The sequence below is a fragment of the Macaca nemestrina genome, chromosome 16, assembly GCF_043159975.1.
Source record: "Macaca nemestrina isolate mMacNem1 chromosome 16, mMacNem.hap1, whole genome shotgun sequence".
In the NCBI taxonomy this organism is placed as follows: Eukaryota; Metazoa; Chordata; class Mammalia; order Primates; family Cercopithecidae; genus Macaca; species Macaca nemestrina.
The window spans coordinates 51974502-52118680 of record NC_092140.1 but is presented as its reverse complement, the minus strand read 5'-3'; the positions used below and the strand labels follow the sequence as shown (position 1 = coordinate 52118680).

General features: G+C 35.1%; 1 protein-coding gene across 2 annotated transcripts; it reads left to right on the top strand.

The window, feature by feature from the left end:
- Positions 1-40429: 40429 nt before the first annotated feature.
- Positions 40430-110176, top strand: LOC105495750 (uncharacterized). 2 transcript variants are annotated; one of them, XM_071081694.1, is made up of 4 exons: positions 40430-40987; positions 74753-74851; positions 108944-109063; positions 109966-110176. In XM_071081694.1, exons 1-3 carry the CDS (start codon positions 40464-40466, stop codon positions 108957-108959), a joined length of 639 nt encoding a protein of 212 aa, XP_070937795.1. In that variant the 5' UTR covers positions 40430-40463; the 3' UTR covers positions 108960-109063; positions 109966-110176. The 2 variants fall into 2 exon arrangements, 1 of the variants encoding a protein (XP_070937795.1); XR_011615147.1 differs by lacking the exon at positions 40430-40987 and adding an exon at positions 55418-55583.
- Positions 110177-144179: the final 34003 nt, after the last annotated feature.

The window sequence follows — 144179 nt, the reverse complement described above, 5'->3', positions numbered from 1 at the left end:
CATAACTGTGTTATCTCATGTGGCTTCCTAATACTATATATTTTATTAAATTTCATTTATTGATATTCCTAAAATTATACAATAGGAGTGTGCCATCTGTTTTTTGTTAGGATTCTCATTGATACAGCCAGTTGCCATTATTCTTTGAAGTAACATAAAATTTCTCTGTGAGGGGAAATCCACTTGCTAATGGTGAAGAAAAGTAGTTGTTAATCATTTCTTAAGGTCTGGATAAATTGTATAGATACCATGTCAGTATAATTTATATTCAATTTGTAAAGGTCTCATTGACCTTATAATTCCAAATGATGCCAAATACAAATAGTTTTCTTTATTCATCTTTTCCAAGTCCCATTTACTGTATTTGAATACAGGCAGGACACCTTATAATACCTCACAAGCCCAATATGAACTCACTGTACTGCTAATGGACATAGGTCCATTCAAACCCACAACATTTCCTGGGACACAAGCTATCAAAAGAAATTTACCTTCTACGAAAATTTTTAAAGACTTTATTCACTATACTAACTAATTCTTAATGTCTTGACTTGTGAGATTATCACCTAATCACTTAAGAAAATAAGTATGAAGGCCAGGCACGGTGACTCACACAAGTAATCCCAGCACTTTAGGAGGCCAAGGCGGGTGGATTACCTGAGGTTGGGAGTTTGAGACTAGACTGGCTAATATGGTGAAATCTCATCGCTATTAAAAATACGAAAGTTAGCCTGGCGTGGTGGAGGGCGCCTGTAATCCCAGCTACTTGGGAGACTGAAGCAGGAGAATCGCTTGAACCTGGGAGGTGGAGGTTGCAGTGAGCCAAGATCCTGCCACTGCAGCACTCCAGTTTGGGTGACAAAGCAAAACTCCCTTTGAAAAACTAACAAACAAAGAAAAAAAAATAAGTATGAGGAGAAATTAATAATGTATATTTTATAAAAGACAAATAGCAGTTTATGGAAGAATTAAATAAAAACATTTGAATCGAAAATGATGCATATGAGAAGTTTATTATTTTAAGCATACATAATATTTTGGTTTTAAAATGTTAGTTTTCTTGCAACAAAACCTCAAATATGCTTAGAGAAAAACTCTGTATTAAATCTGTGAGTTATAGTGAAATAAGGAATATTATTAATCCTTAGTTTAGGCATCCATATCTACTTATCTGCTTAATGTTCTTTGTTTACATGCTATCTCAAAAGGAATTACCATACACCTGCTCAGTCCTACCATAGACCAGCATTTATTTTTGCTTTTTTCCACATGTAATCAATGTGCAAGATAGATACAGCTAGATGCCATGACAGATTAACTTTGAAATAGTGTTGCTTTACACAGTAGAAATTTATTCTCACTCAAATAAATCCAAGCGGCAGCAGTAAGTGGAATGTGGCAGTGTGAGCCTTGCTTTTCATAAAGCTGGAACAGCCATATAGTGATGTTGGTTATATATAGTGGTGGGCATTATTTCTATTCACACTCCACCGGCTTGAACTCATTAACGCAGGCACTCTATAACAACAAGGGAAACTACAAAAATGTACTCGAACTCCCTGCCTAGAAAGCATAGGAAATAGTTTTAAAGAAAAGCTTTCCAATCTCTGACAAAATCAGTCATAGTTCAAACAGACTTTTATTATCTCTAGTTAACATTTAAATCTCCTAAATGTTCTCCCAGGTTTTAGTCTGCAGACAATGCCCTTTGCAATTCATATTTAAAAGTGCCATATTTAAAGAAGATAAATCATAACCGTCTTTCTTAAATCATGTAAAGATTTACCTTCCTCCACTGAACATAGTCAAAACTCCTTATGATGATATTTAAATAAGACTTTACACTGAACAAAAATGCCTGTGTATCTACATGTCAGAAACTATTAAACAATAGAGATCCACAAAGGAAAACTAAGCTTAAACCTGGGATAAGCAAATGATAGCCTATTGCATGTTTTTAAAATAATGACTAGGATTTCCCAGGAAGAGGAGAAAGGAAAGAATATTCCTAGTAGAGGGAAAACACACACACACACACACACACACACACACACACACACACACTAAACGTGGATAAAGTAAGGAAAAACATTGCCCACCACATGAAATTGTGGTGGTAGTGATAATGTTTTAATATAATTTCCAAGGTTCTATAAATAGTGATTAAGTTATGCCATCAATTTTTAATCTGGCACATGAACTGCACTGAATTTTTTTTTTTTTTTTTTTTTTTTTTTTTTTTTTTTTTTTTGAGACTGTGTCTTGCTCTGTAGCCCAGGCTGGAGTGCAGTGGCACGATCTCTGCTCACTGCAAGCTCTGCCTCTCCCGGGTTCTCGCCATTCTCCTGCCTCAGCCTTCCGAGTAAGAAGCTGGGACTACAGGCGCCTGCCACCACGCCCGGCTAATTTTTTGTATTCTTAGTAGACATGGGATTTCACCGTGTTAGCCAGGATGATCTCGATCTCCTGATCTCGTGATCCGCCCGCCTCGGCCTTCCAAACTGCTGGCGTTAGCCACCGCGCCAGGTCCTGCATTCATTTTTAAAATATTTTATTACATTGAGATATAAATTCATACCCATTACGATGGCTATTAACAATGAACCAGAAATAGCAAGAGTTGATGAGGATGTGGAAAAATCGAAACACTTGTGTATTGCTGGTGGGAATGGAAAATGTTGCAGCTGCTATGGTAAATGGAATGGTGGGTCTTCAACAAAAGTAAACACAAGATGATCATATTATCTAGCAATTCCACTTCTGGGTATATACTTAACTCAAGCAGATATTTGTAACTCATTTTCATAGCAGCATTATTGATAGTAGCCAAAACTGTAGAAGCAACACAAGTGTCCATCAATGGATGAATGTTTCAACAAAATGTGGTATATACACAGCATGAAATATTATTCTGTCTTTAAAAGGAAATAAATTCTGTCACATACTACAAAGAGAGATGAGTCTTAAGGAAATGCTAGGTGAGACAAGTCAATCACGAAAGGACAAATACTGTATGATTTCAATTGTATATGGTATTTAGTAAAATTAATAGCCAAAAAAGCAGAATGGTAATTGCTAATGCTGGATAAAAAAGGAAATGGAGAATTAGTGTTTAACAGGCATAGAATTGAAGTTGAAGAAGACGAAAAGTTCTGGAGATGGACGGTGGTGATGGTCGTGTAACAATGTGAACGTACTTAATGCCATAGAACTGTGCACTTTAAAATGCTTAAAATAGGACATTTTGTGATGTATATTTTACTGCAATAAAAATATTTTGCTTTCAATGTATATATTGAGGTTTACTTTACCTTAAATGTGTCAATAATACTGTTCCTGTCACTATAAAAGTAAAATTTTCATTCCTTTAAATTTGGAAGATATATATGTTGGAGAATATTTTAATTAATTCCACTTGAAAGATGATTATGAAAATGTATGACATTGTATATTTGACATTCGCAGCAATAGAGAAATAATCTTTCTCAAGTCTGCATTGTGGTGTCCAAAAGGAGAGTGATTTTTGTATCCTCACTAAATAGGAGTTAATAAATTATCACAAATAAAATACAAATAAATATTAATAGTATATTTGTAATTGGGGAGATCAATATATTTCAGTATATTCTGTATGCCTTTTGCTTCAAGGAGCTCCTAAAACTGATCTTCAGAAGATGCACTCTACAAATATTTTTTATTAAAATTGTATTCATCATTTGTGCTCTCAGATCTAGAAATAGAATTCTGAGCATGCTATTCTTGCAGACTTCCAGGATGTGCTACCCATTTTATTCTGCACCTACTGAAGGAAAGCCTAAACAAATGGAAATAAGTTTTTCAGAATCTTATTTCATTTGGTGATTTAAACACATATAAGTTTTGAACCTGTTATTTCTGCTCATTTCTACCACATAAGAATTTTTAGAGCAGTTAAATTTCCAAAGATCTCTCAGACTTGTTGCAATGAAACAGAAACAGTAACAAAAATATGTTTAATTTTAATCTCTATTGTTTTTCAGTAAATAGCTGAGTTGCTCCTTAGTGAAAATTGGCACTTTTCTTGGCCCCAAAGAGAAGGCAAATTATTAAGACTATAAACAGAGACCATCACTTTCTTAATATATAATTCATAACTCCAATATACCATCATCACTTTCAGATATTTCAGTTAGAATCTTCATTGCTTAATGTCTATCAGCATTTTGCCATTTTTATTATTTTTACCATGAAAACATTTTTATGGGTTATAAACAAAAATTGTCTTTTTTCAGATTTAATCTTTTTCATCTGTCTAAATTACTCTTCTCAGAGTGGAATATTTCCATCGACAAGGGAGAAAAATTATGCTTTATAGTTATATATAATTGTGCTTTATAGTTATATAATATATAATGTACCTATCTATCCACTCTCACATATGGCCATACAATTGTTGTTTTATATGACCCAAGTATATACTTAATATATCAATTTTCTCAACTCATTATTCCCATCTTTAGATTACTAGTACTTACAAAATATACCTATCTTGGCAAAAGAAGGTATTTGATTATTTCTCGTATTTAGAACGTTTTTTCATAAATATATTTAGTTAAAAAAAAAAGGTATAATTGAACAGTCTGGCCATTTTAAAAGAATGATTAAGAAAAGACAAGATCCAAACGGTAGGATAGAAAGTATAATTATAGCAACCCTCAATTATAGCAGAGTTGATTTGCAACGTAAAGAAAAATGTGTGTGTGTGTGTGTGTGTGTGTGTGAGAGAGAGAGAGAGAGAGAGAGAGAGAGAGAAAGAGAAACAGAGGGAGACCTGGGGAGAGAGAACAGGGCGTGGACAGTGAGGAAAGGTGTGTGGAGAACTGTAGTCTCTCTGTAGATTAATACTGGACGGGATTTCGGAGGTTTAACTTGAAAAGATCTGGTGGAGGTGGAAGTAGCTACTGGCTGGAAAGAGCCAAGGGCTAAGGGACATTTGAGGAATCTAGAGGAACCTTCACAAGATATTATAAAAATACAAGTATATCAGGTTAACTTCTGTTATTTTTGCTGGGGCTATGTACAAACTCTAAGAGATATATATACATCTAAAATTTGAATTTCAGTTCACGTATTTGATCAAATCAAGGAATGTTACCATGGGGATGGAGAGGCACTTTTAAAGTGAAAGTAAAACAGAATTTTTAACTGCAGTCTGTTTTTTTTCTGTGTTCCTCCCACATGTGTACTTATGTTCTGTCATTTGTTCCAGACCAATTTCATGTCACAATCCCATTTGGGTTTAAGGTGTAGCTGAGTCTTAATTACAATTTAGTTCCTACCAAAATAGCATATGATGAAGCTTAAATATCGACCATGATATTTGCATTTTTTTTGTAGGAGACTCAACTCTAGTACGATGGATGTTTCTCATCAGGTATCTCATTGGTTTAGTGCGCCCATTAAGAAGTTCCTACACTGTTGTCAATTGCAGATATCTATTCTCTTTTAATTTCATTTATTATTATGTAAATTATAATTGTTCATTTAAAAAATAGAACACAAGTAGAAACAAAATGAATTTAAAATATTAACCACATCTTACTACCAAGAAAAAAAATCTATCAATTTCAAGACTTTTTACATGTCTATGTTTGAGTGTCTTGTGCTATACATGCACGGACAAAATAAAGCCATAATATGTATACTATTTTATACATAATTTTTTAATTAAATGATAGTATATCATGTCTGCCCTTTAGCCTTTATGTAAATACATTTACCTTTATAATATATTTTGATATTGAGATGGCATATAACATCTTGGGTTCACCAAACTTTTCTAAATCAATGTTATTGTTGAGCATTATTTTGTAAATATTGTATTTTTATAAGAAATAACATGATTATTGGCCGGGCGCGGTGGCTCACGCCTGTAATCCCAGCACTTTGGGAGGCCGAGGCGGGCGGATCACAAGGTCAGGAGATCGAGACCACGGTGAAACCCCGTCTCTACTAAAAATACAAAAATTAGCCGGGCGCGGTTGTGGGCGCCTGTAGTCCCAGCTACTCGGGAGGCTGAGGCAGGAGAATGGCGTGAACCCGGGAGGCGGAGCTTGCAGTGAGCCGAGATCGCGCCACTGCACTCCAGCCTGGGCCACAGAGCGAGACTCCGTCTCAAAAAAAAAAAAAAAAAAAAAGAAATAACATGATTATTATTTCCTACAAAAATAAAAGTTTTAACTAATCCAGAGACTTAAGATATATATGTATCTTAAGAAATATATGTATATATCTTTATTTCCTGAGGAAAAAAATGTAGATGAATTTCTGAGGCAAAAGTTATGTATCACTTAATGCATTTTATTCATGTTCTCAAAGTTTTCATTAGCCAACATAGACACATTTACAAATCCCACAAGCAGTGTTTGAGGGTAACTGTTCTTTACACTTGGTTGTCATCTTTGAATAAATACCTTTTTAACTTCTTGAGCTACAACAGATACCTTGGAAGGTGTGAATAATTTAGGCAAGTCCTGCTTCACGCTTGTTGGCTTAAATAATTGTATTAACACTCCAGCTTTGCTTGTATTAGAGAAATAATGCAAAGTTTTTTATTGGTTAATATTTTATAAGGCTGAATGAGATTATCCCAAAATATGCAAAAGCATTTCTTAAAAAATACAAGGTCTTCGGGATGTTGTATTTAGTTATCTTGGTGGATGGTATTGATATACTCTATGTCAGAGGGCGGTATAGTAGTTACTTTATTATACATCTATGGAACAAAATGTGATATACTAGAAAGGAACACCCTAATTTCCCAGAGTATTTAATGCAAAATAATTATTTCTATTCATTAATTCAAATTAATTTCTCTATGTTAATGTTTTCTCTAGTAGTTATTTTTAACTTTCAAAGAAATTGTAAATTCATGATGGCACAGTTCATTTTTCTTGCTTGCTTTTGAATAACTTATTTTTTACAATCATCTTATAAAATAGAGCGTTTGATTCATTTTAAAATTTGGAAAGCTAGATGGAAAGTTTCTAAATGCTTAAATTATTTCATATAATAAGAACTAGTCTTAGAAAAGAGGTTACTTCCTCAGAACTACAAAAATGATCATGTTTCACACACATAAATAATGTATAGATCATTGAGCTAGTTGTTTGTGATAATTGCTTGGAAAATGCAAAAATGAAATGGTCAATTTAAGGAGATATCATAAAATATATGAGCAAAACCATGGAAGATTAAACATTCATAATAGGACATATTGTGGTCCACTCATGCTCATGCCGACATTCACCCAACTATTGTTCTCATGTCTGTCACATAGGACTGTGATGCTCATCATGGCACTGTTTTCCATGAATAGGGGCATGATGGGAGGCAAGGATGGCGAACTAATTACAGGCATAGTCTGTCCTTTGAGTAATGACCCTATCTCTAGCCTCTAGGGTCTGTCACTGCTTGTGGCACTGTGTCTTAGTCTTGACAGGCCAAACAGCTTTTACTCAAAAAGACCTGCACCATCTCTCATTTTTAGAATGCTGGCACTTAAAATTTATCAATTTCTGTCATCTCTGAAGTATCGACAGGAATGGTACCATTTTTTAAATTCTGTTTAATGATGTTAATGTTGAATGTGAAACAACAGCAATTAAAACAAAGGGGGAAGCCATATGATTATTTTTAATTAAAATTAGACTGTTTTGCAACTTTATTTTTACTCATATGATAATTTATTCAACATTTGTTCATTTCAGGGAGATACACAGGAAATAACCTGGCAGTAAAGACGCCCACATTTCTTATTTATTCATCAGTTCACACTGTTACACATGTCCCTCCAGAGCTGTCAATCATAACTGATCAACACTTGCCAATGTAATATTACCTGTCATTTGAAATGAACATTCCTAAGGAGCTTTCCTTTTTCTTTGTTACTATACTGAAATAAAACTTTCACTTGAGAAACAGAACTGCATTCCTGTGTTATGACGTATTGGCAATGAGACTCTGTGGGTCATACAAACAGGATTCTATAACGTGAAACAGATAATGTTTCATGTGATCCCCCATATATTAAATGACCAATAATCTATACAATGTCAAATGTCTTGAATACTTAATGTTCTGTAAAAATTCAAATGAAATGTCTAACTTAGGTTTAGTATGAAATATAAGAAACAAATATATCTTAAACTGTCTGCATTGGCTGGGCGCAGTGACTCATGCCTGTTATCCCAGCACTTTGTGAGGCCAAGGCAGGTGGATTATGAGTTCGGGAGTTCAAGACCATCCTGGCCAACATTGTGAAACCCTGTCTCTACTAAAAATACAAAAATTAGCTGGATGTGGTGGTGCATGCCTGTAATCCCAGCTACTTAGGAGGCTGAGGCAGGAGAATCACTTGTACCAGGGAGTTGGAGGTTGCAGTGAACTGAGATTGCGCCACAGCATTCCAGCCTGGCGACAGAGCAAGACTCTGTCTCAATAAATAAATAAATAAATAAAACTGTCTGCATTAAACAACTTATTTTTCAACTATATAAATTATTAAACTCTGAGTATTCCTTTAGGACACTATCTTTTGGCCTTTTGTAGTCTCCACAGTACCAAACTGAAACTCTTCTAACATGAACACTTTTTTTCACCGACACTACTAGTCCTGTTACCCTGCAGATCTTCTTCACCCTCATAAGGATTCAAGAGCCAATTTCTGGAGCCAAGTGACAGGACAGCTAAAGAGGACTAAGGAAATATTAAATTGCAAGATTTTTTGTTTCTCATTGGCTAGACTGTATGCATTCTGATGTAGAGATGAATTTACAGATTAGTAATTACATTTGGAGACAAAATCACTGGGCATAAATACTTAATGATTTGTCAAGAAATAACTGTGAATTACTTTTGCAATATAAAACATTTAGGTCAAGCTTGGTTAATGAAACTTTTATCTCAAATTCTGATCTTTGTCCCATCAACGGATAACTTCCATGTTCCATGTTCTAAGCATAAACAAGAAATACTAAAAAGCATTTTCTTAGTAACTCATCAAAATCTTTTCTATGTGATCAAATTAATTACAATTTCAACATGTGTTCTTGTAATCTTGTAATCTTCAATAATCCTGCAGGGCTATGTCCAATAAAAGGGTTAGAGAGTATAGTTCAATAGATTTTATAAAGCATCTGATAAAATATCTCAAAATATATAGGTAGCAATATTAGTAAATGGAGCAAATCCAGTATTTTTTGCTATCGATGTATTCACATACATATATGTATTTGTTATTCTTTGCTCTGCATGTTATAAATGCATTAGTATAGAGTTTTAACTGCTCCAGAGACTTGAAAATTGGCAGAGGTTGCTGCAATAAAGTTAGTCTTAAAATAACTGAAACTTCACAGCTGCCAAAAATATACTGTTGTAAAACTATAATCAGGACTTAGAAGAGACTTACTGTCAGATTGAAATTATTTGTAAAAGAGATATTGATGAGTCCATAAATCTAAGTGAGCATTTCCGAAACTTGAATGAATTGTGCATTAAAAAATTATAGTGTGGTGATTTGAAGATCTTATTCTGTTTTAAGAGTTGTTACGCACTTTTAAAGCAAGTAACAATTTAGAAGTATAATATGGATCAAGGTAATGTCAGGACATCTTTTTCTGAGAAAGAGAAGTAATTTAATATTTTGGTGTTATTTCCCAAAGTTGTATTTAAACTGTATGTACTAAAAGAGTGCTATCTTAATCCAATAGCACTTGTCTGTTTCTAATACATATTTTTTTCTCTCTGATCAATTTTCCAGTCTGTGCTATTTTCTTCATTTTTCCATTCTCTAGTTCTAACAAGAGACAAATAAAGAAATTACTAATTTTATTTCACAGATATAATTCAACTGTTGAAATAATGATAATATTTACGTCACTTGGAAAACAAAACGCAGTATAGAAAAATGGTCTAGTAAAAGGTTTAACAGATAAACTGGTTAATTGTATTATAATGAGCATTTAGGGCTGACAGAAAACAGGAGAGTAGATGAGTCTAACATTTGCTGTTTAGTAATTGTATGGATACATAACCCAATACAAACATGAAAGAAAACAATCTAAGAAACTTAACAACAGAGTATACAACTATCACAGTTAAGTCTCTCCTTTCGAAAATAAATGTAACTCATCTAAATGGAAGGTTGGGCATGTTAAAAACACATACACCAATTTCAGTAAAACTTTGAGAACAAAATATAACTAAATTAGGACACTAAGTAATATACAAAATATTAAAATCTAAATAGAGATGCTTCCCAACTTATGATGGGATTATGACTCAGTAAATCCACTGTAAATGGAAAATATAATAAATCAAAAATGCATTTAATGTACCTAACCTATGGAACATCATAGCTTAGCCTAGTCTGCCTTAAATGTGCACAGAACATTTACATTAGCCTATAGGTGGGCAATATAATCTAACACAAAGTCTATTTTATAATATGATGTTGAATATCAAGTAATTTATTGAATACAGTATATTATGTCAAAATTGTGATGATTTTGTACCAGGTAAAGGCAAAAGAATTGTTTGTTGAACCATCTAAGCTGGGCATCTGTATTTCAGTCTAACTGAACTGTAACATTTTGCTCTTACTCTTGAGAAATCTTTTCTTCATACAACAGACATTCTAGACTGGCTATATTGAACAGTAATAGGAAATTTTAGGAATGCAAGCTGAAACCATTTATCTTGATTACTAGAAAGCCTAACAGAAGTAATTGGCCCATACATATTTTGTCATATAATTCCTGATCATTTCCAAATAAGTTATCATACTCTACAAAATGTTAAGAAAGAGGAATAAATCAAAATATTTTATTTTCTAACCATTAATATTTAAAGAAGCACAAAAAAGATAACGGAACACAATGTTGCTTTTTTTTAATAAATCACAATCAAACAACAAAACCGTTGTATTATAAATCTATCTTTAGAAAGGATAATCTGGTTAGGGAGTAAAATTACTAACAAATGTAAATTTGTCAGTTAGTTGTCCATGGAAAGTTTTCATAGAGATATTGTAGAATAATAAATTATATAAATATTAGGGAGATATATTCTCCTAGTTTATAATTTTTTTGGTTTCCTACATCACAAAATTATTTTTATCTACTGTATTTTATCAAATTAGAAATAATACAGGTTAATCACAATACTTAGAATAAATCTTAGAGAATTACCTTTAACCTAGAACAAGCTAAGAATTTTTGGTGAATTATTTACCTTAATTGACTTGTGAAATAGAAAAATTCTGGGAAAGATCTTTGTCATCTTTATAAAAGAAGAAAAATAGAAAAAGAAAAAATAGATTGACAGGCATTGTCCTTTATTACATTAATAGAATGAAGAATATGGAGAAATGGCAAAGAGAAGGTCTAAAATATGATTCAACAAAATCTCAAGTCTGCATGTCTGTTTTGGGAAGAGGAATGTGAATAAAGATAATTTTCAGAATGAGCAGCCAGAAATGTAGATAAAATCCTGTGGAGTCTAGTCTCAGAAAGCAAAGGAAACCCAAGTCTTTCAAGGTTGAGACTGTAAACAATGCCAAGTACGGAAGATAGCCTCTGTAACATATCGACGATATTGATGAAATCTGGTTTATGAAATGTTGTGAGTGGGAACGAGCTTGCAGTCACATAAAAAAAGAGTGAGAAATGAGATTCCGTCAGGGAATGATTCAGCGTCATTAAGACACAGTAGTAATGAACGTGGACTACTAGTTCCAAAACTTTTGCTATAAAGAGAAGAGTTAAGATAACAGTAAATTCAGGGGAATACGAAGTTTTAAAAGTATTTTCTGATTTTTGTTTTTGTGGCTGATGCTTGTACAATTAGAGAGATATGAAAAAAGAAAAGGTTGAAGTTCGAATGGAAATTTTCAGAAAGAGGAGAATCAAAAAGCATAGTCCATGGAAATAAGTCTTTGATAGAATTGCAAAAAACTGTAGTAGGAAACCAGGGAGTTAAATTTATACAAGCGAGTTACAGTAATTTCAGTGTGATTGAAATGAGGAAGAAAATAATATTTTTGGAAGCAGTTGATTTTTTTTTTTTTTTTTTTTTTTTTTTGAGATGGAGTCTCGCTGTGTCGCCCAGGCTGGAGTGCAGTGGCCGGATCTCGGCTCACTGCAAGCTCCGCCTCCCAGGTTGATGCCAATCTCCTGCCTCAGCCTCCGGAGTAGCTGGGACTACAGACACCCGCCACCTCGCCCGGTTACTTTTTTGTTGTTGTTGTTTGTTTGTTTGTTTGTTTGTTTGTTTGTTTGTTTTTTGGTATTTTTAGTAGAGACGGGGTTTCACCGTGTTATCCAGTATGGTCTCGGTCGCCTGACCTAGTGATCCGCCTGCCTAGGCCTCCCGAAGTGCTGGGATTACAGGCGTGAGCCACCACCCCCGGCCCAGCAGCTGAATTTGTATGTTTACTCAGAAAAGTAGACAAATTTCATCTGTAAAGAGAGGAGTGGGTTGTCAGGTGAAGAGTTTAGGGCAATAAAATAAAGATGGCATGAAATTGTTAATGTTATGAATGTGGTAGAAACCTAACTAAGGAACCTAAGTCTCATAGGGAGAAATTTGTGAATGAAAGAATAATACTGAAATAGAATTGATTCCTGTAGTCTCTCTCTTCCAACAATTAAATCACAAAATGATGCTGCTTTCTGAATTATTTGTGGTTCTACTAAATGTTCAGCCCTTATGAAATCAAAGAATATAATTACATTTTATATTGATTGTGTATCTCAGACCCTCAGCACAATGCTGGCACTTGGTGATTAATATATTCCTTTTAAATTAAAAATAAATGCATTTATGTACACTATAGATCTCAATTAGTTTGACAAACAATTGCAAATGACTGAGACATTTGTCGTAGTAGGAAACAGCAGCCAGAGAATGGAGAGGTTAAATCTGAAATTTCAGATGTAGTTCTTTTCTGGATTGATAACAAAGTCTAAAGAATGGTCTTGTCAGTAAATGGCTTATGTGAAGTAAAAGGGAAAGTTGTTTTAAGTTATGGTGGAAAGGAACTTGCAAGTTTTATAGCCAGCAAGTTTCTTCTATGAATATATAATTTTACACACAAAAAAAAGTAGTTGGGAATACATGTTAAACTTATATAATATAGAGGGAGTTCCTTGGCTTATGTAATAAAAGAAAACATGGCATTTTTTTTCACTTGTAATTTTTTTTTTTTTTTTTTTTTTTTTTTTTTTTACAAAAGTTAAAATCTATACTGATTTGGAAGGTAAAAAAAAAACATAAAGGGTGTTATAGAGCCCTGAGGTGATTCTATTGCCAGAGAAACAGAGAAGGGAAAAGAAAGAATAAAAAAGACCAAACAATAAGACATAAAACAGTAAGGGATTGAAAGAAAATTAATCGTATATTTGAAAGACTGCAGAGCTCATCAAACTAAAGTAAAATGTCAAATATGAGAAAGGTATTTTGTGGAATAAATCACAAAGAAAGGGACTTTGGGGAATTTTTAAAATAATTATTAGCTATTCTTTGTGCACCTGAAACACATCTGATACCATACTAAGAAATTTACATTTATTAAATAATGCAATGCTTCCACAAATCCTCAGAACTAGATATTACTTCTTAATACTTTACAGATGAGGTGACTCAGGTTTGGAGTAGGTAGATGATTCTGCCAAAATGTTACAATAAACATGTGGAAACATTGGGAATTCAAACTTGCTTGGCTCACTTCAAAATATATATCCTTAGCATTATCCCCTGTAACTTGTCTATGATTACAATGCTATGCTCTTATTACTTAGGCTACAATACAGGACTAAATAGGTAGTCAGATATTTGGCAAAGGAGCCATATATTGTAACCTCTATAGTAAAATAAAGGAGAAGTTAATAAGGAAATTTGTTATTGAGGATGAAGAGTTGAAGACTAATAGCAAATGAGCAAGAACAGAAGAAATGGCATTTTACATGAAACGAAACTGACAAATATCCAGTGTTCAAATTAAAAATCTAACAGATGTGGTTATATTATTTTCAATTCCCGAGGAAGCAGATTCTGAGACAAAGATATGACTCCAAATAATTTACTTTGGGGATTTTCACATGAAATACCCACAGAGGAGTGCAGAAGTGAAAACAAAAATAAAGGAATATAATAGAAAATATATTATCAAGCAACTTATTATGAGCAAGTAGGACTCAATGCTTCTGAAGAATTCTGAAAAAACTTGTACAATCTGCACCTCAAGTTTGTTCTCTGATGGGTTAGGGAGCTGAAACATGTATAACCACTTTCACCAGTCATTGGTTGAAAGCGATTTCAAAGGGGTGTTAATTCCCTGGTACTTCTGGCCTGCCATGCATGCATGCTGAGTGAGCTCTGTCAGCCAGATTAAGTGGATGCTGACCTTGCTATTTGGCTAAGTATGTCTGAAATAGTAAACACTAAAGGGATATGACGAGAGCATCAACAGTGTCTGCTACAGTGATATTGAACTCAGAAGTATTAAAACATCAAAAAATGAACTTCATATATGGTTCAAGAAAATCTAAAGATTAGTTCTCATATTTGAAAATTGTATTATAATATTCCATGCACTCACTGAGTGAGGGAGAATGAAACGTAGTGTAACACCACTACACTTAAAAGCAACACTTAGTAGTGAATTTATATAATAAGATGTGTCTATTACAGAACATATTTACTTACCAAAATAAATTACACTGGAAACACCTGCCTACTTTTGAAATTTCTTTTTTACAACTAACAGGCACAATTCTTTACCATTTTAAAGTTGTCCTTGCTAGATCTAGATAAGTAAGCCAACACAAAGTACACATATGCAGAATTTGCGGTAACTTGTGATAAAACACATATGCTGTATGGTTTGTTGGGATTTTAAAAAATGTAAACCAATACCAATGACAGAATGAAGTGACATATGCTAAACATTGAAGAAATATTGAAACAAAAGCATCTTTCTTAGCCACAGAAATTGACTCACACTTTGCCAAAACTTAATATTAATTTTTGAATCTTTAATTACAGAAAGGGGAATCAATTTCTCAGAACTAAAGTTGAGCTTCAGTAATACATCCAAATAATGCTCAATAACATATAGTTTCCTCAATAATTATGTCAAGTACTGAAATTGAGTGGATATACCCACTTATCATAAGAGAGACTTTGATGAAAGTTAAGGGCATAACTAAATTGCAACTCAGTGAAGAAGCTAATTGGTAAAGGCTGTCCCTAAGTATGCCATTGGTTTGTCTGTGTGTGTGGAGACGAACACTGAAAAACTGGAAGCAATAAATGGTTACATACAATAAATATATGGTAGCACAAATATATAAAAGTTCTTCCTGTCTGTCTTACTGATAATGACATAGGGTACTGAAATGGCATACGTTCTGATAGTCTAACATTATTCTTTGCATCTCTCAACCTGAAATTCATCATTTCAGCTGTACAATTTTCCAGTTTGAGGAATCTCATGTTTGTTCATACTTTAAAGTCTTCATATTTGCTTTCCTTTTGTCTGGTATACAATTTTATTCTCTTCTATCTACAATGTCAAATGTCTGCTTAAAATTATCTCTTCCAATAAGGAGATAATGTTAGGCATTTTTAGAAGTTGTTTTATTAACTCAGTGCTCACTTTGAAATATTTTGACATGCTGCACACAATAATTTTTTAGCATTTCTCTACAACAGGATGATTTTTAAATAATGCCTGTAAAATGCTGCTTAATTCCAACCAATATGTGATTTCATCACATTGTATCTTGCAATACAAAAGGTAAAATACTAAGCACTATAATATTTTTTGCTTATTGTCTGACATACCCTCAGACAAAATTTTAAGTGTATGTTAAAGTATTAACTGTATGTGTGATGTTGTATAGCAGATCTCTAGAACTTATTTATCTTGAATAATTGAAGCTTTGTAACCATCAAATGACAATTCCCCATTTCCCCCTCCCACACCCTGCCCTAGGTTCTATGTTTGACTATTTTTGATACCTCATATAAGTGGTAATACATAATATTTGTCCTTCTCTGATTGGCTTATATCACTTAGCATAATGCATGTTGTTGCATATTACAAGATTTTCTTTTTCTGAAAAAGACTGAATAATATTCCATTGTATGTTTATACCAGTATACTTTATTCATTCAACTGGTGAACATTTACATTGTTTTTACATTTTAGCTGGTGTGAATAATGCTGCAATGAACAATAAAGTGCAAATACCTCTTTGAGATTTTGATTTCAATACTTTTAGGTAATATCAAGAAATGTTATAATAGTTATTTTTTTTTAATTTTTTTAGAACCTTCATACTATTTTGCATAATGTATGATACATGTTACATTCAAACCAACATGTAAATAGGGGCCATTTTCTCTACATCCTCGCCAATACCTTTTACCTTTTGTTTTGTTGGTAATGCCTATCCTAACAAAAGATAATGTCTCATTGTGGTTGTGATTTGTATTTACCCAATGGTTAGTGATGTCAGGCATTTTTTAATATACCTGTTAGACACTTGTATATTTTCTCTGGAGAAATATCTGTTCAGGTATTTTGCCCAATTTTTAGCTGGATTAATAGATTTTTATAGGTTATCCAATTTGTTAAATTGTTCATTGTAGTTTCTTGCGATCATTTTTATTTCTGAGGCATCAGTTGCAACATCTCCTCTTTCATTGCTTAATGTATTTATTTGAGTCTTCTCTTTTTCTTAACCCAGTTAAAGGTTTATCAACTTCGTTTATCTTTTCAAAACATTAACTTAATTTCATTCGTTTTTCTATTTTTAAATTTCACATTTAATTCATTTCAGCTTTAATCTTTATTTCCTTCTTTGATAACTTTTGACTTAGACTTCTCTTCCTTTTCTAGTTCTTCGATGATTAAAGTTAGATTATTTGAGATCCTTATCTTTTTAAAGTAGGGATTTATTGCTGAAACTTTCCTGGTTAGCGCTGCTTTTGCTGCATCCCATTGGTTTTGTTATACTGTGCTTATATTTTCACCTGTCTCAAGGTATTTTCTAATTTCCCTTTTTATTTTTTCATTGACCCATTCCATGTGGTCAGAAAATATACTTGTTACAATTTCAATCATCTTAAATTTGTTAATACTTGTTTTGTGGCCTAACATAGGCTCTATTCTGGATAACGTTCCAAGTGCATTTGAGAAAGATATACATTCTGTTGCTGTGAGTTGGAAAATTCTGTATATGGCAGTTAGTTCTATTTGATCTATCGCCTTTTTCAAGTTTGCTCTTTCCTTATTTCTGGCTTAGATTTCCTATAATTATTAAAAATAGGTTATTGAAGTCTTTTACTTATTTTGACATCTAATTCTTCATTCAGTTCTATTAATGTTTGCTTTGTATATTTAGATGCTCTAATGTTGGTTTCCAATATATTTATATCTTCATATATCTTCCTGAGTTAACCTTTTCATCATAAAATATAATAACCTTATTTATTTTTGTGATAATTTTGACTTTCTCTATTTTCTTCTGAAAATAAGCATAGCCACTCCTCCTGTCTTTCATAAAATATCTTTTTCAACTCTATGCTTTCAGACTATGTATGTTCTTAAGTCTATAATGTGTCTAATGTGAACAGCATATAGTTTAATCTTTGGTCTTTCGTTGTTTGTTTTTATCCATTCAGTCACTCTGTGTGTATTGATGGGGGAGTTTAACCCATTTACATTCAAAGTAAATATCAATTTAAGAGAACTTATTATTACTACTTTATAATTATTTTCTCTTTTGTGTAGTTCTTTTGTCCCGCTTTTACTGTCTTGCTGTCTTCTTTCGTTTTTGCTGATTTTGATTGTATTGATAAGCTTGTATTGTTTTCTCTTTTCTTTTGTATTTTCTATAGTTACTTTCTTTGTGGTTACCATGGGGCTAACAAAATTATCTTATAGTTACGATTATCCGTTTTAAACCAATAACTATTCAACCTCACTTGCATACAAAAATTATATTTATACATCCCTCAACACTCCACCTGCCTCGGCCTCCCAAAGTGCTGGGAGGACAGATATGAGCCACTGCACCCAGCCAGATTTGATCATTTCCAATGACTTATCTGTAAGTTTGCTGATCTTTTTTCTGCTAGATCTAGTCTGCTGTTGAATTCCTCCACTGAAAATATGATTTCAGTTATTATTTTCCTTATCTCCAAAATTTTTGTTTGGTACATTTGATTTTTTTTATTTCTGCTAAAATTTTCACTTCCTTCATGTATTGTACTTCTGACACCTTTGTGCATCCTTACGACAGTTATTTTAAATGTCATGTCTTATAAATTATATATCTCCACTTCATTAAGACTGTTTTCTGGAGATTTATTTTGTTCCTTTGTTTGGAATATGTTTCCCTGTTTCTTTATTTTTCTTGACATCTTATGTTGGAAAAAAAAATAGCTGAGAAAATAACACTATTTTCTCAGTGTTCATAGAGAAAGCAACCCATTGTAGAGGAAAAATCATTCACAAATTAGCTTAGCCAGAGATTTTGGTAGTGTCTTAAGCTTTTATGTGAGTGCAACCTGCCTTCTTTTTTTCTAATGGCCCTCCATTTCTAGAATCTGACTGTTCCTGTTAGTGCACTGAGACAGTGAAACCAAAGCCAATCTTTTGAGAAGCCTCCAGAAAAGTTGAATTGTTAGACTCTGTCCAGTACTTTCCCTCCTCAGAGAAAACCTGATATATTTTGTTCTCTCCTGTTCACTCTGTGCTAAACCCATGAGAGGGACTATGGAAACTTGTTGCTTACTGGAAGAAATTACCATCTTTATTTTCACTGATCCCCTGGTGTCTAGAGTATTCCAGGCTCCAGCATTCTGAAGCAGTCAACACAGAAGCCATTTCTTTGGACAGCACCCAAAATACTTGGAACATTAGATGCACAGTCCAACTCTTTCTCTCTTCAGAGAGAAGCTTGGAGGTGATTTTCGTTTTCCACTTACTCTGTGCTAAGTCTAAGGAGAGAAGTACGGTAATTGTTAGCCCAAACCATTGTCTTTGTTATTACAGGCCTGTAGGTGACTAGAGTATGTCAGTATGTCAGTTCCCATCAGTACTACATTACAGAAGTCAGCCTTCTCGGCATCCTTGGAAAAGTTGGGACATTGATCTTTTGGCTGGTCAGCTCTTTCCCTCCCCAGGAAGAAACTGGGAGCTTTTTTCTCCTGATTATATGATGCTGTGCTGGCAGTAAGAATTATGCCTAGGTGTCTTTTATTTATCTATTGGCTTAACTGTGGCTTGGTATCTTCACTCAGGATGAAGGAGCCTTCCCAATAGTTTCTGGATTAATTACAAATAGAATTTTTCTGTGTATTATTGTTGAATCAGTGTGTTAATGAACGGAATGAGGGTCTAGGGCTTCCTATTACCCCATCTTGTTGACATCACACCCTATATTATAATTTAAATCCTGTGGAATCTCCAGTCCCTATGTTAGATATTATATGGAAGATTCTAAATATTCCCTTCTAATTAATTTTGTTTTTCTTCAAAATAAATATTAGTGTTTCAGACAACAACAACAAAAAAACACTGCATAACTTCTTTCTATATTAAAATGCCAGTGAAAGCACTGAAATAATTATTACCAAGTGATTAGAATAATATAAATTATTGAACTCATGTATTATAAATGACAATTCAATGAGATTAATCTTACTACAAGGTCAAATGTATATATGATTTTTTTAAATGTCACTCTCATTTTCTCCTTTTTTTGCTTTTAAATAATATTTAATTTAGTTTGTGCTATTGGAGAAAAAATTATTTTAACATTTAATTCAACAAATGGCAGGCCAAACTAGTTGGTATACGAGAGATTTCGACAAAACAATAAAGTCTTTAACAGAGTTTGTGTCCTTTGTAGGGACACGGATGCAGCTGGAAACCATCATTCTCAGCAAACTATCGCAAGAACAGAAAACCAAACATCACATGTTCTCACTCATAGGTGGGAACTGAACAATGAAATCACTTGGACTCAGGAAGGGGAATATCACACACCGGGGCCTATTATGGGGAGGGGGGAGGAGGGAGGGATTGCATTGGGAGTTATACCTGATGTAAGGGACGAGTTGATGGGTGCTGACGAGTTGATGGGTGCAGCACACCAACATGGCACAAGTATACATATGTAACAAACCCGCACGTTATGCACATGTACCCTAGAACTTAAAGTATAATAATAATAAAAAATAAATAAATAAATAAATAAATAAAAGACTAAAAGCAAAAAAAAAAAAAAAAAAAAAGAAAAAGAAAACCATACCTGCACTCTTATCTGTTTGTTTGCGATGCAGCGGGGAGGCTGACCAGGAAACTAAGTAAAGCTGCTATATTAACTTTATACTCTTGGTTAATCAATCTATTAAATTTTGTGGCAAGTAATATTTACTATTGCATAACTTGTAAAACTTTGTAGAAAATTGTTGTAGAGTTTACTTTATATTTATTTAAAAGCTTAAAGAAACTCATATGAAATATTTTTAGATATTTCTTTAAAACAATTAACTACATCTACCAATAAAGGGAAGTCAGGTGTACTAACCTTTAGTTGCTGAAACCATCTTAAGTGACCCAGAACTTTACAAAACTTCTATAAGTATGGCTGACTTCTTGCCCACTTTTTTACTTAATAGCTTTGCTCTTAAGAATCTCATGCAAAATTCATTGGATATTAAGGCAGAATGGATCATGTCAGCCTACTGTGCTGAAGCAGGAAGGATAGTGAGAATGGGCCTTTTGCTTAATGCTTATGACACATTGCAAGTAGCACCTAGAAACTTAGAACTGGGAGAGAGAAAAAGTAAAATTGCTGGGCTTTGCAAATGAGCACTATTTCTCAAGATGTCATAATTCATGTACCTAAATACTGATATTATTTAGTCCACTTTGTTGTATAGTACTGAGGCAGAGCCAGTTCACAGGAAAACACTTAGCCTCAGATTGGTAGAGGTATAATATAAGATACACACCACTTACCCGGAAAAGTGATATAATTAAATTTAGAGGCTTAAGGGACACTTCTCCCTAAATGCCACCAGACATTCAGTTAAATTTAAATTTTCTCTATTGCAGACCACCAAATATTTGCTGTTAGATACTAAGCAAATAACAAAGTGAGATGCCTACAGAAGAATAATAAAAGTGAGTTTGTTATATACTGGCTTATCCAGAGAATTCCTTTTAAACGTTTTCATACAACTATCTACATGATAAAAAATATGCATTCCAGCTGAAATTCTTTTAGCATATGGCAATAGTGGAATGAGAAAAAAATAATAATCTCAACTTTTTGAAATCACACTCCATAAATAAGTCTCAAAATAACATCATAAGTGGTTTTAACACCGATATATTTATTTAAAAGATTGAGACATGCTTTTGAAAAATTTAAAATATAGAAACAGCTGCTTTAAATTTCTCTATTGAAAGTAATTCCATTTATGTAAAAAGAAACATGAAATGTACATGCTGAAGAATTACAATTACTTTTTACTATGTTCTGGGTATTATTGTTAATAAAAGTGACACAGATGTATTATCTTGAGTCTATACCTATTGTTGGAGGGGAAAACACAGTGCTATGGTGCTATGAGGAGTTGTACACTCCTATTTCTAAGTATTTTAAAGGATGTCAGTGCTTTTCTTAGGTTGGGATTACTTTTCTTTAAATTAGACCAACCTGCTATATCATATGGTCACTTAATAACTCTTCTCATTACATGCATCCAGGGTATATTTTTGTAGAATAGAAATTGAATGTATTTAAAGGCATTTAAAAATTATGAAATACTATTCTATTTTACCAACAGATTTCTTTGTTCATCCATATTAAGAAATTAAGCTTCAAATCAGAAAGAAATGGGTTCAAATCCTAGTTCTCTTCTTGCTATGCAGCACCTCATGACATCTTTTAACCTTCTGTATTTTCTTTACTTTTTCTCTACTCTTTCTTTTTATCCTACAGATATAACTATATAGATATAGGATAGATACAGAATATACATAGTGCATACATATTATTCTATGGAATTTATGTTATGATTACATCAGTAAACCAAATAGCCATTAGTAAATATGTCTACTCTCAACAGTTCCAATATTACCTTTATGGAAAATTTATGAAACTGTTCATCTCATCTAACCCTAAAATAAACATTTCCAATTCTTTAATTTGTAATCCATAATTTAACTTCCCCTGCTGGTCGTCCCAACTAGAATTATTTAAACAGTTATTTTAATAAAACTATCATATTAGCCATTGTCCTTTTCACTGTCTTGTAAATCTGCAATTTTAGCATATTTGGTACCCTACAGAGAATATTTATAACTATTTATTTGTATTCTATAAACTTAATGCAATGTTTCACTTGCTTATTATTATTTTATTTTTTGTAATACTTTAAGTTCTGGGATACATGTACAGAACATGCAGGTTTGCTACATAGGCATACATGTGCCATGGTGGTTTGCTGCACCCATCAACTCATCAGCTACATTAGGTATTTCTCCTAATACTATCCTCCCCCTACCTCTCACAACCTGACAGGCTCTAGTGTGTGATGTTCCCCTCCCTGTGCCCATATATTCTTATCGTTCAACACCCAATTATGAGTGAGAACATGTGGTGTTAGTTTGCTGAGAATGATGATTTCCAGCTTCATCCATGTACCTGCAAGGGACATGAACTCATTCTTTTTTATGCCTGTATAGTATTCCATGTTTATAGTAGAATGATTTATAATCTTTGGGGTATATACCCAGTAATGGGATTGTTAGGTCAAATGCTATTTCTATTTCTAGATCCTGGAGGAATTGCCATACTGTCTTCCAAAATGGTTGATCTAAATTACACTCCCACCAACAGTGTAAAAGTGTTGCTATTTCTCCACATCTTCTCCAGCATCTGTTGTTTCCTGACTTTTTAATGATTGCCATTTTAACTGGCATGAGATGCTATCACACTGTGGTTTTGATTTGCATTTCTCTAGTGACCAGTGATGATGAGCTTTTTTTCATGTTTGTTGGCCACATAATGTCTTATTTCAAAATGTCTTATTTTGAAAAGTGTCTGTTCATATCTTTTGCCCACTTTTTGATGGGGTTGCTTGTTTTTCTCTTCTAAATTTGTTTAAGTTCCTTGTAGATTCTGGATATTAGCCCTTTGTCAGATGGATAGATTGGAAAAATTTTCTCCCCTTCTGTAGGTTGCCTGTTCACTCTGCTGATAGTTTCTTTTGCCGTGCAGAAGACTTTAGTTTAATTAGATCCCATTTGTCAATTTTGGCTTTTGTTCCCATTGCTTTTGGTGTTTTAGTCATGAAGTCTTTGCCCATGCCTATGTCCCGAATGGTATTGCCTAGGTTTTCTTCTAGGGGTTTTATAGTTTTAGGTCTTATGTTTAAATCTTTAATCCATCTTGAGTTAAGTTTTGTATACAGTGTAAGGAAGGGGTCCAGTTTCCGTGTTCTGCATGTGGCTTGCCAGTTTTCCCAACACCATTTATTAAATAGGGAAACCTTTCCCCATTGCTTGTTTGTGTCAGGTTTTTCAAAGATCAGATGGTTGTAGATTTATGGTGCTATTTCTGAGGCCTCTCTTCTGTTCCATTGGTCTACCTATCTGTTTTGGTACCAGTACCACGCTGTTTTGGTTATTGTAGCCTTGTTCTTCTCTAAACTGGTTATTGTAACCAACACTTTGGGAAGTAGAGGTAGGTGGACCACGAGGTCAGGAGTTCAAGACCAGCCTAGCCAACATGGTGGAACCCCATCTCTACTAAAAATACAAAAATTAGCTGGGTGTGGTGACTCGTGCCTGTAATCCCAGCTACTCCAGAGGCTGAGATAGGAGAATCACTTGAACCCGGGAGGTGGACGTAGCAGTGAGTCGAGATCACTCCACTGCACTCCAGCCTGGGTGACAGAGCAAGATTCCATCTCAAAAAAAGAAAAAAAAAAAAAAAAGAAAAAAAAAAAGGTTCTTATCTTCCTTGTATTGGGTTAGAACATGCTCTTTTAGCTCGAAGGAGTTTGTTATTACCCACCTTCCTGAAGCCTACTTCTATAAATTTGTGAAACTCATTCTCTGTCCAATTTTGTTCCCTTGCTGGCAAGGAGTTGTGATCCTTTGGAGGAGAAGCAGCATTCTGGTTTTTGGAATTTTCAGCCTTTTTGCACTAGTTTTTCCTCATCTTCATGGATTTACCTAACTTTGGTCTTTGCTGTTGGTGACATTTGGATGGAGTTTTTGCATTGTTGTCCTTTTTGTTGATGTTGATGCTTTAACTTTCTGTTTGTTAGTTTTCCTTCTAACAGTCAGGCCCCTTTTTTGCTGGTCTGCTGGAGTTTGCTGGGAGTCCACTACAGACCCTGTTTGCCCGGGTATCACCAGCGGAGGCTGCAGAACAACAAGGATTGCTGCCTGCTCCTTCTTCCAGAAGCTTTGTCCCAGAGGGGCACCCACCAGATGCCAGCCGGAGCTCTCCTGTATGAGGTGTCTGTTGACCCCTGCTGGGAGGTGTCTCCCCATCAGGAAGCACAGGGGTCAGGGACCCACTTGAGGAGGCAGTCTGTCCCTTAGCAGAGCTCGAGTGCTATGCTGGGAGATCTGCTGCTCTCTTCAGAGCTCGCAGGCAGGAACATTTAAATCTGCTGAACCTGCACCCATAACCACCCCTTCCTCCAGGTGCTCCATCCCAGGGAAATGGGAGTTTTATCTATAAGCCCCTGACTCAGGCTTCTGCCTTTCTTTTAGAGATGGTCTGCCTAGAGACGAGAAATCTAGAGAAGCAGTCTGGCTACAGTGGCTTTGTGGTGCTGTGGTGGGTTCCACCCAGTCCGAACTTCCCAGTGGCTTTGTTTACACTGTAAGGGGAAAACTGCCTACTCAAGCCTCAGTAATGGGTGGATGCCTCTCCCCCCATCAGGCTTGAGCATCCCAGATAGACTTCAGACTGCTGCGCTGGCTGGCAGTGAGAATGTCAAGCCAGTGGATCTTAGCTTGCAGGGATGCGTGTTAGTGGGATCTGCTCAGCAAGACTACTTGGCTCCCTGGCTTCAGCCCCCTTTCCAGCAGAGTGAATAGTACTGTCTTGCTGACATTCCAGGCACCACTGGGGCATTAAAAAACTCCTGCAGCTAGCTCCGTGTCTTCCCAAATGGCTGCCCAGTTTTGTGCTTGAAACCCAGGGCCCTAGTGGTATAGGCACCAGGGGGAATCTCCTATTCTGTGGGTTGCAAAGACCGTGGGAAAAGCATAGTGTCTGGGCCAGTTAGCACAATCCCTCACGGTAGAGTCCCTCATGACTTCCCTTGGGTGGGGGAGGGAGTTCCCTGACCCCTTGTGCTTTCTGGGTGAGGCAACACCCCACTCTGCTTCTGCTTACCCTCAGTGGGCTGCACACACAGTCTAACCAGTCCCAGTTAGATGAACTGTGTACCTCAATTGGAAATGCAGAAATCATCTGACTTCTGCATTGGTTTCGCTGGGAGCTACAGACTGGAGCTGTTCCTATTCAGCCATCTTGCCCGGGGTTGAGCACTTATTATTATTTTTAAACTTCTGTGGATTAAATATCAGCTACACCATTTCTTAGTTTCATTGTCATGAACAAAATTGTTCTGAAATTTAATCTACCCACCTATGAAACAATAACTAATATAGCTACTTAAAAAATTGTTTGAATTTAGTAAAATGATACATTAAATCCATAGGAGGAGAATACCTGGTACTTAGTAAGCCCTGAAAAATCAATATTATTTTTATTATTTTAAACCTGATTGAAAAGTTTATAAAATATAGTTTTACAAAATTCATGGTATAATGTTTAAGTTATTATCGTTATTATCTTCATTTAAAAAGTAAGCTATTTAACTTACTTCTGAGGAAATAAATTAGTCATTTTATAAGTGTGTGATTTCTAATTTTTGTCCAAGAATTAACTTTGAAAACAAGAAATAAATAATTTATAATTATTATTTCTCACAGAAAAGCTGATATTTTTATCAATGGCGTGGATTAAAATTGATATGATGACTTAATAATTAAATCTTGAATCTTTGCTCACTAATCCACATTTAAGCTCTTAATATAAGACTCTTTTTACCCTCATATGAACTCAAATTTATGACATTTATCAAGAATTCATCCTTATATTGCAATTTTTATTGCTGGATGTTTCAAGCATTATCACTGTTTTATACCAATTCTCAGATTTTTGAATTCCCAACGTCAGAGGAAGGCTTTTTTCCCTATAAGATATAATGGTTTCCTTAAATCCATACTTTATCTCTCACAATGACATTCATTTTGAAATGTGTATTCTCAATCTTCAAACTACTTTCTCTATATCCACAATTTTTCAGCTTTCCAAAATATTTCTCTCAAGATTATGTTACCCTCCAGAATATAATGCTAGATATTTTCTCTGAACAATGAAAAATTTCTGAAAAAAATAGTTTTCACTCACCCTCTAAATCTTCTTTTATTCATACATTTTTAAATTATTTTTAATTATTATTTTCTTTTTTCCATTAAAATAAGTATCAATTTATCAGTGACTCTCTAATCAATAAATCTTATAATATTATTATCATTATTCTTTAATTTTCCCAATTATTTTACTCTGTATGTTCTTTCCCTATTTATTTTTGTTTTGCTTTTACTTTTGGTTACACTTTAGTCTTTGTGGTTCATCTTTCACCTCTGATTACACCTTCTATAATTATTTTACTGCATTCACTTCTATATGTCTATATACATTTGTATATGTCAGTTTAAAAAGATAGCAGCTATTAAACCCTTTCTCTCCCCAAACTTCAAGTGTTGCCTCTCCAAAGAAAATTCAAAATCTTTTTTTCACATGTGCATTATTCATAGTTCCTTGATGGAAATAGCAACCAGTGGTTAAGTTACCCCTCCTTTCATCTACCTACCCAACAAAACTCTGTTACATACCTTTAAAGGTATTTGCTTTTATTTGGTTTAATTTTTTATCTATGTATATATATTTTTAATTTTTAAGGATTATTCAGGCCTCATTTTGAATAGCAAAAATAGTGAAAAGAGATTACACAAAGGCAGTGACAATGAAAGTGAAAGAAGGAATCACTTTCAAGACACCTTTATAAAGAAGTGCTTAAAACATCTAAACGATGATTTTTTCACCTTTTCTCTCTCACATTTTCTCTCCATAATTTTCTCTCCCTTCTCCTGTCACTCTTATTTTCAGTGGTACCTAGATTATCCTATTTTGGAGTTTAAACCTATGGAGTGAATAGTAGTAAAGACTTTGTTTTGTTGTCATTCTCAATAAAATAGGATGAGCTTCACTGGCATGCAAATTATGCAGTAACATGATATGTTGTCCTCTGAAGTGCTTCATGCTTTTCTGCACTTGACCTTGTAAATTATGTATCCAGTCTTGCCTGTAATAGTGTGCTGGAATGTATAGTGCCTATGACAGACTGCCTTTCGAAACAGCCACCACCCTAGATAATGTTTTCAATCACTTCTACCTCAATTATATTAGAAAGCTTTTTGGTAGTTTTTCTACTTGCACTTTTACCATTCTTTATAATGCTGTTAATCTACAGTTAAATCCAACTTCAATATAACATTAACTGTGAATTCATTATCCTGGCATTTCAAACATTAAATAGTATTACCCAATCCAGTTGTCTTCCACTGCTAATACACAGTAGGTATACACCTCAGAAAAGCATAACTACATTTTCCTTGAACATGTTTCCATGCTGCATTACTTCAGGTCTTCCTAGAAGCAGACACCAAGACTGGATTAGACATACAAAAGATTTACTGGGAGAATTGTTTTTGAGAGAAAAGTCAGGAGCAACTGGAAAAGGTGAGGAAAATCATCATATCTTTTTGCACATATGAATATTTAATCATACTTCTCTATTAGGTTCTACCATTGTTATTACTTTCTGTGGTCTTCCTCAAATATCAATTGGCTATGAATTATTTCCCTTTGAAAGGCCATAATAACTCTCCTTTTCTAACTATACACACATACAAACACACACATACACTCCTCACATATATTAGAATATGACACATATTTCAGAATGTAGGAAATGGATTAATTTTTATTGAATCTCAAGAGATGTAAGGAAGAGAAAAGTAGCCCTGGTGTCTGGCCTGGTAAGAATAAACTAGGCCACTGAGTAGCCATGATTGTTCAAGACAGAAACAAAGCCACTTTATTATCATGTAACCTAGCTAGCCTTTTACAAACCTTTTTTCTAAACGGTAGTTGATTATGTTAACTATGTGTACAGTTGACTCCAAAATATTTATTGTCACTTTGTCTTACTGATTTGTAATGTGAGGATAATAAAAGTATCACCATATAGGTTTCTGTAGGGATTAAATGAGTTACCTACATATTAATTACCCAAAACATTGCCTGGCAGATGGTAAATGCTCAATAATGGTAAAGTAATGCTATTGTTGTTATTGTTTTCCCAGTTTTCAAACAGGAGGTTTAGTTTCCACTGTTTTGAAATGCTTAGAAATACTCATTTGATATAATATCAAGGCAAGCACAAAACTTTGTACATGACATGACTAGAGACAGCTCATGTAGCACATTCTTTATAATTATATTAATGAGTAATATTTATTTATTTATTTATTTATTTATTGAGATGGAGTTTCATTCTTGAGACAGAGTTTTGTTCTTGTCACCCAGGCTGGAGCGCAATGGCACAGTCTCAGCTCACTGCAGCCTCTGCCTCCCAGGTTCAAGTGATTTTCCTGCTTCAGCCTCCCCAGTAGCTGGGATTACAGGTGCCTGCCACTGCGTCCATCTAATTTTTTGTATTTTTAGTAGAGACAGCGTTTCACCATGTTGACCAAGCTAGTCTTGAACTCCTGGCCTCAGGTGATCCACCTGCCTTAACCTCCCAAAGTGCTAGGATTACAGGTGTGAGTCACCGCACCTGGACAAGAGTAATATTTATAATAATAGTTCACAACCCTATCAGACTAAAAGCCAAGCCTCCTTTAAAAAAAAATTTCTAATGTCATTTTTGCTATTGTGAAATGAATTTCAAACATAAAATAGCATACTTGTATAAGTAACAAAACATTAATGCATCATGATAATTATACAAAAAATGAAAGGTAGTTTTATTTCATTAATATAATAACAATATGTAACTTATTATAAATCCAATGCAAAATAATGTGCAAATGGTCAGATTTAACCTTACAGGAAAACACTGAATTATTCAGGCACTTGTACCTCTGCATAAAAGCAGCATAAATGCAACAGCTACAAATGTGTTGTATGGGGATATTACATACCACAAATGTCAGTGCCTTTGGTGAAATAGTTTTTAAAATACTGAACAATGCTTTAACATTTTCAAAAAATGTAGAGTATATTCTTTATTTGGTAAAGATGGTATTTTAACTTTGAAAAAAATAAAGACAATTTTGAAACTGAAAAAACTTGCTTTGGTGTTAGCAGTATTAGACACTATGGTCAGAAAACTTTTGTCGTGTTGTCATGTTCATTAATGTATGGTGAGACACTTGGAAGTAGTGTGAAATGTCAGAAAATTCTTCCCAGAGGACAATCATCCTCAGCATGGCAGAATGCTTAGTATCTGAATACACCCATTACATCAGTATCATGCCCATCATTTCCAAAATGCCCCATATGTAGGGACTGCCCCATGCAAACTTATTTAGAGGTTGGATAAAAGGACAAAGAAAGTCAAATCCAAAATAAATCATGCCTACCAGGAAAGTTGGATTGCTATAAACTGAGGAATTAGTCATTCACAAATTAAAATTCAAATATTAAACAATCGAGTTTGTACAGATGTCAAATAGAAACTAGAAAGTACATATCTTGGAAAAATGTTATATGCTAAAACGTTAATAATCAGATATGGAAAGTGTTGGCCCTCGTAATGCTGAATAATTGATATAGTGGTGGACTGGTTCCAGAAATAGTGGAACAAAGGGCCAAAGTTATTTAAGGCAATTAACAATGTCTGAATTGCATGTGTCCATGGCATATATTTTTAATCTCTTGTTGAGAAAAACAGTTTGATAAAAATACCACCAGTTTAATGCCACAATATATTTTTTCATAAAGAGTAAATTTGATTATAATTTATACTACTGTCTTACAGAATTATTTATCTAATTATAAAAAATGTATTGAGTTTTCACAAGCAAAAAATTAGTTTTTAAAAATAGAAATTAACATTTATTTAATATTTATTTGTATAATTATTCCTATATATTTTACAAAATAAAATAAGAGGGAAAGTTTAGGTTTCATATTTACAGATGTGTCTTAGATAACATTTTTTTCAAGCTTCATTTAAATTTGAACTTAAGCTTAATTTTAAATTTGCATCAATGTTTTATTTTACTTTGACTTTAAAATTTTGGAAACTAGATTACAATACTCCCAAGACTCTTTGCTAAAGAGTTCCCAATGAAATATATTTAAATTTTAATTAAAATGAATTATTACATTTTCACACTTTATTTTAAGGAAACAGGGTAGAAATTGTTTTGTTGTTAACTACTATGGAGTCTTATCTATAGAAATTGTTTACTAAAATGATGAGTGACATCTATTTCACAAATGGTTTTTAAACTATATAATATACAAAACATATTTAAAGTATTTTTGTAGATAAAACTTCGGTGTGTTTAAAGTTTCTAGAAAACAACTTCTAATATCAAATACACATAGATTATTAACATGTTTGAAGGCAATTTAAATGTCCAAAATTTAGAAGGCGGCCTTGGTCAGGCACTCTGACTCACGCCTGTAATCCCAGCACTTTGGGAGGCCAAGGAGGGTGAATCACCTGAGGTCAGGAGTTCAAGACCAGCTTGGCCAAAATGGTGAAACCCCGTCTCTACTAAAAATACAAAAATGAGCCACGTGTGGTGGCACACACCTGTAATCCTAGCTACTCAGTAGGCTGAGACAAGAGAATTACTTGAACTCAGGAGGCAGAGGTTGCGGTGAGTCAAGATCGGGCCATTGCACTCCAGCCTGGGTGACAGAGTGAGACTCCATCTCAAAAAAATAAAAAAGAAAGCGGTCTAACTTAAACTATTATTGTATAGTACAGAAAATTATTAGTAACTAAGATTTTATTGAGGATAAAAATACAAATCAACTATTACCTCAAGGCCTGTTACCCACTTTGTGGGTCAACTACAGTAGAAATTTAATTTAGTGCTGTTTTTTCTCTTCTAAAACAAGTTTTGATCAATCATGGTTTTAGAAAATAAATATTATTATAATTTTAAAAATAACATATATTTAGGAAAGTAACTACAGCTAAAATATTTATGTGACCCAGTATTATTAACATATCTTAATAAAGAGTTTCCCTCATCCCTGGGATGCAAGGCTGGTTCAACATTCGCAAATCAATCAACATAATCCAGCATATAAACAGAACCAAAGACAAGAACCACATGATTATCTCAATAGATGCAGAAAAGGCTTTTGAGAAAATTCAACAGCCCTTCATGCTAAAAACGCTCAATAAATTCAGTATTGATGGAACGTACCTCAAAATCATCAGAGCTATTTATGACAAACCCACAGCCAATATCATACTGAATGGGCAAAAACTGGAAAAATTCCCTTTGAAAACTGGCACAAGACAGGGATGCCCTCTCTCACCACTCCTATTCAACATAGTGTTGGAAGTTCTGGCTAGGGCAATCAGGCAAGAGAAAGAAATCAAGGGTATTCAGTTAGGAAAAGAAGAAGTCAAATTGTCCCTGTTTGCAGATGACATGATTGTATATTTAGAAAACCCCATCGTCTCAGCCCAAAATCTCCTTAAGCTGATAAGCAACCTCAGCAAAATCTCAGGATACAAAATTAATGTGCAAAAATCACAAGCATTCTTATACACCAGTAATAGACAAACAGAGATCCAAATCATGAATGAACTTCCATTTACAATTGCTTCAAAGAGAATAAAATACCTAGGAATCCAACTTACAAGGGATGTAAAGGACCTCTTCAAGGAGAACTACAAACCACTGCTCAGTGAAATCAAAGAGGACACAAACAAATGGAAGAACATACCATACTCATGGATAGGAAGAATCAATATCGTGAAAATGGCCATACTGCCCAAGGTTATTTATAGATTCAATGCCATCCCCATCAAGCTACCAATGAGTTTCTTCACAGAATTGGAAAGAACTGCTTTAAAGTTCATATGGAACCAAAAAAGACCCCGCATTGCCAAGACAATCCTAAGTCAAAAGAACAAAGCTGGAGGCATCACACTACCTGACTTCAAACTATACTACAAGGCTACAGTAACCAAAACAGCATGGTACTGGTACCAAAACAGAGATATAGACCAATGGAACAGAACAGAGTCCTCAGAAATAATACCACACATCTACAGCCATCTGATCTTTGACAAACCTGAGAGAAACAAGAAATGGGGAAAGGATTCCCTATTTAATAAATGGTGCTGGGAAAATTGGCTAGCCATAAGTAGAAAGCTGAAACTGGATCCTTTCCTTACTCCTTATACGAAAATTAATTCAAGATGGATTAGAGACTTAAATGTTAGACCTAATACCATAAAAACCCTAGAGGAAAACCTAGGTAGTACCATTCAGGACATGGGCATGGGCAAAGACTTCATGTCTAAAACACCAAAAGCAACAGCAGCAAAAGCCAAAATTAACAAATGGGATCTCATTAAACTAAAGAGCTTCTGCACAGCAAAAGAAACTACCATCAGAGTGAACAGGCAACCTACAGAATGGGAGAAAATTTTTGCAACTACTCATCTGACAAAGGGCTAATATCCAGAACCTACAAAGAACTCAAACAAATTTACAAGAAAAAAACAAACAACCCCATCAAAAAGTGGTCAAAGGATATGAACAGACATTTCTCAAAAGAAGACATTCATACAGCCAACAGACACATGAAAAAATGCTCATCATCACTGGCCATCAGAGAAATGTAAATCAAAACCACAGTGAGATACTATCTCACACCAGTTAGAATGGCGATCATTAAAAAGTCAGGAAACAACAGGTGCTGGAGAGGATGTGGAGAAATAGGAACACTTTTACACTGTTGGTGGGATTGTAAACTAGTTCAACCATTATGGAAAACAGTATGGCAATTCCTCAAGGATCTAGAACTAGAAGTACCATATGACCCAGCCATCCCATTACTGGGTATATACCCAAAGGATTATAAATCATGCTGCTATAAAGACACATGCACACGTATGTTCCTTGCGGCACTATTCACAATAGCAAAGACTTGGAATCAACCCAAATGTCCATCAGTGACAGACTGGATTAAGAAAATATGGCACATATACACCATGGAATACTATGCAGCCATAAAAAAGGATGAGTTCGTGTCCTTTGTAGGGACATGGATGCAGCTGGAAACCATCATTCTCAGCAAACTATCACAAGAACAGAAAACCAAACACTGCATTTTCTCACTCATAGGTGGGAACTGAACAATGAGATCACTTGGATTCGGGAAGGGGGACATCACACACCGGGGCCTATTATGGGGAGGGGGGAGGGGGGAGAGATTGCATTGGGAGTTATACCTGATGTAAATGACGAGTAGTTGGGTGCTGACGAGTTGATGGGTGCAGCACAGCAACATGGCACAAGTATACATATGTAACAAACTTGCACGTTATGCACATGTACCCTAGAACTTAAAGTATAATAATAATAAAAAATAAAAAAATATTAAAAAAATAAATAAATAAAAAATAAAATAAAATAAAATAAAATAAAATAAAATAAAATAAAATAAAATAAAATAAAAAAGAGTTTCCTAAAGGGAATTCAGGCAGTAATAGAATCAGTTTTTATATGAGATTTAAGTGAGTCATAAAATCTAATAAATCTGAATTATGAAAAACTGTTCAGAGTGTCTGGTCAGTTTTATGCTATTATGCACTGCCACTCAGAGATAGTATATTAAGTAATGTCATAATTTACTGAAACCAGTGGAATACATTTAGAATTGATTCCATGGTTGTATAATAAGTTATGGTACCTGAATGTGTGATTTTACTTTTTATTGTATGGATATTGATTTTTCCAAATAATCAGGAAGATTCTGATTGACACCTTGAAGATACATTTTTCTCTTAAAGATTTATGGTACCAAATAATTGCTCTTAGGTTTCAGTTGTTGTTGATTTTGTTTTAAACCCAAGGTGTTGTTATAAGGTTGTTTTTAGAAAATTAGATAAGAATGGATGGAGGCTTCCTAGTGAGTGATAAAACAACTGGGGGTTTGGTCATTTTCCTAGGCATACTGGAAATAAAAACAGATTAAAATATAGACCAGCTGCCATTTACAAAAGCAATGAGTTCTTGGGGTTAGGTGCCATTTACAAAACCAATGAGTTATTGGGGTTAGGTGAAATATCATTCACCCTTTCATTGTAAATTAACACAAGAGAAAATGAATAGTAGTAGAATTTCTGAATGTTAATGTAGAAATACATTTAATTGCAGCCTCACTGGGTTTTAAGAGCAAAGAATGTCTAAATGGCAAGAATGGCTGATGTTGAAATTTTTGGAGAGTTCACATATAAAAGAAGATTATAAATTATAATCATCTTAAAATTCCAAGAAACTTCTGGAAGAATATAGACTGTGAAAAAGCACCTCTTCACTCAGCCTGTCACAACTACCTCCAACACCAACAAGAACCACTTGGGACACAGAGGTTTGTTCCACCAATACTAATGCTATCACCTATGAGACAACTACTTTGCAAAGACTGGAGAATTCACCTGCTTTCCCAGATCACTTCTGCCATTCCCAGCACCTGAGTAAGTCATCTGTAGGCCCAAGAATTGACCTGCCTGAACTTCCTAACATCAGTGCAAGCGTATGCTGCCCTGGCACACTTGACCCACTACTGCTACCATTGGGACTAGAAGACTGGCACACATGACATCCCAGTCTTCAGTAAAATTTCACCACAACCTCTACTAACAACCATACACTAACCCACTGAGGAAATTATAAATGTCACTGACACTATTTATAGCAGAAGAAATCATCTAGAGACTACAATACTGCATGTACCAAGAATCAAGCCAAAGTGCCCCACCCAACCAATACCATAGACACATTGTCACAAAAAAGTCATCTCCCATAAAAGGAAATTCAAAAACCTTATTGGAATTAGTGGATGAGGCCACTGTTACAACTATGTGCAGATATCAGAGTAAGAAGAATAGAAGCATAAAAAAGCAAGAAAATACAACACCTCCAGGAATACAATAATTCTCCAGCAACAGTTTTGAATAGAAAAGAAATTTCCCTAAACCCCCAAAAAGAATGCAAAATTTGACACTGAAGCTCAATGAGATATGAGAATACTGAAAAACAGTACAAAGAAATCAGAAAAACAATTCAGGATATAAATGAGAAATTCACCAGAGATAGATATCACAAAAAGAACCTAATCAAAATTTTGAAACTGAATAATTCATTGAAGTAAATAAAAAATAAATTTGAAAGCTTTAAAAACAGACTAAATCAAGAATAAAAATGAATCTTAGAATTGGAAAATAGCTGTTTTGAAATAATCCCATCACATAAAAAATGATAATTGAAAAAAAGAATGAGCAAAGCTTTCATGATATATTGAATACCATAAAAGAAACAAATATCCAAAGTTTTGGTGTCTCAAAAGGTAAACAGAAACAAAAAATATTAGAACACTTATTTAATCAAATAATACATAAAAACTCCCCAAGTCTAGCAAAATATTTAGATATCCAAATACAGGAATCTCAGACATACCCAAATAGATACAATTCAAAAAGGTCTTCTAAATAGCATATTATAGTCAAACTGTCAAAAGTCAAAAACAAAACAAAATAAAAACAGCAAGAAAAAAAAGCATCTAGTCACTTACAAAGGACTCTTCACCAGAATAACAGCACATTTCTCAGGAAAAAAACCTTACAGGCAAGGAGATATTTGGATAATATATCTAAAGTGCCAAAAATTAAGACCTGTCAGCCAAGGATACTACACCTGCCAAAGTTAGCCTTCATAAATGAAGGAGAAATAAAATCCTAGACTAGCAAAAGCTGACAGAATTTATCATTACTAGACTGTTCCTACAGGAAATGTTTAAAAGACCTCTATACCCAGAAGTGTAAGAATGACATCCACCATCATGAAAACACATGAAAACATAAAACTCATTGGTAGACCAAACACACAAACAAAAAAGAGAAAAGATTCAAATATTACCATGAGAGAAAACCACCAAACCACAATAATATATAATAAAATAGGGGAAAACATAAAGAACATTAAAAAAACAACCAGAAAAAAATACAATAAGGGAAATGAGCTCTCACAATGAATAATAAATGGCTCTCACAATGAATAATAATCTTTATTTAAGTGGATTAAGTTTTCTACCTAAAGACATAGATTTGCTGAAGATAAACAAATAACAACAAATGACCCAAGTCTATACTGCCTACAAAAATTAGTCTAACCTGTAAAGACACGTATAGGCTGAAAAGAAAGGGATTCAAACAGAAATCAAATGTGAGCAGGTGTAGCAATACTTAGATAAAACATACTTTAAATCAAAAATAGTAAAAAGACACAAAGAAGATTATTATATAATGATAAAGGGATCAATTCAGTAAGAGAATATAATAACTAAATATGCATGCATCCAACACTGGAGTATCAATATATAAAACACAAATGTTTTTATATCTAATGGGAGAGATAGACTCCAATACAATAATCACTGGAGACTTCAACACCCAACTCTCAGCATTAGACAGATCATCTAGAAAGAAAACGAATAAACATTGAATTTAAATTGCACATTAGATTAAATGGACCTAAAAGACATTTACAGATCATTTTATCCAACAGCTATAAAATGCATATTCTTCTCATCAGCACATGAAACGTTCACCAGGATAGACCATACATTAGGACACAAAACAACAAATCCAACAAATTTGAAAAAAAAATAGATATCATTAACTTCTCAGACCACAGGGAATAAAATGCAAAATCAATAACAAAAGAAACTTTGAAAAATGTGCAAATACATGGAAATTAAACAACATAGCTTTAAATGATCATTGGGTCAAAGAAGAAATTAAGGACAAAATCAAAAATTTCTGGAAAGGACTAAATATAGAAATGACATACCAAAATGTATGGTATATGGTAAAAAGCAATGCTAAAAGGCAAGAGTATTACAATAAACTCTTACATCAAAAAGTTAGAAGAAAGACTTTAAATAACCAACCTAACTAAGCACTTGTAGGAACTAGAAAAAGTAAGAACAAATCAAACCCAAAATTAGAAGGACAGAAATAATAAAGATTACAACAGAACTAAATGAAATCGAGACCAATAAAACAATTCAAAGGATCAACAAAATAAAAAGGTGATTTTTTTATAAAGATAAACAAAATTGATAAAGTGACACTACAAACAATTGAAAAGACATCCTATGTTCGTGGATCAAAAGAATTAAAATTATTATATTGCCAAATCAATTTATAGATTCAATGTAGTCCCCACCAAAATACCAATGAGATTTTCACAGAATTTTTTTTAAAATCCTAAAATGTGTATGAAACTAAAAAACAGCCTAAAGGACCAAAGCAATTCAGAACAAAAAAAACAGAGCTGGAGGCATCACATTACCTACCTTCAAAATGCACTATAAAGCTGTCGTAACTAAAACAGAATAGTATTTGTGTGAAAACAGACATATGGACCAAAGGAACAGAATAGAGAGCCCACTTATGTAATAAATCCACATACTTAACAGCCAACTGATTTTTGACAAACTTTTCCAGAACATACCTCAGGGAATGAACATCTTGTTCGATAAATGGTGCTGAGAAAATTGAATATCCATACGCAGAAGAAAGAAATTGGGCTCCTATCTCTCTGAATACAAAAATCAACTCAAGATCAATTAAAAACTTTAACACCTAAAACTATAAAACTACTAGAAGAAAACATAGTAAAACACATTAGGACATTGGTTTTTACATTGACTAAAACATAAAAAGCACAGGTAACAAAAATAAAAATAGACAAATGGGACTATATTAAAAGTTTTCTGCATAACAAAGAAAAAAATTGACGGAGTGAGGAGATAACCTTTCAAATGGGAGAAAATATCTGTAAAGCATTCATCTGACAAAAGACTAATATCCAGGATATACAAGAAACACAAACACCTCAAGTTAAACAAACAAACAGACAAAAACAAAACAAACAAACAAAAAACAGATTACCCCTTTAAAAACTGGGAGAAGGATATGAATAGATAATTCTTAATCATAAGGGAGATGCAAATTAGAACCACAATAGAATATAATCTCCTCCTACTTAGAATAGCCATTATTAAAAAGACAAAAGATAACAGATGCTGGCAAGGATGCAAAGAACAAAAGAACTTTTACAGACTGTTGGTGGAAATGTAAATTACTACAACCACTTTAAAAAACAGTACAAAGATTTCTCAAAAACTAAAATTAGAACTACCAAATTATCCAGCAGTCCTTCTTTCAGCTATTTATCCAAAAGAAAATAAAGTAGCATATCAAAGGGATACCTGTTCTCATGTGTTTATTGTAGCACTATTCACATGAGCAAAGATATGAAATCAACCGAAGTGTCCATCCATGGAAAAAGGAATAAAGAAAATATGGTACATATGCACAATGAAATGGGATACTATTCTGCCATAAAAAAGAATGAAATCCTACTACTTACAACAACATGGATGAAGCTCAAAGTCATTATGTTAAATGAAATAAGACAGGCACAGACAGACAAATATTAAATATTCTCACTCATATGTGGAAAGTAAACAACTTGATCTCATGGAGGTAGAGTGGAGAAAGGTAGACACCAGAAGCTGGGAAACTATGTTTGAGCAGGAAAAGGGGATTGAAGAAAGGTTGGTTAATGGGTAGAAGCATAAAGTTAGATAGAACATGTAAGTTCTAATGTTCGACAGCAAAATAGGGTGACTATAGTTAACAACAGTGTATTAAATACTTCAAAGTAGGTAACAGCTAGGACTTGAAATTTTCACAACACACAGAAATGATAAATACTCAAGGTGATGGATACCCTAAATACCCTGAGTTGGTCATAACACATTCTGTGCATGTAACAAAATAGCACAGGTATCTCATAAATACATAAAATATTTTGGATCAATAGAAAAGCTCCTCTTTATCTTGAACTGTTTCCATTAATCCTTTACATAATGCATAATCACTTACCATCTCCAACGGACATGGGAAACCCATTTTTAATTCCTGTGTCTCACCCAGCCTTTACAGTAACATTTATTCTTCTTTCAGCCTGAGGCTGTTTCAGTGTGTAATGAGGAATTTGGCTGGTTTTAGCCCTGGTTCCTGAGAGATAATGTTTAAATATTTGGAATTTGTCCAGTAATAGGCGTGTATTTGTTATTCATGGTGAGTCTGTCATACCACACCTGACAGTTTATGCTAAGAGGTGACTCAAGTTGGGCCCCTAGTTTATGCTAATGATATAACTAAACATGGGGATGGCCACAACAGAAAGACTAACCATATGATTAGATAATTTGGGCTTCAAGCCTTGTGATATTAACCTGACCTCTATGGAGAAAAGGGAGGATTGAGATTCAGTTTGACCACGTCTATTAATTTAGTCAATTATACTTATCTGATGAAGCTGCATGAAAAAACATAAACAGTGAAACTTGGGTAATCTCCCTGGTTGGCTATACTCTGGTTATTGTTACACATTGATGTGCTGCGAGGGTAATAGATCTCCGAAGAAACTTCATGTTTTGGGTACTCTCAAACCTTGCTTTATGTGTCTCTCTTTGAATGGTTCTGATTTGTATCTCTTTTCCTATAACAAACCTGTAATAATAAAGTGTTCTGAGTTTTGTAAGTCATTCTAGCAAATTTTCTAACCTGAAAGGATAGGAATCTCCAAAATTTTAGCTCTCTGTTCAGAAGTAAAAGTGGCCTAGGAACTCCAAAACTGTGGCGAATGTCTGCAGTAGGTGACTGACTGGAAATTGTGGAGAAATATTCTTTCAGACTGCGACGTTTGGTCCAATACTAAGTAGCTGGAGTCAGAAGTATTTGCACCTGGGATGTTACATAGCTGTGTCTGTCTTAGTCAGTTCAGGCCACTAAAACAAAATGACATAGACTAAGAAACAAACATTTATTTTTCACAGTTTTAGAAGCTGGAAGACTCAAAATCAAGGTGCTGGCAGATTCAGTGTCTCATGAGGACCCTCTTCTTGGTCTGCAGATGGCTATCTTTCTTCCTCACCTGGAGGAAAGAGATCCTGTATCTGTTTTACAAAACCATTAATTCCATCGAAAGAACCCCACCCTCAGGAACTACTCTAGCCGTAATTACCTCTCAAAGACTCCACCTACAAATACCATCATACTGGAGGCTAGAACTCCAACATGTGAATTTGGGGGGACAAAAACATTCAGTCCTTAAGATTGTCCAAAGAGTAAACCATATTGAAACAGAATTTTTCGCCTGCCTCTTCGTGGGCAGGAACTGGAGTGGCTCATTTCACTCAGCCCATCACTGGCCACTCCTTGCAACAGGGAGCCTACCAGCAAGCGAATGCGGGAACCAGAGGGAACGAATTCTGAAACTAGCCGGCCACTCCTCTCTGGCCGGAGCCGGCTCTGTGGGCGCCCTGCATCAGCGTCCAAGCCCTGGTCCTCCTGGCACTTGGGTTCTTGTTCCGCATCCAGGAAGAATCAGATCACATGAAGGGATTAAAAGGTAGTGTATGCGGAGGATTTTAATGGGTGATGGCTCTCAGTGGGACGGGAGTTGGTTAGGCGATGGTGTGGGAAGAAAGCGACTTTTCCTGAAGCTGCACAATCTGAAGTTAGTTGCGTCTAGGCATATTCTCTGACGCTCAGCTGCTTGCACCTCCAACTGCTTGCATCAGCCGCTTGGGTCAAGTTGCCAGCTGAGGTCTTTTTATGGACACAGAGTAGGGGCATGGCAGACCAAAAAAGCAACATTTGGGTAGAAAAACAGGGATGGCTGTTTTCATTTAAGGCTTAAGGGTGGGGTTTAGCTGCGAGCCCATCCATTGTGTTATTTCCCCTCCTCTGAAGAGGCACATGTAACTGCCATCAGAATATGGACGATGATGGCTCTTAGCTACTTTCTGCTGAAAAGGGGCACTGTTTGGGGAAGTCGGCAGTCAAATTCCTCCCAGAGGTCTACCCAAGGGTCACTGGTTAAAAGGAGCCATCATCCAAGGCTCCAGCTGCCTGCCTGTTTGGAACCTCGATGGCCTGTAGGCAAAAGAGAAAACAAACTTCGCAAGGTTAAGTATCCATGGATCAAACATGTATATCAGACAAGGAAAGAATCTAGTGACAAAAGTCACAGAAATAAGAAGTGAAATATACTAACAACATTGCACCCCGATCTGTCTCACCTTGGTAAAAGAAATTAAACCTTGTATGGGAGCGATCAGACTTTATGAGAGAGGTAATTATTCTTGCCACATCTCTAGCAGTTAACAGGTGAACGTTAGGAATTCTAGGGTTTGTAGCCTTGCGTGGTGGCCATTAAAGCTTTTGCCTCTTTCTTGTGTCTAAAAGACTGAGGGGGCCACTTTCAGTAGGTCCTCTAAAGTACTATCTTGTCCTAGGGTCCGTTTCTGAATATAAACTGGAGGTAATCAAGTTTTTTGTTGCCCATTCTGAAAGACAGGGAATTTGGCATCCCTCATTCCCTTCCTTCCTTCAGTGAAAACTCGGGCGTGAGGGAGAAAGAAAGTGGATGAACTCCCTTTTCTTTTTTGTCCGTATCCCCGAGTCCTAGTGACCTTGGTGGTGCCACCTATGGGTACCAAAGCGGCTTTCACCCTTGTTAACAGGGGGGCCTAAAGGGTAGGAGTATCTGCTCTTACCCATATACGCCCTATCTCCCCTGCTGTACACAACCTTTGGCCTCATCTGTGCCGTGGAGTATGGCCTCCTTCCATGAAGCTAGGGTTTAATTGGTAGGAATTGGTCCTGCCCATTTACACCGTGCCTGCTGGCTGGCTTTGGATCCCTCCGATGTAGTTTTCCTTCCTAGGACTTCAACCTGAAGCTTGGAATCAAGTTTGAAAAAAAAAAAGGGCGGGGGTGCGGGTATTTCAGGGGCTGCTTGGGATTCATTTAGATGTCCCAGACAGGCTTTGCCAAATTTGCCATCAGCAGCCAGCAGGGGACGCTCCTCTGTTTCCTCCTTATTGTAAGCAAAGCGCAGAGGTTGGAAAAGAATCCTCTCTCTTCGAAAAAGAAGGAAAAGAACTTAAAAGTGCATAATGGGTTTGGGGCAGGGGTGGGGAAAGAGCCTCTTGCTTTGTAGAAAGATGGCTTTCTATAAAGTTACTAAACTACTACACTTCTACAAATTTACTAAAGACGTTACTAAACTTCTACAAAGTTACTAAACTGTCCCTTTCTACAAAGTTACTAAACTATTCAGACCGACTAGACCTCCATGAAGGGAAACAGAGCCAACATTCATTTTACCTGATGGAAAGGGAGAGGTGGTAGGGTCTTGGAAAAGAGGCAGATCCAACAGTCCTGAATTTAAAGTCACCCTTTTTTTGTATCTCTGACGGGCCCCCAGATGAGACAGGATTGTTCCCTTGACCTCCTTGGTGGGTGGGAACTGGAGTGGCTTGTTTCACCCAGTCCACCGCTGGTCACTCCTCCTGAGAGGGAGCAAGCAAGAGCGGAAACCTGAGGGAAGGAGCGCTGAAACCTGCCGGCCACTCCTCTCTAGCGGGAGCAGGCTCTGTGTGGCCCCGCAACAGCATCCAACCTCCGGCCCTCTCAGCATCCAGGTTCTTGTCCGGCATCCAGGAAGAATCAGGTCACATGAAAGGATTGAAGGGTAGTATATGCAGAGGATTTTATTGGGTGATCGCTCTCAGCAGGATGGGAGTTGGAAAGAGGATGGTGTGGGAAGAAAGTGATCTTTCCCTGAAGCCACACCATCTGGTTAGTCACATCTATCCATAGTCTTTGATGCTCAGCCGCTTGTACATCTGACATTCACCAACTTGTATCCCCAACGCTCTGCTGCTTCGATCCCCAACCACTTGCACCACCTGCTTGTGTCGCTCAGACATCTGAAGGCTTTTTATGGGCACAAGATAGAGGCATGGCAGGCCAAAATAGCAATATTTGGGTGGAAAAACAGGGTCAGCTGTTTTCACTTGGGGCCGTGGTTCTAGGTTTGAGAGTAGGGTTTAGCGGGAAGCCCAGACATTCTGTATCAATATCTCAAACCAAATATTCAGTACCAACAAGCTTTATTTCTATGAATAATTTTTTGACTTTATGAAAGTTCCTCTGAAGATTTTATTCATGGAACATAGAACCCACCACAACTGCCAATTAACGATAATCATTTCTCATGGAAAAGAGATGGGACTATCACTATTTTCTACTGTCTTTAAAGCAAGGTGCTTTAAGAATATATTCCTCATTCTGGAAGACACTACAAAATGTGTTACATAATTATTTTTCAAATTTCTTCAAATTTCGTGCAATACTTTTTGTTTAGAAATAACACTAATATATCTTAGTATAATTTATTGGTTAAATGTGTAATATCTAGTGTCAGGTTGCTGTTGAATAGCAGGGAAATATTTTCATTTTTTCATGATCAAAGCTTTCTGAACAGAGAAAATTAATATAAAGCTAAAGAATATCTCTTTTTCCTTATAGATATTTGTTCTTTGCATTCTAAGGTGATAGATAACTCAGAGTCATGTGCTTACTTGTTAAAAGAGGATTAAACCCATAGCCATTGGTTTACTATCTCAAGGGTTGTGAACACCAAAGGAACTTACTTTCTCAAAAACATGAATTATTTACATTAGAAAATTACGGTCCTTTTTTCTTTTTTTCTCTCTCAGGAGAGGCTATTGTGGAATATTCCTATTTAATTCTAAAATTCATGTATTGGGGGGGTTCTATTTTTGCCTTGTAAGAACTTGCTTTTGCACATGTAAGATCTGTTTCTCTTCATCTACTCATTTACACCATGAGAGGAGAGAATTGGACATAGGAAACTTCAACAGTTTTTTTGTGCTTAGTAATAAAACCTATGATCTCTGATATAGGAAACTCATGTTTGATATCAAGAAAAATAAATCAATATAGATATTAAAAGCCTATTAACTGCATGGCTTAAATGTTCAGCTGTGAATGTTTTCTCTTCTATAGATGTATGCAAGTTTGTTAATCTTTCTGTGCCTCAGTTTCCAGTACAGAATAGAAGCCCCAATTCTACTTACTAAGAGGGTTTTGTTAGAGTTAAACAAATTATATAATGTATTTAGAGAAGTGACTGTAACATTGTGATATTAAATCATCACTTATGCTACATTTATTATACAACAGGCACAATTTTAATTGCCTTAACAAATAGTAAATCCTATGACAACCTTATGAGGTAGATGATATTGTTAGTTACATTTTAAAAATTGGAAAACTGGAGCATAGAGATATTTTACAACTTTCCTAAGGTTATGTTTCTCAGTGGGCAAGTCTATGTAAACCTATCTAAAAGTCCAAGGAAGCTGAGATGCTGAAGAAAGAGGCTGACAAATCCAGTTTCTTAGGAACAAACATTTAATGGGGACTTATGAACAGAAACCAAGTCTCTGTTTCTGGCAGTGGAGAGATGACATGGTTGATTCCTAAAAAATTACCCTCCAGACTCAGAGCTTATATACCATAGGAAAGGGGTAATTTGGAAGGGATATCTAGGACAACTGAAGTACAAGAACATCAAGATTGTTAGGTCTAAAGGCAGGATTTACAGTAAGTACCTGTTCTTACACAAGGAGCAATAGGTAAACTGGAAATCTTGGCAGCATTTCCACAACTGGGGTTAATCAGAAGCCAACATATCAGATTAGCATCCAAGATGAAATTGCATTAACCTCCACAGGTTACACAGCAGAGAGGAGAAAAAGCTAAAATCTGAATACAGGTACCCTGGTTTCAAGGTCAAACTAAATAAATAGTAGTTGTTGTCATTATTATGACCAAGGTTTAAAAAAATAAAAGAAGATCATCAGTTTTCTTCAAATGCCTGATGACAGGTAATAAAAGGGTTCAGAGTATTTTCCATGACATATTTATGTTGTCTTAGTCATCCTCCCAAGTAACTCATGTATACTTCTTTAATGAAATGACTGAAAACTCTGATGAAGCCTGTCTTATTTTGGATCCAAGAATCACTAAACCAATTTCCAGCAGAAATCGGAACTTTGTCCAAACCTAAGAAGCCCCTTAGATTCTGTTCTATTTTATGCTCCATATTTCTCTGAGGAAATGAGTGGACAGCTGAAGACTTGAAAGAGTCAGTGTGTGAGGGAAGGAAAAAAATAGAGACAACAATTGGCTTATATATAACACTATAAAACACTATCTCTTTTCATCTTGGTGTTTTGTTTAAAATAAATTTCCTTTTCTCTTTATTATTGATGATAAATAAACAATTAATTTTGTTCTTGCTAAGTCTGGGGTTAACTGTATATACTTGGTTATGTTAAACAAACACACCTATATAATATTAAATCTGAAATACTTATATATTTCTGACCTAGTACTAGAATTGTTGGCACAGGTCCCAATGCTTTAAAAATGACTTTTCATTCAACCCTTTTTCTATCACTTATACCATTTTCTTATGTTGGTATATGGTAAAGGACTGACTGTTACAGTGTATATGATTCTAAGCCATACTTTGCCTCTGGCTTTTACTGTCCCTGTGGGCTTGGTATTGGAAAGAGGAACTCGATCATTCTTTTTGTACTGACTGCAGCACTAAACTTTCTAGAGAGATCAATCTACTTGCAATTTGCAGTTGTGGCTGGCATTTTATTTAATGCCTCTTGGTGACAGAAAATGGAGTAACACTTGTTCTAAAATGTTTTGTGCTTTTGTAGTGCTCCCTTGTTGTTAGTAAAAAGCATAGTTATTCTTCCATTTCAGAAGCATGTTAGCAAGTGCATAAGAATAACTAATCATAGCTACAACAATTATAACTCTAAATTATAAATTCATTAACATCACCATTTATATGTAATATTTTATTAAAAAGAAACTTGAAATTCAATTTACTTTCTGCTGCTTTCAGCCATGTAACCATGAGCATTGTTTTAAAGAATTTGGAGAGTTATTTAGATGACCTGGAACAATGCAATTAAGATTTTGATTTCTGAACCCAATACAGATAAAAAGAAAACAACAAAACACACAAAACGCACAAAACAGCATATTTATTGAGTAAAGTAATAAGAAGGCAGAGCATGACTAAAACACGGTCATTTACTTCTGCCACTTACCATTGTTACCCTGTCACTCAGCTTATATGGCTATTATTCACTCATCCACAGGACCACCAGCACAATTTCTTAACAGTGTGAACTCAGGAGGGTAGTTGAGGCTTTAAATATATCTTTTTATCTTAAATTTTTTTGAATGGAATATCTGTGTAAAATAATCAAGAATGATAATTAAACTATAGAAAACTCTCTACAATTAATTCACAATAAAGACTTCCAAAAATAAAAATGAATGAGAAACAATCATAGTTTTATAATAATGATTACATAAATATTCCTTATAAAATTTATGACTATGGTACAGGATAACTTTTGCTTATGCATAATTTATCGAGAGATTATACCTTACAGAAGAGTTTTTACGATTTTTAAAATTAGAATTTTTAGTAGTATTCCTATTGAAACAAAAAGACTGCATTTCTGGTTTGACCAGTTTTTTTTATTTTTTTATTTTCTACATGTCTTTGAAGGCCAAATGTTACCTTAAAGTATACTTAACAGCTAAGGAATTTCATATAACTGATTGAGGTTCCAGTGGAGTTATAAAACCTGAAATTCCACTTATTTTCTATTTCTTCAGGAATAGATAACAGTAGAGAAGTAAAATTTATTATTAATGTAGGTTGGTCAGAATTGTGACCTGAAAAATTTTGATACAGACTGTAAGCTGAATACTCAGAAATGCAGAAAAATACATGTTTATGAAGTAAATAAATATACATGTTTTATCTGAGAAATAATACACACTGCTTTAGATATTTTTAGGATGCCCTGAAAGAAAATGTGACAATACACAAGATTGATTAACAAATGAACTCCAATTTTAAGAGAATGTTTTCTTCAATTTTATGGTTCATATTAACTGAGACATCTAAATTCCAGTTGAGCATTAAAAGTGATTCAAACATGCATAATGTTCAGTTTTATTGTTCACACATAAAGATTTTTCTAAACTGTGATTAATAAAACATGACACTCATTTATATCACTTAAAACTTAAGGTAAAAACTGCCACTTTGTTTAAGTGTTCTCATTATTTTTTCTTAAGCATATATTGTGTTATTATAAATGGAAAAATGCTGGTTCAGCAATTCAAACAATACACTTTTTCTTAGTCCATCCACCCAACTCACCTGAGATTGCTTAGGGCAATCATTTATCCTGTGTAACCTCATTCATTTTTTAAATAGTATACTAATAATTGTTCACATTACTTAGAAACTTTATCAAAGGGTGTGCATAAAATCATATACAAAAGTCAATCACTTTCCTATATACAGGCATACCTTGGATGTATTGTGGGTTTAGTTCCAGACCACTTCAATAAAACATGTTACAATAAAACAAGACACACCGTTTCTCTTTCCCAATGCATATAAATGTTTACACTACATGGTAGTTTATTATGTGTGCAATAGCATTTGTCTAAAAAATAATGCATATGCCTTAATTTAAAAATACTTTGTCATTAAAATTTGCTAATGATCATCCAAGCCTTCAAGTTATATCTTTTTGATGGTGGAGGGTCTTGCATGGATATTGATGGCTGCTGACCAGTGTGGTGGTTGTTGAAAACTGAGGTGTCTGGGGCCATTGCTTAAAATAAGAAATTAATAAAATTTATTGCATTAATGGACTTTTTCTTTCATAAAATATTTCTCTGTACCATGTGATACTCTTTGCTAACATTTTAACCACAGTAGAAAATCTTTCAAAATTGGAGTCAGTCTTATCAAAACCTACCACTGCTTTCTCATCTAAATTTAGGTAATATTCTAAATATGTTACCTTTTCAACAATGTTCACAATATCTTCACTTTGAGTAAATTCTATCTCCAGAAATCACTTCCTTTGCTCATTCATAGGAATCAATTTCTCATCCATTGAAGTTTTATCATGAGACTGCAGAAACTCAGTAACCACTTCAGGCTCCACTTCTAATTCTATTTCTCTTGCTATTTCCATCACATCTGCGGTACTTCTGCCACTGAAATCATAAACCCCTTAATGTAATCAATGAGGGCTGAATAAACTTATTCCAAACTCCTGTTAATGATGATATTTTGGACTCGTTCCATGAAGTAGAACATTTATCAATTACATTTGCTGTCATATGAGCAGTTTGTTGCACCCCAAAACAATTACGATAATGTCAAACACCTATGAAAGTGATCAGAGATCACTGTAACATATATAATAGTTAAGATTTAAAATATTGTCAGAATTATTAAAATGTGACACAGACACACAAAGTGAGCACTTTGCTGTTGAAAATGTGGCATTGATATACCTGCTAGATGCAGGGATGCCACAAACCTTCAGTGTGTAAAAAGTGCAATATCTGCAAAATGCAATAAAGTGAATGCAATAAAATGAGGTATGCCTGTATCAGCAATGAACAAGTAAAATTTGAAATTAAAAGAACAATACCATTTACATTGGTATTCCCCAAAACTGAAATACTTAAGTATAGATGTAGCAAAATATGCACAGGATCTATATTAGGGAAACTACAAAAGTTTGACCAAAAAATCAAACAACTAAATAAATGTGGAGGTAGACCATGTTCATGGATAGGAAGATTCAATACTGTCAAGATGTCTGCTGTATTCTGAATATTTGTGTGCCTTCAATTTTATATGTTGAAATATAATCTCCAATGTGATAATACTAAGAAATGTGGCCTTTTCAGAAGTGGTTAAGTCATAAGGGTAAGACCTTCATAAATGAAATAGGTGCCTAAGAAAAGAGACTTGAAGCAGTTTGTTTGCCTCATCCAACATATACACACAACTAGAAGGCACCATCTGTGAAGCAGATACCAAAGATACTGGTGCTCTGATCTTGTGCTTCCCAGTCTCCAGAATTGTAAGCAATTAATTTTTGTTGTTTATACATTACCCAGTCTAAGATATTTTGCTATTGCACTCTGAAAGGACTAAGACAATGAGTGTTCTTCATAATTTCATCTGTAGATTAAATGCAGCCTCAAACAAAATCCTAGCAAGTTATTTTGTGTATATCAACAAATTTATGTTAAAGTTTTAGGAATCAACAAAAGACTCAGAATCACCAAAACAATATTGAATGTGAAAAAATGTTGGGTAATTAATACCACTCAACCTTGACTTAATGCAAAGTAACAGTAATCACAACAGTGTGATATTAGTAAAAGGACAGGCAAATAAATCAGTGAAACAGAATGAAGCATTGAGAAACAGAGTCAGGTAAATATACCCAAATGACCTTTGTCGAAGATGACAGTTAATCTAATGAAACAGATATATCTTTCAACATATTGTACTAGAACAAGTGGATATCCTGATGCAAAAACAAATAAATAAATCTAGACACATATGTTATTTATTTATTTATTTATTTATTTATTTTTTATTATACTTTAAGTTCTAGGGTACATGTGCACAATGTGCAGGTTTGTTACATATGTATACTTGTGCCATGTTGCTGTGCTGCACCCATCAACTCGTCAGCACCCATCAACTCATATTTTACATCAGGTATAACTCCCAATGCAATCCCTCCCCCCTCCCCCCTCCCTATAATAGGCCCCGGTGTGTGATGTTCCTCTTCCAGAGTCCAAGTGATCTCATTGTTTAATTCCCACCTATAAGTGAGAACATGTGGTGTTTGGTTTTCTGTTCTTGTGATAGTTTGCTGAGAATGATGGTTTCCAGCTGCATCCATGTCCCTACAAAGGACACTAACTCATCCTTTTTTATGGCTGCATAGTATTCCATGGTGTATATGTGCCACATTTTCTTAATCCAGTCTGTCACTGATGGACATTTGGGTTGATTCCAAGTCTTTGCTATTGTGAATAGTGCTGCAATTAACATACATGTGCATGTGTCTTTTTTTTTTTTTTTTTTTTTTTTGAGACAGAGTCTTGCTTAGTCGCCCAGGCTGGAGTGCAGTGGCGCGATCTCGGCTCACTGCAAGCTCCGCCTCCCGGGTTCACGCCATTCTCCTGCCTCAGCCTCCCGAGTAGCTGGGACTACAGGCGCCCGCCGCCTCGCCTGGCTAATTTTTTGCATTTTTAGTAGAGACGGGGTTTCACAGTGTTAGCCAGGATGGTCTCGATCTCCTGACCTTGTGATCCGCCTGCCTCGGCCTCCCAAAGTGCTGGGATTACAGGCGTGAGCCACCGCGCCCGGCCTGTGCATGTGTCTTTATAGCAGCATGATTTATAATTCTTTGGGTATATACCCAGTAATGGGATGGCTGGGTCATACGGTATTTCTAGTTTTAGATCCTTGAGGAATCACCATACTGTTATCCACAATGGTTGAACCAGTTTACAATCCCACCAATAGTGTAAAAGAGTTCCTATTTCTCCACATCCTCTCCAGCACCTGTTGTTTCCTGACTTTTTAATGATTGCCATTCTAACTGGTGTGAGATGGTATCTCATTGTAGTTTTGATTTGCATTTCTCTGATGGCCAGTGATGACGAGCATTTTTTCATGTGCCTGTTGGCTGTATGAATGTCTTCTTTTGAGAAATGTCTGTTCATATCCTTTGCCTACTTTTTGATGGGGTTGTTTTTTTTTCTCGTAAATTTGTTTGAGTTCTTTGTAGGTTCTGGATATTAGCCCTTTGTCAGATGAGTAGATTGCAAAAATTTTCTCCCATTCTGTAGGTTGTTGGGGTTCGTGCCGGGGGTGGTGGAGAATGAAAGAACACACAAAAGACAAAGACACACAGAGAACATGGCGGCCGCACTCAGAGCCTCCGCCTCACTTTATTTATACTCCATAAACTCCACGTCAGCAGAAAGAATGCAATGCAAAACAAACTTTCTTTTCCCACATGTAACTTTCTACTCAGTTCCTTGTTTCTATGCTCTTCCTTATCTGCCCGCCTTCTTGGTGCCTATGGGAGTTCATTAAAAGTTCAATTGGAGATACTGTCCTTGAGCCCTTTCTATTCTCAGCATACTGTTTTCAAAGGCCCCTGCATTTCCCCCTTTTTGTTTTTGTTTTGCCTCAATCCTAAAAAGGTAGCCCATATTTGTTCCTGTGTTTTCTTTTGTTTTTGGAGGCGACGGAGGGAGCATCGAATCACCAAAAGAAGTAGACCCAATGCAAGTGCCCAAAGCAATATACTTCCAGAGATTGTAGAAATCCATGTTTTCATCCGGGTCCATGGGTTAAAGGCAACATGGTGCTGACCCAACTCTGCAGGGTTACGGTTCCAGACAACACATGTAATTGTTGTCGAAATGCTTCGGAAATGTTCTGAATGAGCTCTTGGATGTCCAAACTAATAATTTTATGGCCTACTAATAATTTTTGGATTACAGTCCAATTTTGAGAGATGTTAAAAGGTACAGGCATTACACAAAATTGAGTGGAGTTCCAATCACATTGTAATGTCATCCGAGTACTGAGTATAGTGAGCTGATCTCCAAGCCATGTCAATGCTTGCTCCATGTTGTCCAATCTTTCAGCAAGTTGAGAGTCAATGTTTCGCTGTTGAAGCCATAACCAGTGAGATTGTTTGTGCCATTGCTGCATAAATTCAGCATTTTGTATGCTTTGATGAAGAGCGAGTCCTGCTACGGTCGCAGTGGAGGCGATGGCAACAAGACTCATCACCGAGGCAATTATAAGTCCAAGGGCATGGCGGGTTCGCTGAAGAGAAGTCCAAATATAAGTTTGAAGAGGTGATGCCCCCCACGGTTGTGTAAGGTTAACAGGTAGCCAAATTTCCTTACAAGCCCTGAGGATATAAATATCCCCAGTAAAGTTGTGCCACCAGGAATGATTGAGGCAAGACAAAAATGTACACGTATCTGTACAATTAACAATCCCCGTATCATTATCCCATGTCAAATTCCCTGCTAATAATAGGTAGGGCTTACGGACACAAGCAATAATATATCAGGAGGTATTTCGATATAACTGAATATGAAAGGAGTTAGTTGGGTTAGAAAGATTAAGGGACATATTCCTCACAAAAGTGCTAATGGCATCACCTGCAGCTAACAACTTCCAAAGATGACTCTGTACTTCAGGCCTCCTTCACGCCATACCAAGGTTTCATTACTGTTAGCGGCAATACTTTTATTTACCCAGTGTCATTTCAAAGGTATGTGACTAAATTTTATTTGAAAATCACCGTGCACACTCCAATCAGTTATTTACATTCCATTGTATTCTAATAAAATCCGGGGTTTAGTTCCCCGACATTGTTGCCACTCCAGCACCTCGATATTAGGAGAAACCTCTGGAATAGGACAAAAAGGTAAAGAACTAGGAATAGTTTCATTGCTATATACAGTATGATTATACTGAAAGCTTCTAGTTACAACAATAACAGTATTAGCAGCCACACGACTATGATTATAGCGAACAGCCCAGGCTTCATGCGATTTTCGGAGACAATGAGAACTATTTCCCATACATATTGGAAGTCCTTCCACTCCAAATTTATATGTGTTGTTTATAATTCCCGTTTCCTGTTCTATATTGTCCTTGTCTATATAGAGGGACGGCATCCAAGTAGTGTCATTGGTGAAAACCTTAATTTCTGCCTCCCCTCAGGCGACTCCCTGATACAAGGGCGGAAAGGGAATATAAATCCAATATTCATACAAAGCCTCACTAAGAGAAATAAGTCTCCCGCCGAGGCACACCTAACAAAGGAAGAAATGCATGCTGAATCCAGTTTTCTTTTCAACAGGGTTTCAATCATCTTGTAGGAAACCACTCAGGTCCGCTCCCTGTAAGGACAAGAGCATAGCCCCATCCCTGTTTTAGAATTTGCCCTTGAACATACTTACCTTCTTCATTAGGATACCAAACCTTTAAATTGTCAGCGGGCACTATCACCGAGGGAGGTGAGGAAAGATGGGTTACGACAGCGGAGTCTTGCAATTGTCTCCATTGATTCAAAAAAATTAAGGTAAAAAGAACCTTCAAAATCTGGTTTCTGGGGGGGCTCATTTCACCCTTTTTGTTTTGTTTTAATAGTTGAGTTTTTAAAGTTAAATTTGCGCGCTCAATAATGGCTTGACCTTGACTGTTGCCCGGGATACCGATGATATGTTGAATATTGTATTGCTGTAAGAAACTTGTAATTTATGAGAGACATAGGCAGGGGCATTATTAGTTTTAAGTATAAGAGGAATGCCCATGATGGCGAAAAAAGCTAAGAGATGTGTAATAACAGAATCAGCTTTCTCAGATGGCAACGGAGTGGCCCATTGAAAATGAGAAAAGGTATCAATGGTATGATGAACATACTTTAATTGTCCAAAAGAAGGGACATCTCATGGATTAACCCCAGGATGGAAGGATGGAATGCTCAAAGGAGCACAGGAAGGACAAGCTCGAATAAGAGAACGAGCTTGTTTATAAGTTAAATGAAACCGTCGTTGAAGGCCAGAACTATTAGTGTGATGTAGAGTATATTTTTGTTCTGCAGCATGTAGGTGGCCTATTAAAAGTGAATCAATCTGAGTATTACCATGAACTAATGGTCCAGGAAGTTGAGAATGAGAACGAAGATGAGTGATGAATAAAGGAGCTCGACGTTGGCTCAAAGTAGAAGATAACAAGGAAAAGAGTTTTTGAAGAGAAGAAATAGCACAAAGAGGTAAAGTGGCCTGAGAGATATAAGTAGTAACATAAACAGCGTATTGAGAATCACTAACAATGTTACAACCAGTAGTAGGGAAATCAAGTAAGATCATCAGAACAGCAAACAATTCTCCCTGTTGCACCGAGGGATAAGGATAAACTGTAACTCGAGATTGATGAACACTCCAATATCCAGCCTTATCATTGCTACTAGCATCAGTAAAAAAGGTAGGACCTTGAACAGGAAATACAGAAATTGGTGAGAAAGGCAACACAGAATGTTGCCTAAAAATTGAAAAGATCGGAGACTTAGGATATTGGGTAGAAAATTGTCCAACAAAAGAAGCGCAAGCAACTTGCCAAGAATCAGAAGTTGCAAGAAGATAAGTGATCTGAGTGAATTGAGAGCTAGTTAAGGAAGGACCTCCTCCCCAAAGTTGTCAACAGTGATGCCGTCCTTTGATGATCAGTTCAGCTAAATGATCGATATAAGTAGCCAAGCGTTTAGATATTTTATTGGACAAAAAGATCCATTTTAGTGGTCGATTAGTTTGATGAATCATTCCTGTGGGAGAAGGTAAAGTATGAACTAAACAAAAGGAAGGGCCTTTTGAAGTTGCTCTTCAACAAGCTGGAGTTCCTGTAAAGCCAAAGGAGTTAAATGGCGTGAGTTGTCCAAGTGACTGTCTCCTTCTAGAATAGAAAAAAGATGTTATAACTGATATGTTGGTATTCTTAAAACAGGATGCATCCAATTAATGTCTCCTAGAAGCTTTTGAAAATCATGTAATGTTTTTAAATGATCACGTCGAATTTGAATTTTTTGGGGTCGAATATTTTGTGCCCCCAAGGTATAACCTAAATATTGAATAGGAAAATCCAGTTAAATTTTTTCTGTGGCAATATTAAGTGAGTAGAAAGAAAGCTGAGTTTGTAATGATACAAAAGCATCTTGCTGCTTTTCTCTGGTGGGTGCAGCAAGAAGAATGTCATCCATATAATGATATAAAAGAACAGAAGGATGACACTTTCTTTTTTTTTTTTTTTTTTGAGGCGGAGTCTCGCTCTGTCGCCCAGGCTGGAGTGCAGTGGCTGGATCTCAGCTCACTGCAAGCTCCACCTCCCAGGTTCCCGCCATTCTCCTGCCTCAGCCTCCCGAGTAGCTGGGACTACAGGCGCCGCCACCACACCTGGCTAATTTTTTGTGTTTTTTTTTTTAGTAGAGACGGGGTTTCGCCATGTTAGCCAGGATGGTCTCGATCTCCTGACCTCATGATCCGCCCGTCTCGGCCTCCCAAAGTGCTGGGATTACAGGCTTGAGCCACCGCGCCTGGCCGGATGACACTTTCAAACAGGATCCAAGGCCCTATGGACAAATTCTTGACACAAGGTAGGGCTATTTAACATACCTTGAGGTACAACTTTCCATTGATATCGAGAAAGTGGCTGAAAATTATTAAAAACAGGGACGGAGAAGATCCATACAATAATAAATTAACACAGTTGGAAACTGATTGTTTACAGGATTTAAAGTCCTATGTACAAATTTTTGACATATAGTAGGGCTATTAAGTATACCCTGGGGAAGAAGCTTCTGCTGATATTTTTGAATAGGTTGTCCATTATTATATTTAGGAATAATAAAGGCAAACTTTTTACAATCTTGAGGTTGTAATGGAATAGAGAAAAAACAATTTTTGAGATCTATGACCATTAATTTTTAACTTTGTGGGATAAGGGCAGGATTAGGAAGACCAGGCTGTAAACTTTCCCTAGGTTGAATGGTAAACATTTATAGTTTTAAGACAAGAGAAAGAGGGGAATTCCATGCAGAAGTACGTGGCTTTAGAATCCTCTCAGCCATTTGTTTTTTGACTTACTCTTTTAAAGTCCTAAGTATTTCTTTAGATAATGGCCACTGTTTCACCTAAAGAGGAGTGGTCGTTTTACACTTTAATTATAAAACTTGAGGCTGGTGAACAGTGGCTATGAGTTTAAAGGATTGTAGCCCATTTTGAACAACATTTTTTTTTGGCAGATGAGGAAATATGAAGAATGTTTAAAAAAGCACCAAATTGTTATGAAAGATTTTGTCCCCAAAGATTAATATTGATAGGAATAATATAAAAAAAAACTTGACCTTGTTCACCTTTTGGACTGACACAGGTTAAAGGTTCTACGTCTTGATAAACCACAGAAGCAGCACCCAAGCCAATGAGTATGACTGAAACTTGTCTTTTTTCCCATTGTATAGGCCACTAACTTAAACAAATAATAGACATATTCACTCCCATATCAATTAACCCTTTAAAAACTATTCTATTGATATGCAATGAACATAAGGGCTTTTGATTAGAAACTAAAGTTTCCCAAAAAACAGTTTTTTTCTGTGCTACCAAACCCTCCCTATTGAGAATACGTTCCCCTGCCTCTAGGCATATAAATTGTGAAACTTGTACCATAATAAGAATTTTATTAGTAACATCAAGATCAATGATTTCTGGAATCATCATTAACTTCCATATAGCACTGTTGTTTTGACCTAACAAAAGTCCTATATGTCCTCTTGGCAAAGGGTCACACACTCTAATAGCTAATTTATATACTCCTCTATTAGGAGACAAGGTATAAGGTTGAGTAATAACTAAGTCAGCAGCGGCGCTCTACTTAGTTGCCGCATAAAGCTGAGAAACTGGGGTAAGGTGTGGGATCCTTAAGGAGGACTTGAATTTATTCGTTGATGTTGTAGGTCATTGCTCACTGGGTATTGTAGTAGACTTGTATTGTAATTGTTGGGGCCCCAAGCCTGTGGGCCCCGGCTCCCGTTTCCTAGGAGAGGAGACAGTAAATTTCCACTTTTATCAGTTTTGGAATGACATTTATTTGTCCAATGTCGACCTTTACCACAACATTTGTACACCTCTGAAGGCAGCTTTCTGCCTTGAGGGATAAAAGTGTTCAATTTTTATGACATTCTTTTTTTTTTTTTTTTTTTTGAAATGTCTAAGTTTACCACACTGCAAACAAACACCTTGTTTGTTATTTCCTTTTAAGGCTTTAGACAAAGCTCCAGCAAATAATTGAGCATTATAAATAGCCCCTCCAACACTAATACAAGTTTTAATATATTTATCTAAATTGGCCCCATTGGCCTTTAATGATTTTAACAATTTTTAACAGTCAGCATAAGCATTTTTAAAAGACAATGTTTGTAACAAAATTTTTGAAGCAAGGCCTGCACCCACAATTTTGAAGACAGCATCCTGAAGACGGGCTATGAAATCTGGATATGGTTCATTTGTGCCCTGTAAAATCTTCACAGAGGAAAGGGAAGATTTTCCTGTTATCTCTACCTTATTTCAGGCCCTTAAAAACAAAATCTTGATTTGAGTAAAGGCAACATCATCTAGACCAGCCTGAGCATTAAGAGTAGCATACTGGCCCGTGCCTGTGAGTTATTCCTCAGTGGGTTCAGGGGGATCACACATAACATTTTTCCTAGCCTATACATGTGCCTTGTTCATTTACCAGCTGTGCAATTGTAACCACTGAGAACTATCAAGAAAAGCCTTCCTTCAAAGTCTTCCAGTCTATAGGAATTATCAAATTTTCTGATGAAAAAACATCAAGAAGACCAAGGATAAAAGGAGATTGAGATCATAGTTAGAAATGGCAGCTTTCATTTCTTTTAAAAATTTAATTTGTAAGGCATTAAATTGGACATTATTGCCACCATTTGAAAACTGAGCGTTAGGAGCAAAAGAAGCACAAATAATTGGAAACAGATCCAGCTCCTTAAAAGAATTTTTTTTAATTAAAAGTATATATAATATATAATAATACTCATATCCCCAAATATAAAGAATCCCAACATATTAATAGGAAAAGGTAAATAACCCAACCAAAAGTAGCAGAACAAAGAAATGACAATAAACCTATATGTCTAACATCATTACTCACTAGGAAATATGTATATTAATACCAAATTGAGAATCATTACATACACAATACAATGGTTAAAATTTAAAAACACAGAAAATATCAAGAGGTAGTTAATGTGTTAAGCAACTCAAATACTCAACTTCTGTTTGAAGTGTAAATTGGTGGAACTGATGCACCCCTATAACATAACAATTTCCTAGCTGGGGTTATTAATACTATATTAATATTAATAGTTAATATTAATGTGCTTATTTATTGACTATTGAAATACTCATAATATTTTAACAAACAATAAGATATACATATACACTGGTTTTGACATATTAAACAGGTGTTTAGTATAAATTTAAAGTATGTCTGATGTGAACAGGGCTTCAACTTTGCCAAACAAAGGTAAAGATAAGGAAGCCGGGGGGTTGGAGGCTCTGGAAAATCCTCTTTTAACAGGGCAGAAGGAAAAGAAACAGGGAAAGCTCCCAAAAGTGAATTAGAAGAATATATCTGTAATATTTGTTGAAGCATTTCCATAATACTCTGCATGTCAGAATTTCCCTTAGAAGAAGGAAGATCTGGCTTTTTCTCTTCTCCCCCTTTTGCTACCCCCCCCATCCTCTGTTATCCTGGCACAAATGGGCTCCATTTCAGATTTATTTATTTTTTTCAAATCCTCAGATACCTTTCCTCCTATGGCTACATTACCACACTCTGAATCAGTCTCAAGTAACTCTAATGTCTGAGTGATAGAGTTACACAAGGTCCACAATCTTAGAGGCATAATATCCCCTAACTGGAGAGCTCTAAGCAGAGCTTTTACTACCTGTAACCATTCTCTCCGATTCAGCTGCCCTTTAGTCTGATACTGAAACCAGTAACAATGTTGTTCAACATGGGCAAACAATCGCTTCAAAGTCTTTTTCTTTTACTTCCACTCCTATAGACAGCAACAGTCCTTGAAACAGCTGTAAATATTCTGAGGCCAGAGAGATGGAATTCCCCATAATGAAGGTTTAAGAAGGTTCCCCTTAACAATATCCGAGCCTTACCCGCCCCTAGGGGGTTCCCCTTCTTGTTCTCCCCTACTCACCCGTGCTGACCCTGCTGGCTGCGCCACTTGTTGGGGTCCGTGCCGGGGGTGGTGGAGAATGAAAGAACACACAAAAGACAAAGACACACAGAGAACATGGCGGCCGCACTCAGAGCCTCCGCCTCACTTTATTTATACTCCATAAACTCCACGTCAGCAGAAAGAATGCAATGCAAAACAAACTTTCTTTTCCCACATGTAACCTTCTACTCAGTTCCTTGTTTCTATGCTCTTCCTTATCTGCCCGCCTTCTTGGTGCCTAGGGGAGTTCATTAAAAGTTCAATTGGAGATACTGTCCTTGAGCCCTATCTATTCTCAGCATACTGTTTTCAAAGGCCCCTGCATAGGTTGCCTGTTCACATATGTTATTTTACAAAAATTAACTGAAAATACATGATAGAGCTAAATATAAAAGGCAAATTTATAAAACTCTCAGAGGATAACATAGGAGAAAATCTAGATGACTTTGGGTATGGTAATAATTTTCAAATTATTTTTAAAATTTAAAATTAATTCTTTGGTTTTAAATTTTAAACCCAAAGGAATGATTCATTAAAAAAAATGTTGATAAGGTATACTTCATTAAAATTAACAAGTTTCTCTCTGCAAAAGAAAATACTATGAGAATGGTAAGCAATTAATGGAGAGAACACATTTACAAAAGATATCTGATAAAGAACCTATCCAAAACATACAAAGGACCCTTAAAACTCAATAAAGGAAAACAAATACCTTAATTTAAAATATGGACAAAAGATCTTCACAGATACATTGCCAAAAAAAAATATAAAGATGGCAAAGAAACATAAGAAAAAATGCTCTGCAGAATAGTTTATCAAAGAAATGCAAATTAAAACATCAATGACATATTAATACACACCTATCAAAATTACTGAAATCCCAAACACTGACAACATCAAATGTTGGTAACGATGTGGAGAAACATAAACACTCATTTATTGCTAGTGTAAATGCAACATGATATCGTCACTTTGGAAGATGGTCTGGAGATTTTTTACGAAATAAAACATATGCTTACCACACTATCCAACAGTCACATTCCTTGGTATTTATCCGAAGGTGTTGAAACTTATATCCACACAAAAATCTGAATACAGATGTTTATGAAAACCTTATCTATGCTTGCCAAAATGTGGAGGGAACCAAGATATTCTTCAATAGATAAATGAGAAATAAATAGTGGTACATCCAAACCATGAAATGTAGTTCAGCACTAAAATGAAAGTTGCCCATGGAGTAATCTTAAATGCATATTATTAAATGAAAGAAGCCAATCTGAAAAGGCTACATAATGTATAATTCAAACTACATGACATTTTAGAAAAGGTGAAACTATGAAGATGGTAAAAAGATCAGAGGTTGCCAGGGTTGATATAAAAGTGAGCTCTCTCTTTTACGGGCTCTTTCACCTTCTACCATGGAATAATGCAGCAATGGGGCCATTGCAAGGAACTGACAACATCCCCTTGAGGTTCCCAGACACTAGAACTGTGAGCCAATTAAGTATCATTTTTTAAAAGTGAATTACCGAGATGTAGATAATCTGTTATAGCAGCAGGAAGCAGATGAAGACCAACAGAAAGAAAATAACCAACTGTTATTGAGTTCTTAGCATGTGCTAATTACCTTTCAGAGGCCTTTATTTGTATAAACTTATTTAATACTCATACCAACCTTATGACCAAGTGATGTTATAATCCTCATTCTACCTAGGAGGAATTTGGGGCACAGAGAGACTTTGTAAACTTCAAACAGTATTTCAACAAAATGGTAGATCCAGGTTTTAAACCTGGAAACTCTAGCTTTAGTGCCTGTGCTCTCCTAGCAACTATTGTTAACATTATTTAAAGAAAGAGATAGAAACTTATTGACTCACTCAAGGATTCATTCTGCTAAAAATCGACCAGATGTAATCAAGACCTTTTTTTCTAAGATAAACTTTATATTTGCTTCAGATTGACTAGTCATATGTAAATTCTTACCAATGTCAGTAATAGTATTATTTTGTATATGAAGACTAATTTTCTTAAGGATTTTTGTGGTTGAAAATTAAAATAGCTACCTTTACTGATGTTATTACCTGTTATAAATACATTTTTTATTTAGTATAGGATTTTCCTTTTTTGCTTGAATATGACTTTTAAAAAATTCGTCTTCCTTCTTAATAGGTCTGAAATAATTATAAATGTTGATTTTTGTTTTGGCAGTCTTTCATTACAGGCCTAAGTAAAGCGATAAATAACTCATCATCAATCAGCCAATGTTAAAATTATTTTTAATTAAAAAAATACAGGCCTCCAGAAAGTCTCTTCAATTCTCCACTAGAATTTGTTTACTGATCAAAGCATATATTAATGCTTGAGGCTGAATAAGATGAACCTATGTGCACCTATTTTCATACTGTTTCACTTGACTACCTTCCATTGACATTGTTATGCTTAGTATCACATAACACTCTCCTATCAACAGTAAAATAAACCCCATATTGCAAATGTTCAGTGACGTACATAGGTGTGTATTGGCCTCCGTCTAATATAGTCTGGTTTCTGTAGGTTTAAGAATAATAAAGATTATTTCCTTTGCTCATATGTTATAGGTGGTTGCATTAGTCTGTCTTTTCTTTGCCATAGGGAACGACCTGAGACTGGGTAACTTCTAAAGAAAAAGAGGTTTAATTGACTCACAGTTCCACAGGCTGTACAGGAATCATGTCTGGGAACACCTCAGGAAACTTACAATCCTGGTGAAAAGCAAAGGGGAAGCAGATATATTTAACATGGCCAGAGAGGGTGGAAGAGAGAACAGCGGGAGATGCTACAGACTTTTAAACAACCAGGTTTCCTGAGAACTCTCTTATTATCACAACAGCAAGGGGGAAATCTGCCCTCATGATCTAGTCACCTCCCACCAGATGTCTCCTCCAACATTTGGGATTACAATTTGACATGAGATTTGGGCAGGGACAAAAATCCAAACCATACCAGTCATGTTTAAGGCAGGTGTTTATTTCTTAGCTTTTTAAAAAGTTTACTTGAAGTCAATAATTAGGTTTTTTTAAAAATTTTTTTACCTGCTATTTAATATTGTATTTGGTATTTTAATAGGAAATATAATTTTAACAAGAGTAGTACTCACATATAAATAAATGTATCACAATATAAATTGTTTCATTAAATAAACTTAATAGCCAAAAAGAATTACTTACAAATACATGTCTTTTTCATGGTGACAATGATAATAACATACTAACATAAATCACTACAATCCCAAATTCTTTGGGAAATAATAATTTGTATTTTGTATTAAATTATGCATAGGAAAAACATATGTATAATTTAATAGAAAATGTCAGTTATAGAAATTCTATTAGGAATGCAAACAGTATCCTGTTTAACATAATATAATTCTATATAGACTAATCCATACATTTTGTTTTAAAATAAATTCTAATATAAACTATTTATTTGTATTTTAATTTTTCTAATACTTCATTTGTAAAAGGAACAGTAAATGATTAACTCTACACCACCTCCTTCATCATTCTGCTCTCAAAAGTATATTTTTCAGCCTTATATACTTAGATTTCTTAATATCTGTATAGCTGTTCTCTGTGATTTACATATGTGAGATAATATAATCTATTTGGACTATACAGCTTTTTTATATAGACACTTTAAATGACATTTTTTTTTCTTTTTTACCTGATTACCTTAACTGTTTACAAATTCTACTTTATAATTTATAAGGCACTATGTTGTTTCAGAGAAAAGCTCCTATCAGCTGTGCTTTTCCTCTGTTTTCACACTGCCACGTCAATCACCAATACAGAAGCAGACTCCTTTGACCAAATGTGTCGAATATTTTCCCCACACACCAAGCTGAAGACACCAGCGCAGTGTCCTCCAATTCAATTTTCACACTATCTACCTGGAGATAGTGTCAGATCCCACATATTGGGGGCTGAGTCCCCAAGATTGCTCCACCCCCTTCAGAGGCTCACCACAGACCCAAGCCTCCGGAAATTCTGACCCACTGGCTTCAAGCTGGGGTTCCTATGAGCCCCTGTTTGGGTCTGATTAATTTGCTAGAGCAGTGCACAGAACTCAAGGAATCACTTACACTTAGTTTATTATAAAGGATATGACAAAGGATACAGATGAAGAGACACACAGGGCAAGGCATGGGGGAAGGGGTATGAAGCTTTCATGCCCTCCCTGGGTACAGCATCCTCCAAACCACCACGTGTTCTGCTATGTAGAAGCTTCTCAAACCTAGGCCTGGGGCTCTTATGGAAGCTTCATGATGTCAGTATGACAGAGTATAGGGTGGACTCCTTTCTGGAGAGGGTCTTAAGACCCACAATCAGAAAGGCATGGGAAGATTAGAGCCCTGCCTTGAGGCAAGTAAAAGGAAGGTAAGAGCAAGATTCTGTTTCCTGAGTTCTAAAACAGCCAACATGATAACAAAAAACTGTAACAAGGGCTATGGGAGTTATAAACAAAAAATAATGAATGAAAACCAATATATATCATAACACCATATATATATATAGAAATTAAGAACAAACATAACTATATATAACTGTTTGCACAAATTAATCTTGCTAATTTTCCAAATATTTAATAGTGTATATATTGTTAAATCTAATATAAATGTTATTGTCTCAAAAACAGAGGTGTGAACCCAGAAGCCAAAGCAAAACTTTTCAAAACATTTTTCTCAGATTTTGTCACACAATCACTTATTATTTATGTTCTTGATACCAAAAATAATATATATTTACTTTATAATACTAAATATTTCTGTCATATGTTATGACTGTAGCAATGCATAACTACTTTTGGAATCTTAGTGTGATACCTACCTAGGTTAACAATAGGCAATAATATTTTCAACATACACTTTGGTCATCTTGAAATACAGAAACCTTTTTAAATGAATATTATATCTAATTCATAGACTAATATATTAACTAGATATAATTCAGGTATCCTTCACATACCAATTATACTTCACAATTATAGATCAAATCTAAGGTGTCTATTTATTTATAATATTTGTAGTAAGTAAATAATTTAATATATATTTAAACAGTTATGTTTCTTCCTCCATAGTGAAACAGTGATTTCTAGTTATAACAATAAATAGAGGCACTAATCACATTTTATGATGATTATAATTTGCTGTTATAAATACAGGCAGTTATTATGGTTTTTTTTCAAGGCCACAGAAGAACTCAAAAATTTACACAAACATATAAATATTAGCACATTTATTTTAAATTACTGATTCATAACTTACCAGATTTTTATTAAATTGTTACAAAAGTAATTGCTATTTCTGACAATAAAATTAATTCCCAAAACAATTACTTTTGCACCAATCTAATATTATACAGGAAGAAAGCAATGATACATTGGCATTCCACCAGGCCTGGTGTTCAACACCAAGATTAACAATGAATTACAGCATTCTTCATAGAAACAGGTGCTTTTAGTTACCTCAGGCTAAGATTGCATGTGTCCAGTGGGAAGTAAAATCAAAGTTTTCTTGATAAAATATTGGACTGAAACACATATTTGTTAGAAGAAGTGGGTTATTTTATTAAACATGTCTATGGGAATTTAGGGTGTTTTATGAAAGTTTTATACCAATATATACTACTAACTTGGCAATAGTTCCATTTTCCGTTAGAAATGATTGGTCTGGCTATAAAAATTCCTCAAGTCAATTTCTGGTCTTATATTATTTCCTAAAATTTCTGGAAATTAAGTTGTCTTTCACCAGGCTAACAGAAAACTAGACCTCTGGAAGGGGTATGGATGTTCTTTTTTAAAAAATAAGATTATCCTGATGAGTATGCTCTAGATTTTCTGCTTTTCTCAAGTGTTACAGTGAAACCTCAAAGACTTCTATTCTGAGTTACTTCTTAAATCTTACATAAGATATGCAAGATAGAAAATTTATATACATTTATAAAATATACCAATATTCTTTATTATATTGAAAATATTTTATATAGAGTCACTGAAATCTAATAAAATGCAAACATTCATTTATTCAGCAAATTTATGTTGAGTATTTATCAAGTGCCAGAAATATTTTGAGGACAGAAAATAGATTAGTTTATATAAAAATAAATAAATAAATTTGTCCGCATGGGCAAATATGTCTTGTCTCATATGTTCTGTGTCAGGAATCTAGTAGCAGTGGGTGATTTTGGCTCTAGCTTTCAATGTTACTGCAGTCAAAACTTGTCAGGCAGGAATGCAGTCTTATGTGAAGGCTCGTGTGAGAATGAACCTTTTTTCAAGCTTATTAACATGGCTTTGGAAGGCCTCAGTTTCACACCTGCTGTTAGTTCCTCACTGTATGTCTCTCTTTCTAGGCTAATGGAGTATCCTAGTAACACAGGTGCTCACTTCTGTCAAATACTATTGGTCACATAAAAAGACTCTTGGAAAATGTGTGGAGAGACCACAAAAGAGTGTGAATACAACTGGTTTGGAGACCATTGTGACCACTTTGGAGGTTGAATATCACAAGGGGTAAAGAATAGTATTGGGGAGTCCCATAGAAGGTTTTAAGTGGAGAAATAAATGTAATATATCTACGTTATTGTTTAGAAGGAACAATCTGGCTGTGGTGTTAAAAATTGATTTAGTTAATAAAGCTCTTTAGCATGAAGTGTGCAAGCTCTGCTGGTCTACTACAGAGTAAAAGCAGCAAAATTTTATGTATACATATACACATACACATATATACATGTACACATACTTGTACATATATACAAACAGGCAGGCATATACATACATACAGGCATATACATACAAACATAGATAAATTTAAGCTTCTGGAAATGGTCCTAAGGATAAACAGCAAATCAAGACACATTTCTTCAAGAAAATCTAGAAATATTCAATAAGAAAGATGACAACATCTGGCATTTGAACAAGACCACTTCTTTCTTCCCCACTCCCAGATCAGTGAGATGAAGAATACATTCTAGATTGCTTCAAAAAAGAACATAGGGCTCCTTCTATTCCCATTTTTCAGTTGGAGTGCTTTCTGTTTTAAACAGTCAGAACTTAGCATTTCAAATTCTGCCTTAGATATCTGAAGATAAGCCTAAGTCCAAGGTTGGTGCAATTGAGAGGTAAGAATTTCCACCTGCATTCCACCTTCCACCTATGTACTAGAGGTTCTGCCTAGGGCATGGTGTGCATAAAATACTGGAGTCTTCCTTGCCGTTGCCCCTGATAAAGCAGTGGCTATTCCATCCCATTAGAAATAAGCCAAGAGGACCTTAGGATGCTGACTTCACAAATCCACATTACTGAGTACTAAGTTGCTAGAACAGGGTGTCACTCAGGGAACTGTTGGCCATTTTCAACCCAGTTCCAGGGCCCTGTCTCAGAGATTTTTTTTCTCACTTAGGGGATAAGCAGGGCTTTAAAAAGATAATTTATTCTCCATTTCCAAGTGTACTGACTTCATTTGAAAGCGTTTGGGAAAATAGATTTGACCTGATAGTAGAAACAATTAGCAAACTTGAAGATAAATCCATTGAGATTATGCAAACTGACACATAGCACAAAGAATCTAAAAAATAAACAGAGCCTCAGAAAAGTGTGGTAAATCATCAAGCACACCAACATACATGTAATAAAAGTACCAGAAGGAGAGGAGAGAAAATAGAAACAAAAAAAAATCTTCTAAAAACAGTGGCAAAAATATTCCCAAATTTATTGAAATGACACTAATTCACATATCCTGGAGGCTCAATAAACTCCAAGTAGGATAAACACAAAGAGATCCACAAACAGGCACATCAAAGTAAAAATACTTAAAGTCAAATACAAGGAGAAAAATCTTGAAAGTGTAATGCCCAGACAGTTTGTTCCCCAAAGAAGACCACCAGAGTCCAGAGTCAAAGCCAAGCGGCAAGGATCTTTTACTGCAAGTTCGAACTTGGTCCCTCCATTCCACAGCATACAAGAGGGCCCCGAACAATGCGAGTGCTTGCCTTTTATAGCCCGATGTAAATAGGATACGTAAAGTTACAGAGGAACAAGGGAATTCTTTTGGTTACAGCACTACAATTGGTTAACATTTTAAGTTAGACATTTAGCATTTTTCTATTGGTTCCCACGCTTTCAGTAAAACCACGAACGGCTGTGTCCTTATCAGAGACTTTCCAGGTGGTGTTTTTCTAAAGTTGAGATATATGGTAGTCTCTGAGTTGAGAAATGTGTTTGTACTGGGCTCAGGAAGTTAAGAGATATATGGTGGGATGTGTTTGTACTGGGCTCAGGAAGTTGAGAGATATATGGTGGGATGTGTTTGTACTGGGCTCAGGAAGTTGAGAGATATATGGTGGGATGTGTTTGTACTGGGCCTGTTTGTGTTGAGTCTGGGATTGGGGAATGTGCCTGTTTTCTTTCAAAAGCAGCAATAGAAAAATAATCCATAACAAAAAAAAAACCTAATAAAATTAGCAGCTAGTTTCTCAGCAGAAACAATGGAAGCCAGAAGGCAGAGGGATAATATTGTAGCAGGACAAGCAGCAGACAAAACTCCTCAGACACCGAGTTACAGAAGGAAGGGGTCTATTTGGCAGGGGGCATCGGCAAGACTTCAGTCTCAAGAGCCGAGCTCTCCGAGTGAGCAATTCCTGTCCCTTTTAAGGGCTCACAACTCTAAGGGGGTGCACGTGAGAGGGTCGTGATTGATTGAGCAAGCAATGGGTACGTGACTGGGGGCTAAATGCACCGGTAATTGGATCAGAACAAAACAAGGTAGGGATTTTCACAGAGTATTCCTATACAATGTCTGTAATCTATAGATAACAGAACCAGTTAGGTCAGGGGTCGATCTTTAACTACCAGGCCCAGGGTGCGGCACCAGGCTGTCTGCCTGTGGATTTCATTTCTGCCTTTTAGTTTTGACTTCTTTCTTTGGAGGCAGAAATTGGGCATACGACAATATGAGGGGTGGTCTCCTCCCTTAATATATTCAAAATACTTACAGACAATGACTATCAACCAAGAATCGTGTATCCATGAAAACTGTTTTTCAAAAATTAGCAAGACTTTGCAGATAAACAAAAACTGAGATAACTTGTTTCTAGCAGACCAACATGAAAGATATGAAAGAAATATCTTTAGGCTGAAAGCAAATGACCTGAGATAGTACGTCATGTATACACACAAAAATAAACAGCATCAATAAGATTATTGTGATGGTTAAATTTATGTGTCAATTTAACTGGATCACAGGGTGAACAGATTAAACATTATTTTTTCATATGTTTCTGAAGATGTTTTCTTATCACATTAGAATCTGAATATGCGAACTAAAAACAGTAGATTGTTCTCTCCAATGTGGATTGGCTTCATCTGTTGAGGGCTTGAATAGAAAAAAGGCAGAGGAAAGAACACATCTGTTATGCCTGATTGCTGAGCTAGGAAAACATTCTTCTGACTGATTGTTAAATATGAATTCTAAATGCTTCTGCAAAGAATTAATATGTCACTATGTGCAATTCTATGCCTTCTATTTTTAAACTTAACTTTCTTGTAAAGCAACATTTTCCAATTACCTACTCCACCCTGACTCATTCTCCACCCTGACTCATTCTCTGCCTTGATTCATTCCGATTACCTGCTCCACCCTGACTCATTCTCCACCCAGACTCATTCGCCACCCTGACTCATTCTCTGCCTTAACTCATTCTAATTACCTACTCCACCCTGACTCATTCTCCACTTTGACTCATTCCGATTACCTGCTCTACCATGACTCACTCTCCACCCTGACTCATTCTCCACTTTGACTCATTCCGATTACCTGCTCTACCATGACTCACTCTCCACCCTGACTCATTCTCCACTTTGACTCATTCCGATTACCTGCTCTACCATGACTCACTCTCCACCCTGACTCATTCTCCACTTTGACTCATTCCGATTACCTGCTCTACCATGACTCACTCTCCACTCTGACTTATTCTCCACTTTGACTCATTCCAATTACCTACTCCACCCTGACTCATTCTCCATCTTGACTCATTCTAATTACCTACTCCACCCTGACTCACACTCCACCTTGACTCATTCTGATTAACTACTCCACCCTGACTCATTCTCCACCCTGACTCATTATAATTATCTACTCCACCCTGACTCAATCTCCACCCTGACTCATTATAATTACCTACTCCACCCTGACTCATTCTCCACCTTGACTCATTCCGATTACCTATTGCACCTGACTCATTCTCCACCCTGACTCATTCTCCATGCTGACTCATTACAATTACCTACTCCACCCTGACTCATTCTCCACCTTGATTCACTCTCCACCCTGACTTATTCTCCACCCTGACTCATTATAATTACCTACTCCACCCTGACTCATTCTCCACCTTGACTCATTCCGATTACCTATTGCACCTGACTCATTCTCCACCCTGACTCATTCTCCATGCTGACTCATTACAATTACCTACTCCACCCTGACTCATTCTCCACCTTGATTCACTCTCCACCCTGACTTATTCTCCACCTTGACTCATTCTGATTACCTACTCCACCCTGACTCATTCTTCACCTTGACTCATTCCAATTACCTACTCCACCCTGATTCATTCTCCACCTCAACTCAATTACCTGCTCCACCCCGACTCATTCTCCACCTGGACTCATTCTCCACCCTGACTCATTATCCACCCTGATTCATTCGAATATCCTACTCCACCCTGACTTATTTCATAACCATTTTTCCCACCAAACCGCTCACCCCATCACTCTTTTAATTAGTTAATTGGAATTAGTTTAGCCTGTGCAGTCTAACCCTAGTCAATAAGGGAATGACTCAGCAGTAGGGATCACATATGTCAGGAATAAGAACCCCTCGTCCCTTGTCCAGGTGTATGCTCACCATTGCTACATCTGTAATGGTGCAACCGTCTTTAGAAGTGCCTTGCCTTGCTGAGAATTAAAAAGAAAATTTTATATTTGAGTGCTATTTCTTTTACAGCATCAAAACTTTATGTATAACACTGACGACTTACTTAGAACATTGTCTACCCTGGTTCTTAGTACATCAGACTCGGACTGAATTACACCACCAGATTTCCTGGGTCTCCAGCTGGTAGACAACAGATAATTTTAATTTTCAGCCTCCATAATTATATAAGTCAATTTCTCTTGTTGCTTTATTTTCTATTTATCTGCAGAACCTCAAATTTCAATTCAAATTTTAGTACCACCCCAGCACCTCTCTTTGTTTCTAGTACTGTAACTATACTCAAGTCTAGCAGGCTCCTAAGGGTGAGATACAAAATATGTGAGGAACATGTGTGGAAGTGAATCCTGAGAGTGTGGGATATCATAAAAGAAAACATAAAGTCGGTTCAGACCAAATTTACTGATATGGGCTCACTAAGCAAACATTCTGCATTTAATTTCGTAGCTTAGGGAGGAAGAAAGTGCACTTATAGTTTGTGTGAGTGATTGGCTGAAACTGTGATAGAAAGGTAGCCCACAGTGAACAAACCAGAAATGCTGGATCTGCCTTTATTTAATGGAGGAAGAGATTCAGAGGCTTAAAGAAATGAAATGTTAGAGTAGATTTGTCATTTAAGACCCACTCACCTACATGGGAGAGTCCAGAAGGCATTCCTGTCACCAATAATTTGTGAGAATTAAATTTGTGACAGGAGCCCCAGCATTTTTGAAGAGCTCTGTGATCACTCTGCTCTATAGGCCAGGTCTTTCAGTGGGAACTGCAGCCACTCAATTGGAAAAATCTAAATGCAAAGTAAGTAATTGTGTCCTGGGGCAGCAGGGGCCAGGTGGTGGAACTGGCCAAGTGGTTACACTTAACTGCCAAAAGCAGGGTAGGTGCAGTTACCATAATTGACAGCAGAATTAAAGCAGCAACTGATTGACACAGACACATGGCATTGGCTAGTTAATCATGCTATTCCTAGAAGTTAAATATATAGGAAGCCTACTAAATTCTCAGTTGATCTGTGTAAGTAGAAAAGCCTAAGCAAGTAAACAAAAGTCTAGCCTGAATCATAAAAACAGAGAGTCATGTTCTCTCCATTAATTTCCAGACATGAGCCAGTTTATAGATCCAGAAACCCTTGAATTAAAAGAAAGCTGGGTCCTTTGAGGAAGGACCATGGAACACTACCGAAAATTTAAACTGTTAATCTCTCTCCCAGTCATCGCCAGATGGACCTATAGTCTCATCAGAGTAACTGTGAAATGGAAAAATTGAAATAATTAAACATTTCTGGAACTACTGGATGCAGACTCTGAATTGACACTAATTCCAGGAAATGAAAATCATCATTGTGACCCACTAGTCATAGAATGGGCTTAATGAAAGTCAGATGATTAATGGAGGTTTAACTAGAGTCTATCTCACAGTGGACCTAGTCAGTCCAGAACCCATTCTGTGGTTATTTCCCCAGTTCTAGAATGAATAATTGGCGTGGTTGTACTCAGCAGTAGACAGAATCTCTACAGTGAATCTCTTACCTGTAGAATGAGGGCTATTATAGTGGTAAAAGCAACTGGAGGCCATTAAAATGGTTTCTACCCAGAGAAATAGTAAAACAAAAGCAATACTGCATTCCTGGAGGACTTGCAGAGATTAGTGCCACCATCAAGGATTTGAAGGAGGCAGGGGTGATGATTTCCACCATAACATCATTCAAATCACCTATTTAGCCTGTTTGGAAAACAGATGGATCTTGAAGAATAACATTGGATTATCGTAAGCTTAACCAGGTGTTGACTCCAATTACAGATGCACTATCAGATGTGGTTTCTTACCTGGGCAAATTAATATATCTGTTGTTACCTCTATTAATCTAGAAAATGTCTTTTTCTCCATGCCTATTGATAAGGATAAGGCCTACCAAAATGAGTTTTGTTTCAGCTAGCAAGGCCAATAATACATCTTCACTGTTCTACCTTATGGGGATATCAACTCTCCAGCCCTAAGTCATAATTTAGTTCACAGGATTCTTGATTGCCTTTCCTTTCCACAAGGTATCACACTAGTCTATTACATTAATGACATTATGATGATTAGACCTAGACAGCAAAATGTAGCAACTACTCTAGACATATTGGTAATTCATTTACATGCCAGAATAAAAGAAATAAATCCAGCAAAAGCTCAGGAGACTTCCAGCTTAGTGAAATTTCTAGGGATCCAAGTGGTGTGGGGCATGTCAAGATATTTCCTTTAAGGTGAATAATTAGTTGTTGCATCTGGCTCCTTCTAAAGCCAAGATAAAGGCACAACATGTAGTGGATCTCTTTGGATTTTGGAGGCAACATATTCCTCACCTGGGTATGTTACTCCAGCCCATTTACTAAGTGACTTAAAAAGATGTTAGTTTTGAATAGGGTCCAGACAAGAGAAGGCTCTGCAACAGATTCAGGCTGCTGTGCAAGTGGCTCTGCCTTTTGGGCCATATGGCCCACTTTATTCTGTAGTGCATTAAATGTCAGTGGCAGAAAAAAAAAAATACTGTTTGGAGACTTTGGCTGGCTCCTGCTGATGAATCACATTACAAATGCTTCAGATTTGGAGCAAAGCTCTGCCATCTTTTAAGACACAGCCCTTGACCTGCTACCATGCTTTAGTAGAGACTGAATTCTTAATATGGGCCACTAAGTTACCATGAGACCTGAGATGCCTATAATGACCTGGGAGATATCTGACCCACCAAACCATAAAGTTGAGCTTATACAACAGTATTCTATCATCAAATGAAGGTGGTATGTACATGCTCAAGCCTGATCAGATCCCGAAAGTATAAGTAAGTTGTATGAAGTGACCCAAATTCCCATGGTCCACACTCCTGCTACAGTACGTTTTCTCTCCCAGTCTGCAATTATGGGCTCGTGGAGAGTTTTCCTCATTGAGTTAATGGAAGAAGAAGAGTTGGGTATGGTTTATAGATGATCCTGCATAATATACAGCCACCATCTGAAAGTGCACAGCTGCAGCATTACGGCCCCTTTCTGGGACATCCTTGAAGGGCAGTAGTGAAGAAAAAATCCTGTCAGTGGGTAAAACTTTAAGCAGAGCACCAGGATGTGCACTTCACTTGGAAGGAAAAATGAGCAGATGCGTGATTATAGACGAATTCATTGCCTCTGTCCAATATTTTGCCTCAATATGCAGGAATTTGGAAGGAAGATAATTGGAAGAGTGTTTTTAAGAAATTTTGAAGAAGAAGTATGTGAATATATCTCTCTAAATGGGCAAAGACTTTGAAGATATTTGTCCCATGTAAATACTTGCCAAAGGGTGACTTCAGTAGAGGAAGATTTAAATAATGAAGTGGATAGGTTAACTTATTCTGTTGATACCAATTGACCTTTTCCCCCAGATATCCTTGTCATCATTCAACGGACTCTTTAACAAAGCAGCCTTGGTGGTAAGGGTGGTGATTATGCATGAGCTTTGCAAAATGACTTTCTACTCACTAGGGCCAACATGGCTAAAATCAATGCTGATTGATGCTAATTTTAAGGGCCAATTGGACTACTGCTCCACAATGAAGAAAGGAATGGTATGTCTGGTATATAAAAAATCTTTTAGAATGTCTTTTAGTATTTCCATGCCCTGTGATTAAGGTCAATGGAAAATTACAGTGACCCAGTCCAGGCAGGACAACTAATGGTCCAGACCCTTCAGGAATAAGGTTTTAGGTTATTTCACTAGGTAAAAACCATGAGAAGCTGAGGTGCTGCCTGAAGGCAGAGGCAAAACAGGGTGCTTAGAGGTAAAAAGTAATAATAAATACTAGCTATGATCATGTGACCAATTACAAGCTTGAGAATTGTAATTGTCATATTTTGTTATGAATACATTTGTGTGTGTATATTTGATTTGTTTCCTTTCTTATGTCCCTATCATATAACATAAGAATATTAACTTTATATCATGATAAATAAATACTGATAATTTTGTATCATAGTATTTAAATTACAGAAAATGGGAAAAGAGAAAACATCACTCAAGGACTTTCCCTCTTTTGAGGAAGGGTTAGTGTATTTTTGATTGTACACAGGACAGTTCTATAAAGTCAGACAAATTTATAATCTTATTGTCTTTATTTAGAAAGTAAGTATAGTGTAAGAAAATGCATATGGGTGCCAAGCTGTTAAAGATTTGACTTGTGATAGTTATATACATTAACTTGACTGGATCCCAGGATGTGCAGATATTCGGCTAAATATTATTTATAGATGTGTCTGTGAAGGTGTTTTTAGATTAGATTAGCATTTGGAGTGGTAATAGTATACTTAGTAGAGCAGAGTCTCCTCAATTTGCATGGGCATCTATTCAATCCAATGAAGAGCTAAATAGAACAAAAGGTAGAATAAGGAATAATTCAATTCTGCTGTCTGACTACTTGATTGAAACTTAGGTCGTGTACTCTTGGAGTGAGACACATCATTGCTTCCCATAGTTCTCCAGCCTCTGGACGTGGACTGAGCTACATCACTGGTTTTCCTAGGTCTCCTGCTTGCAGAGGACAGATTGTAAGACTTTTCAGCCTCATAATCAGGTAAGCCAATTCTGAAAAATAAATCATATATTTATATGTACAGGTATCTTAGTGGTTTTACTTTTCTAGGAAACACTTATTAATACAACAATCTTCAAAAATACTGTGAAAGGAGATCCCCAGATCCCTCTTGTATTTCCCCTATGACAGAAGCTTCCTTCTTCTGGGAAGAGTCAGACTTTTAAACTGTTACAGAAGATTTGTTATGAAGGCCTCAGCTTTTTATTTCCAGGGGAAATGAATATCAGCGACAGATAGAGGGAAGCTAAGTACCAGGAGCTCTTCAGTCCTTATATCTTCTCTATGTCTTAAGAATATTTGCATGGTTGTACACTGTGATCTCTCTGTTAGAGAATACAGAAAGCTCACCTCTGATTGTAATTTATATGTCATCACTATTACTCAATTTAGGAGTGAAATGGCATGAGAGTCACCTCAATGGAGATAAGTGTGTCTACTAAATTTGATTATTTTATTTGTCCTTCTTGAGATGGTGGAAATGTGGAAAGATTTTCAAAACAACAATTCAACCGTTAAGGGAAGAACCTCCCCAATGTACCTGATTGCTGATAAACCAGTGTGGGTAATATTTGATTATCATTTAGTGTTACCTTGAATTTAATAAAAATTGTGCTTTTTTGAACTTCAAAAAAAAAAAAAAAAGAGATAACTGTGGACTTAGTGGTAAGAAGTGATAGATGGATTTGAAGATAAAGGGAAAAAGGAGTCAAGGAAGATTCCAATATATTTATCTGTCTACTGTGAGCATAGATTTGTATTAATTCAGATAGTAAACTCAGTGTGTGAAGATAATGTATGGAGAGGGTAAGATAAGTTAGGCTTTGGACATGTTAATTTTGAAATGCCCATTTAATATTAAAACAAACATGTTGAGTATGGAATTAAACAAATAAATATAGATTTAAGAGGAGAGATCCTTGATAGACATATTAATTTAGGTATCCTCTGAAAATAATCATGTCAATAAGTGTCACAGAGGAGAATACCAAATTAATAAGTGCAGCTTGAAAATACATATGGCCCAAACAACAAGGCCCGGTGTACTCTAGAGCTTAGAAATCAGGGTAATTAAAAGAAAACAACTCAGAAGGATGAGAAGTCATGTCAGTGAGAGAAAGACAAAAAAGGTGCTTATACTGTGGAATACTGGAATTTAAATAAAAGGCATGTTTAAATATGCAAGAATTATTAATAGTGTTAAATGGTAATGAGATATTTAGTAAAAACAAGGATTGAGATTTGGCAATTGTATTTACCAACACTTGAGACAAATTACGACCTTGATAACAGCAGGGTCAATGGAGTGGCAAGAAAGAAAACGTATTTGAAGTGATAGGAGAGATATTTGACATAGCGAAAATAGATAACTGTTCTCAGGTGTTAACTATGTAATTAAAATAGAGTTCATCATTATACACAATTTTTGAATTATTCTAAATGTTGGCCAAAAGTACAGTGGCTCACACCTGTTATCCCAGCATTTGGGAGGCCAAGTCAGGAAGATCACTTGAGGCTAGGCATCCAAGACCAGTCTTGGTAAAATAGTGAGACCCCATCTCAAGAAACAAACAAACAAACAAAAGCTAAATAAAAACAAAACAAAATGAATATATTTAATATAGCAATAATTTTAAGTATGAAACTTAATAAAGTACTACTTCTACTTGCATAGAAATAGAATATAACATGTCCATAAGTACAAGTGAAACACTATAACATAGTAATTAAAGTAATAGCAAATAAAATTTTCAATGTATTGGTATATTACATAGATTATTTAGTCAACCTTAACAGTCCACTAAGTAGGTATTGCCTTAGTATTAAACAATCTTATTATTGTAGGATATAAGACATATTTAATATAAATTCAAATGTACTTCTAATTTTTTAGAAGTTATCTCCCTTAGAGGAAAGAAGAATTCACTTCTTCTGTCTAACTGCTTGACTAAGACTTAGGTCTTCTACCCTTGGTCTGAGACCTACACCATTCCTTCCCATAGTTCTCCAGTCTTTTGACTGCCTGAACTTCACCATTGGCTTTTCTAGGTCTCCAGTTTGCAGAAATCAGATTGTTAGACTTCTCAGCCTCATAATCAGATGAGCTTTTCAGGAGTTTTCCTCAAGCACACAAGCAATCTAAGATATTAATGAAAACAACAACAGAAATTTATTTCAAGGTAATACAATTACACTTCCTGATCAGATTTCAGTGTTTTAATTTCTCATTTAAAAAAGCAAACAATTCCAAAGTGCAGATCACAAATAACTTTAACAGATGTTCTAACCCTTACTCCTCAGCCTTCCTTTTTGCGGGGAAGTGTATGTAATGATTTAATAAGTAAAAGTTTTTTCATGTGGCTAAGCAAGTTTATACTAGCACTTGAAATAAAAGATCTGTGTAACAAGTAGTATGAATTTCATGGAAGATACACAGAAGAGTCCCAGTTAAATCAAAATAAATAATAAGACACAGATGAAAGAGAAAGTATGGATGGAAGTTTTTATCTACAAACATCATCACTGAATGACAGCAAAATCCATGTGAGAGGGCTTAACTAATCATTCCTTGGTGGAATGGCAGACTAGTCACTTGCAAACCAGTAACAGCAATGATTTACAAGGCATCTCTAAATATTAGGACTTCTTTAATCTACCAAACAAGCTCTAATTTAAGATTGAATTCTTATCTAGCATCATTTCAGACCACAATATTATGAAACTAGAAATCAGTAAAAGAATGAATCTTGGAAAATTTACAAATATATAGATATTAACCACATACTCCTAAACAACCAATGGGTTGAAGAAGAAATCAAAATGGAAACTAAAAATATATTGAGACAAACAATAATAGAAACACACCACACCAAAAACTGGAATGCAGCAAAAGCAGTTCTAAAAGGGAAATCTATAACAATAATGCCTAGATTAAAAAAGAAAAAAAATGCCAAATAAGTAGTCTAACCATATGCTTCAAAGAACTACAAAAAAAAAAAGGAACAAACCAAGCCCCAAATTAGCAGAAAGAAAGAAATAATAAAAATCAGAACAAAAATAAATTCAAAAGAGAACAAAACCAACACAGAAAAATATCACTAAAACTGAGTTTTTTTTATTAATTAAACAAAATTGACTATTCTTAGCTAGTTTATCTAAAAAAGAGAGAAGACCCAAGTAAACAAAATCAAAAAGGAAAGTAAAAAAATACAAGAAATGCCTCAGAAATAAAAAGAATCATAAGGGACTCTTTTGAAAAAGTATATGCCAACAAATTTAAAAACTGAGAGGAAATGGATAAATTTCTACAAAAAAGAAAAAAAATCAGGATTGAACCAGAAAGAAGTAGAAAGTCTGCAAAGACAAGGAAAAATAATGAGAATGAAAAAGTAACCAAAACCTCTCAACAGATAAAAGCCCAGAATCAGATGGCTTCATAGCTGAATTCTACTAAACATTCAAAGAAGATTTAATACTAATACATTTTAAACTCTTCCAAAAATTAGAAGTGGGAGGAATACTTCCAAACACATTTTATAAGGCCAGCTCACTTGGTACCTAAGTGATGCAGCCAAAGACAACACAAGAAAAAAAAAATACTACCGACCAATTTCACTGATAACCATTGATGCAGAAATGCTTAATAAAATATTAACTAGATGAGTCAAACCACATATAAAAATATTATACATCATGAGTAAGTGGTATTTATCTTGGGAATGCAAGGCTAGTTCAATAAATTGAAATTAATCAATGTGATATGTCACATTGACAGAATGAAAGATAAAAATCAAATGATCATCTCAATTGGTGCAGAAGAAAGAATTTGACAAATTCTAACATCCTCTCTTAATAAAAACTCTGAAGAGTTTAAATACAGAAGAAAAGTTTCTCAACATAACATTTATATCCAATTGGGAAAAACTCACAGCTAGCATTATATCCAATTGGGAAAAATTGAAAGCTTTTCCAAGAAAATTTTGTAGAAGCAATCACACCCATTCTTGCCACTTCTATTCATCATAATAGTAGCAAGAGCAATCAGAAAAGAAAGCAAAATAAAAGGCATCGAAATCAGAATGGAAGAAGTAAAATTATCTATATTTGCAGATGACATAATCCTATATGTAAAAAAAAAACTGTCAAAGATTTCACACAAAATAACTTTAGAGATAATAAATGAATTCAGTAAAGTTGCAGGATAAAAAATCAACATTCATAATTGGTAGCATTTTTCTACCATAAATAATGACCTGCCAAAAAACAAGGAACAATTTCTTTCACAAAATCATACTCACCAAGATAAAATACTTAGGAATAAATTTAACCAAGGAGTTGAAAGATCTATACACTGAAAACTATAAAACATTGATGAAATACATTTAAAACTATAAAAATAAATGGAAAGATGACCCATGTTTATGAGTTGGAAAAATAATATTGTAAAAGTAATATACTGCTTAAAGCAATATATGGATTTAAAGCAATCCTTTTCAAAATAGCAATGACATTCTTCCCCAAAATAGAAAAAATTCCTAATATTTTTATGAAAACATGAAAGACCCTAAACAGTCAAAACGATCATGTGAAAGAAAAGCAAAGTTGGAGGCATAACACTTCTTAATTTAAAATTAAATTACAAAGTTATAGTAATCAAAATAGTCTAGTACTGGCATAAAAACAGATGCATAGATGAGTGGAACAAAATAGAGAGACCAGAATTAAATCTAAACATACATAATCAACTTATAATCAACACAATTTTTGGCAAGGGCGCCAAGAGGACCCAACGGAAAAAGGTCAATCTCTTCAAGAAATGATGTTGAGAAGACTTGATTTCTACATGCAAAATAATAAAACTAGACCCTTATCTTACACCATACACAAAAATTAACTCAAAATTGATAAAAGACCTGAATGTAAGACCAGAAGCCATAAAACTCTTAAAGGAAAACACAGGAGGAAAGCTCCTCAACATTTGGCCTTGGCAATGATTTTTTGGATATAAACCCAAAAGCTTAGACCACAATAGCAGAAATAAATAAATGAGACCACATCAAACTAAAACCTTCTGCAGAACAAAGGAAACAATCAACACAATGAAATGGCAGCCTACCAATTGGAAAAAAAAAATTATAAGCCTTTTATCAGAAAAGGGATTAATATCTAAAATTTATAAAGAAGTGATACAGCTTAATAGTAGAAAAACAAATAATTCATTAAAAAATGGGCAAAAGACCTGAATAGAAATGTCTCCAATGAAGGCATAAAAGACACCCACAGATACATGCCAAAGGTGCTCAAAATCATTAATCATCAGGGAAGTGCAAATCAAACAATTTTGGGATATATTTCTTCACACCCATTAGGAAGGTTATTTTCAAAAAAACATTAAAAATAGCAAATGTTGGAGAGAGTTTGGAAAGAGAGGAATTTCTGTACATTGTTGGTGAGAATGTAGTTAGAATAGCCTTTATGAAAAACATTATGAGGGTTTCTAAAGAAATGAAAAGGATAACTGCCATAAGACCCAGCAATCCCCTTCTTGGACATATACACAAAAGAAATGAGACTACCACCTGAGAAAGTTATTAGTGTTCTAGTGTTTATTTTAGCATTACTCACAATAGACATGATATGAAAACAACCCTAAGTGTCGATGGACAAACAGAAAAAAAAAAAACAAAAAACCTGAGACAGTGAGAGATACACACAAACACACACAGGCACACACACACACACACACACATGCATAATGTGAAATACTATTTATTTCTAAAAAGGAATGAGATCTTACCATTTGCTACAAAATAGATGAGCCTGGAGAACATTATGCTAAATGAAATATGCAAGACACACAGAAATATATTGCATAATCTCATATATATGTGGAATTCTAAACAAAAATTAAATATACATAGATAGAGTACAAAACAGTCATTCCCAAGGATGGCAAGAGGGGAGGTGGTTGTGGTACGGAAATAGGGAGATTAGGTTAGAGGATACCAAGTAGCAGAGGATACTAAGTAGCAGATATGTTGTATGAACAAATACAGAGATCTGATGTCCAACATAAGGACTATAGAAAATAAAATTGTACTATCATAGGTATTCATGCTAAATAGGTAGATTTCAGCTGCTCTTGCTACAAAGACCAAGAAAAATGGTAACTATTTGAGATATTGGATATGTCAACTTGTTCCGTGATAGTAACTTGCTTTTAGTATCTCTATATATCCCATTACATTGTGTTGTATACCTGAACTATACAAAATAAATGTTATGTGTGTTCTGACTGTTTTCTTGGCCAGACATTCTTCCATCTTTCTTGCTCTCCTCGGACTTCCCTTTTCCCTGAAACACAATATTGAAACTAGGCTAATTAATAACCCTAAAATGGTCTGTAAATGTCCAAGTGACAGGAAGAATCACAAGTCTTTCACTTTAACTCAAAAGCTAGAAAGTATTAAGCTTTGTGGAAAAGGCTTGTTGAAATCTGAGATAGACCAAAAGTTAGGATCGTGTACCAAACAGTTTGTCAAGTTGTGAATGCAAAGGAAATGTTTTTGTGAAAATTAAGTGAGCTACTCCAGTGAATACATAAATAATAAGAAAGCAAAACAACCTTACTGCAGACATAACAAACATTTTAGTGGTCTGGATAGAAGATCAAATCAGCCACCACATTACCTTAAGCCAAAGCGTAATCCAGAGCAGAGTCCTAACTCTCTTTAATTCCATAAAGACTGAAGAATGTGAAGAAGCTTCAGGATAAAAAAAAAAACAAAAACAAAAACAAAAAAAAAACAAAAACAAAAACTAGAAGAAGTTGTTTCAAGAGGCTCAAGAAAAGAAGCCATCTCCATAATGAAAGTACAAGGTGAAGCAGCAAGTGCTGATATAGACACTGCAACAAGTTATCCACAAGATAGAGCTAAGAAAAGTTATGAGAGTGCATGTTCTTAAAAAAAATTAATGTAGACAAAACAGCCTTATATTGGAAGATGACACCATCTAGAACTTTTATAGCCGGAGAGGAGAAATCAATGGTTGGCTTCAAAGCTTCAAAAGACAGGCTGGCTCTCTTGTTAGGGGCAATTGCAGCTCCAAAACTTTGGGCAATTCCAAAAATCCTAGGTCCCTGAAGAATTTTGCCAAATCTACTCTGCCTGTGCTCTATAAAAGAAATACCAAAGCCTGGAGACAGCACAACTCTTCACAGCATGGTTTGCTGAGTACTTTAAGTTCACTATTGAGACCTACTGCTCAGAAAAATACATACGTATACATATATTTTTCCAAAATATTACTGCTCATTCACAATGCATCTGGTTACCCATGAGTTCTGATGGATATGCACATGGATCTTCATGTTGTTTTCATGCTTGCTAACAGAACTTTCATTCTGCTGTCCATGGACCAAGGAGTAATTTAGACTTTCAAGCCCTATCATTGAAGAAATGCATTTTGTAACATTGTAACTGCCATAGATAGTGATTCTTTTGAAGAACCTGTACAAAGTAAATTGAAAACTTTCTGGAAAGGATTCATTATTTTAGATGCCATTGAGAACATTCATGATTCATGGAAGGAGATCAAAATAGCATTATTAATAGGAGTTTGGAAGAAGTTGATTCCAACTCTCCAGGATTACTTTGAGGTGTTCAAGACCAGTTGAGGAAGTAATTGCAGATGTGCTGGAACCAGCAAGAGAACTAGAATTAGAAGTTGAGCCTGAGATGTGGTTGAATTGCTTCAATCTCATGATAAGATTTGAATTAATGAGAAGTTGCTTCTTATGGATGAGTCAAGAAAGTGGCTTCTTAAGATAGAATCTACTCCTGGTGAAGATACTGTGAACATTGTTGAAATGACAACAAAGGATTTAGAATATCACATAAACTTAGGTGATAAAACAGTGGCAGGGTTTGATAGCATTGACTGTAATTTTGAAAGATGTGCCTAAAATGCTATAACAGCATCTTGTGCTACAGGTGAATATTTTATGAAAGAAAGAGTCCATCAACATGGCAAACTTCTTTTTTTATTGTCTTATTTTAAGCAATTGTTATAGATAACTCAGCCTTCAGCAACCACCATCCTGATCAGTCAGCAACCATGAACATCCAGACAAGACCCTCTGCCCTTAATAGATTACAACTCACCGAAGCCTCAGATGATCATTGGCATTTTTAGACATAATGCAATTGTGCTATTGTGCACTTAATAAAGTACAGTGTAAACATAAGGTATTTATTTATTTATTTATTTATTTTTCTTTTAATTTTTTTTTGAGATGGAGTCTTGCTCTGTCACCCAGGCTGGAGTGCAGTGGCACAATCTCGGCTCACTGCAAGCTCCACCTCCCAGGTTCATGCCATTCTCCTGCATCACCCTCCCGAATATCTGGGACTACAGGCGCCCGCCACCACGCCTGGCTAATTTTTTGTATTTTTAGTGGAGATGGAGTTTCACCATGTTAGCCAAGATGGTCTTGATCTTCTGATCTCGTGATCTGTCTGCCTCAGCCTCCCAAAGTGCCGGAATTACAGGAGTCATCCACCGTGCCTGGCCAACATAAGTCTTTTATATGCACTGGAAAACCAAAATTTCGTGTGGCTTGCTTTCTTGTGATGGTCTGGAATGGAATCCACAATATCTCGAAGATAAGCTTGTATTCTAAAAAGAAACAAGGCAAAAGTGTCATCAAGGATGCCCTGCCCTGTACGCATTTCTGGTAATGGCCATAGTCTTAATGTCCCTTTTGCCTAGATATATGTATGGTTAACCATTGTTAACCAAACTGCTACTTGACTTGACTCATAAACAGAAAATAAATAAATAAATGGGGGAAAAAAAAAAAGAAACAAAGCAAGTTAAGTGATTATTTCAGTATCCCCACTGGAAAATTGTGAGTCTGCAACCATATCCATGGCCCAGTGATGAAAGGGGAGGCTAAGTCCATTGAGAAAGAACTCTGAATTCCACTGGAAATACATACAATTGATACTCCTCTATGTTTCCCCCAAAGGCAACTGCAGTAATTTAGCTTAGTAATGAAACACTGAGTAAAACAACAACAACAACAATATTTTTCTGTAAAACTGTAGGGAGAGAATGTCAGGGAAGAAACTTAAAGATCTAGAGCATAATATGTACCTGCAAGCATAAACCAACTCTGCTTGAAAAATAATTCCTAACTTCCTGTGGAGTACTCAGGTATAGATATCACACATTGAGAAATTAAAGTGGTATACCAAAATAAAGATTTTTTGGTAGCTGTTTAATAAGGGGCTAATTTGACACCAATCAGGGGATCACAAAACCTAATGGCCCCAAATTAGAGTGGAAGATTATGGAAATCAGATAATAAATGAAATGTGCAAAACCATTTTGATTTTTTTTTGTTCCTGAGCAAAATTGTGAGTGATGTGTCTTCTCGTCTAACAGAATTCCCACATTGATTATAGAAAAATAGATTATGAGCCATGATATTAGGAATGTCCAAGTAGAAGCACCACTCTCCAGGATAATAAATCAGAAACAAAATATTACTGGGAGGAATTGGGGAGATTAACTTTATGATTAAAGATTTATAAGATGTGGTGATGTAAGTTGCAATCACAATCATTTAACTCACCTGCTAGTCCTTGCAAATTCAGAGATTCTGGCAGGTGGTGCTGAAGATCTATAATTGTAAGTAGTATCACAAAAAGTAGCTGTAGTACCAGATGCAATATCTTTACTGGAACATATCAATACAGTCTAGTATTAAACTCTTGGTCTGGCAAAAACAAATTTTCAATCCACATTAAGATGAAGTTCCGAAAGTAGTTTCCTTTTTATGTGTGGGAAGAACAACACAGTTATACTCTGATGCTTTAGGGCTGTGTTTTGAACTTCTGACCTCTAGAACTGTAAGATTTTACCTTTGTGTTGTTGTAAGCCACTAAATGTATGATAATCTGTTACAGCAGCCGTAGAAAGCTAACACAGTGTCACAGCATACAGTCCATGTGGAAATTGTTCATGTTAACATTTCATAGAACACTATATTGCGTCATTATTCTGGCTGAATCCAGTGAGCAGAAACAGCAATTATATAAATGTCTAATAATATATAAGCCTGTTGGAAGATGGGAGATAAACTCAGTGCATACATAGCAGCCTGTCGAATCAGTGGAGTGTTTAAGTTTCCAATGGCATGGGGAATCGCCTTACATCATTTGGAATGAAAAATAAAACATTTTGTTGCACTTTGTTCCCTCTACCACCAACGATGAGGTGCAAAGAAAGTAGGCACATGATTCTGGAGGCAGCATGTACCATACTTGAGACTATTTTTCTGTAAAGCTCTACGAAGAGAAAATCATGAAACATACCTAAGGTTCTGGAGCATACCATGTCCCTGCAAGCAAAAACCGACTCTGCTTGAAAAGTAATTCCTAACTTCCTATGGAGAATGGAGGTATAGATATTACACATTGCAGAAATTACAGTGGTATAGAAACTAATGGTTTTTTAGGTTTTTTTTTTTTTTGGTGTTGTTGTTTACATGAGGATCTGTAAAGATGTTTCTAATAATTCTCTCTACATTTAAACATGCTGGAGTTTCTGGTGCCATCTAAAACTAAAACGGACTGTGGTAGATAAATAATACAGCTACTTGTCAAAAATATTCACATCCTAATCCACAGAACTTATGAATATGTTACCTGATGTCAAAAAAGACTTTGTAAATTAAATTAAAGGGCTTGAAATGGGGAGATTATGCCAAGTTAGCTGGATGTATCCAATGTAATCACAATGACAGTAAAAAAATTAAAAGAAAGTAGCAGGAGAGGCAGAGAAGGAGATATAATGGTAGAATTAAAGATGAGAGGCAAAGTGAGATTTAAAGGTGCTATTCTGTCTTTGAAGAGGGAAGAAAGAGCTATGAGACTAAAAATGTAAGTAATCTTTGGAAACTAGAAAAGGCAAGGTGATGAATTCTCCCATAGAGTCACCAGAAGAAATGCAGACAGGGTGAAACATTGATTTTGTCTCCGTGAAACCGATTTTGAGCTTCTGACCCTGAAAATACAAGCCTTTACACTTGTTTTGCTTTAAGCTACTAAATGTATGATAATATGTTAGAGTAGTCATAGAAAACTAATACACTTCTAATAGAGATTGCTTCTGCATGATGATGCCCTCCAATGATCATTTATGCTAGACCTCAAATTTTGTATATATACCTTTTATTTAGTTCATTTTATTTATTTGGAGGAGTTCATCATCCAGTTGATTTCTGAGAGTATTTACTTTTAAAATATTTTATTTCTGAATAGTAGATACTAAAAAGTATTTGTGAGAAAAATAAATCATTCTACCATAAAGACACTTTCACGTGAATCTTCATTGCAGCCCTGTTCACAATAGCAAAGACATGAAATCAACCTAAATGCCCATCAATGACAGATTGGATAAAGAAAATGTGTTACATACACATCATGGAATAATATGCAGCCATAAAAAAGAACAAGACCATGTCTTTGGTGGCAACATGGATGGAGCTGTAGGCTAATATGCTTAGCAAACTAATGCAGGAACAGAAAACGAAATACCTCATGTTCTCATAAGTGGGAGCTAAATGCCAAGAACTTAGGAACACAAAGTAGGAGGCAACAGACACTGGGATCTACATGAGATGGGAGGGTGACAGGAGGGAGAGGAGCAGAAAAGATAACTATTGAGTAATAGGCTTAATACTTGGGTAATGAAATAATTTGTACAACAAACCCACGTGACATGTGTTTACCTATTTAACAAACCCTTACATGTAACCCCAAACCTAAAATAATAGTTAAAAAAATAAAAAATTATTTGCAATACATCAGTTGATATATAGCATAGATATTTAATAATCATATAAAGCACAAATTGGGAGTAAATTATAACTGTAGTCCAAGTGAAACAATTCTTATACTTTGTGTGCTTTTTGTCTCTCTTTACCATACCAAGTAGCAAATGATAAAGTGACAAAAATCCTACAAAGCATATTTTTAATCATTGCAATATTTCTCCCTACTGGTCACATTTTGTTCTTACAAGAGAAATCACCATAAGATTTTTAGTGCAATATTCTGATGTATAAATCCATGTCTCTTCAAAGCATGCTAACATTGCAATTTCCTGATCTTTTTTTGGCATTGTTTGGAAGGTTTACGATTAAGAAAAGGAAAATCTCTGGCTTTGTTTCACCCATGACTTACTTTTTACATGCCCCCTGTTCTTTGTCTTCCAAACATAGTTTTACCATAGCCTTGGCTCAAACAATTATGGGTATTACATAAGGATTTCTTTATTCTTTCTCTGTACATTCATATTTCTTTTGTTGATTTCTCTAGAGAAAGTAATTATCTTGTTTTCTTATAATTGTATTTATTTATTTTTTAAATAAGTATACTGTGACTAACTCAAAACTTCATTCCTCTGTGCATGCTAAAATCTGACAATCATATGTAGGAAGTATTCTAAGATATCCATATATTAAAGCATCTTGATGTCTTCAATCTTGTTCCAATGTAGAAACATTTCTGTTTGGGTCTAGTACTTATCTGTTCTCTTGAGGTGTCCATTTCCTTCTATATGATGATGCCCTCCAATGATCAACTATGCTAGACCTTAAATTTCATATATATGCCTTTTTCTTACTTAGTACATTTTCTTTATGTGGAGGAGTTCATCATCCAGTTGATTTCTGAGAGTATTTACTAGAAAGTAAACTTTAACAAAATATTTTATTTCTGAATATATATTTATTCCACATACTTAATGGACAGTTTCGTTTTGAATATAATTCTAGAATGGAAAATATTTTTCTTAAGTTTTTAAATTGTCAAATGAAAGTTGTATATATTTTACGACATACAACATGTTATTTTAAAATTTGTGTAGATTGTTAAGTGGCTAAATCAAACTAATTAACATTTGCCTTACATCACATGCTTCTTGTTTTGTAGTGACAAACACATTCTAGTCCTTTAGTAATTTTTATCAGTCCAATAGAGTGTTATTACCTATAGTAACCATGTTATGCAATAGACTTCTAGAACATATTCCTTTTGTCTAACCGAAATTAGCTATCCTTGATCAAACATCTCCCCAGTCAAACACACACACACACACACACACACACACACACACAAACACAGAGAGAGAGAGAGACACCTGGCACCCTCTATTCTAGTCTTTGCTTCTATGAGTTTAACTCATAGTGCATTATGCTGTAATGATGATAGGAGTGCAGATAACTCTGACCTTTTGATTGTATTTCCTAAGGATATACAGAGAAAGATAATTTCTAGGTCAAATGGAAGTCTATTTTAAATTGTGGAGTAATTTTTATACTATTTTCATTTATACTGTTCTAATTTATATTTCCACAAATAGTGTTCAGGGTTCCCTTTCTACACATCCTCACCAACACTGTTCTTTTATCTTTGATAATAGCCATTTTAACAAGTACGAGGTGATATATCATTATAGTTTCAATTTGTATCTCCCTGATAATTAGTGATTTTGAGCATTTTTTACATATATGTGAAACATATGTGTGTCTTCTTTTGAGGAATGTCTATTCATATCTTTTGCTTATTTTTTATTGGGTTGTTTTCTTGCTATTCAGTTGTTTGAGTTTCTTACATATTTTGAATATTAACATCTTAAAAGATACATAGTTTGCAAATATTTCCTCGCATTCCATAGTCTTTTTTGTTTCTGTTTGTTTGTTTGAGAAGGAGTCTCACTCTGTTGCCCAGGCTGGAGTACAGTGACACAATCTCGGCTCATTGAAACCTCTGCCTCCTGGGTTCAACTAATTCTCCTGCCTCAGCCTCCAGATAGCTGGGATTACAGGCTTGCACCACCACGCCCAGCTATTTTTTTCTATTTTTAGTAGAGACCCGGTTTCATAGTGTTGGCTAGGCTGGCCCAAAACTCCTGGTCTCAAGTGATCCACCCACCTCAGCCCCACAAAGTGCTGGGATTACAGGTGTGAGCCACCGTGTCTGGCCATAAATTGTCTTTTCCTGTTGCTAATTGTTTCTTTGGCTGTGCAGAGCTTTTTAGTTTGTTGCAGTAACATTTGTCTATTTTCTTTTGTTGCCTGTGCTTTTGGGTTCTTATCCAAAAAATTATTGCCTAGATCAATGTCATGGAGTTTCTCCTCTATGTTTTCATCCAGTAGTTTTACAGTTTCAAATCTTACATTTCAGTCCTTAATTCATTTTGAGTCGATTTTTACATGTGGTGTGAAATAAGGATCTAATTTCATTCTTCTGCATGTAGAATCGATTCCCAGTATCATTCATTGAAGAGACTGTTTCTTATCCCACAGTGTGTTATTGGCATCTTTGCAGAGAATCAATTGACCATAAAGGTGTGTTTTTATTTCTAGGCTCTCTATTCTGTTACATTGGTCTGTTTTTATGCCGGTAACATGATGTTGGATTACTATAGCTTTGTAGTAGATTCTGAAACCAGGTTTCTTGTGCTTCTGGTTTTGTTATTGTTGCTCAATATTTCTTTTCTATTCGGGGTGTTTTTTGATTTTATACCAATTTTAGAATTGCTTTTTCTATTTCTGTGTAAAATATTATTAAATTTTTGACAAAGATTGCATCGAATCTGTAGATTGCTTTGGGTAATATGGACACTTTAACAATATTAATTCTAATTCATGAGCAAAGGTTATCTTTCCATTTATTTGATATCTTCAATTTCTGTTAATATTTTACAGTTTTCAGTATACAGATCTTTCACCTATCTGTTAAACTCATATGTATGTATGTATATATGTATTTTTGCTACTATTGTAATTTGGATTTTTTTGAATTTTTTTCATATATTTCATTGCTATTGTATAAAAATACTACTGATTTTTGTATGTTGATATTACACCTTGCAACTTTACTGAATTTGTTATTAGGTCTAACAGTTTTTTAAATTGAGTTTATGGGGTTCTCTATATATGAGATATGTTGTCTGCAAACAACAACAATTTAACTTGTTCCTTTTTATTTTTAAAACGTTTTTCTTTCTCTTGCTTAATTGCTCTGGCTAGGACTTCCTGTACTATGTTGAATAACAGTGAAAATGGACATTATTGTCTTTTTCCTGATCTTTCAAAAAATGATTTTCACTATTTACCAATGAACATGATGTGGTTTATGGCCTTTATTGTGTTGAGGTGTATTTCTTCTATAGCTAATTTGTTGAGCGTTTTTATCAGAAGGTGATGTTAAATTTGTCTTTTTTATTTCCATCTTTTGAGATAATAGTATGTTTTTTTGTCTTTCACTGGGCTGATGTGGTTGTTTTAGTCCCTGTGTATTGTTACAACAAAATGCCAAAGACTGGGTAAATTAAAAGGACATAGATTAATTTTCTCACATTTCTGGAGGTTGGGAATTCCAAGATCAAAATACTAGCAGATTTATTGACTGGTGAGTGCCTACTCGCTGCTTCTAAGATGGTGCCTGTTGCTTCATCCTCTGAAAAAGGAGAAAGTTATATGCCCCCCTCCATGGGGAATAAACAGCAGGGCCAGGGGATCAAACTCCTTCCTTCAAGCCCTTATCTAAGGTTACCTACCCCCATCTGAAGGTGTAGTTCTCATGACTCAGTCATCTTCTAAAGGCCACACCACTTAATATTGTTGCATTGGGGATTAAATTTCAACATGAATTTTAGAGGGATCACATATTTAAGTGGTGTATCACACTTATTGATTTGTATGTTAGGCTTTTAGGAAAATAAGAATTTAAAGTCCCAAAATTGTAGACTGAAGGAAAAAATATATATGTGCAAAAATCAATTAAGTAATAGAGAAGAATAAGAGATGATCAACAAAGCAAGAAAATAAGTCTTTAAAAAATATGTAAAACATGTATTAAGAAAAATAAAAAAAAATCCCAAATAATATGATGAGAAGATAATGCTAGTAGAAATTAAATACATTAAAAGAATAAACTTTATACCATTAAAAATTTCTTTAAAACTTAAAAACTTTATGCCACTAAAATTAAACAGATTAAATTTTGGGATAATTATACATACTAAAATTGAATCAAAAAAATAAAAAAAAAATTTAATAATTTCGTAGCAATAAAAGAAATTGAGTTAATGATAAAAATATTCAAACTAAGGAAAATAAAATCATAGAGGTTTGTGATGGTTGAATTCTATCAAATTTTCAGGAAACAAGTCATTGTAATTTTAAAACAATTTTTCTAGATAATAGAAAATTTTGGCGTGTATATTCTGATATTTACCAAACAAGAATATTACTAGAAAAAACTATATGTGTGTATATATGTGTTTGTTTCTATGTATATATATACATATTATGTATGCATATATACATATATACACATACATATGTATATACTTATGTACATTATACATTGTATGTTATAGATGTATATATACATATATGTATATGTATGTCTATACCTATATGTATATGTATATATACATATATAATATATATATAAACATATATATAACACCCTTTCCCATTTAATGAACTTTTAGACAACTTCATGGTAAAACTCACGTAATAGAGGAAAACGTTCTTAATCTGTTAATGACTATAGTAGTTGCTGTCCTGTGCAATCCAGAGTCTTCCCTCAGGACAAAGTTTCTCAGTTTCTCAATTTCCAGGAGTACTAGCTGCTGATGACTCACAGCTAATTTCTTCTACAGACACTGCCTGTAGGAGAACAGAGTGCCTTGTCCACTGCTTCTTTCCCTTCATAGGATAAGTCCACATCAATAACTCATCAATATGAACGTATAATGGACCAGCGTCCCACCTCAATTTAAAACAATTCAAAAGACCTCTCACTTTTTAGCTCCCTGTGAAATCAGCTGAGGCCTATGTTGCAAGAGCAGTAACTTTTTTCCAATGTAGTTTCTCAATAAACCTTATGTACATAAACCTCTTTCCATTAGAATTATCTAGAAGAGAAGATTTGGAATGTTCCCAACACAATAAAACGATAAATGTTTGAGGTAATGGATATCTCAGTTACTCTGATTTGATCATTACACATTGTATGCTTGTATCAAAATATCATATGAACCCCATGTGCAATTATTAACAATAATAAATAATCATTAAAACAGTAACAAAAATGAATCATTGAAATTTTGCCGATTTTTGGTTGAATCGAAGACTGTAAGACTGGTGCTCCCTGAAGACATATAAGGAAGAAGACTTTGAGAGTTTACTTTTGGAACCAAATTGCCTATCTTCCCCCAGTTCACTGGTAATGAGGATCACATTAATGCTGGCAGGTAAATTACTTAGAACCACTAGCAGTTGATAGCAATAGTAGTTAACAGATTCAAAGTAGTGAACTGGAATGGAATATTAGTGTAAGGGAACTCGCTGTGGCATTAGCCTGAGGCATTTTAATGGTTTCAGGGAGGTAGCAATTATCAGAACAGTGAAATCAAATGACTATTGCTGAGTGTTATTGATAAATCGGTGAGAAATTGAGTTGCAGCTGTTCTCTCTAGGTTGGGATTGATTGATGGTAGACAAATATTTTATTAGAACTAAAATTACTTATAGCACTTGGGATAATTGAATTCTGAAAATACTAGAGGTCATGTGGTAGTACTTAAGTGTCAGAAGCAAGATGGGTAAAATTATTATCATGAGCAACAACATTGTGTAGCAACCAGGGAGGCCACAGTTGTAGCATACTGTTACGTTGTTAATATATCATGGTGTCCCAGACATAAGATAAGTGTACAATCTACAATAATATTGCTCAATCCAGACAAGGAAAAAAAAAAAAAACCCTCAGAGGACAGCTGCCTCAAAGAGCGAGCTACAAATCGTCATCCAGTTTCTGCTTGTTTCTGCATCAGGGGTATGTTAAATCTCCAGCTCTTTGCCATAACATAATCAAAAGGATTTAAATGCAACCTTTTAAAGAACATTGTATTGATTTATTTGGATAAGCAGGAATAAATAAGTAGGAAACATTTTAGGGCTTGGCAAGACATGAACAAGCTAAAGGGTAGGAGATAAACCTTATGAGGATTCTAGGACTATAACATCCCAAAGTCTTAGCATCTAGTTATCTGGAATATGTTGGGATATTTACCCAAAGCAAGTGCATCTCATACCAGCCACCACTAAATAGGTATTCTTGGTATGTCTTTTGGGTTTGTGGAGGCAGCATATACCACTCTTGGAAATATTACTCCAAGCCATTTATCATCAAGGGACTTAGAAAGCTGACAGCTTTGTAGCAGGTTCAGGCCTAAGTATAAGTAGTCCTACAATTTGGGCTATACAACACAACATATCATTCTACTAAGAGTATTTTTGTTCTGAAAATTCCCAGTGAAATTACGATGAGTTCTGATGGGAAGATGACAACCTAGATGCCTAAGGTTCTGTAGCAAAGCCAATCTGCCTGAAGCATGTAGATTATCTATTGGGAAAGCAGCTCTGGATGTGCTACTGAACCTTGGTACATACAGAGTATCTGACTATGTTGCCTCAAGTGAACATATGAATTATCTTAATCGGGATACTGTGAGAGTTACTAAATCATAAAAGTGGGTGGCTCAACAACAACCCATCATCAGGTGGAAACAGCATATTCAGAGTTGGGCACCAGCAGTAAGGCCCATGAGTAAGCTGCACAAACTGGTGTCCCCAGTTTGCATGCCATCTACCCTTGCAGCACTGTGCCTATCAAGAGATCCTTCAATCCACATAACAAAGGAATCTAAAAGCTAAGTCTCTTTCACAGAGGGGTCAGCTCAGTTCCTAGGTGAAAGCCAAAAGCAGCCTACTGCTATATTAAACATATTGCAGTAGACTATTAGTGCATGAAGAGGTGATCCTGAAAGAAAGTAATAGATTAATCCTCCCAAAAGGCAAAGCTTGATTTAATAATATGTTTAAGTGGAAAAAAAAGTGGCATTTCAAGTCATGCACAATGACAAATGATCAATATGGGAGAAGGAGCAAGATTAAAAGACCTAAATGTCCATCAGTGACAGATTGGATTAAGAAAATGTGGCACATATACACCATGGAATACTATGCAGCCATCAAAAAGGATGAGTTTGCGTCCTTTGTAGGGACATGGATGCAGCTGGAAACCATCATTCTTAGCAAACTATCACAAGAACAGAAAACCAAACACCGCATGTTCTCACCCATAGGTGGGAACTGAACAATAAGATCACTTGGACTCAGGAAGGGGAACATCACACACAGGGGCCTATCATGGGGAGGGGGGAGGGGGGAGGGATTGCATTGGGAGTTATACCTGATGTAAATGATGAGTTGATGGGTGCAGCACACCAACATGGCACAAGTATACATATGTAACAAACCTGCACGTTATGCACATGTACCCTACAACTTAAAGTATAATAATAATAAATAAATTAAAAAAAAAAAGAGGTGTGTGGATAGACCCAAAGGAGTGAGTACCAAGATGTTGTATTGCGTTAATACCCATCAGATAGTATGCATATCAGAATACGCATCCACATAGGCCAGTTAGTCTCCATAATCAGCCACTCTATGGCTGGCACCTGTGCCCAAAAGAAGCAACCATGGAGGCAGAGATGAAAATACAAAATCTGTGCCCAGAAATATAGGTTTTCCCTCCTTGAAAGTGGTTTAGCTACCTTCACGAACAAAAGTACAGCCTCCTAACGACAGAGATAAAGGCTGAGTCCCTGATGAGACACCATTATTTTAGGAGTTCAATCTGTAATTAATCTTAAGTAGAAACAACATGTATTCCACATATAGGTTTGTTGTTTCAGCCCACAAGGATGAATCCAGTACTGTTATCCATGGGCTTGGAGTGTTTGATCCACCAATATGGGATTCTGCATAAAATCACATTGAACCAAGGAAGCCTTTGAAAAAAGAAAAAATGTGAGACAGTGGGGCTATGGGATACACCAACTCTTTACCACCCAGAACTGCCAATCTTTAATAATGGTTAAAAGAGAACCTGAGATACCACATAGGAGGTAATGCCATTTAGAATGGAGTGCTATCTTTCAAGTTGCAGTACACAACCTAAATCAATGACAATTAAGTGGTGCTGTGTTCCAAATGGACAGAAAACACGGATACGGAAAACAAGAGATGAAAGAGGTATTCTCTACTCACCATCATTTCTGATGTATTATCTCTCGGGAATTTGTATTTGCTGGTCCTACAATTCTGGGCTGTGAACTTACAGACATTTGTCCTCAAAGGGACAATTTTTCCACCAACAGAGACAACAAAGTTTTCTTTTTCTTTAATTTAAAATTGTTGCCCATTCTCTTTGAATTCTTCTTACCACAATGGTAGCAGAAAAAAGAAAAAAAAACATGCCTGTTTTCATTTTGACTTAGATTACTAAATTTGATCATTAGAGTGAGATAGGAAAGCTCATATCAAATGGGTGTAGGGGAAAACTAATTTTGCATCTTGGTGCTTCCTTGCTTGCACAACTGTGATGCCACATAGACAAGTAGAGCAACCACAGTCCAATTAAAGCATGGTGATCATGGACACAATTATCAGAAAATTATCACCCCAATCATCCCAGGTAAGCTACCTAGACCAGCATAGATGTTAGCTAAAGATATAGTCTATATTAAATGGTACCAGAGGTGAGAATGATTATCAGTTGCAGCTGACTGAAGCATAAGGCCTATAGTTCATCTCACTAATTTTTTCCTTCTAAATCTCTCTGGAGAAACTGACCCATGGAATTTCATCTAGGGGGCTGAATTTATTATATTAAGTAAGCAGATAAAAGAGTTACAAAGCATAAATTTTAGTTAACACTTGACTGTAACACCCAAATCCCTCCTTCAGCACCAAGACATCAACGTTCCTTTAAGAAGTTTTAGTTGCTGACAGCTAACAGCTGAATTCTTCTGAGGAAAATTTTCTCACCCAAAAAAGCTTCTTCACACAATAGTAAGCCCTTTGTCTTCAGTAGAGTCAAAAGCCAACAGCTGGTCGATATGGGCATACAAAGATTTAGGCCACATGTTTCTCTATGAGACAACTCTGAATTACTTTAGAGGTTCCTAGTGGAACAGATGAGGTTCTTTTATTTTGTAACTACATGGTAGTTCCTCATTCCTTAGCGGTGTTGTTTCAGAGAACACCCACCCCACAAGAAATATCTATGCAAGTATTTGTCTCAGAGCTGTTACCTAGAGAAGACAAACTAACACGAAGATGTATATTAAATCCAACAGGAAACCTTATTCTTAATGGAGAATGATTATATTCATTTTTATTAATGGAAATCACATAAAATTTATAAATAAAGTTCTGTTTAACATTGGATTGAAGGTGCTATCTAATCTGAATGTTAAGAAAAAAGCATAGAAAAATATAATTTAAAAAAGATTTGTTTTCCCAAGAACAAGAAGAGGATTAATTATCCCTTATTAGAAGTATTCAAGAAGCTTAAGAAACTACTACACTTAATTCTATGATGATTACACTTGTGTTAGTGATTTAATCGTAGCATGTATGTAATCTTCTATATCTCTCTTCTAAAGTTTGAAAATTCATATTTTTAAGATGGGTACAATTCTGTAAAACATCATTTGGGAACATCATTTGGGATTTCACTATTTTGATAACCACATCTTCCTTGTCAATCACTAACGATGTGTAATAATTTCTTTTATCTTAGATAGAAGTATAACATAGCACCCAATTTTATACTATATGTAAAAACATACATGTACTGTATATTTATAAACTATATGTATATAAACATTTACATATGTTGTAGGAAGTACATAACTATTAACATTGAATAATTTCTTGAGAAAGTAATACTTTTTTTTGCTTAGATCTCAGTTTCTTTTTTTAACTTTTAATTTCAGAGGTACATGTGCAGGTCTGTTATATAGGTAAACTCATATCATGACAGTTTGTTTTACAGATTTTTTAATCATCCATGTGTTAAGCCTAGTACCCAATAATTATTTTTCCTAATTCTCTCCCTCCTTCCACCCTCCACCCTCCAGCAGGCTCCAGTGTCTGTTGTTCCCCTGTATGTGTCTATGTGTTGTCATTATTTAGCTCCCACATACAAATGAGAACATGTGTTATTTAGTTTTCTTTTCCTGTGTTAGTTTGCTAAGGATAATGGCCTCCAGTTGCATCCATATTCCTGCAAAGAATATAATCTTGCTATTTTTATGGCTGGATAATATTCCATGGTATATATGTATTACATTTTCTTTATTCAGTCTACCACTGATGGGCATTTAGGTTGATTCCATGTCTTTGCTATTATGAATAGTGCTGCAGTGAACATACATATGCACATGTCTTTATGATAGAACTATTACTATTCCTTTGGGTATATATCCAGTAATGGAGTTACTGGGTCAAATGGCAGCTCTGTTTTTAGCTCTTTGGGGAATTGCTATAATGCTTTCCATAATGGTTAAACTAATTTATACACCCGCAAACAGTGTGTAAGTGTTCCTTTTTCTCCTCAACCTCACCAGCACCTGCTATTTTTCTGACTTTTTATAATAGACATTCTGACTGGTGTGAGATTGTATCTCATTGTGGTTTGGATTTGCATTTCTCTAATGATCAGTGGTGTTGAGTTTTTGTCATATGTGTGCTGATCATATGTAAGTCTTCTTTGGAAGTGTCTGTTCATGTTCTTTGCCCAGTTTTTAATGGGGTTGCTCATTTTATTTTTTAATTTTTTTCTCATAAATTTGTTTACATTTCTCACAGTTGCTGGACATTAGACCTTTGTCAGATGCATAGTTTGCAAAAATTTTCTCCCATTCTCTAGGTTGTCTGTTTACTCTGTTGACAGATTCTTTTGGTGTGCAGAAGCTCTTTAGTTCAATTTGATCTCATTTTTCAATTTTTGCTTTTGTTGCAATTGCTTTCAGCATCTTTATCAAAAATTTTTTGTCCATTCCTGTGTCCTGAATGGTATTTCCTAGGTTGTCTGCCAGGGTTTTTATTTTTTGGGGGGAGGGTTACATTTAAGTCTTTAATCCATCCTGAGTTGATTTTTGTATATGGTGCAAGGAAGTGCTCCAGTTTCAATCTTCTGCCTATAGTTGCCCAGTTATCCTAGCACCATTTATTGAATAGTGAATCCTTTCCCCATTGCTTGTCTTTGTCAGGTTTGTCAGAGATCAGATAGCTTAGGTGTGTAGCCTTACTTCTGGTCTCTCCACTCTGTTCCATTGACCTATGTGTCTGTTTTTGTCTCAGTATCATGCTGTTTTGGTTACTGTAGCCCTATAGTATAGTTTGAATTTGGGTAGCATTATGTCTACAGTTTTGTTCTTTTTTTCCTTGGCTAATGGGATCTTTTTTGGATCCATATGAATTTTTAAATAGTTTTACCTAGTTCAGTGAAAAATTTCATTCATATAGGTATAGCATTAATCTATAAACTTTGGACAGAATGGCCTTTTTAATGGTATTGATTCTTTCTACCCATAACCATAGGATGTTTTTCCATTTGTTTGTGTTATCTCCAATTTCTTTAAGCAGTGTTTTGTAGTTCTCCCTGTTGAGGTCTTTTACCTCCCTGGTTGGCTACATTCCTAGATATTTTACTTTTTCTGTGGCAATTGTGAATGGGATTGTGTTCCTGAGTTGGCTCTTAGCTTGACTGTTGTTGATGTAATAGGAGTGCTAGTGATTTTTGTACATTGATTTCAAATACGGAGAGTTGGCTGAAGATTTTTATCAGCCTAAGGAACTTTTGGGCCACGACTATGGGGTTTTCTAGATAAAGGATCATGCCATCTGCCAACAGGGATAGTTTGACTTCCTCTCTTTCAATGTGTATGCTCTTTATTTCTTTCTCTTGCCTGATTGCCCTGGATAGGACTTCAAATACAATATTGAATAGTAATGGCTTACAGAGGGCATCCTTGTCTTATGCCGGTTTTCAAGGGGAATGCTTCCAGGTTTTGCCCATTAATACAATGTTGGCTGTGGGTTTGTCATGTATAGCTCTTATTATTTTGAGACATGTTCTTTCAATACCTGGTTTATTCAGAACTTTTAACATAAATGGATATTGAATTTTATCAAAAGCCTTTTCTGCATCTATTGAAATAATCAAGTGATTTTTGTCTTCAGTTCTGTTTATGTGATGAATCACATTTATTGATTTGTGTATGTTGAACCAACCTTGCATCCCAGGGATAAAGCCTACTTAATCACGGTGGATAAGGTTTTTGATGTGCTGTTTGATTTGGTTTGCCAGTATTTTGTTGAGGATTTTTGCATCTATGTTCACCAATATATTGGCTTGAAGTTTTCTTTTTTTGTTGTATCTCTGACAAGTTTTGGTATCAGGATGATACTGGCTTCATAGAATGATTTAAGGAGGAGTTCCTCCCTAAATAGTAGCAGTATGAATGGTACTAGTTCTTTTTTGTACATCTGGTAGAGTTTGGCTGTGAATAAACTCAATTTCCAATGAAGGGAAAGCAATACTTTTGTTACAAGTAACTAGTACAAGGCATTAAACAACATCATCTATTTGATGAGGTTTATAAAAATAAAAGTCACTATTTGTTAGAGGTTATAGAGGTATTAACTTTTATTTAATTTATTTATAATTGAGGAAAAGTAATAACCTCAGGTACTTATTTCTATCCTACCATTCCTTAAAGAAGAAAGTTTGATTGAGGTGATATCACTGGCACAGAATAAACCCAACTGTTAAAACTTTGATATTTGAACTTTAAGTGATGTATTTTTATTATCACGACCTTTTAAAACTTTCTGTGAAGCCTTTCAAAAAACATGAGACTAAAAAGACTTCAAATGAACTATGTACAAGAAAATAACATGTTAGTTCAAATAGTGCCAAGATGTTAACTTTTTTCTTGAATGTGAATGCCAATCATTTCTTAAATATAATTTTATATGTGTAGACTTATAAAATTATGAAAAGAAGGGCAGTAACTGTTAGGAGGCTAAAGGTTGTTTTAGCCCCCTAATAGCTACTGCCCTTCTTTAGATTACCTCCTCCTATATTTCTTGGAAAGACTAATCTGTTCTCTAACACAGTGCTTACGTTTGACTTCTCCTGCAGCCAATGCATAGATGCACAATGCAGGCAAGTGCCAAAGATCTCTGAATCTTTGCTCTTGTATGCAATTATGAGTAAACTGTAAAAGTCTGAAGCTGACTTTTTTCAGCAGTAATGCCTCCAAAATATAAGTAACTTGTACTACCTAAATTATTGGAGCTGTTCATTCCTATTCTATCTGAAATTGGTTCTTCAGTTATTTTTTATTATGTAAATTCCCAATTTTTATCTAATTAACTGACATTTTATTGAGATATACAGCATTATTTCCTGGTGTTTGCAATCAAACAATCCAGGTATAATAAAGACAAAATAGATACAGTAACATGCTTATGTAGATAATGTTATTTTATTGGTTAATAAAGTTATTTTACAGATTAATAGAAAAAAGCAGGAATTCATTTGTGTTAAGATATATCTGACTACAAAATACAACATAACTCTGAACATTGCTCTTAGGCAATCTTACCATGAAAGCTATCAGTATATGAACAGAATCAAACCTAGTGCAATGAGAAAATTAGTAACATATGCTTTGTTATAAATCTGACTGTCCCAAATTCACTCTGACTCCTCAAATCTGACCTCACCAAGACAACTACTTCTAAGAATTGTATTATATATACTACTATAAAGGTCTACCTATGTTCACAGGGAATATAGAAATTATTAAAATTTTAAGATTGTTTTCACTTCCAAGAGAATACAATTTTTAATAAACTGAAATGCTGATAATTTTTCAGAATTTGAAAACAGAAAGCAATGGCAAAATAGGTATTATTAACTCTGCTATATAGTGACAGAAAATTTTCCTGGGCAGTTACACAAATAGAAACTTGCCTGTTTTACTTATTTTAAGAACTTCTAGGGAAAATACTTTTAGAGAAAAGAATTTCTAACTTCATATTGAATATTAAAATTATTTTATTTTTCCTAATGTATTGTTCTACAAAGAACAATGCTAACTATAACAAACCCAGACATAAAGAAGTTCACAATATAAAGATTTTGAAGGAAGGAAGTAAGAAAATCCATATAACCTGACTGAAACACTGCTTTCTCTTCTTTCTGCAGTAAAAATTAGAGAAAAGCCTAGTGTAAGGAATTCAGTGCTTAAACCAAATGACTATATTGGAAATAAATTTAAAAAGCACAGTTTAATAAACATAAAAATCCAATATCTAGGATAATAATTTTCAAACAAGATTTGTTTTAAATGCATTTTGTTTTACTATGAAAATGAAAATGAAAAAAAGACAATGAAAAAAAAAGGATTCCTCTAAGTTCTCAAAAAAACTGAGAAAATACAATTTCTTTAATGGAGGATTGTAGAAGAAGAAAAAAGCATAAAATCTTTCTCAAAATATTTAACTTGAATATACTAGATTTTGCTAAACTTCTTACAATACATCCAAGAACCTGTGAGAAAAATCCCAGTTTTTCTTTAATGAAAAGATTTAACTTTGGATCCTTTTCTTTTCTTGTCAAAAGGGCAGCTGGACAAGTTTTTATTCAAGCTAATTTCCATAATATTTACATGTTAGAGGTATCAAAGTATTTCATGACTTGAAACTCTAGATTTTTAATTTCAGATTCTAGATGACTCAGGGAATTGAAGTCTCTTAATTCTCATGTTAATGAAGTGACAATATAAGATAAAATCATCCTGCTGGGAGCGGTGGCTCACGCCTGTAATCCCAGCACTTTGGGAGGCCGAGGTGGGCAGATCACGAGGTCAGGAGATCAAAACCATCCTGGCGAACACTGTAATACCCCATCTCTACTAAAATACAAAAAAATTAGCCGGGCGTGGTGGCGGCCGCCTGTAGTCTCAGCTTCTCGGGAGGCTGAGGCAGGAGAATGGTGTGAACCCGGGAGGCAACAAAGCTTGCAGTGAGCGGAGATCACGCCACTGCACTCCAGCCTGGGAGACAGAGTGGGAAAACAAAACAAAACAAAACAAAACAAAAATCCTTTTCTATTTAAACTGTAAGTGATTTATTCATATTTAGAGAAAAGTGTTCACAAAAAGTGAATATCTGAAAACAAACGAGATAAACCCACATAGTAAACACTTTCAAGAATGTATTCAAGAAATAATTTTTGTTGACCAATTATGTAAAAAAATTAAAGGAAGATGTGTAAGAAATTTCTTGCAAGCTTTAGAGGTCTCATTGATTGTATGAATAGGGCTAAAAATTAATGAGTTCAATTTTCAAGTCAGCAAATGATCAGAACTTATGTCTAGAATCTGAAGGTAGATAACTAGGGGAAAGATGTGATAATAGTGGAAGGGTAAGAGAGATAAACAACAACAACAACAACAACCACCACCTCAGAAATGGTAAGCTAAATTGTTAAATTGGGGAGATATGAGTAATTACGTTTAAAATTAAAAACCAAAGATGTTTGGTGATATTTTTAGGAAATATATATATAGCATTAACTATAAACACATAGACGACAAGCAAGAGCTGAAAAAAAATTGGCTTAGCTCAATGATAAACCTGTTGTGTTGTGGTGGTGTGCCCATGAATGACAAGGCAAATTTTTTTTTATTTTTTTTTTCTTCTAGAAGACAGGACTCTTTATTAAACATGTGACATGTCCTTAAAATCATTATTGCCTCTAAACATTAATGATTATTCCTTAATATCATCAAACACCCATTCAACGTTTGCATCTCTTCAGTTGATCAGCCGTTGTTAACTGGCACAACACTTAACAAAACAAAAAGGGAGTCCTAAACTATAGCAGGAAACTTTACAGTTATGATAGAACATGAAGAAGACACTATTTTGACATTAAAGGCAAATGTTAAATGCAGTGTGATTTCACTTGGCTGTAGTTCAACTCTGCCTAATCCATGTCAGCCAACATGGTGGAAGACTGTTCCTAAACTGTGTCAGCTGTATCTCTTGATGCTTAGTCATGTGCTTCCATACATTTGCTGGGACATGGATTAGACCTATGCTACCTCTGATTTTTCCTCAAATACACACGTTTTTCAGAAAAGTACTGTAGAATGAGCAGCTGGCTCTGTACTAGGCATATGGGGAGATAATAAAATAAAATAAAATAAAATAAAATAAAATAAAATAAAATAAAATAAAAAATGCTGGGATTACAGGCATGAGCCACTGTGCTCGGCCATATTTAATTTCTATATTAGCACCTGAATTGCTTTGGGAGAATTACCTTGCCCTGTTGAGTATTATCTAGTAAGACTGTGAATCAGATTGTGCCAGCTCCTTTTAGCCAAGGCTGGATGCATGACTAGAAAGTTAGGCAATCCCACTTCTTAGAATCTGAAACCTGAGCAGAGGGACAAAACATATGCCCCTTTGTTATTCCAGCAGCTGGGCTCTGTCAAGTTGGATACCTAGACCATTTGAATTTCCCTTCTATTTCCTGGTCGAATTATCCTGTCTTCCATCACTCAAGGCAAATATTTTTAAGCTTCAAAAATTTCATTTCCTTTCCTTCAAAACCCTGGCAGAAAGCATTAATTCAATAGTTGTAAAGATATTATAATAGTAAATAGTAGAATGTTTAACTACTAAGGAAAAATATAATTATGTTCAAAATAGCCTGATGCTAAAGAAGCAGATGAACTCTGGATGTATCTGGATATTAACATTCCACTTTCAGGAGAAAGTGCTGTCTGCTTTGATATCCATCAGTTTTCCCTTCCTTGTTTTCACTTATTTTCTCATACTCTAGCATAATTACATATGTGAAAGACTATCTTATCTACTTAATTATTATTGAATTAAAGAAAATGAACCAGGTCTTTTATATTTTTGTATACTAAACTTTGCCAATCTAAAGCACTCATTATATATTTAATACATTAAAAGCTTAAATATGGCAGAGTAGGCAGCCTGAAATGTCCATTACTCCATAGAAACATTAAAAAGCAAGGAGAAACTCTTAGAACCAATTTTCTTGGCTTCCAGATAAAAACAATAAAAAATTATATTTACAGCAGATAAGTGAATGCTAAATCAGGTAAAAAAGGCAACTTTTACATGTCAAGACACCTGCTGAACTCAGGATAAAGGAAGAAAGAATTCAGTGACCACACATGAAAAAGAACACAACTTTTCCAAAAAAATGTAGAAAAATTTACTGACAAATAGGTGACTGCAGTCTTCAATGATCCAAAGGAGAAAGGCCTGGGGAGAAGGGAGAGTCTGATTTATAAAATTCCCACATTACAATATCCAAATGTCTATTTTTCAACAAAATATTCATAAGATATATAAGAACCCAGAAACATTTGGTCCATTTATAGAAAATAAATAGTCAGGACTGTCCTGCAAGAAGCCCAAAGAGACTGAATCAACCGTGCTAAATATGTTCAAAGAGCTTAGGAAAATTGTGAACAAAGAACAACAACAACAAACAACAACAACAACAAAAAACAGAAAATTATGTATGAACAAAATGAGAATACCAATAAAAGAATAGAAATTGTAAAGAGTAAACAAAAATTGTGAAGCTGAAAAGTAACAAAATTAAAAATTCATTAGAATAATTTAACAACATATTTCAAACAGGTAGCAATGAAAATACCAGTAAACTTAAAGATAGCATGACTGAAATTATCCCTTCTCAGGAGCAGAAAGAAAAAAGTATTAAGTAAAATTAACAATATAAGGAACCTGTGATACACTATCAAGTAGACCAGCAAACATTGTATCAGTTTCAGTAACTGAAATAGTTAAGAGAAAGTATCTGAAAGCATATTTGAAAACATAATGGCCAATTTAAAAATAATCCCATGAAAGACATGAATCTACACATCCGAGATTCTCAAGGAACTTTGTGCCAAAAGAGATCCATGCTAAAACACATTATAATGAAGCTGCTGAAAACTCGTATGGAAAGAATCATGAAAGCAGCAAAAAAGAAGATGCTTATCAAAAGGCAGAAATAATTTAAAAATTGATTCATTTATAGATTGCCTATGAGAGATTCATGTTAGATCCAAAGATAAAAATAGATTGAAAGTGAAAGAATGCAAAAAATATATTCTATGCAAATAGTAACCTAACGAGTGCTGGAGTGGTTATATTAATCTCAGGAAAAAAAAAATCTGTTACATAAAAGCAATAGAGAATAGTGGACATTGCATATTAATGAAAAGATCAATTCACCAAGAAGATATAATAATTATAAACATATATGCAGCAAACCAAACAGTTGTAAAGTGTAAAAAGAAACATTGATAATTGAATGGGAAAGCAGGCAATTCTGTAAAAATAGATGGAGATTTCAATACTTTATTTTTCATAATGAAAAGAATGTCTGGACAGAAGGTGAATATAAAGGAAGGACTTGAAGTATAAACCAACTATACCTCACAGACATACACAGAACACTCTACAACAGGAAAATATGCATTCCTCTCAAGTACACATGGGATATTTGCTAGGCTAGATCATATATCAGGCCACAAAGCAAATATTAAGAAATTTTAAAAGACTAAAATCAGGTGAAATATCTTTGCCAACCAAAATGAAATGAAGCTAGAAATCAATTATAGAAGGAAAGCTAGAAAATTCACAAGTATATAGGTAACAACTAATGCTTAAAAAATCAATAAGTCAAAGAAGTAACAAGGATAATTAGAAAATACTTAGATATGAATAAAACACACACAACAAATTAAAGCTTGTGGTATACAGTGAACACACTGCTCAGAGGAAAATTTATATCAGTAAAAGAAGATTTCAAAGAAATAACCCAAATTTACACCTTAAGAAACTAAAATCAAGAGAATAAACTAACTTGAGCCTAAAGTTAGCAGATAGAAATAAACAGTGAAAATTACAGTGGATAAAAACTAAATACATAATAGAAAAATAATAAAGATAATTTATACAAATTGGTTATTTGAAACTGTCAACAAAATTGACAAATCTGCTAAAATGACAAAAAAGGAAGGAGATGCAAATACATAAAATCAGCACTGACCTTAGAGACTAGGTGTTCTGTTGTTAATTCCAAAGGATACTGTGTCATTAATTCCAAAGTATTCCAAAAGATATTATCCAGAGGTGTTTATTATCCTGCATAGTATTGTTATAGGATCTTTGGGGTGTTAATTTTCTTCTTGGAAACCTCTGTGGCTGGTGGCGCCTTTGCCTGAGTTCTTGCCCTGCATCTCACCTTTGCCTGAGTTCTTGCCATGTGTCTAGAAAGAATGAGGTATATGGACAACTGAAGGGTGGAGAAGACAAAGAAGAGCTTTATTTAGGGTTAGAACAGCTTAGAGGAAACCTGCAGTGGGTAGGTAGTCTCTGAAGCAGTTTCTCCCAACGAGTGTTCAGCTCTTGGCAGACAGGAGACCCTGGAGAGGGTAGCTCCTCTCTGACCACTGATCATCCTGACATCTGCTGCTCTCAGCAGAGAGGAGGCACCGGAGAGGGTGGCACCTCTCAGCAGGCAGATGGTCCTGACATCTCTGCAGGTCTCTGAAGCTCTCAGCAGAGAGGGTAGCTCCTCTTTGCAGCTGGTTGTCCCATCATCTCTGTATCTTCTTTCTGCTTCCTCTCCCCTACTTCGGCTGGGCCCAGGGCTTTTATGGACCTCAGAGGGGAGTGCATGCTGATTGGTCCATGGACAGCCATGGGCAGGCCTGGAAGAGGCACCAGAAGTCTCCACTCTAGTCTGTGAGACTGGCAGCCCAGCCCCCAGCATTCAGCCCTCCCTGGCATGAAGTTGGGACCTTACTGGAGACCTGCCCCCTTCCACCCAGGAATCTGCCTCCCACTGCCATTCATGGTCACGTGGATTAACCCCAACCCCACTCCAAGATCAGAGCCAGCACATGGAGTGGAGTGAAGCCAGGCAGGGAGAGCAGTCACCCCCAAGCCTGTAGGGATGGAGTAGGGGTCCTTCTCAGCCCTGAGGGTGCAGGCTGCAGAGATGCCCAGCTCCTGTGCCTGGGAGGGCTGCCACAGTTACATCCAGGGAGCTCCTGCCAGGCAACTCAGAAGGGGTGGGGCTCCCATTTGTCCCCAGCTCTTGCCTGCTCTGTGGAGCAGGAGCAGGTCTGCAGCTGTGGGTCAGGCAGCTGCAGCTGCACCCAGGAAGGTCCTGTCTGTTTCCAAGGCCCCACCAAGAGCACAAAGAGGAGTGGATCCAAAGCGCTGTGGGTGGCTGTAGCCCTGCCCTCCTGTCTATTCCATAGAGCAGGAGGCCTGGGCCGGCAGTCGTGATTTGGGTGGCTGCAGTGGCACAGCACCCAGCAGCCGGGGAGCTCTCATCCCAACTCAGAAGGGGTGGGACTCCCACCAGCTCCATGGAGTGTGCAGACCCTGCTGCAGTCTGCGTGATGGTAGCAGTCGCTGACATCAGTATCCTTTGGAAGAGACTCAGGACAGGTCTTCATCATGTCATGTTCGCTATTCTTCTCTGATTCATAACCTCAGAAAACTTAAACATCTTTTCATCTTGCAAGGCAAGGAGATATTTTAGTTCATGATAAAGTTCTAACACTTTGTGCAACTTTTTAACATGTTAAGAAAATCCAGTTCTCTTCTTCTCCTACCGGCTAATCTAGGCTTTTTTTTTTTTTTTCCAATTGCATTTAGACACCTAGGATTTTCAACCAAGCTACCACTTGACATCTCTAAATGTTATACTTCTTTGGAAAAAATAAAATGCTTTAGAGTGTTCCCCTCCCATCCTCATTTTGTCTTCAAAGCCTAACAGTATTTTGTAGTAATTATTCAATGTTATTTATATTATCTGAAATATTTTTTGAAACACACAGAAGCAAGTAACTTGTGTAGAGGCTTTCAAAAATCAGCACAGTTTAGAAAACATACTCTCATTGTGAATTCCAGTTACAATGCAAAGTTACATAATATGGACATAGGTTTATTTTATTATAAACAGGAATATATTAGGAACTGTGTATTTGCTATAAAATGAACTAAATATAATCATAGTCTCCAATAGCCATTATGTTATGCAAAGTTTAAAAGCTCACTATACTTAACATCATCACTAAAAATAAATTTGTGATGAACACTTATCTTAATATTTCATATTTAATTATAGAATCATATCATTTTAACTGCTACTACTGATAACTTCTTGTCCAGCTTCCTTATTTTATAAAAGGGACTTTCTGATGCATTTTTTTCATTCTGATGGTGATATTAATAAAGAATGAAGAAGTATTATTAGAGAGACTTACAGTCTTTTAGTGTAGAGAGGGATCATTAAACTAATTTTAGACAAGATTGACTATAAAATCTAAGAAGCCTTTTTACTTGCTTAAATAGTTATAAATTAGTATTCAATATAAAAGGAAGCATTATTGAAATTATAATATAGTACAAATTCTGGTAAACATTTTATTTAAAGAGCCAGATAGTAAATATTTTTATGCTTTATGGGCCAGTCTTTAATGCAGCACAGCAACCTTACAGCATGAAAACAATCATAGACATACACAAAGGGTTGAGGGTGACTGTGTTCCAATATAAATGTAAATAATAGAAAGTGAATTGGGCTTTGTCAATGGACCATAGTTTGCTAACTCTTAATCTAGTGTTCTATAAGATAATTATGATTTATGTGTCTATAAAAGTCTTGACCTTCCTAAGTCCATAGAATTCACATAATTTATGTTGTTGGCCTGACATTAGATAAATTCACATTAAAACTGTTTTGATACAAATTTAATAAAGACTTTTAAATACATTATCTTGATTGAGTCCAAGGCAAAGTCTATCATCCAAAATTACTAAATGATTATTATTTACCCAATTAAATATTTATTTTGCTAATTTTAATTTCAACTATGCTCAAGTTTCTCTTTCATGCAAACTTATTAAAACATTTTGGTTCTAAGCTAAATAGGAGTCATTGGCTTTTTTTTTATTGTTTTGTAATTTAGACTTACCTCTCTTTGAAAACTGACGATTGAGACTGATTTATTGGAATGGATAATGCAAAAGCAAACTACTTGATTCCTCGACATCTTAGGGGATCATCTTTGGATTAGAGGGACCAGAAGGTCAGTACACAATTTCTGTAAGGTTATTATTCTACACATATTTGTGGATGATTATGTGTTAGGAGCTGAGGCAGATATAAGCATAAATGAAGAATTATTTTTCCCTTGTACAGTACAGTAATTTTTGAATTCCAGCTATTAGTACTTGTGCATGGCTCTTATAGAAGTAACCCCTGGTTCTGTACATATTACTGAAGCTCATTCACTACTGATATATTGAAATTAAGCACTTGATATTGCTTGTGCCCTGGAAGTTTTCCATGGTAGCCAGTATACTACTACTACTAATTTTCCCTTCTCTATTTCTCAACCATAATGAAAGAATGATGAGTGTTTTCCATGATTTGCACTTACTACCTTATATTCTGGTTAAAGCCACTTTTAATTCATTTTCTTTGTCTATTTATTTTTCTTCTCCTCCTGCTTTTCTCCCTCTTTCTTTTTATTCTTTTTGTGAAAATGTTCAATTTATTATAGCTATTAAAATAATACAAATATTTCCTCCTAGGGATATCAGCAAAAGAGAAACAGTAATAAATGGTTAGGGAAAATAACTCTATGTGTTATATAAAGTTAAATTTTTTTGTAAATGACTACTTTACATATTATTTACTGTTATATGAAATGAAACAACAATTTTAATTACCACACCTGTTAGGCTATGGATAACATGTTGGTATTTGCTGAAAAAGAATGATCTAAACTAAAAAATTAGCTATCTTCTGTATTGTCATTTTCAAACTAAAACTAGTCTTTATTTTTAGCTTAGAATTTTGCATTGAACTTTAAAAATGTGCTATTTATCATCTGTCACAGAATATTTCAAATTAATATGTTTCTTAATATAAACCAGTGAAGTGATGGAATATTTCAAGTTATTTGTGCTTTTTTGCTTTCACCAGGAACCAAATTGTGAGACTCCTTGATATTGAACTCCCTAGACTCTGGAACTGTGAGAAATAATATCTCTTGTTTAAGCCATCAGTCTATGATATTTTGTCTATCATATTTTGTCATTGTAGCCTTAGGAGACAAATACAGTTGGAATATAAGCAATGGAGACCAGCGGAGAACATTCTATTGAATGCGAATGAATTTTTCAGTAATAAACCCTCAAACTCATACATACTTAAAATGGGCTAGATTCTGTTCTGATTACTCAGTTATTAGATAATTTAATAATTATAACCACCCTATTTTAGTTTTGTAGGACTGCTATAACAAATCGCCACAAACTATGTGGCTTATATCAACAGAAATTTATTTTCTCACTGTTTGGGAAACTGGACATTTGAAATCAAGGTATAAGCAGAGATGTCTTCTCTCGAAGATTCTAGGGGTGAATCTATCTCATACCTTTCTCTTAGTTACAGTATCACTATCAGTCTCTAACAGTCCTTGACTTGCAGCTGCATGATTCCAGTCCCTGCCTCCACTGTCCCATGATATTCTCTCTGTGCATCTCAGTCTTCACATGATGTTTTCTGTTTTTATAGGGACAGCAGTCATGATGAGTTATGACCTGCATTAATGACCACATCTTCATTGATTATATCTGCAAAGCCTATTTTTAAGTAAAGTCATATTCGCAGATACTGAGAATTGAAACTCCAACATAATTTGTTGTAGGACACAATTCAACCCATAACACAGACTATGAGAGAAAAATATTTTTTGAAACAATTGTTATTATCCAACATTTTATAGATGAGGAAATCTGGGTCTTGAGCACTTAAATGATTTACCAGGGTCATATAATTAGTAAATAGCTAAGCTATACTTTGAAGCCAGAAAACTGGGCTCGCAATTTATTGTCTTAATCTTGAGCCATATTGCCCAATCCCAGGAAGTATAAAACATATTTTCATGCGATAATACTAAATTTTCATCCTTTGCCTCTCCTTTTAATGTAGGCAAAATAAGTTCCATAAATTGCAAGGAAAATGAACTGGAATAAACATCCTTAAACACAAATATGCACTTAAACACAAATATGTGTTGTGTAAGCATATTTAAAAAAACATACTTTCCCTCCAAACTAAAAACAACCTTTGCAAGTATAGTAACCTTGGAACTCAAATACCAAGGAACAGAGCCTGGTGACTTTGAACAGTACTGTTGTCTCTTATTTCACACTTTGACAATGGGTCATTGAACACTGCCCATCATTTACCAGTGTTGGTGCGACATATTTCAGCAGTTGGAAATAATTTGTATCCACTTCAGGAAATCAAATAGAAATGTTGTATATTCTTCCCCATTAAATATACTTCCATGTATGGGATTTTATTTTATTTTATTTTATTTTATTTTATTTTATTTTATTTTATTTTTTTGAGACGGGGTCTCGCTCTGTCGCCCAGGCTGGGGTGCAGTGGCGCGATCTCGGCTCACTGCAAGCTCCGCCTCCCGGGTTCACAGCATTCTCCTGCCTCAGCCTCCTGCGTAGCTGGGACTACAGGCGCCCGCCACCGCACCCGGCTAATTTTGTTTTGTATTTTTTAGTAGAGACGGGGTTTCACAGTGTTAGCCAGGATGGCCTCAATCTTCTGACCTCGTGATCCACCTGCCTCGGCCTCCCAAAGTGCTGGGATTACAGCAAATCCCCCGGCCGGGATTTTATTTTAATCGTGCTGGAGGAAGATGTTTTTGTCAGCATTTTTTTCTTTGAAATAGGTAAATAACAATAAAAATATATTTTTAAAATGTATACTGCATTCAAATTCAACAGATACACAGTGAACACCAAGAAGGGGTGTTTATACACAATGCACAAGCTTCATGAAGGCAGCTTTATGTTGATTGGTATATAGCTATACCTCCAATGCCTAGCATATTGCCTGAGGAAAAATCTATTATTTGCATGAATGAAGGAGTAGATATTGTTCCTTCTCTTCAGGAGCTCTGATTTTAAAAATCGAGGTAGATTATTTATAAATAGGAGTAGACTAAATAACGAATATATATAATATAATTCAGAATATTATTATGAGATGGTGGAGAAATAGCAACATTTTTTAAAAACTCAGAAAAAGAATAATTCACATCCATATGAGAAAAGTTAAAGTTTAGAAAATTTAGCTATAATTCGAAAATAAGGGACTAATATTTAGGCTGAGGAAAAATAAGTTATTTGAATCTCTTAGGCATAAATATTTGTACAATTTTTAAATCACGCTACCTGCCCCCATATCTCCACATCCCATCCATCAGCAAAGTCTTCTGTTCTACTTGAAATGTATATTCAAAATTTGATCATATCCCACCTCTTTCTCTGCAACTACCTGAGTCCAAGACGCCAGCATTCCTCACCTACATTATTGAAACAGCTCTCTAACTCATTCTTCTATTTTCATTCTTACCTTCATTCATCTATTCTGAATATACAAGCTAAAATGATTCTCTTCTAAGATTTCAGATAGATTGTATCATTTCTCTACTCAGCTCTCCAGTAGCTTTTCGTCACATTCAGGTTAAAAGCCAGTTCTTATAATAGCCTACAAAGCCTTCTGACCTTTCCTTCTTTGTGCTTGGCTATTCCATTCCAGTCATACTGACCTCAGTACTTCTCAAAGGGTATAGGAATGGTCCTACTTCAAAATTTTTGCACTTGTTCTCTCTGCCTATTTTATTTTTTTCTGAAAACATATGCTCCATTTGCCTACTTAGTTTTTCCAAGAGTCCAGTAAATGTCTCCTTCTATTTGTGCCTTTCTGGCTATACATTTCACACTTTGACAGTGGGTCATTGAACACTGCCCATCATTTACCAGTGTTGGTAAATATAGCCAGAAAAAAATATATATCTTTTTCAGACACAGTCTTGCTCTGTTTCCAAAGCTGGAATGCAATGGCACCATCTTAGCTCACTGCAATCCCACCTCCTGCACTCAAGAGTTCCTCCCATATCAGCCTCCTGAGTAGCTGGGACTACAGGAACATGCCACCATATCTGGCTAATTTTTATATTTTACTTTTTGGTAGAGATGAGGTCTTGCTTAGTTGCCCAGGCTAGTATTGACTCACTAGGCTCAAGTAATCCTCCTGCTTTGACTTCTCAAAATGCTGGGATTACAAGTGTGAGCCAATGCACCCAGTCTTCTAATTATATAACACCGCTACAATTTTTCTTTTTCTTTTTTATTCTGTTTTTACTGATTGCTAACTTCCATGATCCCAGGAATTTATCTCTTTGTTCACTACCCTATTTCTATTTTTAAGAACTATAGCTGGAACAAATTATATACCCAGGGATATTTGTTTGTTTGTTTAATGAATGAGTGACTGACACTTGACATTTTGAACCTAAAAATATATTGTATTATGTATTGTATCATAATTCAGTAAAGGAGTTTGGAAGACATCATTGTTCTTTCTACTCAATTGTCATTTTTTTCTTGGTATTAGAACCCTAATTTAAAAAAAATGTGTTATACAATGTTGTGCTTTGTAGGTACCTTCCCCAGCAATCCTGCTGGTCAGTAAATGAGAGTTGCTTTGCCAGTAGTCTGCTTAGGCATGAGAATCTGATTCCTCTAAATAATGATTCATAGAGGGAAATCTTTTTTATGGGCTCATGAGAAAGTTTACGTTCCTAGTATTAAAAAGAGAAATGTCCTTCCTATCTTTTTTATATCATTGTGTGAGTATACAATCATTGATGTGTGGCCATCATGAATAAAAAAGGAGAAGGTCAAGGGAATTGCTGAAATGCTGCACTGAAACCCTGATGATGTAGAAACAGCAAAAGAACAATACAAATAAACACAAGAAAACAAACAAACAAACAAAAACTATATCATTTCACTGACCCTGAGCTACTTTTAACGTGAGATAATAAGACTCTTATTCCTTCAGGCCATTTTGTTTGATTTTTTTACTGCTTACTTACTGAAACGATATCATGTAAATTATGCCCATGGTTTATAAAAAAGGTAATTCAGGAGAAGATCCTCATTCAATTGGTCTTGGAATTTAAATTTATGTTTGTATTTTTTAGTTTATCTTTCACTTCTACCAAAACAGAATTTAAAACAACCTACCAAGACATATATTTAATGCCACAGAAGGGATATATTTGTTATATAATTTGTATATATAAAAAAACAAGAAAGAAAAAAATAAAGGTAATTGTAAATTACATTCTAAGATACACAACTGAATAATTAAAGCTAAGTTATTATTTATTTCTGAATTCTTAAACAGCCAAATCAGAAACAAATACAATAAATTATGAGAAGTTCAGCATCCATATTGTGAAATTTTTCTTACAGTTATTTGGGAGAAGCACAGATGTTCCTGGTATTAAGACCCATGGAAAACAATTTTTATAATTCCTTGTGGGCAACATCCTCAACAACACACCTGGACAATTGAAAAGTTTCTAATTACCACTTTTGCCCATCCCCATGACACTACCTCGTACAACACCAACATTTTATCTTGTTATTCTGATGAGATCACTGTTCTATTTTATTTCCTTGAGTCTAGTTTTACCCCCAACACATATAATTAAATCCTATTATAGAGTGCCAAGATAGTTTAGATAAAAAAGTAAAAATGTAGACGTTGTCTTAACTCTAAAGTAATTTACAGTCTAAACACTAAATGTATGTAAGTGATATCACAGGAGACTTCTGGCTTTATCTATGGAAGGGTAGCTTATGGAAGATGAAAACTCTAAACCAGAACAACAGCAGTAAAAAAGCAAATCTGCTAAAATGCATAATAGTATTAAAAATATAAAGAAAATCTTCCAAAGAAATCATAACTTGAAGGTAGGATCCCAGAAAAATATAAACTACAGAGCTGAACCAACAATCACTGGGCCTTTTTCTCCCTTGGAACGTTTGCCAATTAATGACATGGAACAAAGACCAATAAACCAAAAATTTGCCAAGAATGAAAGAGGATGGTAGATTTTATTCTTACAATCATACAGTGCTTGGCAGACTGAGGCTGAAGTGATAAGAAAGTGAAAAAAATTAGTAGCTAAGATATCAGTGAGAAGAGAGGCTCAACGATGTTAACTTTTCATTTAATTGTTTGCCCCTGAGTCAAGGACAGTGTAAGAGGCACTCTCAACATATGGAGGAGATAAAAATTTGAGTCTGTGACACACAGAATTGGCGTCATTCACATTTTCAGTCATGATCCTTGGAGGGCTTTATCCTAGAAATGAAAATAAATCCTATGTACATAAACTTTAGAAAATGAAACAAAACAAAAGCCTGCAACATTACAGCACAGCCTTGAACAAGTTCATGTAATATGCCCTAACTGTATCTGTCTACAAGAGAACACGATGATTAAAGAAGAAAAAAATCATTTAGAGCCTCTTAAATGTTTCATAGTCTATGTCCAATGTTAAAATATCAAGGATTAAGAAGGAAAAGAAAAGTGATGAAAATAGACCAAAAGATAACTTAAGTTATTGAAATTATCAGCAATTGGCTTTAAATACAAAATGACTCACATGTGAAAGAAAAATAGATGTAGACAGTCATGCTAGAAAACTAATCTAAACAGGAAAAATCAAAATCAAACAAGAAATTTGGGATTCAGGAAAACAAATTGAAATTAGGAACTCTATCAATGCATTTTATAGCAAATTGGAAAACGGAACACATTAGAGAACTGGAGAAAGCTGATGTAAAATATTCTAACCAAAGCACAAAGAGCAAAATGGTTAGAAAATGTATGAAATAAGTAGGAGAGAAGAAAGTTCTAACATTAGTGTAACTGGAGTTTCAGATGAGGATGAAAGAGAACAATTTAGAAGCAAAGTTTGAAAAATAATGGACATGATATTAAATCTCTAATGTTTAGTAAACACACCCATATCAATTAATCCAGCCCTATCTACTATTACAAACTTTCCTCTTTGGTCCAACATGCTTAATTTTCATCATATTCTGTTTTCTGCCAAAATATATTAGGGAATTCTTGTAATTATCTTGATATTAAATTATTTTCTCCTAGGTTATAATGTATAGCAACTTCCCCAGATCATGTTCATATTTGACAAATAGCTATGGATCTAATAGCAACAGGGTAGTCATAGTGGGTTTTGAGTAAAATGGGAATCAACTTACAAGGTGTCTTCCACAAATGAAGCTATCATTGTGTTTTCAAGAACAAAAGGCATATCTTCCTAGAAAACAGAGAATAAGCTACTTTCATTCAAAATAATGCTTTGTTTGTTTTCTTGAGACAGAGTCTCGCTCTGTTGCCCAGGCTGGAGTGCAGTGGCGGAATCTCAGCTCACTGCAAGCTCCACCTCCCGGGTTCACGTCATTCTCCTGCCTCAGTCTCCCCAGTAGCTGGGACTACAGGTGCCCGCCACCACGCCCAGCTAATTTTTTTTTTTTTTGTATTTTTAGTGGAGACGGGGTTTCACCATGTTAGACAGGATGGTCTCAATATCTTGACCTCGTGATCTGCCTGCCTCAGCCTCCCAAAGTGCTGGGATTACAGGCATGAGCCACCGCTCCCTGCCCCCAAATAATCCATCTTATATCATGGTCTTTACATAATCATCATTACCAAAACAGTCATGTACAACAGCCACATGAGCTTCCAAGATACATGGATCAGTTGGTACTTCATCATAATCAGTTACAGTGATAACTTGATTGAGATTCCACTGCATGTCAGAGATTACTAGTATTTTATTTCCCATTGGCAAGGAGCTCCGCACTGTGCTTAAACTCAAGCGCAAAACCAACACCAAATCCCATTTTTAGGGACTAGTGTTTTAAGCCCACTCCTGATACCAATTTTGTATTAGTCCGAACACAATCAGGCGACAAGCCATGCAGTGATATAAACAGGGTAATTTTAATATAAAAAATAAACCATGTAAGTAATTAATAATTATTATTTTAATTAAAAGTATTTATAAGGTGTAAGAAATATTTACATGGTATCTTAGAGCTGAGGGAGACTGCACAGGGAGAGTCATACTTAGAAGGGGGGGGTCCACCACCAAAACGGGCTTAGAGCTCCACAAAGGTGCAGTGACAGGCCTCTGTGTAAGAGAAAACTTTACTGGTTTGCCTGGCCTAGAGTTCATCCACAGCTGTGGGGCAAGCAGGAACAACAAAGTCCCTAGAAAACAGGAGGTGAGCCATAGCCAGAGGCTAGGCAGATGAACTCAGAGAGGAAGTAGGGGCACCAGTGAAGACAGAAAGCCTCGAATGCACGGTGTTTATGTTGGGAGATACATGGTGTTGCTAGGGATGCAGCATCAAGAAAATTGGGAAATAAAGTTCTGGGGCCTTGGGGCAGGTAAGCATCAGAAACGTCAAATCGGCAGAAGCCATGCAGCATATAGGGTCTGTGGTGAGATAGCTGCAGCAAGATGATCACCGGCCTGAGCTAGGGCTGCAAGGATGCCAAGAGATCCTACTTCCAGCTGTGTACTTGGTGCCGTTCTGATGCCCATATCACAGACCAAAATGTGCAACTCTTGAAATGCAAGAGTGCTCCTTTCTCCTGCAAAGTCCCTCCAGTGACCTTTGCTGAGGAAGCTTAAATTGTAGACTATATAAAGAAGAAATATTTGAAGGAAATATGTCTATTATCACAGAACATATATTGAAGAGTGAATTTGGAGCTGAGAGTTAATAAATTGATAACTATCACAGAAATCAATGATATATATATTTAAATACTTGTAATTAATACCATGAATATTCCTTGATATCAGTTGATTCCCTTTTAAGACAGCCTTTGAATCCTGGATCTTATTTAACTCATATTAAGTCAATAATCACAGCTAATGCTATGTTTCTCCATTACATTTTTATTTATATTGACATCTCATACATCCACACACTTTAAAAAACCTTACTGGCCATGAAATAGAAATATATGATGCAATATGCTTATAATGAAAAATAATTCATCCTTCAAACACAACATACAAAATAGAAAATGTTAATTATAAATATACTAAACTTATTATATGATTAATTGTATAACAGACACCATCATCTTTCTATTTTCATTAAACATTCTCAAAGTTTGCAGTTCTAGATGTTTTCACAATTTGATATTAATTCATTTTGTACAGCTGCTCAGTCAGCATGTGGTCGCTAACACATCATATGCTTTGTCACATAATATGGTGCGATTTAGTGAGAAGAAGACATCATTCCTCTTGGGGAATGAGGGGACTCTGGACACCAGTCGTCAGTTATTAAAAATTTTGATTTTAAAACTTCTTTAAGAAATGGATATATTTGACTTGCTCCAAACTGGTTATTTTGAAGGAAACATATTGTCAACTTATTCCACACGAGTTTTTTTTTTTTTTTTTTTTTTTTTTTTTTTTTTTTGTATAGGCTCTAACTCATTTTGAACATCACAAAACTTTGAAAAAATGCATATTAATTACTGAGTTCACATTGTTCCTCTTAAAATACTATGGATTTCTGGTTACTTGACTTTTCACTCTGTTTATTTTGGTTAGAGGTCAAACTATTTTAGCTACTGTTTATACAATTTCAACTTATTGACAAAATCTTTAAAAATCGTACCAACACCCCATGCATTCAAGTATCTAGAATTTTGGTATAAAATAAATTGTTTTTTCAAATTTTTCAGATTTACATTTTTGTTATAAAAACTTGAAAATTTGCTAGATAAAATTTGCAATTGCCAGGTAGATATAGAATCACATACATATGTGTAAAATTTAAAAATCACATCTGCATATTATAATCAACATGTTTTGCAACTCATTCACTTTGATATTTTGTAAATTGTACACATACTGCATTATGCAGTACTCTATCAAAATTTTAGTAATAGAATTAATAAAGGGCATGAACTGTTTCAGACTGCCCATTTTTTAGATGTAAAAACTGGGATTTGAATAAATATTAACATATACCCACATTCTTTTAGGTATTTTTATCAGGTGTTAGGCACCTATTTCATAAAACATTTATTGACAAGCAGCTACATATGAGATTAGACTTGAAAAGCCGGCTGACTCAGGAGGGAAATACATGGTCTGTCTTCATTAAAAGACACGAAAGCTTGTAATGTATATTACTTCATTTTTCTTTATTAACTTCCTAACTTTTGCTACTTTCTCCTTAGCCCCAGGTAAAAATCTTATCCTGATCCCAGTTATTAGAGGCCTCTTTAAAATTATGATAATGGTGAGAATTGTTGAGAAAACAATAAATTACTTTCTACTAATCCAACTTGGAATTAGTAATCTACAATATTCATGTATAAAAAGTCAAGAAGGATGGTTTTACTTTTACTTATTGTTTCTGGAATCAGTCTCATTTAAACTTGTGATCAAAATAGGATTAATTATAATCCCAGCAGTTCCTATTGAATTCCTTTTGATCATATACTCTTGCACTCTCCAGTTACAGAACAATAAGTTGGATTTATATTACAACAAATATACCAGGTGAATCTGCTTCATTTTTACACAATATTGAGTCCTGTGTAACAATAAATGCTCCGAATGGTTTTCCTAAGGAAGAAATAATAGTTATTTCCAGAGAAGTCACTGGAGATTTGGTCACAGAGGAGCAGGTAAAACTCACAACCTTGCCTTATGTCTTCTAATCTATAATGAAGTAGAATGATTACTGTTCCTCCCATATGTATTCCTCAATGCCTGGTGTTTCGAGTGTAAACGTTTCTTTGCAAGGATAATTTGACTGCTGTGGTTGACAGTCAGTGAATTTATTCTTAAAAGAGTATTTCTAAAAAATGAAATGCACACATACAATTCAGTCTTTCCTTCAGAAAGAGTGTACTTTATCATATTTTACTGATGTTTCTTTTGGCTTCGGAACTCATTGGCAATATCAGACATATTTTAGAATTGTTGAAAAATTTAGTAAATCTCTGATCATGATTATCTAATACGTCAGCTACAAAAATTCAAGTGATTTTAGATTTCATGTGTAATTTTAAAAGATCTTTAATTATCGGTACTTGATAACCAGACCCTGGAAAATAGCCTCCTTAAATAAAAGACATGCAGACTTAGGATTTATTTTCTTCATGGTAAATCCAACTCTGAAAGAAAGCAAATAATTTCAATGAGCAGTTACAATAAAGTGAGAAATATTTTGCGAGAAATACAGGATACTCTGGATGCATTTAGCAAGAAGTTTCTAACTTAATGTGGAGGCATTCTGGGCAGAAAGAAGAAAGTAAAAGAAATAATGACTTTACCTAAATGGAGATGTCATGTACAAAATATCAGGGAAAAAAATCAAATAAAGTTCTCATTGGAATAAAAATTGAAATTGAGCCTTATCCTGAGGGCACTGGGGTACCACTGTAATGATTTTAGAAGTTGTCAAAATCAGATCTATACTTTTAATGCAAATTTAGTTATATTTAAATAGAAAGATTTTTTAAAATATACTTTAAGTTCTAGGGTACATGTGTACAACGTGCAGGTTTGTTACATATGTATACATGAGCCATGTTGGTGTGCTGCATCCATTAACTCGTCATTTACATTAGGTATATCTCCTAATGCTATCCCTCCCCCCTCCCCCCTCCCCACAATAGGCCCCGGTGTGTGATGTTCCCCTTCCTGTGTCCAAGTGATCTCATTGTTCAGTTCCCACCTATGAATGAGAACATGTGGTGTTTGGTTTTCTGTTCTTGCGATAGTTTACTGAGAATGATGGTTTCCAGCTGCATCCATGTCCCTACAAAGGACACGAACTCATCCTTTTTATGGCTGCATAGTATTCCATGGTGTATATGTGCCACATTTTCTTAATTCAGTCTGTCACTGATGGACATTTGGGCTCATTCCAAGTCTTTGCTATTGCGAATAGTGCCGCAATAAACATACGTGTGCATGTGTCTTTATAGCAGCATGACTTATAATCCTTTGGGTATATCCTCAGTAATGGGATGGCTGGGTCGAATGGTATTTCTAGTTCTAGATCTTTGAGGAATCGCCACATTGTTTTCCACAATGGTTGAACTAGTTTACAGTCCCACCAACAGTGTAAAAGTGTTCCCATTTCTCCACATCCCCTCCAGCACCTGTTGTTTCCTGATTTTTTAATGATTGCCATTCTAACTGGTGTGAGATGTTGCTTTATTTCACTGACTATACAGACACCTGCAAATACAGTGTGTGTCAGTGGGTAAGGGAGACTTTGGGTATAAAATTAAGAGCTTTCTGCATTTAAGAACATACAGAATGTCTTTTTCTTTTAGGACATCTTGAAATTATTTGTTAAGATAATGAAAGCAATGGATCTTATTTTCCAGATAAATGACTTCTCCTTAAACGCAAACATAGTATTGAAAAATAAATATATGAAAATAATATTAAAATATTAACATTAATATTATATGGAAAATACTAATACTTGTTGTATGTACATAGGCTGTAGAGATCAAAGGATAAATGGGCTGTTGTCAATGTGCTTCATTCTCTTTCCTTTCTATGGCTCCTAAGCACAGCAAAGAGAACATTAGGAAGTAAAATTCCCTGTATTCTCTTCCCTCATTGTTTTCAGGTTAGAATTTGCTATAAAAGGTACTTGCTTGAGACTTTTTAAGGTGAGGTAAAAGGAGAAATTGTTCTCTGAGAGAATTATATATATATGTCAGATGTCTTTTTCTCTGGCTGATTTTACACATTTTTCTTTATTGTTGTTTTTAGCAATTTGACTATGAAGCCCCATGAAGAAATTGTCTGTGTTCATTCCGTTTGGAATTGGTCAAGATTCTTAGATTTGGCTGTACCCAGTGGCTCCCACCTGTAATCCCAGCACTCTGGGAGGCCGAGGCAGGAGGATTGCTTGAGTCTAGGAGTTCGAGACCATCCTGGGCAATATAGCAAAACCCTCTCTCTACTAAAAATACAAAAAATTATCTGGGCATGGCTGTGCATACCACTAGCCCTGGCTACTTGGGAGGCTGAGGTGGGAAAAAATCACCTGAGCTCAGTAGGTAAGGATGCAATGAGCTGAGATTGCACCACTGCACTTCAGCCTGGGCAACCAGTGTACGACCATCTCAAAAAAAAAACTTAAATTTGTAGATGGGTATTTTACCATATATGGAAAGCTTTGATGTCATTATTATAATATTTCAAGTATTTTGTGTTCTTCCAACTCTTTTGAGGAGTTCAATATTTCTATGCTTTTAGTCAGAGCCCCCATGTTCATTAATCTTTTTTTTTTAATTTAACATCTAAACTGCTGTTAGTTATGTCCAGTAGGTATCTTTAAGATTTCATAGAGCATATATTTTTATTCTAGAAGCTCCATTTAGTTCTCTTTTATATTTTTCAGTTTCTTCTTCATTGTGTCCATTTTTGTGCCTATGCTTATGTATTTGAATGTATCCGTAATAACCAGTTCAAAGTCTTCTCTGCTCATTCCATCATCTTAGTCACGTATAACTATCTTTTTTATCATGATTTATCTACTGCTTTCAGGTTACATTTTCCTGATCTTTATGTCTGACCACTTTTGATTGAGTGGTGAACATTTTGATTGTCAAGTTTTTGAAAGTCTAGACTTTGTTGGAGTTTATTTAAACAAGCCATTAAATTACTTACAGATATTATTGATCTTTGAATCTTGTTTTTATTCTTTGTTAGGAAAGATACAGTATAACTTATAATCTATAACTAGTTTAGCCTTTTACCTTACACACTAAAGTGTCATCATTCCTCAATGTATATTGTTGGATGTTCAGTGAATTACATCCACTCTTGCTGTTTGGTATTCAAATATTAATCAGTCCTATGTAAGCTGCAACAGTGTTTCAGTTTATGGTTTTCCAATATTGTTTCTTTTCTTGAGTGAATTTTCTCTTTTTTCTTCCTTTTTCTTTTTTTTTTTTTTTCTTTTTTTTTTTTCGAGATAGTCTCACTTTGTCACCCAGGCTGGAGTGCAGTGGCGTGATATCAGCTCACTGCAACATATACCTCCCAGGTTCAAGGGATTCTCAGTCTTCAGCTTCCCAAGTATCTGTGATTACAAGCATGCACCACAATACCTGGCTATTTTTTTGTATTTTTAATAGAGACAGGGTCACCTTGTTGTCCAGACAGGTCTCAAACACCTGGCCTCAAGCGATCTGCCTGCCTCCGCCTCCCAAAGTGCTGAAATTACAGAAGTGAGCCACCGTGCCTGGCCTCTTGAGTGAATTTTCTTTGCCAATCCTCCTAGAATTTCACCCTACATGATGGTAAGTGACATTCATTAAGATAGGAAAACAAAACACAGAAGAAAATAATTATTAAAACAAGGAGAGTAGTTAGGATGAAAATAGGAAAGATAAATAACTTGTTCCCTTTTGATATATTTATGTTGAGGTAATTAAAAGAGAATCAAGTGGATATGAACTTTAAGAAGTTAAGGCTTAGATAAGAGGTGTGGGTTGGAGATACTGATATAAGTGAATAATCAAATATTATATTTATCAACAGAGAACAAAAGAACCTGAATGTCGAGAATCTTATCTCTGCTATTCTGCCTTCTTTATGCTAGCACCTTACAATGTTATTTCAGAAATGAAATACCATAGATCATGTGAATTAGTTTTTCATTGAAGCTATATGTTATCTATTGTTCTTAATCAAATGTCACAGCAAATTGAATTGTCCAGGGAGGGGCCAAGCAGAATTTTTCAGTATAAAAAAAAATATGTGATTCTTCCAAAGTGACACAATTTCAAGAAAATTGATGTGTTTCTGTTAGTCTTTCATGTGTAGCATTTAAAAGAAAATGCCTTTTGAATATACCTTTAATTTACTTATTCAGTGTATTTACTGAGGGTCTATTATGTGGCAGGCACTGTTCCTAAGAGCCAAAAATACAATGATAACCCAGAGAACAAAAGTTTATGCTCTCATTACATTGAAATCAGCAAATAAACTTGATGTTTAATATATAAAGCAGTTACAAATGCATGAAACATAAAAAAGAAAGATTAGGCAATAGGAAGTATTGTGAAGTGGTATTTTAAATCTGGTATCAAGGAATGCTTTAATACAGAAGTGGTGCTATACCTGAATATAATGAAGAAATAAGCCATCCAAAGGAGAATTAATATAAGGCGCCAGGTTTTTAATGCTTAAAGCATGCAAGAATGTCAGAATGGCTGGAAAGGAGTGAGCAAGAAGATAGAATAGTGTGTGATGAGTAATTCATAGATATGGGAAGGGTTCTTATCATGTATGACCTCTTTTTCCACACAAGATATTGTGGTTTTTATTCTTGGCATAATCAGGAGCAACCATTAGAGTGTGTGACTACAAAGTGATGTGATCTTCTTATCATTTTTATATTATTATCTCAGGTTGAAATTGCGCTACAAAAAACAATGGAGTATCATGTGTTAAAGGGTGTCTTGTGAAAAAGAAAGAACCATTTAAGAAAGAGAGATTCTAGAAGAATCTAAAATAATGATATTTGACCAGAGTCCTAAACGAGGTAAGGGAGTGAATCACGTGGAGATATCTAAGGGAAATTCCAGGCCATTGCTTTGGAAGAATAGCAGTAAGTACAGTTTGGTTTGAGTTGGCCTGGTAGAGAGAATGAAAGGCGATAATTTTGGAGAAGCAGATTTGTGACAGATCACGTAGTGCCTTTTAGAATATGGTCGCTTGCTTGAGATTTGGGGGAAGGGATTTGAAGGTTCTGAGCAGGAGAGTGACAGACTTTCTCTCTTACTGAAAACGCAACATTGTTTCACCAAGGTGACTTTTACTGCCAGGTAACAAATAGTTTTTAGAAGAACAAAAGAGAAGAGGCAGAAATGGCACCTCTGAAATTATTGCAGGCGTCCAATTGAGGGAGGGTGGTGGCAGGGTATAGGGTCATAATAGTGGTGCATGGTGGGCAATTTGTGATATATTTTAGGTAGATTCAGAGAATATGAAAACAGATTGCATGTTGAGTATTAGAGGACTCAAGGAACTCTTTTTAATAAGATCTTAATATTCTCTTTCAACCTTTCATTTTCAAATTTTTGGTGATAGTGTTATTTTGTTTTCATTTAATCCTTCTCTTTTTTCAAAGCTCAAAATGAAAGAGAAACAGTGAATAACACTTCTCTAGCTCTTGCCCTTATTTCCCACTATATTAGCTCTTTCTACTCAGATGTACATGTATGCTGCTGCACATAATTATATATTTACATATGGAAAAAATAGAACATTCAACGACTGATGAGCATCACAATAAACTTTTCTTATAAGTAAACTTCCTTGCAGTATCAGACACAAAATGTCAAGGAGTTGTTTAGCACTTTTTCACAGACATCAAGGTTTCTATTCCCTGCTCAGCAGAGTTCTGTATTCCGTGACATTACAAAGTCATTTGAAGGGAAGTTGCCTGGTGAGAGGGAAGATGATAGTCTTCTTTGTCTTTTAAGTAACTAAAAATGTTTCAGCAAGACAAATTTCACAGTGTTCTAACTCAGTTTTTCTTCCCCTTTCTAAGTGAACATGTGAAGACTGGAAACTGAAGAAATGCCCTTCTAACTGCTGGGCAAAAATAGGACAGCTTTCTTCACTCTTTCAATCACTCATTAAAATATTGAGTATTATAAAAGAGAACGACTAATTCATGTAGGGTAAGATTATTTATCTTATTTTATATTTTTGGAAACTAAGCATTTGAAAACAAAACATAGTGAGTCTCCCCCTCCAACTCCCAAGGAAATTTCAATTTAGATGGTTATACTCACAGAAAATGCATTTGATATAGGTCTTAAAGAATAATTCAAATCTCAAAAAAGAGACAGGATGGTCACATGAAGAGGAATGAGAAATGGAAGATACAGTGCTGTCAAAGAAAATAATGCACTCGGAGTTAAACAGTCAAGGAACTTTTTAAAAGATTTTTGTTAAAGACTTTATTAAAGACTATTATCATGGAGATCAAGACTATTGAAATAGAGGAGAAAAATGGAATTTGACTCCCCAAATAAAGGCAGGAGAATTTTAATTTTAATTTTTTTTTTTAAGAGTTGGGTTGTTCTATGGCATAAGAGAACGTCAGAAGGGATATTTGTCCATGTGATTAGGCCCTCTGTGTTTGCTACTTAGTGCTTAGTGAAGTCAGGCTCTTACCCTCCCATAGAGACCAGGAGACAGAGACTGTCTTTGATAATTACATTTCAAAGGGATGACTCCTATGTCCTTGAGAAAGGGTAATAAAACAAAGTTTTAAAACAGGGGTTATAAAAACAAGCATTAGGCTGGAAGAAAATTTATATCTCAATGGAGAGAGAAAAAATTAAAATGTCAAGTTTTCTAAAGTAAATGCTCTAAGAAAAGGGAGCACAGGGGCCTAGAGTCAGGCAGAAGCCTGTCTAAAGTCTAGTCAATCAAAGGGGAACATTAAGGCCATCGTGGTTAGTACAAACTTAGGAACATGGATAGAGAGGTTGAGCTGCACCATGAGGTCTGAAGACATTCCTTTTTCTTAGTGCTATTATTGGAGTATTTTTGTGGTTTTGATATGAAGGCTAGAAGGACAGAGAGACATACTCAAGTAAACTCTGTAGGAAGCTACTATATTAGTCATAAACACCAGTTAATAAAATCCTATTGTTGTATTAAAGACCATGTAAATGAAAGGATAGATAATCAAAGAATTACTGAATAAAGTAAAATATTTATTATATCTATCCATTCATCTATCTATATTTACATATTTTCTGTCTTTAATTCTGATAAACCAAACTTTTCTGCAACTAACATTTTGCTTATTTTGATTCTCCTGTGACTGTTACTGTTAACAATTTAAATAGTCACACACAGCCCACAGATTTAACAAGCAGATGTCCATCAGTTAAAACAACGGATGAGCAAAACTCTTGAGCCACTGAAGTTTCTAAAGATTATAATTACTGTGGCATTAGAGTTCCTAGATGCCTGTATAATCCCTGTCCATTCTCTGGATGATGGTTTAATAGTTTTGTTTCTGACATTAAGAATGCTATTTCCAATATTCATGGCAAATTAATTCACTAGGGAAAGGTGAGTGACAGTGTACTGCCAGCGGTCATGACTTACTCTTCGGCTGTCATTTAGTCTGTTGTTTTGAGTTTTTAGCACCAAGAAAACTTTTACTTTCTTGTGCCAAGAATGCTCTCCCAAAGAGCTTAATTGTGTCTGTCTGCATAACGAACTGTACAAATGAGCCAGTGCAAACATTAGATACGTAGTGTGTCACATGATTACTTAACTGTGATGCATATTTGGGAAAGGTCATTTAGGGTTCCTAAATGAAAAGTGTTGTCGATTTTAATTTACGCTAGGAGAATTAAATGAATAGTTTTCATGGCACTGAAAAAAATTAAAAATTAAGTAGCTGCAATACCTACTCTGATTTTTAAAAATGCACTCATTCAAATTGTCATCTTTACTCAAAATTTATTTCACTCTTTTATCAAAGTCATCTCATTTTTTTTTTGAATTCTTCATTGTCTTTGTATTTATTTTGAATAATCAAAGTAATACATGATAGACCAAATGATGTTTTTTGGTTAACTTTAGAAAAAAAAAATTAGATAAATTAAAGTCCAGATGTGAGTGGAATATATTTACCTCTAGATTTTATAAAATTTAGCATCAATCTTATGCTATTCCTCTGTTGTTTTTTGTATTGAAATGCACCATCTTTATCCTGATCACATTCAGACACTATGATATGAAAGATATGTGTATGTGTCTGTGTGTGTATTTGAATGTGATACATTGAAATTTTTTTTTCTACTTTATCTGTGAAAGTTACAAACTAAGATCCAACTACGATTATGCCAAGCTAAAACTAAGAATAAATGTGAAACATCAAGATGTAGAATCCTTGAACTTTAGTTTCTATGACCTGTTATTGATCGCTGAGCTGCTTGTCATGAAGAGACTGCACAGGTCTCAGGTCAGTCAGGGTAGGTCATACTTTGATCACCCAAACACAAATTTTTGTTTACAGAATATTGTTCAGAAAAAAAAATTGTTTTATAACTTCTTAAACTGTGTATGAAACTATTTTGACTGGTAACAACTAAATCACAGATTTGGGTTCATTTGATTCATATGTGGTTCTATGGTAAATAAATTATAAGAAACGAAACATTATTATGCCAACATTTGTTATTTTAGGAAATAATAAAGGTGAAATAACTTGATCATGGTATACAGATTTATGTAATAGTGTACAAAGGTATGTAAATTCCATCCAACTAAGCCACATTGTTCTGGTGGTCAGTAAGGACACTTCTGTGAGAGAGAACACACAGTGGTTCTTTTGCTCCTCATGATTGATTAGAAAATATTCATGCATTTCAGAAATATGCACAGGGCCTCTACTGTGCACCCCATATGAAGGAACAGTCAAGGTTATATAATCCTTGCTCTCATGTAGCTTGTACTTTAGTACTCTGCCTTGCCGTTAGTACAAACAAGAAAAGTCAGTACCATTTTATAGTAATATATTTTAAGGCTATTGTATATAACAAACAATTTCAGTAAATTGACGGAATACATTCTTTCAAGTGCTAACCCTTTGTTCATTTTTCTGTCTCTGATCGAAGTAATCAAAATTATGATAGTGGAAAAACTCTAACGTGAATGGTTAGTTACAAAAAGGGATTAAGAAAGAATTGCATGTATTTCACGCTTGATTTGTGTTCCTAACAATATTTTCATTAATAAAAGTTAACATATAAGGCTTAGATAAATGACCAGTGCAGAAATACATGGTATCCATTTTTAGGATACATTTTTTAATATAAAGTATATTAATGTCTGTATTAAGCAAGGGAAGTGTCCAAGTTCAAGAATTTGTGTGTATGTTTAATAACGTCAAATTACTCTGTGTAGGGGAAAAAATGCCTATAAAGTAGATAATCTAGCTCCTGGGCATAATTGAGGTGATGCATTTGTGTTATAGTTTCTTTTTGTAATCAATCAAATGTTGCTATTAGAATATACATTAATAGTACAAAAAATATATACCTCAGATGTATATTTGTTTCAAGATGGTAAAAGTTTCATATTTATTAAAAAAAAAAAAATGACTCCTAAAGTTTCTATTCTATCTTTCAGAGAAAGCCTTAAATTCTCATTAAATAATTTCAGGAAAACTAAGCATATACATAAAATCAATTTCAACATTTTAATTGATTTCTTTCATGTTTGAGTTGATATATGATTGCTTGGAAATTTTACATTTTGATATTCTTAACACCATTTTAAATTTTGTTTTAAATTTAAATATCAATTTTCAAATTCAAATACACTTTTACACCTATAATGACTAAGCTTTACGTATGGACAATCTTTTTAAGTAATTCATTTTTTAAAAGTAAATTTAGAGGAGAGAAAATTAAACTAAAAAAAGATGATGGAAAGGAGAGGTCCCCTAAATGTCATATGTTTTAAATTATTAGTTTGTATAACTTGGGGGAGTATATTTTTCTTTTCTGTTTTCTTTCTCTTTTTTTTTTCAATTTTTTTCTACCATATTAACCAATAGACACCTGATATAGTTTTAAAAAGTCTTTTGTTTTTAATTTTCCCAGAATTTATATTCTCAGCAACTGTGCTATAAAATACAAATGACTTTTCATTGTTATGTAAGCATTTAGAGATTTCATATACTATTCCATCTGTGAGATAGTTATCATTTATCATTTTCACATTATTTTATCATTACCAATAATAAATTGACTATAAAGATTCAAACGTACTAGCTGACTTAACTTTCTTTACTGAATTACCATTCATATCTTGATAAGTCTTTATAAATGAATGTACCACATACAGATAACATCCGATTATTGGTAGAACTAAAGTGTTTCAGTCTGTGCTTTAGGATGAAAGTTGTTTGTGGTAATATAATTTTCATGCTTCAGAGTTTATTACAGAATAATGTTTGAATGGTTTGGAAAATTATAAAATTTTATTTGCTTAAGTAGGTCTTGTTTGATGTCCCTTATCTAATTCTTTTTTTTTTTTTTTTAAGAATATTTCACGGCATCTGTCTTTGGTAGTTTAGATATACTTTGTCCTAAGATATGTTTAGTTCTGCCTATACCATAATGTGGCAGCAACTTGTTTCTTTTAAAAGAAGAAAGCAGAGATTTTCACTCTAACAAAATAGTCAAGACATCTTTGTCCACATGTTAATCAACCTTTAGGTAGATTTCTGTAAGATCTGTTTATAAATCAAAAACAAAATTCAATATATTATTCTTTACCATTAATCAGAGAATCACATCAAATAAGCAATGAATATTGCCGCATTTATTAGAGTATCCATTGCATAGTATTGCAATCTTATATTTTCATGAAATCTTCTATAGCATTAATATTTGGGGAATGTATGGGACTAACCCTAATTACAGAAATTCCAGATGGTCCAGTATTTCCTATCCCCATTCTCTGGTAGCTAAAGTGCAGATTATAATCAAGGCTCCGCCTGTTAGACACCCACTCAGTGCTTTCAGATGGGATGAATCTTTGTGAATCCAGAGCTGAGATTAGAACTCATTCTTAACAGGAGGTGTCAGCAGAACAGAGGAACAGTGTCTGGTGGTAGACATGCCTATCACGGCAGTGCACTTCAGTGGAAGGAGTAGCAGCACGCTCTACATAGATTATTCATTAGATGTCAACTTGGGAGTGGCTTCTTCTGCCTGACTTCCTTTCCTTCCTTTTCTAAAACCTATTCTAACTTCCTTTATGTCAATAATGTGAATTTTCTGACACTCCCCATGAAGTCATATTTGCTTAATTAGCTTTTGGTTGCTTTTAACAAAGAACCCTGAAAAGTATAATTTCTCTATGAAATCTTATATAAGCACCCATGATACAAAATAGACTTAATGCTTTTATTCTTATATAAACAAGGATAATTGTATAGTTATTAACTAATATAAAGTAGAGCCTAGCATCCTTCCATATGCAGATGCTGTGTAGTTTAAAAGTCAGAGATTATTTATTTTTTGAATGCTTTAAACATTTTTACTAATTTCAGTTAGTGTTAGTCATGAACTTTAAATGTATTTTTCTGATTGTGGAAGTTACATTGCATGTAACATAGCTAATTATGCAACGTAAATTACATAGTCATCCTCAATATTCATGAGATATCTGTTCCAGGATCTCCTAAAGTCCCCACTATAAAAGAGTATAGTATTTGCATATAGCCAATGCATATCTTCTCATATACTTTCAATTATCTCTGGAATGCTTGTAATACTAGTACAATGTAAATGCTACATAAATTGTTGTTATACTGTATTGCTTAGGGAATAATGACAAGGAAAAGTCTGTGCATATTCAGTACAGACACAACCACCCTCTTTTTCCCAAATATTTTCGATCCATGATTGATAAACTTAATAGATGCAGAACCCACGAATACTAAGGGTTGACTGTATTTATAAATGTAAGCTTGCTTTCCTGCGAGCCTGCTTTTCTTATTTCTCTCTTTGTTTTAAAAATACAGAACCAGAGCTTTCTTGAGTGTTGTGATGAATATAGGTTACCCCTACTCTCTGGAAACTTGAAGTCTATACTGTTAAATAATATGAGTTCACTTGCTAAAAATCTAATGAGAGATAGAAAAACTGAGGCTGTCACATGCTGCTTTGCATGGAGTCTAAAACCCTGAGGGATTAGATGGTTTGCTTAGAATTTCACTATGGAAGGATAGGTTAATGAAAGGGTTGGAGTGCTATGAAAATATAGAAGGTAGGCTTCACCCTAAGCCTACAGAAGAATGTTATAGGATGTCCTAGATGTTTATGAAAGGCTATATTGTCTATTTTCCAGAGAGGGTTGAAATTCACTGTTGCATAGTTCATTATGAGAGAAGATCCATAAACAAACAAGCAAGCAAACTTTTACCTCTCTAAATGGGATTTTAATGTAACTTACTTTAAAAAAAAATAAGCATTTCATTTAAAGAGAGAGAGAGAGAGAGAGAGAGACAGAAACGATTTCTAACCAAGGCATTTCAACTAGAAGAATCATACCTATTTGCCTTTCTCAAAGTGTAGATTATTTTTGACGGACTCTTAGAAAGTGGCTGTGCTGTTTGAAAGGATATTATGGGAACATAATAGAATATATTTATGTATTTATTTCTTTATTTGCCCTCCCTAATTTTTTTCATGTGTGTGTGAAAAATCTACTCAGAGTTGAACTAAGTATAGCAGCAAATTCAATCTCCACTCATTTCTCAAGATTGTTAGATGCTCTTGAATTTCCTCATAAATTATAGAAATACTATTTGGATGTTTTATTTTTGCCAACTCAATAATGCACATGTTTATTACCTATTGGCTCTTACAAAAGCGTGTTCAAACATATCAAAAAGTGTTATTGTTCATATTTGACATCTATAGAAGCATTATTTAAATTTTATATTTATTTCCAACATGATTGCAATAAAAGTGAAGCTTAAATTTTAGTGCCAAGATTATAAAAATAAAAATGTATTTTGTTCATATTTGACATCTATAGAAGCATTATTTAAATTTTATATTTATTTCCAACATGATTGCAATAAAAGTGAAGCTTAAATTTTAGTGCCAAGATTATAAAAATAAAAATGTATTTACTATGAAACAAATGTATCTATGCTCCTCTGATGATAGCAAAAAGAATATACTGTATCATTGATTTTACAGGTAAACTATGGAACAAAATCAATTGTTAATAAACTATCTCTCATATGATCGCCTATAAATATTTGTTTAGTATAAGGGAATCTGAAATACATTTCCAAGTTTCTTAATCAAATCCTTAAAATTTTTGCCACTGAGATCATACTCTGATAATATCTTTAATGTCAACAAATATAAAAGTGAGTAATAGAAATAATATGTAGCCATAAGCTCATCCAATTTGATATATTAGTAACTGACAATAACTCTTGAAGGGTTTTGGACAGTTTTCCAAGCCTGGAATGAAAATTTATTAGAATTTGTGACCAGATTGTAATGCTCTTACATAAATTGTTAAATGGCTTATGTCAACAGGACAATAAACATGGATACAACTAGAAATGTTTGACCTCTTTTAGTGTTTGAGTAACTATTGTATGTTGCTAGCATAGCTCAAAGGAAAACAAGACCCACAGAATCCTCTCATTTGAGCCTCTTGAATGCATGTGGCATTGATCTTTAGTAATCATTCAATATAAGCAGAATGACATCCTGAAAGGCTAGGAAAATTACAAAGTCTTAACAAACCAAAATATATCATAATGGAGTTGTCTCAGTTCATCAGATAAGTAGTCACTCCCATGCCTTTCAGATATTCCAGTATAAAATTAATGTGTAATTGAAAGCTACAATTTTCATTGTGATTACTCTTTATTGATTGTTCACTACAAATAATAGTTTCACATCATGTGGTTATAGTTATAGTTCATATAAAATTGCACACAATTTTATTATTGTTATTTTGTCTAGTTTTCAGGTAAGGTAGACTCATTGAAAAATAATTAAGTGTAAAATTTGAACCTAAACATCACCTAGGTAGAATTCTTATTAACAATTTATGTTTTTATCTTTTCTTTTTGCTTTTTTGCCATTTTCAAAATTTTCTGAAAATGTTGCTGTTTTTGAAATCAGATTGTGTATTTTGAATTTGTTATTTCAAAATCTTCCTTCTAGGTTACTGAAAAAATTAAAAAAAACTAAAAAACAAGATATTTTAAAAAACATTTTCAATTAAGAAAAGAAGCAGGTTATCCAATATAAAATTGAAAGATAAAAAATATTACTAAAACTCTTTCATAATAAAAAAGACTTATAGAATAAAATAAAATCCGGCTCACGGAGCAAGATGGCCAAATAGGAACAGCTCCAGTCTCCAACTCCCAGCACAAGAGACACAGAAGACAGGTGATTTCTGCATTTTCAACTGACGTACTGGGTTCATCTCACTGGGGAGTGCCGGACGATCGGTGCTGGTCAGCTGCTGCAGCCCGACCAGCGAGAGCTGAAGCAGGGCGAGGCATTGCCTCACCTGGGAAGCGCAAGGGGGAAGGGAATCACTTTTCCTAGCCAGGGGAACTGAGACACACAACACCTGGAAAATCGGGTAACTCCCACCCCAATACTGCGCTTTAAGCAAACAGGCACACCAGGAGATCATATCCCACACCTAGCCGGGAGGGTCCCACACCCACGGAGCTTCCCTCATTGCTAGCACAGCAGTCTGTGATCTACCGGCAAGGCAGCAGCGAGGCTGGGGGAGGGGCACCCGCCATTGCTGAGGCTTAAGTAGGTAAACAAAGCCGCTGGGAAGCTCGAAGTGGGTGGAGCTCACAGCAGCTCAAGGAAACCTGCCTGTCTCTGTAGACTCCACCTCTGGGGACAGGGCACAGTAAACAATAACAAACACAGCAGAAAACTCTGCAGACGCAAATGACTCTGTCTGACAGCTTTGAAGAGAGCAGTGGATCTCCCAACATGGAAGCTGAGATCTGAGAAGGGACAGACCCCCTGCTCAAGTGGGTCCCTGACCCCTGAGCAGCCTAACTGGGAGACATCCCCCACTAGGGGCAGTCTGACACCCCACACCTCACAGGGTAGAGTACACCCCTGAGAGGAAGCTTCCAAAGCAAGAATCAGACAAGTACACTCGCTGTTCAGAAATATTCTATCTTCTGCAGCCTCTGCTGCTGATACCCAGACAAATAGGGTCTGGAGTGGACCTCAAGCAATCTCCAACAGACCTACAGCTGAGGGTCCTCAATGTTAGAAGGAAAACTATCAAACAGGAAGGACACCTACACCAAAACCCCATCAGTACATCACCATCATCAAAGACCAGAGGCAGATAAAACCACAAAGATGGGGAAAAAGCAGGGCAGAAAAGCTGGAAATTCAAAAAATAAGAGCGCATATCCCCCGGCAAAGGAGCGCAGCTCATCACCAGCAACGGATCAAAGCTGGACGGAGAATGACTTTGATGAGATGAGAGAAGAAGGCTTCAGTCCATCAAATTTCTCAGAACTAAAGGAGGAATTACGTACCCAGCGCAAAGAAACTAAAAATCTTGAAAAAAAAGTGGAAGAATTGATGGCTAGAGTAATTAATGCAGAGAAGGTCATAAACGAAATGAAAGAGATGAAAACCACGACACGAGAAATACGTGACAAATGCACAAGCTTCAGTAACCGACTCGATCAACTGGAAGAAAGAGTATCAGCGATTGAGGATCAAATGAATGAAATGAAGCGAGAAGAGAAACCAAAAGAAAAAAGAAGAAAAAGAAATGAACAAAGCCTTCAAGAAGTATGGGATTATGTAAAAAGACCAAATCTACGTCTGATTGGGGTGCCTGAAAGTGAGGGGGAAGATGGAACCAAGTTGGAAAACACTCTTCAGGATATCATCCAGGAGAACTTCCCCAACCTAGTAGGGCAGGCCAACATACAAATCCAGGAAATACAGAGAACGCCACAAAGATACTCCTCGAGAAGAGCAACTCCAAGACACATAATTGCCAGATTCACCAAAGTTGAAATGAAGGAAAAAATCTTAAGGGCAGCCAGAGAGAAAGATCGGGTTACCCACAAAGGGAAGCCCATCAGACTAACAGCAGATCTCTCGGCAGAAACTCTACAAGCCAGAAGAGAGTGGGGGCCAATATTCAACATTCTTAAAGAAAAGAATTTTCAACCCAGAATTTCATATCCAGCCAAACTAAGTTTCATAAGTGAAGGAGAAATAAAATCCTTTACAGATAAGCAAATGCTTAGAGATTTTGTCACCACTAGGCCTGCCTTACAAGAGACCCTGAAGGAAGCACTAAACATGGAAAGGAACAACCGGTACCAGCCATTGCAAAAACATGCCAAAATGTAAAGATCATCGAGGCAAGGAAGAAACTGCATCAACTAACGAGCAAAATAACCAGTTAATATCATAATGGCAGGATCAAGTTCACACATAACAATCTTAACCTTAAATGTAAATGGACTAAATGCTCCAATTAAAAGACACAGACTGGCAAACTGGATAAAAAGTCAAGACCCATCAGTCTGCTGTATTCAGGAGACCCATCTCACATGCAGAGACATACATAGGCTCAAAATAAAGGGATGGAGGAAGATTTACCAAGCAAATGGAGAACAAAAAAAAGTGGGGGTTGCAATACTAGTCTCTGATAAAACAGACTTTAAACCATCAAAGATCAAAAGAGACAAAGAAGGCCATTACATAATGGTAAAGGGATCAATTCAACAGGAAGAGCTAACTATCCTAAATATATATGCACCCAATACAGGAGCACCCAGATTCATAAAGCAAGTCCTTAGAGACTTACAAAGAGACTTAGACTCCCATACAATAATAATGGGAGACTTCAACACTCCACTGTCAACATTAGACAGATCAACGAGACAGAAAGTTAACAAGGATATCCAGGAATTGAACTCATCTCTGCAGCAAGCAGACCTAATAGACAACTATAGAACTCTCCACCCCAAATCAACAGAATATACATTCTTCTCAGCACCACATCGTACTGACTCCAAAATTGATCACGTAATTGGAAGTAAAGCACTCCTCAGCAAATGTACAAGAACAGAAATTATAACAAACTGTCTCTCAGATCACAGTGCAATCAAACTAGAACTCAGGACTAAGAAACTCAATCAAAACCGCTCAACTACATGGAAACTGAACAACCTGCTCCTGAATGACTACTGGGTACATAACGAAATGAAGGCAGAAATAAAGATGTTCTTTGAAACCAATGAGAACAAAGATACAACATACTAGAATCTCTGGGACACATTTAAAGCAGTGTGTAGAGGGAAATTTATAGCACTAAATGCCCACAAGAGAAAGCAGGAAAGATCTAAAATTGACACTCTAACATCGCAATTAAAAGAACTAGAGAAGCAAGAGCAAACACATTCGAAAGCTATCAGAAGGCAAGAAATAACTAAGATCAGAGCAGAACTGAAGGCGATAGAGACACAAAAAACCGTCCAAAAAATCAATGAATCCAGGAGTTGGTTTTTTGAAAAGATCAACAAAATTGACAGACCACTAGCAAGACTAATAAAGAAGAAAAGAGAGAAGAATCAAATCGACGCAATTAAAAATGATAAAGGGGATATCACCACCGACCCCACAGAAATACAAACTACCATCAGAGAATACTATAAACACCTCTACGCAAATAAACTGGAAAATCTAGAAGAAATGGATAATTTCCTGGACACTTACACTCTTCCAAGACTAAACCAGGAAGAAGTTGAATCCCTGAATTGACCAATAGCAGGCTCTGAAATTGAGGCAATAATTAATAGCCTACCAACCAAAAAAAGTCCAGGACCAGATGGATTCACAGCTGAATTCTACCAGAGGTACAAGGAGGAGTTGGTACCATTCCTTCTGAAACTATTCCAATCAATAGAAAAAGAGGGAATCCTCCCTAACTCATTTTATGAGGCCAACATAATCCTGATACCAAAGCCTGGCAGAGACACAACAAAAAAAGAGAATTTTAAACCAATATCCCTGATGAACATCGATGCAAAAATCCTCAATAAAGTACTGGCAAACCGGATTCAGCAACACATCAAAAAGCTTATCCACCATGATCAAGTGGGCTTCATCCCTGGGATGAAGGGCTGGTTCAACATTCGCAAATCAATAAACATAATCCAGCATATAAACAGAACCAAAGACAAGAACCACATGATTATCTCAATAGATGCAGAAAAGGCTTTTGACAAAATTCAACAGCCCTTCATGCTAAAAACGCTCAATAAATTCGGTATTGATGGAACGTACCTCAAAATAATAAGAGCTATCTATGACAAACCCACAGCCAATATCATACTGGATGGGCAAAAACTGGAAAAATTCCCTTTGAAAACTGGCACAAGACAGGTATGCCCTCTCTCACCACTTCTATTCAACATAGTGTTGGAAGTTCTGGCTAAGGCAATCAGGCAAGAGAAAGAAATCAAGGGTATTCAGTTAGGAAAAGAAGAAGTCAAATTGTCCCTGTTTGCAGATGACATGATTGTATATTTAGAAAATCCCTTTGTCTCAGCCCAAAATCTCCTTAAGCTGATAAGCAACTTCAGCAAAGTCTCAGGATACAAAATTAATGTGCAAAAATCACAAGCATTCTTATACACCAGTAACAGACAAACAGAGAGCCAAATCAGGAATGAACTTCCATTCACAATTGCTTCAAAGAGAATAAAATACCTAGGAATCCAACTGACAAGGGATGTAAAGGACCTCTTCAAGGAGAACTACAAACCACTGCTCAGTGAAATCAAAGAGGACACAAACAAATGGAAGAACATACCATGCTCATGGATAGGAAGAATCAATATCGTGAAAATGGCCATACTGCCCAAGGTTATTTATAGATTCAATGCCATCCCCATCAAGCTACCAACGAGTTTCTTCAAAGAATTGGAAAAAAATGCTTTAAAGTTCATATGGAACCAAAAAAGAGCCCGCATCTCCAAGACAATCCTAAGTCAAAAGAACAAAGCTGGAGGCATCACGCTACCTGACTTCAAACTATACTACAAGGCTACAGTAACCAAAACAGCATGGTACTGGTACCAAAACAGAGATATAGACCAATGGAACAGAACAGAGTCCTCAGAAATAATACCACACATCTACAGCCATCTGGTCTTTGACAAACCTAAGAGAAACAAGAAATGGGGAAAGGATTCCCTATTTAATAAATGGTGCTGGGAAAATTGGCTAGCCATAAGTAGAAAGCTGAAACTGGATCCTTTCCTTACTCCTTATACGAAAATTAATTCAAGATGGATTAGAGACTTAAATGTTAGACCTAATACCATAAAAATCCTAGAGGAAAACCTAGGTAGTACCATTCAGGACATAGGCATGGGCAAAGACTTCATGTCTAAAACACCAAAAGCAACGGCAGCAAAAGCCAAAATTGACAAATGGGATCTCATTAAACTAAAGAGCTTCTGCACAGCAAAAGAAACTACCATCAGAGTGAACAGGCAACCTACAGAATGGGAGAAAATTTTTGCAATCTACTCATCTGACAAAGGGCTAATATCCAGAACCTACAAAGAACTCAAACAAATTTACAAGAAAAAAACAAACAACCCCATCAAAAAGTGGGCAAAGGATATGAACAGACATTTCTCAAAAGAAGACATTCATACAGCCAACAGACACATGAAAAAATGCTCATCATCACTGGCCATCAGAGAAATGCAAATCAAAACCACTATGAGATACCATCTCACACCAGTTAGAATGGCGATCATTAAAAAGTCAGGAAACAACAGGTGCTGGAGAGGATGTGGAGAAATAGGAACACTTTTACACTGTTGGTGGGATTGTAAACTAGTTCAACCATTATGGAAAACAGTATGGCGATTCCTCAAGGATCTAGAACTAGATGTACCATATGACCCAGCCATCCCATTACTGGGTATATACCCAAAGGATTATAAATTATGCTGCTATAAAGAGACATGCACACGTATGTTTATTGCAGCACTATTCACAATAGCAAAGACTTGGAATCAACCCAAATGTCCATCAGTGACAGATTGGATTAAGAAAATGTGGCACATATACACCATGGAATACTATGCAGCCATCAAAAAGGATGAGTTTGTGTCCTTTGTAGGGACATGGATGCAGCTGGAAACCATCATTCTTAGCAAACTATCACAAGAACAGAAAACCAAACACCGCATGTTCTGACTCATAGGTGGGAACTGAACAATGAGATCACTTGGACTCAGGAAGGGGAACATCACACACCAGGGCCTATCATGGGGAGGGGGAAGGGGGGAGGGGGGAGGGATTGCATTGGTAGTTATACCTGATGTAAATGACGAGTTGATGGGTGCAGCACACCAACATGGCACAAGTATACATATGTAACAAACCTGCACGTTATGCACATGTACCCTACAACTTAAAGTATAATAATAATAAATAAATTAAAAACAAAACCGTTCAATCATTTCCTTTGAAGATAAAATAATGCCTTTTTTTAAATCATCTTACCAATTCCCTTTTAGAAATTTACTGTTTAAGTGGATAATCATCACATTTAGTTTTACCAATAGTTGTGTGCAAAAACTAAAATAATAGAAGGATAATAGAATAATCTATTGTTCATATATTACCAAATTACAGTTTGAAATTATTTCAAAAATCTACTTCAAATTTCTCAATTGCTACATGAAAATTTAACATTCAAATAATAAAATCTTCAAATTAAAACCCTGAAATAATATCAGTGCACATATGTGGAAATTATCTATATCTATTTAAATTTTCTAAATAAAGTAATCTTAAGATATGATAACATTTTCCAATCAATAAGGTATATGGAAAAACATTGATTTCATCTTATTCTGCAAGAGTATTAATTTCCTAATAGCATTTGGACCTTGTCATGATAAATCTGTTAGAGCGGATCATTCAAATCAGTGAAAAGAAGTCCAAATTTTCACTAGTCTCTTCCAGTTCGGCATTAGCATTCGAAAGCTCTTGTGAGCAAGAAAAAAGTAGTAAGTAGAAGCACAAGAAATTAGCACAATTCTATATTCTTAAGTTTTGGAATAAGTGTATGTTCTGGGCCAAATGCAAAATTTGTCAAAGTTCCCCAATCTCAAACCCCTGTCTGTTCCCAAAGTTAATGCTGCTACTGTCGTGGGAGGAATCAGGGTGGGATGGTTCGTGGGTCCTCAGACACTCTTGCATTTGCCAAAGGAGTTGCCTCATTAAAGATTTTCTCATGAAATAATTTTGCTTATGGTAATTTGATTGTACTTTGTGAAATAACAACACTGTAATAAACAGGTCCCAGTCCACAATTCCTGTAATCCTCAATGATTACCTGATAGCCTTCAGAGATGTCATTGGAAAATCATCAGTAGTAGTCAAATTGGAAAAATTATTCTTGACTTTGTAGGAAGGATCCATTTCATTTTCATTTCCTTTACTAAATAAGAATCCATTGGCTTAGACAAAGTCACCTCCTCTGAAGGATTAGATTTCCTATTTGCTTCTCTATTGAAGTAATTTTCCAAAGGCTATTTGATTTCTAAGTCACAGTTTCTCTGTAGTTCTTTACGTGTAATGATTTATCTGCTGCCATGTGCTCCTCAGATAAATTTAAAAATTGTTCCCCATAAGAGGCAGAGCCTTATATTTAACAGATATAATTGAAAAGGAACCAGGGGCTCCTTGAGAGCTCTAAGTGTACCATTGCAAGAACTCCATTTCCTGGATAAAGTCAATAAGAGAGCAGCATGTGAAATCTATTCTAAGCAATATAATTTTGCAGGGGAACAAGTAGATACCAGGTAATATTTGAAAAGTACTCTGTGATCTTAAGAAAAAGGGATAAAAACTGAACAAAATGCTGTTCCTAAGTCCAGTTGTTTACCAACATAATTTTAGGACTCTATCTGTTTTTTGGTGACTCCATTATTGTAGGAAAATAGCTAATGCCCTGCTCATTTGAACTTCTTATTTTATTACACAGGAACAACATTATCTATCCTGACCAATCCACAATTAAACCATGCTATTCTATGGGACAATGATAACTACCACAGTATAAAACTTAGATTTGCTCACAAGCACATTGCAATTACTTTAAAATACATGTGTGTGCTTTTTGCTCATCTCAGTTATTCAAACAGGCAAGCATGTACTCTATGATGAAGAGAATGAGTTTATTTGCATGAAAGTGTAATGTTTTGTAACAAACAAAACAAAATAATGGGATTGTTTCTGCATATTTAGTTATTTATTTGAAGAAAAAAGCACCCTTGAGACAATTGCTTATATCCATGTATAAGCAATATATGGACAGCATAATTCTAAAGCCACAGCTTGAAAAGCAATTATTTTTAGGGATTCAGGTGCATAAAAATATGTAGCACTTGATTTGTTGAAGATCATGCCTTGTGACATTTGTTCTGTCACTTTGGTCAAACTCTCCATAACCTTTTGTTTCTTCTTCCCTCCTTTTCTCCTTTTATTCCTGCCTATTTCACTGTAAAGTATTATTACTAGAAAGGAAGATTGCACAGTGAAAAACAGTGTTGGTAAGAGTGAGAACAGGATTCTTTTTTCTTCCTTAGCCTGAATTGCAAATTCAGAGTGGCATAGCAGATAAATTTATAAATATCTTGTCCTAGATCTAATAAAATTGCTTTGGAACTTTTTCCAACATCAATTAATTAATAGTAAAGCGTACTAAGAAGACTGTACTACCCTTAGTATACATTATTTAAAAAACACAAATAAAGTGAATTTTCAGGCAAAAAAAATAAAATAAAATAAAATCCAACCTCTGAATTAACAAAGAATTGTGTATAGTAAAGTCTTTTTAACCAGTGCATAAATAACTGTGTAAATAATCTAAATTATTTATTACAGATGTTTGAAAACTATTTTGTAAGTTTTAACCAATTGAATTGTACCATTCAAATTTGGAGTATAGACAAGGATTGAGACATATACTATTACTGCAGGTGGAAGGCAGGAGCAAATGGTGAAACTAAACATGGCCAAGTTTGTCTTCCATTTTAAGAATTCACTTTGGTAACATATGTTTACACTCTTTATTCTTATCTGAAACTGAATGAAGACAGGCTCACAAATTAATTTTGTAAATATTCCTCTAAAATTATATTTAATTCCTTTACCTCTTAAGGTTCTATTGTATGTAATTTCTTGAGAATTTTATATTTGTGGGTGGTATATGTGTATGTCCCTGAATAGAAAGGAACACCATTTATGTCTGTCACATATAAATGAGATGCTTGCCTGAATACAAAACTGTCAGATCAAAAAATTTTGCCCTAAATTCTGTAGTGATCGATAAATTGCAAAAATTTTCTCCCATTCTGTAGGTTGTCTGATCACTCTGATGATAGTTTTGTTTGCTGTGCAGAAGCTCTTTAGTTTAATTAGGTCCCATTTGTTAACTTTTGTTTTTCTTGCAATTGCTTTTGGCAATTTCATCATAAAATCTTTGCCCATGCCTATGTCCTTAATGGTATTGCCTAAATTTTCTTCTAGGGTTTTTATAGTTTTGGATTTTACATTTAAGTCTTTAATGCATCTTATGTTAATTTTTGTATAAGCTGTAAGTAGGGGATCCAGTTTCAATTTTCTGCATATGGCTAGCCAGTTCTCCCAGCACCATTGATTAAATAGGAAATCCTTTCCCCATTGCTTGTCTTTGTTGGGTTTGTCGAAGATCAGATGGTTGTAGATGTGCAGTTTTATTTGTGAGTTCTCTATTCTGTTTCATTGGTCTATGTGCCTGTTCTTGTACCAGAACCATGCTGTTTTGGTTACTGTAGCCTTGTAGTATAGTTTGAAGTCAGGTAGCATGATGCCTCCTGCTTTGATCTTTTTGCTTAGGATTATCTTGGCTATGCAAGCTCTTTTTTGGTCCCATATGAATTTTAAAATAGGCTTTCTAATTCTGGGAAGATTGTAAATGGTAATTTAATAGGAAGAGTATTGAATCTATAAATTGCCTTGGGCAGTATGGCCATTTTCACAATATTGGTTCTTCCTATCCATGAGTATGGAATGTTTTTCCATCTGCTTGTGTCCTCTCAGATATCCTTGAACAGTGCTTTGTAGTTCTCCTTGAAGAAGTCCTTTACTTCCTTTGTTAGCTGTATTCCTAGGTACTTTATTCTCTTTGTGTCAATTGTAAATGGGAGTTCATTCATTATTTGGCTTTCTGCTTGTCTGTTGTTGATGTATAGGAATGTTTGTGATTTCTGCACATTTATTTTGTATCCTGAGACTTTGCTGAAGTAGCTTATTAGCTTAAGAGGCTCTTGGGCTGAGTCGATGGGGTTTTCTAGATATAGGGTCATGTCATCTGCAAACAGACAATTTGACTTCCTTTTTTCCTATTTGAATATACTTTATTTCTTTCTCTTGCCTGATTGCCATCTCATGCCAGTCTAAATGACGATGATTAAAAACTCAAGAAACAACAGATGCTGGTGAGGTTGCAGAGAAATAGGAACTCTTTTACACTGTGGGTTTGAATGTAAATTAGTGCAATCATTGTTGAAGACAAT

What these genes read in the sequence shown, in the direction of transcription:
- LOC105495750 (XM_071081694.1), top strand. Translation starts at nt 40,464, where the DNA reads ATGAGGACCCTCTTCTTGGTCTGCAGATGGCTATCTTTCTTCCTCACC. An exon ending in TCACATGAAGGGATTAAAAG is followed by an intron (nt 40,988 to 74,752) that starts GTAGTGTATGCG and finishes TGCTTCCCATAG; the next exon opens with TTCTCCAGCCTCTGGACGTG.